General features: G+C 41.3%; 1 protein-coding gene across 2 annotated transcripts; it reads left to right on the top strand.

Annotated features, from left to right (window-relative positions):
• The first annotated feature begins 26,397 nt into the window (after nucleotides 1-26,397).
• On the top strand, nucleotides 26,398-134,621 carry LOC126094780 (scoloptoxin SSD14-like). 2 transcript variants are annotated; one of them, XM_049909341.1, is made up of 10 exons: nucleotides 26,398-26,507; nucleotides 77,746-77,928; nucleotides 78,707-78,927; nucleotides 86,013-86,211; nucleotides 108,447-108,647; nucleotides 111,636-111,867; nucleotides 111,954-112,144; nucleotides 131,503-131,743; nucleotides 131,843-131,956; nucleotides 134,424-134,621. In XM_049909341.1, exons 2-10 carry the CDS (start codon nucleotides 77,753-77,755, stop codon nucleotides 134,595-134,597), a joined length of 1,749 nt encoding a protein of 582 aa, XP_049765298.1. In that variant the 5' UTR covers nucleotides 26,398-26,507; nucleotides 77,746-77,752; the 3' UTR covers nucleotides 134,598-134,621. The 2 variants fall into 2 exon arrangements, with proteins under 2 accessions (XP_049765298.1, XP_049765306.1); XM_049909349.1 differs by having other exon boundaries at nucleotides 26,465-26,484.
• Nucleotides 134,622-144,179: the final 9,558 nt, after the last annotated feature.

Genomic DNA, 144,179 nt, shown 5'->3' with positions numbered 1-144,179 from the left:
AGAGGGAAACGTAGTAGGTGAATATGAACATGGGGTAAGGAATGAAAGAGGAAGCTGCCTGGTAGAATTTTGCACAGAGCATAACTTAATCATAGCTAACACTTGGTTCAAGAATCATGAAAGAAGGTTGTATACATTGAAGAGGCTTGGAGATATTGGAAGGTTTCAGATAGATTATATAATGGTAAGACAGAGATTTAGGAACCAGGTTTTAAATTGTAAGACATTTCCAGGGGCAGATGTGGACTCTGACCACAATCTATTGGTCATGAACTGCAGATTAAAACTGAAGAAACTTCAAAAAGGTGGGAATTTAAGGAGATGGGACCTGTGAAAAAGGACAGAGCCATAGGTTGTAGAGAGTTTCAGAGAGAGCATTAGGGAACAATTGACAGGAATGGGGGGAAAATACAGAAGAAGAAGAATGGGTAGCTTTGAGAGATGAAATAGTGAAGGCAGCAGAGGATCAAGTAGGTAAAAAGACGAGGGCTAGTAGAAATCCTTGGGTAACAGAAGATGTATTGAATTTAATTGACTAAAGGAGAAAATAATAAACTGCAGTAAATGAAGCAGGCAAAAAAGAATACAAATGTCTCAAAAATTAGATTGACAGGAAGTACAAGACGGCTAAGCAGGGATGGCTAGAGGACAAATGTAAGGATGTAGAGGCTTATATCACTAGGGGTAAGATAGATACTGCCTACAGGAAAATTAAAGAGACCTTTGGAGAAAAGAGAACCACTTGTATGAATATCAAGAGCTCAGATGGAAACCCAGTTCTAAGCAAAGAAGAGAAAGCAGAAAGGTGGAAGGAATATATAGAGAGGCTATACAAGTGCGATGTACTTGAGGACAATATTATGGAAATGGAAGAGTATGTAGATGAAGATGAAATGGGAGATATGATACTGCGTGAAGAGTTTGACAGAGCACTGAAAGACCTAAGTCGAAACAAGGCCCTGGGAGTAGACAATATTCCATTAGAACTACTGATAGCCTTCAGAGAGCTAGCAGTGACAAGACTCTACCATCTGGTGAGCAAGATGTATGAAACAGGGGAAATACCCTCAGACTTCAAGAAGAATATGATTCCAATCCCAAAGAAAGCAGGTGTTGACAGATGTGAAAATTACGGAACTATCAGTTTAATAAGTCACGGCTGTAGAATACTGACACGAATTCTTTACAGAAGATTGGAAAAACTGATAGAAGCCGACCTCAGGGAAGATCAGTTTGGTTTCAGTAGAAATGTTGGAACACATGAGGCTATACTGACCCTATGACTTAGATTAAGGAAAGGCAAATCTACGTTTCTAGCATTTGTAGACTTGTAGAAAGCTTTTGACTATGTTGACTAGAATACTCTCTTTCAAATTCTGAAGGTGGCAGGGGTGAAATACAGGAAGCGAAAGGCTATTTACAATTTGTACAGAAAGCAGATGGCAGTTAAGAGTTGAGGGGCATGAAAGGGAAGCAGTAATTGGGAAGGGAGTGAGACAGGGTTGTAGCCTATCCCTGATGTTATTCAATCTGTATATTGAGCGGTAAAGGAAACAAAAGAAAAATTCGGAGTTGGAATTAAACTCCATGGAGTAGAATGACATTGTATTGCTGTCAGAGACAGCAAAGGACCTGGAAGAGCAATGGAACAGAATGGACAATGTCTTGAAAGGAGGATAAAAGATGAACATCAAGAAAAGCAAAACGAGGGTAATGGAGTGTAGTCGAATTAACTCGGGTGATGCTGGGGGAATTAGGAAATGAGACACTTAAAGTAGTATAGACATTTTGCTATTTGGGGAGCAAAATAACTGATGATGGTCGAAGTAGAGAGGATATAAAATGTAGACTGGCAATGGCAAGGAAAGCGTTTCTGAAGAAGAGAAGTTTCTTAACATCAAGTATAGATTTAAGTGTCAGGAAGTCGTTTCTGAAAGTATTTGTATGGAGTGTAGCCACGTATGGAAGTGAAACGTGGACGATAAATAGTTTGGACAAGAAGAGAATAGAAGCTTTCGAAATGTGGTGCTACAGAAGAATGCTGAAGATTAGATGGGTAGATCACATAACTAATGAGGAGGTATTGAATAGAACTAGAGAGAAGAGAAATTTGCGGCTCAACTGACTAGAAGAAGGGATTGGTTGGTCAGACATGTTTTGAGGCATCAAGGGATCACCAATTTAGTATTGGAGGGCAGCTTGGAGGTTAAAAATCATAGAGGGAGACCAAGAGAGGAATACAGATTCAGAAGGATGTATGTTGCAGTAGGTTCTGGGAGAGGATGACACTTGCACAGGATACAGTAGCATTTAGAACTGCATCAGACCAGTCTCGGGACTGAAGACCACAACAACAACATCTGTCCAGTGAATAGTCATCTGTTCTTCTAAACTTGAGTCACATTTCGTCCTGAGCTATAAGTTTCAGGTTCTGCATTCAGGTATGACACTACAGGTTCCTTGCCTAGTTTGCTGAACATATGCAAGGGACAGTCAAAAATTTTCTGTTTGAGGGTGTTGGTGCAACGTCTATGCAACACAGTAGGACTTCTGGGTGGGTATATAAGGACCGAAATGCAGGCAAGGGGTTAGTGTGGCATTTGTGTCTTTCCAACATTTGTGTGGTTAATGCAGAAATGTGAACTGTGGTGACATTATTAGCAAATGCATCCAAACAGAAGAAACCTGCTGTTAGTCTTTTCTTGCCTGCTGAAGGACAAACACCAGTAAATACCCATGGAAGAAAGAAGAACTTGAACGGGGCAGCAGGTCCATCGAAAACCACCACTGTTGGTGTCGTGCGCCTAGTTCCGCACTGGTTGCACTATGACACAAGATGCAAGTTGATATGGGTGGCCAGCCTGATCCATTACAGGCAACAACAAGCAGGCAGTTGATGGTGCAATTAGGGTGGGCTGACACATAAACATTCGTGTATTAGGTGACAAAAGCCAGTGGCATCACTGAGAACCGGAGTCAAAAGTATCAATGATGCAGTGGTGTCATCCATTGTCCCCTCTTCCCAAGACGTTCTGCTGGAAAGGTGATGCTCACCCTGTTCTTTGATTTCTGGGACCCATTACTTATTGATTTAAAGTGCCCTGCTGTCTCCAACACTACGGAATAGTACTGCGCAGTTTTCAAGAAATTACAGCGTGCAGTTAAGTGGAAATGCCCAGGAAAAATACTGTTTCATGATAACACACATCCCCATATTGCAAATGTCAGTTATTCCAATTCAAGTGGTACCCACTTGAGCAGTCAACCTCTAGTCCTGCTATCTCTCCTTGCTTTGATCATACTTTCGGTCCCGTAAAGAAGACCTTGAATGTTGTTGATTCTTGTTGGATGATGATGTTTGGTTTTTGGGGTGCTCAACTGCGCCATCATCAGCATCTGTACAAAGTCACCATTTTTTCACAGCCCAATTTTTACAGTCCAACCTAGCCATTGTCACAAATGATGGGGAAAACACACACACCCAGTCCCCGGGCAGAGAAAATCACCAACCCGGCACCCGGGACCCTGTTATCCAGAGGCAGCAATGCTAGCCATTAGACCTGTTCCAAGATGGCGTCACGTATTGATGTAGTGGTAAATCACTCCAGTTCAAATTACGAAAATAATGGTGTTAAAGTGTTATGTATGTGGAGAAAATGTAACGCAGGGACTCCGTATGTGTGGAGAAGCTCAACAGTGGGTTCATTCAAATTGTGTTGTCGCACTTGGTTTAAATTATACTGCAATCAATAAAACGTGTTTGTGTAGTGATCAGTGCAACGCCATTAACGAACTTTTTGTGGCTTATGATGCAGGCATTGACCAATGTGTTGTTACAACATTAATAAATGATGTGTGCCGGCTAAAAGCTGAAGTAAACAAACTAAAAAATGCTTTCTCAGTAGAAGAAACCAAGTCAGTGAATGTAAAAGCAATGGACACTCACTTGGACCTGCTTTGTAACATGTCCTATACACCTAAAAAGGCTCATCAGGCGAAATTCTACAGATAATTTTCATATCAAATTAAGTAATAGATATCAGGTATTATCAGACAATACTGTAGTGCAAAAAGAGAAAGTCATTGCAAATTCTCGTGAATACCTTACGGAAAAAGGTCTCAATGAAAAACATTTAAGTCGTTCTGGCAGCAAAAAAATAACTACTGGATTACATATTAGATACAAATGTGATGATAAGGTGAACACTTTATTGCTGGGGAAAAATGACAGGGCTGAAAATTGGAAAGTACATCAAGAAAATATTTACTTATTCTCAGACAGTCATGGAAGAGGGCTAGCTGAAACACTGAAAGAAAAAATGGAAAAGGTTAATGTTATGGGTCTAGTGAAACCAGGTGCGCCTCTGCATGTTGTTATGAAAGATATACACAAATACAAACATTCGGGTTCAAATAATTCATTTATAATGATAACTGGAGCCAATGATGTTTTCAAAAACGAAGTGAAACATGCAATAAGAGATCTGAAGAAAATGCTAGTGTGTGTGCCAGCACTCAAAATAACTATTGTTAGTATTCCTGAGTGACATGACCTAACAAAAACATCTTGTGTAAAAAGAAATAGAAATTACAAATTGTAAAATTGAGGAAATGTGCAAACTGTTCTGCAACGAGAGATTTCTTAAAGCTGCCAATCTAAGAGAAGACTTCACAATGCATGGTATGCACAGGAACAGCAGTGGCAAATCTAGATTGTGTGACTTAATACTGGAAAACCTAAATCAATTCAATGAATCACAGTATCCACAAATAGCAGTAAGTATGGTGGAGCCTGATCTAGGATCGCAGAGTGGTACAACTGCAGTGACTTCGGATAAATTGAGAAACAATTCAAGTAAAGAAATCGACATAGATGATTTGCCTAGCTCAGTTTCTACTACATCAACTGTCCCATTGTCAGTGGAAGTGTCATTAACTCCAGCTACAGCACCAGAAACATTAAAATTAACTGCAGCAGGATCAACAACTAGATCGCAGTGCTCCATAAAAGCTACTGTAGTGTCACCAAGGCCTACAGCAGTCTACAATCAAAAGAGGAGCTTGAGGCCTAGAAAATCTGCTCTACTAAATCAAGATTTGTTTATGTTTTCGCAACAAAAAGGGGAAAACCATGACTTGGGTAAGTCAGTCAGAAATGAACTCAGCAAAAGATCAATTATCTAATGAGCATTTGCATAAACTCACCCATCTTGAAACCTAGCAACTCACTTCCTCAAACAGTCAATACTAAATGTGACAAACTGTGTATTTTCCATCAAAACATAAGGGGGCTAAGAAGTAAACTAGTACTGTTGACAGTGAATATTAGTAACAGTAATACTATTGATAATGCTGATATCCTTTGTTTTACCAAACACCATGTAAAGGAGGGAATCAATGTGCTGAATCTAGATGGCTATCATATTGCCTCTCACTTTTGTAGAAACAGTGTGCAGAAGGGTGGTGTAATTATATATATAAAAAAGAATATAATGTATAGATCTCTAGAGCTCACAAAATACTGTTTTGATCAGCATTTTGAAGCTTGTGGTTTAGAAATTAACACCAAGACCCTGTCACTCACTGTAGTAACAGTGTATGGGGACCCTTCATGGAAGCAATGTGTGTTCTTTTAAGCAACTCGAATCTCTTCCATCCCATATATATTCAAAAAATAAAAATACTGTAGTCTTAGGAGACTTAAACATTAACTTTCTAGATTATACCTCACACCCATGGTAGGCTTCCCCACAAGGTTTACGAACTAATGTTCAAGTCTTATATTTTCATTGATGAGAATAGAAACACCAATGCAACAGTAAAACAAGTACTTAATGGTCTTCCAGACCATGATGGCCAATTGCTAACTATCAATTATATATGCCCACACAAGAAGGACAAATACTGTAAAAGGTCATTTAGGGTAATTAATAATGAAAATCTAATGATCTTCAACTCATTGACTGGAGTCCAATTTATAGAGCACTGAAAGTCAATGACAAATTTAACCTATTTATAAATGAATTCATGTGCCACTTTGAAGCTGTCTTCCCTCTAAGAACTGCAAAGAACAAGTACCAGAGTCATACCAGCAAACAGTGGCTCACAAAAGGAATAAAAATATCATGTAGGACTAAAAGACTGCTTTATGTTTCACTCAAAAATACTAATGATCCTGAAATAAGAGCTCATTATAAAAGGTACTGCAAGATCTTAAATGAAGTTCTGATAAAGGCAAAAAGTATGTTCGTCAAATCAGAAATAGATAATTCTGGCAACAAAATAAAAACCGTCTGGGGTATTATTAAAAGAGAAACTGATAGTCACTAAGACGAGGCAGAAAATATTGAAGTTAGACATAATGGGAATATCATTGATAAAGGTGAAAATGTAAAGGTTCTATCGATGAGGCTCTGAATCTTTTGCAAAGAAGTGGACTTAGTGCAACACCCCAGATTAGCATGCCTCCTGTCACTGTTTAGGAAATTAAGATGATGATAAGGACCATGAAAAACAAAAACTCAGCTGGTATTGATGGTATTTCCATCAAAGTGTTGAAGCACACACACACATTTTCAGTTGTGAAGTCCTGTGCCACATCTTTAATGAATCACTGAGACTAGGAATTGCCCCTGATAGACTTAAATATGCGGTGGTGAAACCATTGTACAAGAAGGGTGACAGAAATGAAGTAACCAATTATCGTCACATTTCACTCTTAACTTGTCTCTCCCAGATTCTCGAGAATCTTGTACACAGAAGGATTCTTGAACATCTTAGTAAATACAATATACTAAATAAAAGTCAATTCGGTTTTCATAAAAACATCTCAACAGAAGAGGCAATATATTCTTTCACCAATGCAATTCTTGAATCAATCAATAATAAAATGTCTCCAACTGGAATTTTTTGTGACCTTTCTAAGGTGTTCGATTGCATGAACCATGAGATTTTTCTGAGAAAGGCAGAATTTTATGGGTTAACTGGAGAAGTGGTGATGTGGCTTGCCTCCTGTTTAAAGGAACGGAAACAGAAAGTCATGGTAAACGACACTAATGGGGGAACCAGTGTCCTCTTGTTGGGGCACAATAAACTGTGGAGTCCCACAGGGCTCTATTCTGGGTCCTCTACTTTTCTTTATTTTCATAAATGATCTTCCAATGTGTACAAGGGCTAATACACTCCTGGAAATGTAAAACAGAACACATTGACACCGGTGTGTCAGACCCACCATACTTGCTCCGGACACTGCGAGAGGGCTGTACAAGCAATGATCACACGCACAGCACAGCGGACACACCAGGAACCGCGGTGTTGGCCGTCGAATGGCGCTAGCTGCGCAGCATTTGTGCACCGCCGCCGTCAGTGTCAGCCAGTTTGCCGTGGCATACGGAGCTCCATCGCAGTCTTTAACACTGGTAGCATGCTGCGACAGCGTGGATGTGAACCGTATGTGCAGTTGACGGACTTTGAGCGAGGGCGTATAGTGGGCATGCGGGAGGCCGGGTGGACGTACCGCCGAATTGCTCAACACGTGGGGCGTGAGGTCTCCACAGTACCTCGATGTTGTCACCAGTGGTTGGCGGAAGGTGCACGTGCCCGTCGACCTGGGACCCGACCGCAGCGACGCACGGATGCACGCCAAGACCGTAGGATCCTACGCAGTGCCGTAGGGGACCGCACCGCCACTTCCCAGCAAATTAGGGACACTGTTGCTCCTGGGGTATCGGCAAGGACCATTCGCAACCGTCTCCATGAAGCTGAGCTACGGTCCCACACACCGTTAGGCCGTCTTCCGTTCACGCCCCAACATCGTGCAGCCTGCCTCCAGTGGTGTCGCGACAGGCGTGAATGGAGGGACGAATGGAGACGTGTCGTCTTCAGCGATGAGAGTCGCTTCTGCCTTGGTGCCAATGATGGTCGTATGCGTGTTTGGCGCCGTGCAGGTGAGCGCCACAATCAGGACTGCATACGACCGAGGCACACAGGGCCAACACCCGGCATCATGGTGTGGGGAGTGATCTCCTACACTGGCCGTACACCACTGGTGATCGTCGAGGGGACACTGAATAGTGCACGGTACATCCAAACCGTCATTGAACCCATCGTTCTACCATTCCTAGACCGGCAAGGGAACTGCTGTTCCAACAGGACAATGCACGTCCGCATGTATCCCGTGCCACCCAACGTGCTCTAGAAGGTGTAAGTCAACTATCCTGGCCAGCAAGATCTCCGGATCTGTCCCCCATTGAGCATATTTGGGACTGGATGAAGCGTCGTCTCACGCGGTCTGCTCGTCCAGCACGAACGCTGGTCCAACTGAGGCGCCAGGTGGAAATGGCATGGCAAGCCGTTCCACAGGACTACATCCAGCATGTCTACGATCGTCTCCATGGGAGAATAGCAGCCTGCATTGCTGCGAAAGGTGGATATACACTGTACTAGTGCCGACATTGTGCATGCTCTGTTGCCTGTGTCTATGTGCTTGTTGTTCTGTCAGTGTGATCATGTGATGTATCTGACCCCAGGAATGTGTCAATAAAGTTTCCCCTTCCTGGGACAATGTATTCACGGTGTTCTTATTTCAATTTCCAGGAGTGTATAATCAGTTTTATTGTGGGGATGACTTAAATTAGAGACAAATGAATAACATACCTTGAATACCAAAGTAAACACTTCTTGTTGTTTTTAAGAAAAACTGACAAGGTATATCCAATGTACGATGCAGTATGATCTTTAAAATCACAATTTAAAATACTTTCAGGTACATAACTGTCCAGGAAGATGATTAACAATTGCAACTGTAAATAAATGCACATGGGAACTCACTCCGACTGGTTGTCCAAACACACAGTGAATAAGGGACTATGACTTTCCACACGGGACAGCCAATCGAGTAACCGCGCTCAACACGCATCATTTGTTTCCGCGGCGCGCGAAACTTTTTCAACTTGGCGGGAATGTTTAAACTTACATCAAAATATCCACGGGTGTGCTGCCGGTCTATAGTGTCCAAAGGGCACAATATTTCGCCGATCATACATGTCGCCATCATCAGGTGAACTGACGGACTGAGCTCCTGTGAACGTGCCGGCACGGAGATCCGTACGCTATGGCTGCTCAGAGGGAACTGGGTTCGGTCGCGGCGCTATGATTTTGTATTTGGAGCATATTACATAATATGTTGTATATGTAATTTAGCTAACATACTGCATTTTTCTTTAGACTTGGGTAGAGGTAACTACTTGTCACCAACCTCGAGCAAACTGATCTGTTGTAGAACACTCATTTGCGATCGCACCGCGCCAGCGATAAAGCCAAAGTGAAACATACGCAACATTCTTCATGTTTCATAAACGGTTTCAGATATCGAAATGAGATTTTGGCAAACCATAACACACAAAGAGGAGAGTATTTTACCATATCGTTATTATGTAAAACTTCATTGTTTACCGGATTTTTCCACTAACTACAGACTTTTATGATGAAAGAATGTAATTTTTAAGGGCCATTGATAGCTGGTGAAATGAGAAGTGCTGTGGGTTTTGCAACAAAAAAAGTGATGATATTACATGGTTTTTCGTGCCGAGGATGTGCTTTTTTATAAGCTACTCTCCTGACTTTTCCTCCGTCCCTTGCTTAATAAACTTAATAAACCAGTGCTTCAGTATTCTCTCGCAATTGTGTCTGCACATCACGTTGGTGATGTGAGTCTGTGTAAACTCCGCTTTGTTTTGGTAAAATGAGCAAATTTTGACATGACAACCTGGGAAATGTGTAGGTTTTCTTCAAAATTTGCCACGCTTGAAGCTTCTCTGAAAGATGCAAATGTTTAACAAGCCAGACGAAAATAAACCGCTCCAATTTCTGCGGAATTCTTTTTAAATACTAACAAAGCAGAGATCTTTTTGTATGGTCACCATGCAAGTGTGCCTGTGGAGGGGCCCCACTTCAGATTTACATAATGTGTTGAGTGTATGCTTCAGTTTAAAAAGTTTCTTTTCTAGCGCTCGGCATTTCAACTATAACACCTGCCCTTAGCCCCCCCCCTACAGATCTCCCATGCGTTCCCTGCTGTCTGTACATCTACCGAGCCACAGCATTCTGCACAAACTATAACAGGAGCCACAGGACTCATCTCCTCACAAAAAAAAAAAAAAAAGGAAGCCAACCCTCACCACACTGTCACCTTTGCAGAAAATGAAGTGTGGTTGATGCGTTTGCGGATTTTCCATAGCCCACATTCTGCAGTTCTGAGTATTAACATGTCCTTGGAGACGGAAACGGGCTTCATCTGTCCACAGAATGTTGCATGGCCATTCAGTGTCCACTTCCATGCGAGCAAGAAATTCCAGAGTGAACGTTTGTCTAGTGTGGCGAAATAAATAAAAAACATTTGATTTTATTGTTTTTTTTTTTAACTTTAGAATTTTTGAAAGGCTTTTTTACGGATTGTATTGACCGGCTTGAATGCGGACAAATACAGTGCTGCGTGAAATATGCCTGTAATATAATTTACCATTCCGATTAATTACATTTTGAATTCTACGTCATTGCTGATTTAATCAGACTTCTCACCTTAGACGTAGAATTAGTCCTTCTGCCACAATATTAATTCATCAGTCGCCATCGAAGTTCTTCTCTTTGTTGACCGTGTGTATCTTCCTAAGTCGGCATCGGTTCACTTCACGAAGACGGTGGAAACCAAGGAATACAATGCTACGTCACTTTAAATAATTCTCGTAAAACTTAGATACTTCTCACTATTTTTTATTCACAACACAATAAGACTTGCTCTGCTCGTTTCACAAACCATAATTACTAACAATATGGCTGCCTTTCCACAGACACCAAAAATTACGTCCATCCTCCACGAGGCAACAATCGAAAGTGTCCCTTAGCTCCTTCTTGGAGTATGAAACAAAAGAGAATCCAATGTGAACATTACAAAGATTATAACCTACATGCCTCTCAATTTAATCTTTGGCGCAGCCTTCAAGGTATTGTATATCTCTGCGTCGGAATGTGTCATTACAACTGCCCCCCTACTGTATACTGTCACTAGAAAATTTTATTTGGTTGACAGGATACAGTAGTCGACCTTGCAATTGATAGGTTTGGGGGTCTTTTATTTACAAACTTCACTTTTACTGTTTCATTTTCATGGCACTGTGAATTCTTTGGTATTACTGAGTGTGTGTCAGTTTTTTGGTATACTTATGCAAATATTTACAAACCTTAATCCTAATATATAAAGTTTTGGTTAACACTGAGAAAACAACATCATGTGGTAAAGTTGTACAATAAAATATACAATGAATACAATGTTATTTACAAATGTTTCCTTCCTTATCAGAGGTGAAAATTAAGTCCTTGTATTGCCTTCTGTATTTATTCTGGGGCGACGAGCTTTGTTCGCTAGACCCAGTGTTGAATATGGGCGGGTGATACGCGCGCCTGATTGTTTGGTCGTCCGTTAGCGGGCGACGTTGGTTGAATGCGCGCGCCAGTGCACTGAATATACACCGACGTGCGGGTACCGTCAAGACTTCCGAACCTCAGTATGCGTGTGCTTTTTGTAGTTCCTTCCAGTACTTAGACTGGATACGACGAGGTACATTGGAATATGTGCCCCGAAGAACACACCACACTATGTGCGAGGTGGAGGACGATCCCGTCGATGCAGCACCAGGTAAGAAGCGTACTATGTCAAACTTGTTTGGCATTGTCCTTTCCTATTGTGACGCCATGGGTAGTTTGACGATACAAGCTTCAATTTTCGATGTCACTTGTTTAGGCTCGCTGACACTTGTAACGTAGCACTGCTTTGCACAATTTTAATTTCTACACACACCACTTTAACCGGGAGTATTGCGATCGAAACTTTCTTTTTCACTACACTTTTTTTTCGCATTAACCCCTTTTACCTATTGTATCGAGATTCATTTCCCTCAATACTTCTGGTCAATGTACATAATTATTCACAAATTTGTAAGTCACGGGACTTGGCATGAAATACAAAGTACATCACATACAATGGAATAACATATAATACATACAATACATTGTTTCCATTAACTACAGGAAAAAACTATTGACTAAAATTGAAAAAATTTTTGACCACTCATAGTGGCTTCTTCGTCTTGGATTTTACTGACACACACACCTTTTTCCATTAATCTGTTAGAAGGAACAAGTCCTTTGTTTTCCTTCTTGAAATCGAGTGTAAGTTAACGTTTACCTTCGTTACGTATTCGTCATACGCAACGACATGCCTCAGCATGCAGAGAACACACCTGTAGCCGCTCCACTGCACCTTGGGAAGGGAATTTTCTACCTTCTACTTAGGGTAATGGCAACGACTACGTGTATGCTACGGTTTTTACGTATAAAATCTGAAAATGCACGAAATAATAATTTATATGTAGCATAAACCTAATATGTACAGTGTTTTCTGCTTAAGCACGTTCTGGTGTGCTTGTAAATCATTACCTCTAATAAAATTTCCTACATTAACATAGACATATAACCATAAAATCTTGAAGTTCAGGGTGTAGCTACTATTAATATGTACAGTGTTTCATAATAGCGGCACGCCCTTGTGTGCGTGTATCATTTTCAATTAAAGTGCGCTTATAGGCGTCTTGTGTTATCATGGGAGAAAAAATACAGACATTTTAATGCATCGGTTGTCATGAAAATCTATGTACACGAATAATCAGACTTTCATAGCTCCAGTGAAGCATGAAATATGACGTTTTTTTTTCATAGTTTATTTTATAGACGATTCCTTTGCTTACAGGTCGTCGATCACACTACTTACCTGTTTCTCGTATAGCGGCGATGTCATTTTCACTCTGTGTGACCGTAAATCGTTATATGTATGAAAGATATAATTTTGACATGATTTATCATTTCATGTTTCAAGTGTGTGAAGTAAATCATACCTTCCTTCTGCATACATGAGTGAAGCATCGCTAATGTTGCACTTTGTATCAGGTTTTTTGTATTTTCTCGTAAACTCGTAGAGTCTTACGGTTTTAATTCAGTTGTTTCTTGACGTTAGGTATACCTGTTTATACGAGGTTGTCTTAGAGTTTAATTTTCCTTATACACTTCTACGTTGTTTAAGTTCCGTACATGTACAGAGCTTCTTTCGCCTTTCACACATTCATACATACGTTTATACACACACAAAATATCAACCACTATAATATACACATTGCTGGTGAGGCCCTTTTTCGGTACCCTGCACCATTCCTTCAATATTCCAAAATAATTCAGGGTGTGCTGAGCATCGTCCCTTCATACTAATAATACTTGCAACTAAATATTTCTTCTTACATACATTACGGTCCATTAATGCGCAATCATTCCATATTTTCCTCCTTTACACTTTAGCTTTCGCACATGTAACCTCGTGTATAGCTTATATATTCAACAAAGTTGTTTGCTGAGTGCTTTAGGTGTTTCCTAACGTGAATGTGTTTCTCTCTCTATAAATCCTAGGTATTTGTTTTGAGAGCGATTCAGTTCATTACTCACACTGCATAGATCTGTTTATTATTTCCCTATTTTAAAGCTTGTGTCATTCTTTTCATTAGTCACAAAAATTCACACGTTTACCTTGTTGTTCATTCTGAAAATCGCTAGCTACTGTGTAATGTAAATGTATGCGTTATCTCTTTGCTTTCCTCTTTGCTGCTTTTTCCCTATATGTAATGGTGTGTTGTTCTCGTGTACATAGCCTTTCTTCCGGTTATCTATCTGCATTATTTATTTATTTTTTTCTATTTTCTTTCTCCTTCCGTACAAGCTAAGATTTTTTACTCAGTATAATATAATATTACAATACCGTCCATGACCAGTATGTACTTGTATGTTCACTTTTATTACGTGTGAGGCAATACTGACCTTACGACTTATCTTAGAAGAAAGATTAAGGAAAGGCAAACCTACGTTCCTAGCATTTGTAGACTTAGAGAAAGCTTTTGACAATGTTGACTGGAATACTCTCTTTCAAATTCTAAAGGTGGGAGGGGTAAAATACAGGGAGCGAAAGGCTATTTACAATTTGTATAGAAACCAGATGGCAGTTATAAGAGTCGAGGGGCATGAAAGAGAAGCAGTGGTTGGGAAGGGAGTAAGACAGGGTTGTAGCCTCTCCCCGATGCTATTCAATCTGTATATTGAGCAAGCAGTAAAGGAAACAAAAGAAAAATTCGGAGTAGGTATTAAAATCCATGGAGAAGAAATAAAAACGTTGAGGTTCGCCGATGACATTGTAATTCTGTCAGAGACAGCAAAGGACTTGGAAGAGCAGTTGAACGGAATGGATAGTGTCTTGAAGGGAGGATATAAGATGAACATCAACAAAAGCAAAACGAGGATAATGGAATGTAGTCGAATTAAGTTGGGTGATGTTGAGGGTATTAGATTAGGAAATGAGACACTTAAAGTAGTAAAGGAGTTTTGCTATTTGGGGAGGAAAATAACTGATGATGGTCGAAGTAGAGAGGATATAAAATGTAGACTGGCAATGGCAAGGAAAGCGTTTCTGAAGAAGAGAAATTTGTTAACATCGAGTATAAATTTAAGTGTCAGGAAGTCGTTTCTGAAAGTATTTGTATGGAATGTAGCCATGTATGGAAGTGAAACATGGACGATAACTAGTTTGGACAAGAAGAGAATAGAAGCTTTCGAAATGTGGTGCTACTGAAGAATGCTGAAGATTAGATGGGTAGATCACATAACTAATGAGGAGGTATTGAATAGGATTGGGGAGAAGAGAAGTTTGTGGCACAACTTGACCAAAAGAAGGGATTGGTTGGTAGGACATGTTCTGAGGCATCAAGGGATCACCAATTTAGTATTGGAGGGCAGCGTGGAGGGTAAAAATCGTAGGGGGAGACCAAGAGATGAATACACTAAGCAGATTCAGAAAGATGTAGGTTGCAGTAGGTACTGGGAGATGAAGAAGCTTGCACAGGATAGAGTAGCATGGAGAGCTGCATCAAACCAGTCTCAGGACTGAAGACCACAACAACAACAACCAGCTTATAATTAAATTTTCTAAACTACTATTTACAAGACTTGTGTACCATTTTCTTTCTTATTTTTGAATGGCTTTTATCACTGTCTCTCATAGCAAGAGTGGTCTCAAAACTTTTTATGTACCACGACTGGACTGTAGGCGCGGGGAAAACTCTGCATTGTTGGTGAACATTATTCGTGATGGCCACCATCGTGTAATAGAGTCACGTGAGCTTGGACTCGACAGCGCATGCGCCTTCGCGCTTTGTATACACTCAGCTGATCGGACAGGGAAGGGGGAAGATTTCTCCCCGGCTCGCTGCCTACAGCGCGGCCAATGACCTCGTCTTGACATGCAGCTATCGCGTGCTCATGAGCTGAGCGTTGGATTGCAACTTCGACGCGTGGTTTGTTGCCCGTCTCAAGCGAACAAACTCTCACCTTCGCGCTAATTTGTCTTCGTTCCTCTCTCTTAAATAACTGAGTTAGACTACAAAAGTACCGTATGGTTTATTTTATAGTGTTAAGACTCACAGTAACACATGTTTATTAGGTGTGGTTAACTATGCGTTGTTCAGCTGGCATATGCCCCCAGTTGATTACTAGTTTCGATGTTTAACTGAAATTTCAGTTATGTTTTCTAGTTTAATGCATGTTTTTCACTAACTGACAGTCTTTTGTTTTCGTGTTCGCAAGTTTCTTAGGTTAATGACAGCAATTTTACTATATGATCCAAGGTTGTATAATTTCAATTTTGCTAAAATAATATATAACCTTTAATGAAAAAATTCCTTGATATCCTTGTGGGGGTATAACCCTTTCATCTTGCCCGTTCGTGTGTTACCTAACAGATAACATCCTGGGTGGGGTTTGTCTATTATAATGAAAGGGCCATCATACAACAACTGCCACTTTTTGTTTAATGCCTTAATTTTAGAGGATTTTGGGTGGGTACGTAATAGTACTTCCTGTCCAATGTTAAATTCTGTAACTTTTCTTATCTTTTTGTTGAATTGTTTTTTCCTTATTTCTGCTTGTTCTTCCATCTGTAGTAATGCTTGACGTACCTTTTCGTCTAGTGTTATTTCCTTTGTGGCTAATTTAGGTAAAGGTTTAGCCCATTCATCAAGTTCTGTGCCTTGAAACATTAACTCTGTAGGTGTAAAGTCTGTTGAAGTATGAATTAAATTATTTACAATATGCTGAAAGGGGGCTATGTATTCCACCCACTTTGTTTATTTGGTATATAAGTTCTTATAAAGCGATTAAAATCTTTAAAATTTCTCTCAACCGGGCTCGATTCTGGGTGAAATTTGGATACCAATATATGTTTTATGTTTTGAGATTCGAGAAATGTTTTCCATTTATTACTAGTGAAGTTTGTTGCATTATCAGTTAATATAATTTTCGGTTTTCCCACTAGTGGTATGTAGTCTTCTATCATGCGTTTGATTATTGATCCCGACAGTACTGCTTTTATAGCATACATTTTTAAGTACTTTGTGAAGACATCATAAAATGCGATCACATATCTAACTCCTCCCCTAGCTCGTGGATATGGTCCTGCTGCGTCCACGGAAACTAGTTCTCTTGGTCTAGTTGGAATGATAGGGTGTAATACGTCCAAACAAGATCTGTTAAGATGTTTAACCTTCTGACATATTGTACACTTTTTTATTATTTGTTCAATCCTGCGTCTGAGGTTCGGGAAGTAACAATACGTTGATATTTTCGCTGTACATTTTGATACCCCATAGTGTCCCCATACTCTATGTGTGTGTCTTATCAAATTGTCGATGTATTCTTCCGGGATGCAGACAGACTAGGTGTTGGATTGTGGATTGCGCCTGTAGAAAAGAACATCGTTTGACATTGTGTAATATTGTTTCAGTGTACTATTGTCATCTGCCTGCAGTTTTTGTATAACTTGTCTCCATCTACTGTCTTCCTTTTGTAGTTTGCACATCTTTACACATCTTTCTGTAATATGGTTGAAATGTGCCATCATGCATCAGAAAAACTCTAAAATCGGAAGTCTGTTCGATCAATTCATTGAACTCGCTCAAGCCTTGTGGCAAACGCGATAATGCGTCGGCAATTACATTCTGTTCGCCCTTGATATAAACTATCTCTAAATCAAATTCCTGGAGGAATAAACACCAACGTGCAATCCGTTTGTGCAACAATTTGCATGTGAGTAAAAACGCTAATGCTTGAGGGTCACAAAACACTCGTGTATGCCTTCCCCAGAGATAGTACTGGAACTTGCGGAAAGCCCACACTACAGCTAACGCTTAAAGTTCAGTTGCCGAATAGGCTCTTTCACATTTCGTTAACGTTCTACTGGCAAAACTAATTATGTTTACTTTCTGTTTTCCATTATCATTTACTAATTGGAACAGACAAGAGCCTAATCCCTGACATGAGGCGTCCGTGCTCAAACAAAAGTTGTAGTTCATGTTAAGATGCTTCAGAATGGGTGCGTTTATGAGTGCCTGTTTGATTTTTACGAAATCTTCCTCACATTTTTCTGTCCACAACCATGTGTGGTTTTTCCTTAAAAGGTTGAGCAGGGAATCACTATTCAGTAACTGTTTGGGCACGAATTTTCGAAAGAATGACGTGAGCCCCAGAAAAGCTTTCAATTGTTTACGTGTTTGTGGTGAGGGGAAATATTTTATGGCATCAAGCTTTTTTGGATCTGGTAAAATTCCGCCTGGTGAAATAATGTGGCCTAAAAATTTTATTCGATCCCTTCCGAATTCGGACTTCTTAAAATTTGCTGTGACGTCATATTCTCGGAACTTTTGGAACACTTTGTGTACCAATTCTACATGCTCTTGCCAGGTCTCCGTGGCTATCAAGAGATCGTCTACATACAACGTCACTTTGCTAATCAGTTCTGGACCCAATACTCTGTCAAAGCCTCTATAAACACCCCAGCACTCACGTTGAGTCCAAATGGCAGTACTTGGAATTGATAGCTTCTGCCAGCATGAATGAACGCAGTATATTTTCTGCTATCACTATGTAGGGCTATTTGCCAATACGAAGCCTTCATGTCAACAGATGTTAAATACTTCACTCCATGAAATTTAAGTAATTGCTCATCTATGTTCTCCGGCCTAGTGCGTATTGGTACGATGATCTTATTAATTTCCCGCGCATCAAGTACTAATCTGACTGACCCGTCAGGTTTGCTGACAGCTAGGATGGGACTGCAGTACGGTGAATGCGAAGGTTCTATCACCTTCCACAGAACCATTCTATCTATTTCTTTGCGAACCGCTTCCTTCTTTGCCCATGGTATCGCATATGATTTATGGCAGTACGTTTTATGTGGGTAGACTTCCATTTTGTATTCATACTTTTTGATTATTGTCGGCTGTTTTCTAAAAATGTCTCGGTATTCATAAATAATATCTGCTAGTTCATTTTGTTGAGTTTCTGAAAGACAAGTGGATTTTCCTACCTACTCGTAGGCGGCCTGTTCGTTAATTATTTCCGTGTCTAATTGTTCGGGGAAAGGAATATCTATCAATAAAACTTGTGGGTAAACTAATTTTACTTCAGCTTGTTTCTGTAATTGGCCATTACGATTTATTGTTGACTTTACAAGATTAACCTTCACACTACGACTGCCCACTCGGAAATAGCAAACTCCACTGCCTATGTCGATGTTTACTTTATGCTGCCGGAAAACTTCCATACCTAAAATACAATTGACGATTAACTTGTCAACGATTAAGAATGTACAGTTTATCGTGACATCGCTAATGGTAACAGGTATTTGCGTCTGCCACTTAATACTTTTTCGCTTGTTACCTACAGCTGTCAAGATTTTACAATTTTCCGTTGGCAACACTGGTACTTTTAATGCTTTCGAAACTTCTTTAAATAAACTGTTAGAAATAATATTCGTAGATGCTCCTGTATCTAAAATTACGTTGGTAATTAAAGTTCCTATCTTTGCTGTTATTACAGCCTGCACGAGGTCACTTACCTTGTCCGGTGCTTTCATCTCTTCTTCACATAGATCATCTTCTACGGTCGCATCCTGATCGTATCTTAAAAATAATAGTCTAAGATGTAATGTGTGCTTGTTTGTGCCACCTGTTGTCAAATCGGTCGGCCGGTGGGGGCTCATTACGACCGATTGTTGTTTACCGGGGGAGACAACGGCGTTGCTTCAGTACTGTCCGTTACCTCTACAAAGTGTACCGAGTGGTTATTCTGTCGCCAATTAGTTTCCAGACCGCTGCGTGCAACATTTTCTTGCGACCGGCCGTCCTTGGTCTGTCATTCCTATTACTGTAACTATTGTAATTTTCATTTGTGTGCCGCCTTTCATCACGCGGGCCTGACCAATCATTCACGTGATTTCTATCATTTCCATACCGGCGTGGACCGTAATCTGTACTATACTTTCGGTCTTCACGTCTCTGTGGCGCCGAATTCCTCCGATTTCCGTAATTCCAGGTTCCATTATTTGGCCTTGTCGCATACGGATGCCAACTGTGTGGGTTTTGTCCACTGCCATTAAAATGATATCCGTTACCGTTGTTTTGATTGGTTCCGGAATATTCATTCCGATTACTTGTGCTCGGCTCTTCTTCGTATATTAGATCAATTGAGTCAAGCACGGAAAGATAGTATTCAAGGTTGTTCTCCGGTATGGTTACCAATTTTTCGCGTAAGTTCGCGGGTAGTCTGTTTTTCAGAATTTTGAGAACATCTACGTGCGGTATTGGATTGTTCCAATAGCGCGTCTTATTCAAGTACTTTTCGAAATACTTTCTCAACCCGCCGTTTTTGAGGTTGAACGGTTGTGGGTTGAATACCTCACGTCGCAGTCTTTCTTGGACCCCAGCAGACCAATATTTCTCCAAGAAAGCCCGTTCAAATTGTTCGTAGGTGACGCACTGTTCAGCCATGTCTGTGGCCCACAAAAGTGCGTCGCCTTGTGGGATCTTCTGTGCCTCAGTCCAGTTTCTTGGTAAGACATTTTTAAATGCTCTTACGAATACGACTGGATGAGTTTTTCTGGATTCTGTGGAGAAAACTGGAAACTGTCTATGTTTCAACAGGCTCTCATCGACTAGAATCGTCGAGATGCAAGGCGACACGCCTACTGCCTGTTGCAGCACCGCGTTTGGCGAATAGCCATTGCTTGCCTGTGCCGGTGCGTGCACATTCGCCGGACTGGGCGCGTGATGTTCTGCGTTATTGACATCATAATCTGGCACGGGCGAATAAATGTCGCGCTGCCTGCTGCTTGACGTAGGCAAATCATTTGAAACATTCAGTCTACCAGCAATTTCCTTGCGTATTCTGTCCTCGGCTACTTTGATTTCATTACCTAATTTTTCAAAAAGTTTTGTTTCCCGGCCAGTTATTGATTCATTCACATTACCGTTTTCTAAAGTTTCATTTATTTTGATAATGTCCGCGTTGATACGTCGAGTCTCCTGTTTCAGAAAACCGACTACTTCGTTAACTTTATTAACTTGGTCACGTATTTCTTCACATGCGGACTGTACTCTTGTTAAATTTAATTGAATAGCCTGTACGTTTTCATGTATTTCTTTTTGTACGGTTTGTGTTTGATTGTGTGTTTCTACTATTTCTGACAGTTCCTGTTCCTGTTTGTTTGTAAGATCTGACAATTTCTTTTCTAAGTCATTTGCCAATACATTGTATACACTATTGACGATTTTGATGACTTTGTCTTCGATCTTTTGATCGATTTCATTGGTGAGTTTATTTAAGCGTTGATCGAAATGTCTGTGTATGTTTTCAAATTGCGTGTTTACACTTGAAAACAGCTGTTGGAACCCAATTCCCATGTTTGACAATTTTGTGTTTGTCATGTTGTGGCTGATTTCTAGATTCGACAGTTTTGTGTTGGTTGTGTTGTGGCTGACTTCTAGATTCGCCAGTTTTGTGTTCGTTGTATTGTGGCTGATTTCTAGATTCGCCAGTTTTGTGTTCGTTGTGTTGTGGCTGATTTCTAGATTCGCCAGTTTTGTGTTCGTTGTGTTGTGACTCATCTTTAAATCAGATAATTGCTCGCTCACGTTTGACATCAGACTATATAATGCCTCAAGCGTAACTGACGAAGCTTGTGTGTTTGTATTTATGCCATTATTTGTAGCCATTGTTTCTCTACCACGATCTGATTGAATCGAAACCGGGCTAGGTTCACTGATTTCACGCGAAATATTTTCATCTGATCTGGTAATCGATGCTTCATCGACTGTGCACAAGGTTTCATTTGCAAGTGGTTCGTTATTGTTAATCACTATGGAGTGCAATTGAATTGTATTTACTTCTACAATATGTTGTGCTGAAAAACTAATTGCGTCATCATTTACGTCACTATTGTCAGAATCGGTGACGTGTCCATGAACATTTGCCAAATTAAAGTTCTCCGATTCCATTGTGGAGATATTATTTTTATCTGTACTTTACTGTTAATCTAAATCTTTAAATTCTCTCGCAGTTGAATTAATAAAAATATCTCGCGATTGTTATTTGTTGCGCGTCGGAAATTTACAAGATGGCGCACTACGTCTTCTAATTCTGCGATTGTTGAACATAAAAAGTAATTATCAAAGTGTAATTGTGTGTTGCCACAAACACTACCAGGATTTTAATATGGAAAGGAAAAGGTTCTGCTTTAAGTGGAGCTAAGCCAAGGTGCAGCCACTACATGCGTTTGCGCTTTCCTACCTTAATTCTGGCTGCGCTGTGCTGCGTCACTCACGATTACGTTAGTTTTGTAAATCCTTGTCCTTGTTCCTTCTGGTTATTGTGCCATCCGTTTATACAGTTAATATTGTTTCACCTTATTCGTCATTTTCCATGTGCGTCATGTAGCAGAGAAACAGTAATTAGTACAAGTACATTTGTAGCACAACAATGAAGTACTTACTCTTTGTTCCACCAGCACTGTCCCTGTCAGCGGTCGCCAGTGTGGCGAAATAAATAAAAAAACATTTGATTTTATTGTGTTTTTGTAACTTTAGAATTTTTGAAAGGCTTTTTTACAGATTGTATTGACCGGCTTGAATGCGGACAAATACAGTGCTGCGTGAAATATGCCTGTAATATAATTTACCATTCCGATTAATTACATTTTGAATACTACGTCATTGCTGATTTAATCAGAGTTCTCACCTTAGACGTAGAATTAGTCCTTCTGCCACAATATTAATTCATCAGTCGCCATCGAAGTTCTTCTCTTTGTTGACCGTGTGTATCTTCCTAAGTCGGCATCGGTTCACTTCACGAAGACGGTGGAAACCAAGGAATACAATGCTACGTCACTTTAAATAATTCTCGTAAAACTTAGATACTTCTCACTATTTTTTATTCACAACACAATAAGACTTGCTCTGCTCGTTTCACAAACCATAATTACTAACAATATGGCTGCCTTTCCGCAGACACCTAAAATTACGTCCATCCTCCACGAGGCAACAATCGAAAGTGTCCCTTAGCTCCTTCTTGGAGTATGAAACAAAAGAGAATCCAATGTGAACATTACAAAGATTATAACCTACATGCCTCTCAATTTAATCTTTGGCGCAGCCTTTAAGGTATTGTATGTCTCTGCGTCGGAATGTGTCATTACAGTGTCCACTTCCATGCGAGCAAGAAATTCCAGAGTGAACGTTTGTCTAGCTGGCAGGTCATCAGGGAACAATCCATGAACATGGGAGATCTTGTATGGTTAGTTAGTTAGTTAGTTGGTTGCGTGTTCCATTGATCAATTGCACGGTACAGTAGCCATTATGATGTGCAACGTGTCAAGTGCACAAGAAATGCACATATGAAACCAGATTTTTTAATATATATGTATTACAATACAGAGTTAAAGATTAATATTTCAATTATTTTCCCCACTCCCTTAAATGGCACAACATGCATGTACTATGTTTATAGATTTATTTATTCCTGTTCAAGAATTCATCTATGGTATAGAAGGAGTTGTCAAGGAGATATGATTTCAATTTATTTTTGAAGCTATTACTGTTGTCTGTCAGACATTTTATTTCATCTGGTAATTTGTCGAAAATTTTTATTGCAGCATATTTTACCCCTTTCTGTGCCAAAGATAGGTTGAGTAAAGGATAGCGTAAGTCTTTCTTTCTTCTGGTATTATAATCATGAATGTCACTGTTGTTTTTTAACTGGTCCATGTTGTTGAGAACAAATTTCATTATTAAGCAAACGTACTGTGAGGCTGTTGTAAGAATTCCCAATCTCTTAAAAATATGCCTACAAGATGTGCGACTATGAACCCCAGACGTTATTCTAACCACTTTATTTTGAGCAGTGAATATTTTTTGTCTGAATGTTGAGTTACCCCAAAATACACTCCTGGAAATGGAAAAAAGAACACATTGACACCGGTGTGTCAGACCCACCATACTTGCTCCGGACACTGCGAGAGGGCTGTACAAGCAATGATCACACGCACGGCACAGCGGACACACCAGGAACCGCGGTGTTGGCCGTCGAATGGCGCTAGCTGCGCAGCATTTGTGCACCGCCGCCGTCAGTGTCAGCCAGTTTGCCGTGGCATACGGAGCTCCATCGCAGTCTTTAACACTGGTAGCATGCCGCGACAGCGTGGACGTGAACCGTATGTGCAGTTGACGGACTTTGAGCGAGGGCGTATAGTGGGCATGCGGGAGGCCGGGTGGACGTACCGCCGAAAACCTCAACACGTGGGGCGTGAGGTCTCCACAGTACATCGATGTTGTCGCCAGTGGTCGGCGGAAGGTGCACGTGCCCGTCGACCTGGGACCGGACCGCAGCGACGCACGGATGCACGCCAAGACCGTAGGATCCTACGCAGTGCCGTAGGGGACCGCACCGCCACTTCCCAGCAAATTAGGGACACTGTTGCTCCTGGGGTATCGGCGAGGACCATTCGCAACCGTCTCCATGAAGCTGGGCTACGGTCCCGCACACCGTTAGGCCGTCTTCCGCTCACGCCCCAACATCGTGCAGCCCGCCTCCAGTGGTGTCGCGACAGGCGTGAATGGAGGGACGAATGGAGACGTGTCGTCTTCAGCGATGAGAGTCGCTTCTGCCTTGGTGCCAATGATGGTCGTATGCGTGTTTGGCGCCGTTCAGGTGAGCGCCACAATCAGGACTGCATACGACCGAGGCACACAGGGCCAACACCCGGCATCATGGTGTGGGGAGCGATCTCCTACACTGGCCGTACACCACTGGTGATCGTCGAGGGGACACTGAATAGTGCACGGTACATCCAAGCCATCATCGAACCCATCGTTCTACCATTCCTAGACCGGCAAGGGACTTGCTGTTCCAACAGGACAATGCACGTCCGCATGTATCCCGCGCCACCCAACGTGCTCTAGAAGGTGTAAGTCAACTACCCTGGCCAGCAAGATCTCCGGATCTGTCCCCCATTGAGCATGTTTGGGACTGGATGAAGCGTCGTCTCACGCGGTCTGCACGTCCAGCACGAACGCTGGTCCAACTGAGGCGCCAGGTGGAAATGGCATGGCAAGCCGTTCCACAGGACTACATCCAGCATGTCTACGATCGTCTCCATGGGAGAATATCAGCCTGCATTGCTGCGAAAGGTGGATATACACTGTACTAGTGCCGACATTGTGCATGCTCTGTTGCCTGTGTCTATGTGCCTGTGGTTCTGTCAGTGTGATCATGTGATGTATCTGACCCCAGGAATGTGTCAATAAAGTTTCCCCTTCCTGGGACAATGAATTCACGGTGTTCTTATTTCAGTTTCCAGGAGTGTATTATTCCGTAGGACATCAGAGATTGAAAGTATGCAAAGTATGTTAGTTTACTAATTTCTATATCCTCAAAATTGGCAATTATTCTGATTGCAAAAGTTGCTGAACCTAGTCGCTTTAGAAGATACAAAATAAGAATTTTCCAATTAAGATTCTCATCTATATGTACACGCAAAAACTTGGTATGCTCTACCCTGTCTACTGACTGCTGTTGATGTGTTATATTTATTGAAGGAACTGTACTTTTTTCAGCAGAAAATTAGATTTACTGTATTTTTTCAACGTTTAGGGCAAGCCCATTTGCAGAAAACCAATTAATGACTTTTCTAAAGCCCTTATTTGTATCATTTTCAATTGGAGTTTCTATTACTGTATTAATAATGATGTATGTATCATCCGCAAACAGTGTCAGTTCAGCTTCCTGTCTCAGATAAGAAGGGAGGTAGTTCACATATATCAAGAACAGAAGGGGATCCATGACTGGATCCTGTGAAACACCTAATGTAATTTCACCGCAGTTAAATAAAGTGGCAAACTTATTTAAATCACTTCACCCATATAAGGAAACTTTTTGCTTCCTGTTCTAAAGGTATGACTTAAACCACTCATATGCTATTCCATTTATACCACACAATTCTAATTTCTGTAACATAATGTCATGTTTGACACGATCATGCTGTCTCAGTGGAACAGCATTTTTGAAATCCGAACTGTGATTTACTAAGTATGCCATTACTGTTGAGATGGCTATGGGATGTTTCGAAGCAGTTTATGCACTGTGCTTGCAGGCATGTCCAACATTCTGGCAATTTCCCGTGCGCTGCATGTTTGCACACTACCGCTCGATTCCTACTGCAGTGCTGTTGCCACATCTTCGGCACACGCCAAATCAACTGCTTTCATCCCTCTGCCACACTGCACTTCAAGAGAACCTGTCTTTTCGAATTTTGTGTTCACATCCTCCAAAACATTAGCAGACGTCGGACCAATGCCTCTTTTTCATACCCTTGAGTGTCCAGAACTTCTGCAGAACTATCGGCGACTGGCACCGTTCTTGTAAAAGAACTTTGCCAGCAGCGCGCGATCCTTCATGAGGTCAATGAAGTCGGGCGTTTCGAACTCAAATTGAAGTACAGCAGTGTGCTGCGCGTTTGTTATTGTGCATATTCTGACGCTAACAGCGCCGCCTATTGGTTGAAGTTTCGTATAATTTTTATTTTTTTTTATTCCATGGCGTTTTCCCTGAGCCAAAATATGCTGCTCAAATTTGACGTCATTCTGAGCAGCATTTCTCTTTCTACGGCATTTTGAAACTGGAACTTTAATTACGGACACCATATAGCGATGCAAAAGCGGGAGAGCACGGAGTACGCTGACCTTCCAAGACTTGCAGTTCACGGTGTTGCTACATGCTGTGTTAATGGTTCGGTGCGACGATGCGCTGTGCTAAGTAGTCTTATCACTGCTGGCTCGCTAGCGGCTTATCGCTGACCATCAGCAGCTGACGTTTGCTCCTGGCCGGTAGATTAACACTGCCAGGGATTCGCAAGTTGGCGAACATATGCCGCAGTTCAGAACTTTTTCCGCTTCGTGTCGTGCTTTATCCGGACTGCAGGCGCTCTTTCGTCACGATCTCCACTGTTTGCGGCGAGTATACCGGCTTTCTCATTAAAGGTATTTTTTTTTTCCTGAGATATGTCTGGTTTGGTGGGACATTCCACAGTGTCTTCTCCTGTGCCAATCCCTCCATCTCAGGCTACCTCAAGTACCATGGAAATTGTGTCTTGTTGTCTTAACAAATGTCCCTACTTGTAGTTAATGTTTTCAACATATTCCTTTCCTCGCTGATTCTGCGGAGAAGTGTTGTTTAATGTTACAATCTTCGCACGTTGTGGTGTGGTACCAGTCAAAATTTTACGTAAATGTGTCTTATATCAAATTGTGAGTTCATCTTAGACATCACTTTCAACACCGCTTATGCAGTCCATGCTGCTGGGATGGGAAAATTTTTCACGTCATTCTGTTTCCCACTATGAGTCTAACACATTTTGTGACTCACTGTCTTTGATTTGAGATATTTCAGTAACTTCAGTAAATGTGACGATGCCATATATTATATAATAAGGCTAAATATATGACGTCATAAAAATTTATGCTCAAGAGTGCCGAAGTGGCACCCGCCAGGGTATGAATTCCAACTATCATCTGGAAAAGAAAAAAAAAAAGAAAAGTTATACCAAATATTACGATGTCACTAATTTTTATACTGCTCACTACCAGACTATAGGCGATGCTTGTGGTGATGTAAAGAGCGTGGCCACTGAACAGTGGATGACAGGAAACAAGTGATTTACAGACATGAATCATGCTCTACGCTGTGGCAATCCGATGTATGAGTTTGGGTTGGACGAATTCCTGGACTACGCTGGAACGTCCCCTTAGAAAAATTAATGAATTACTGTGCTGATAAACCTCTTACATTACTTGATTTTCAAACAGCTGACCAAAACTGAACGTACTCAGGCATTACTCTCTTTACTTATTCTGATCAACACTAAACTGACACAATATTTTTAGCGCAACGCAATCTGACTTTCAAAAATCCCTACAAAAGAATGGCCCTGACTAACATTAAACTATATGTTTCACAAATCACTTACCTCACAAAAATCTTCATTACTCGAACTACTGCAATACAGTGAGCGCCACTACTGCCAGCTAAATAAAAGATTCAAACTACTGAAAGCACTAACTACTGATGGGCATAGTTAGCAAATGATTGATTTTGATAGAAAACAATCAATGTATTTACCTTAATAGTGTTAAAAAGTGATAATATATATATCAGTCCAGATCGTCGGCTCTCAAAATTCCGCCATCTCTCTCCCCACATCCACCACTGCTGGCGGCTCACCTCCAACTGCGCAACGCTACGCAGTGTTCACAGCCAACTGCCCAACACTACAATGGCAGACAACAATGCAAACTAGCCACAGACTGCACACAGCACAGACAGTGATTTTCATACAGAGCGCTACGTGGCGTTACCAATAAGAAAAACCTAAACAGCCTACTTACAATGTCAGCTGCCATCATACGTAGTACAAACAGTGTACTGCATTTGAGTATTCTTGTGGTACAGAAGTATTCCCTTTACTGTGCTTAAGAAAATGCTAAATGTGGAAGAATATGAACCCATCTTACAGTCTCCTGTGCTGCACACAGCAGAGGAACATTTCATAGGCGATGATTGTTCTTATCAGATGTGGCAACGCACTGTGTAATAAAGGAGCATCTATTACGCAATGGCCGGCCGGAGTGGCCGTGTGGTTCTAGGCGCTACAGTGTGGAACCGTGAGACCGCTACGGTCGCAGGTTCGAATCCTGCCTCGGGCATGGATGTGTGTGATGTCCTTAGATTAGTTAGGTTTAAGTAGTTCTAAGTTCTAGGGGACTGATGACCTCAGCAGTTGAGTCCCATAGTGCTCAGAGCCATTTGAACCATTTTTTTATTATGCAATGTTCTGTGAACAATAACATTCCTGAAATGGACTGGCCTCTACAGAGTGCCAAACTGAAGCCAGTGCAACACCTTTAGGATGAGTTAGAACGTCGACTTAAGTTCCAGAGCCCAGCGCCAAGCATCACTGCCTTCTTTGGTTTCGTTTCTGTGCGGAAGAATGGGGTGTCATATCTCTGCAGATATTCAGATACCTCACTGGAAACGTCCCGGCCAGATTTCAAGCCATCGTAAAGGCAAGGGGCAGACACACGCCATATTAATGTCCACTAATGAGACTCCGGATACCTTTTATCTGATGGTGTACATAACTGATCCAGTGGAAAGCGTCGGAAACTCCATGAAGCTGTTCGCAAACGATGCCGTTGCCTGTTGGAAAGGTGCAACCTTAAATGAGTGAAACGAAATGCAGGAGAGCCGTCAGAAGGTTGACAATTGCTACAGAACGTAAATGAATGTAACTTACTGCTCATACACTACTGGCCATTAAAATTGCTATACACCAAGAATATGACGTGCTACAGACGCGAAATTTAACCGACAGGAAGAAGATGCTGTGATATGCAAATGATTAGCTTTTCAGAGCATTCACACAAGGTTGGCGCCGGTGGCGACACCTACAACGTGCTGACATTAGGAAATTTTCCAACCGATTTCTCATACACAAAGAGCAGTTGACCGCCGTTGCCTAGTGAGATGTTGTTCTGATGCCTCGTGTAAGGAGGAGAAATGCGTACCATCACGTTTCCGACTTTGTTAAAGGCCGCATTGTAGCCTATTGCGATTGCGGTTTATCGTATCGCGACATTGCTGCTCGCGTTGGCCGAGATCCAATGACTGTTAGCAGAATATGGAATCGGTGGGTTCAGGACGGCAATGCGGAACGCTGTACTGGATCCCAACAGCCTCGTATCACTAGCAGTCGAGATGACAGGCATCTTATACGCATGGCTGTAACGGATCGTCCAGCCACGTCTCGATCCCTGAGTCAACAGATGGGGACGTTTGCAAGACAACAACCATCTGCACGAACAGTTCGACGACATTTGCAGCAGCGTGGACTGTCAGCTCGGAGACCATGGCTGCGGTTACCCTTGACGCTGCATCACAGACAGGAGCGCCTGCGATGGTGTACTCAGCGAAGAACCTGGGTACACGAATGGCAAAACGTCATTTCTTTTTCGGATGAATCCACGTTCTGTTTACAGCATCATTATGGTCGCATCCGTGTTTGGCGACATCGCGGTGAATGCACATTGGAAGCGTGTATTCGTCATCGCCATTCTGGCGTTATCACCCAGCGTGATGGTATGGGGTGCCATTGGTTACACATCTCGGTCACCTCTTGTTCGCATTCACGGCACTTTGAACAGTGGACGTTACATTTCAGATGTGTTATGACCCGTGGCTCTACCCTTCATTCGCCCGCATCTCGTGGTCGTGCGGTAGCGTTCTCGCTTCCCACGCCCGGGTTCCCGGGTTCGATTCCCGGCGGGGTCAGGGATTTTCTCTGCCTCGTGATGGCTGGGTGTTGTGTGCTGTCCTTAGGTTAGTTAGGTTTATGTAGTTCTAAGTTCTAGGGGACTTATGACCACAGCAGTTGAGTCCCATAGTGCTCAGAGCCAGCCTACGCTTCATTCGATCCCTGTGAAACCCTACGTTTCAGCAGGATAATGCACGACCGCATGTTGCAGGTCCTGTACAGGCCTTTCTGGATAGAGAAAATGTTCGACTGCTGCACTGGCCAGCACATTCTCCAGATCTCTCACCAACTGAAAACGTCTGGTCAATGTGAAACTTCCCCTTTGAAAAATCAATGAATTACTGTGCTGATAAACCTCTTACATAATTTGAGTTTCAAACAGCTGAGCAGAACTGAAGGTACTCAGACATTTCGCTCTTTGCCTATTCTGATCAACACTAAACTGACACACAATATTTTTAGCGCCACGCAGTCTGACTTTCAATAATCCCTACAAAAGAATGGCCCTGACTAACATTAAACTATACCTTACACAAATCACTTACCTCACAAAAATCTTCGTTACTCGAACTACTGCAATACAGCGAGCGCCACTACTGCCAGCTAAATAAAAGATTCAAACTACTGTAAGCACTAACTACTGATGGGCATAGTTAGCAAATGAAAGATTTTGATAGAGAACAAACAATGTATATACCTTAATAGTGTTCAAAAGTCATAATATATATATCAGCCCATGATATACAATATTACAAATTTACTCTTTCTGATGGACACACGTCCAGATCGTCGGCTCTCAAAATTCCGCCATCTCTCTCCCCACATCCACCATTGCTGGCGGCTCACCTCCAACTGCGCAACACTACGCACTGTTAACAGCCAATTGCCCAACACTACAATAGCAAATTCCAATGCCAACCAGCCACAGACTGCACACAGCACAGCCAGTGATTTTCATACCGAGCGCTACGTGGCGGTGGTGTTACCAATATAAGAATATACCTATATAAGAACCTAAACAGCCTACTTACAAATGTGAGCCTCATAGTCGTTACGTAATCGTACAACTAACAAGCAAGAATGTACACACACAATAACACTGTGTCGTTTGTTTACTATAACAATGCATTCGCAATTACTGTCTAAATACATTCTCTTGGTTCTTGACTGGATATTTAACTTCAAACATTGTTGCATGTTAACAGTTTCTAAGTCTGACAAAGCATACTAGTAACGTGAAGTGAAAAGTTTTATGACAAAGACTAAGTTAAAAAGCTGATTATCTTTCAATAAACGGTTTTACATGTGAAACGTGGAGCAATCTTTAACACTTTCTAGTGCACAGAGTTTCAACTTAAAGCAATTATCTGTTGTGTACGTTGGTAAGGAATGCTAAAATTTTTCTCAAGGTTAGCGTCTATGTTATTTTTGTCTGAGTCAGCCTGCTCATGTGGCTGCCTGCGGTGCGAGTCATTGTCTCTTTGTTGGCGCGCGTCGTTATTGGGTTTCGGAGGTCTAACTTCTATAAATTCACCTTGTCGAGAGGGCTCTGCCCTGTTTGAATCCCGCCAGTTCTGATGAAATTCAGGTCTGTCGTTAGGATTATATCGTCTGTCGTCATGTCGGTAGTTCCTATAGTTTCTTTCTTGTCGGTTATGTGGTGGAGAATTTCTCCCAGAATCGTAACTGCGCGCTGAACTGTTGCGTCTAAAGTTATTCTGTCTCTCTTGATAATAGTTGCTTTGGTTCCCATATTGTCTGTTTCCATGGTTATCTCTGTCATATTCATTACTACGGAAGTGCGTTCTTTCTCTGTAACTGTTACTCTGCCAATGGTTGTCATACGAGTGGTGTCTGTTTTGGTCACGATTTGTGTTGTGAGAATAGCCTTGTCGTGTCCAGTTATTATTTCTTTCATCGCGGAATTGTGACGGATGTGACCTGTAATTGTTATGCTCCTGTTTTCGCGTTCCACGATTGTCAGTGTCAATTTCCAATTCTTGTAACAGTCCCTGAAAAGCTTCAATGTCGTCTTTGCAACGTCCTGCCAAATGTTCAGGAAATTTGATTAAGCAAATGCGAATGAGTTGTGAGGGGCTGTAAGGGTTTGACAGGTACTGATTCTTGTGCAACATGTCTTCAAAATATTTCACAAGACTGGAAAATTCAGATTGTTCGAAATGTTTCATCATTATGATGCTATGTTTTACTCGGTCTTGTGTAGCTTGAGACCAATATGCTGAGAGGAAGGCATGATAAAATTCTCCTTCACTGGGACAACTGTGAATGACTGATCGCATTCTTACAGCTGGTTCATTCTCTAAGTAGCCACACATAAATTCTAATCTGTGCTCTAAAGACCAGTTGGGAGGAAAACAATGAGAGAATTGATGGAGCCACGCTTGTGGATGAATGTCGTTGCCAGAATTCTTAAATGTTTTGAATTTACATGTAGTGATAAACAGCTTATAGTCAAAATCATCGTGTCGGCGAGCCACATATCGGTCATTGTTGCGTCGTGTTGGCGGTTCCATCTCAAAATTCGGTGCACCTTGCCAATTTCTTTCATAGTTTCCGAAATGCCCTGTGTTATTATTTTGCGGCTTTTCCGTATTTCTAAGTCCCTCTTCCCGTGTTGGAACGCAAGTGTCCTCTGAAATATGTAAATTTTGTATTACTTGTGACAACTGATCTTGTACTTCCCGGATTTCTCTTTTGTGTTGCGTATTAATTTGATTCTGATTTTGTTTGAATTTCTTAATTTGTTCATACTCTTCTGTGTCAGTGATGGCTACAGGTCTTGTGTCATTCAGATCAGCATCTACCTTTGTAGGTAAGTTAGTGAACTGATCTGAAAGTTCGGCTACTTTCTCCAATAGTGTACTTATTTCCTCAGTGTGTTTTTCTGAACCAAGTTTCAGAGTGTCCATTTGTGTTGAAATCGTATCTACTGTGTCCTTTAAGTTTTCCTGAGTTTTTGCAAGTTGCATAACCGAATCGTTAGATGCAACTGAGTAAATTTTAGCTTGCAAGGTCTCATGATTTTCATGAGCAATAGTTGACAGTTCTTTTATGGTTGCTTCGTGATTCTGTAATGTATTTTCATGCCGCGAAAAAATAGGTTGGAAATGCTCACAAATTTGTGTTCTTACGTAGAAGGAGTATGCAGAGGGTCTATACAAGGGCGATGTACTTGAGGACAATATTATGGAAATGGGAGAGGATGTAGATGAAGATGAAATGGGAGATACGATATTGCGTGAAGAGTTTGACAGAGCACTGAAAGACCTGAGTCGAAACAAGGCCCCGGGAGTAGACAACATTCCATTAGAACTACTGACGGCCTTGGGAGAGCCAGTCCTGACAAAACTCTACCATCTGGTGAGCAAGATGTACGAGACAGGCTAAATACCCTCAGACTTTAAGAAGAATATAATAATTCCAATCCCAAAGAAAGCAGCTGTTGGCAGATGTGAAAACTACCGAACTATCAGTTTAATAAGTCACAGCTGCAAAATACTAACACGAATTCTTTACAGACCAATGGAAAAACTGGTAGAAGCCGACCTCGGGGAAGATTAGTTTGGATTCCGTAGAAATGTTGGAACACGTGAGGCAATACTGACCTTACGACTTATCTTAGAAGAAAGATTAAGGAAAGGCAAACCTACGTTTCTAGAATTTGTAGACTTAGAGAAAGCTTTTGACAGTGTTGACTGGAACACACTCTTTCAAATTCTGAAGGTGGCAGGGGTAAAATACAGGGAGCGAAAGGCTATTTACAATTTGTACAGAAACCAGATGGCAGTTATAAGAGTCGAGGGACATGAAAGGGAAGCAGTGGTTGGGAAGGGAGTGAGACAGGGTTGTAGCCTCTCCCCGATGTTATTCAATCTGTATATTGAGCAAGCAGTAAAGGAAACAAAAGAAAAATTTGGAGCAGGTATTAAAATCCATGGAGAAGAAATAAAAACTTTGAGGTTCGCCGATGACATTGTAATTCTGTCAGAGACAGCAAAGGACTTGGAAGAGCAGCTGAACGGAATGGACAGTGTCTTGAAAGGAGGATATAAGATGAACATCAACAAAAGCAAAACGAAGATAATGGAATGAGTCGAATTAAGTCGGGTTATGCTGAGGGAATTAGATTAGGAAATGAGACACTTTAAGTAGTAAAGAAGTTTTGCTATTTGGGGAGCAAAATAACTGATGATGGTCGAAGTAGAGAGGATATAAAATGTAGACTGGAAATGGCAAGGAAAGCATTTCTGAAGAAGAGAAATTTGTTAACATCGAGTATAGATTTAAGTGTCAGGAAGTCATTTTTGAAAGTATACGTATGGAGTGTAGCCATGTATGGAAGTGAAACAAGGACGACAACTAGTTTGGACAAGAAGAGAATAGAAGCTTTCGAAATGTGGTACTACAGAAGAATGTTGAAGATTAGGTGGGTTGATCATGTAACTAATGAGGAGGTATTGAATAGGATTGGGGAGAAGAGAAGTTTGTGGCACCACTTGACTAGAAGAAGGGATCGGTTGGTAGGACATGTCCTGAGGCATCAAGGGATCACAAATTTAGCATTGGAGGGCAGCGTGGAGGGTAAAAATCGTAGAGGGAGACCAAGAGATGAATACACTAAGCAGATTCAGAAGGATGTAGGCTGCAGTAGGTACTGGGAGATGAAGAAGCTTGCACAGGATAGATTAGCATAGAGAGCTGCATCAAACCAGTCTCAGGATTGAAGACCACAACAACAACAACAACGTCATTACAGACTTTTTGACATTTCGATTCGATTTTGTGTAACTCAGTAGTTAAATCTTCACATGTTTGTTCAAGTGTGGTGTGAAGATTTTGTACCATTGCGTCTAACTGTTGCTGTGTTTGTCTCTGGTGTTGTTCCATTGTGTCTAAATTTTGAAGATTTTGTTCCAATGTGTCTAACTTTTGAAGATTTTGTCCCATTTGTTTCTGATTTTGTTCAAGCGTTGTGTCTAACTTTTGTAGCCTTTGTCCCATTTGTTGCATTAACTGTAATAACAATGAACTGGTGTCTGAAACATGTTCCTCAGTGCTTTTCGGCAGTGAATTTGCACCGGCAACATTCACATTTTGATGAGCAGAAAATGTGTCTTGACTTATTTGAGAAAACGACGAGGACGCAAAACCTGAATCTAGAGTATTTGCAAGATTGTGTCCTGTCATTTCGGATTCCTGAGGCGAGCTGTGGCCGACCGATCGATCGATAATGCTTCCCCGTTCACTATTTGTTTTACTGTCTACGCCATTATTTGCCGCCCTCTGCATTTCCCTACGCACAATTACCAAATTACTACTTTGAATGTCTGTTAATTCATTACGCAGTGGTGCTGATAAGCTACGCTCGTCGTCACTAATATTTCTCAGTTTACTTTGGAGCCTAGTGTTACGTTTTTCACACGCCATAATTATCACGTATTTCACATGATAACACAGAAAAGCACAATTTGAAGAGCAAAAATAAGAAAACACATTAACATAGCACTGAAAATAATATCTACTTAATTGCAAGCGCAGCTGCGAAATACTTGGTGCAAATCTACATGCATGCCACAACTGTTTTACTATACAACAATGAAAGACTGCAACTACAAAGGAGATTCTCTCTACAATTACGCGCTAGCAATAAACAAAAGCTACACTAATTACACAAACTACAAGAAAAAATCAGAAGATTCCAGTGAGGGTCGACATATGAAACTTCCCCTTTGAAAAATTAATGAATTACTGTGCTGATAAACCTCTTACATTATTTGATTTTTAAACAGCTGAGCAGAACTGAAGGTACTCAGACATTTCGCTCTTTGCCTATTCTGATCAACACTAAACTGACACACAATATTTTTAGCGCCACGCAGTCTGACTTTCAATAATCCCTACAAAAGAATGGCCCTGACTAACGTTAAACTATACCACTCACAAATCAGTTACCTCACAAAAATCTTCGTTACTCGAACTACTACAATACAGCGAGCGCCACTACTGCCAGCTAAATAAAAGATTCAAACTACTGAAAGCACTAACTACTGATGGGCATAGTTAACAAATGAAAGATTTTGATAGAGAACAAACAATGGATATACCTTAATGGTGTTCAAAAGTGATAATATATATATCAGTCCATGATATCCAATATTACAAATTTACTCTTTCTGATGGACACACGTCCAGATCGTCCGCTCTCAAAATTCCGCCATCTCTCTCCCCACATCCACCACTGCTGGCGGCTCACCTCCAACTGCACAACGTTACACGCTGTTAACAGCCAATTGCCCAACACTACAATAGCAAATTCCAATGCCAACCAGTCACAGACTGCACACAGCACAGCCAGTGATTTTCATACCGAGCGCTACGTGGCGGTGGCGTTACCAATATAAGAATATACCTATATAAGAACCTAAACAGCCTACTTACAAATGGTGGCCGAGCAACTGGCTCGTCACAATACGCCAGTCACTACTCCTGATGAACTGTGGTATCGTGTTGAAGCTGCATGGGCAGCTGTATCTGTACACGCCATCCAAGCTCTGTTTGACTCAATGCCTAGGCGTATCAAGGCCATTATTACGGCCAGAGGTGGATGTTCTGGATACTGATTTCTCAGGATCTATGCACCCAAATTGCGCGAAAATGTAATCACATGTCAGTTCTAGTATAATATATTTGTCCAATGAATACCCATTTATCATCTGCATTTCTTCTTGGTGTAGCAGTTTTAATGGCCAGTAGTGTAAATAGGAGAAGATTCCAACTGTTGCTCGATTACGCTACTGGCGATAAACCACTGGAAACAGTAACAACCAAACAGGTCGCCAGGTCCGGATGGAATCCCAATTTGGTTTTACAGTGAGTAATCTACGGCACTGGCCCCCTACGTAGCTAGCATTTATCGTGACTCTCTCGCCCAACGCGAAGTGCAGAGTGACTGGAGAAGAAAAGCGCAGGTGACTCCTGGATATAAGAGGAGTGAAAGAAAGGACGCGAAAGATTACAGGCCAATATCCTTAAAATCGGCTTGCTGCAGAATTGTAGAACATATTGTGAGTTCGAATGCAACAAATTTCTTAGAGACCGAAAAACTTGTCTCCACGAACCAGCATGAGTTTCGAAAGTATCGGTCGTGCGAAACTCAGCTTGCCCTTTTCCCACATGGTATACTGTGAACTACGGATGAAGGGGAATAGGTGGATTCCACATTTCCAGACTTGCGAAAAGCACTTGACACGGTACCCCACTGCAGACGGTTAACGAACAGCCGAGGATACGGACTTCGTTCCCAGATATGCGAATGACTCGAAGACCTCTTAAGTGACGATGATCAGGTCACATACTCTGAGGAGTGTAGGGAACGATGCGGGAGACCCGCGCAGGCGACTAGGCAAGGTCGTAGCGGAGGTGGTTTGCTATTGCCTTCCTCCGACCGTAATGGGGATGAATGATTGTGATGAAGACAACACAACAACACCCAGTCATCTCGAGGCAGGGAAAATCCCTTGACCCCGCCGGGAATCGAACCCGGGCCCCCGTGTGCGGAAAGCGAGAACGCCACCGCAAGACCACGAGCTGCTAATAGAACCTAATAAGTTGTCCTACGACGGCGAGTGTCCATCAGAGAGACGGGTATCTTCACGAGTGCCCCAGGAAAGTGTGATTGGACCGCTGCTATTTTCTATAAACATAACTGATTTGGCGGACAGGGTGGGTAGCAATCTGCGGTTGTTTGCTAATGACGCTCTGTTGTGCAAAAAAAAAAAAAAAAAAATGGCTATGAGCACTATGGGACTGAACATCTGAGGTCATCAGTCCCCTAGAACTTAGAACTACAGGGTTATTACAAATGATTGAAGCGATTTCACAGCTCTACAAAAACTTTATTATTTGAGATATTTTCACAATGCTTTGCACACACATACAAAAACTCAAAAAGTTTTTTTAGGCATTCACAAATGTTCGATATGTGCCCCTTTAGTGATTCGGCAGACATCAAGCCGATAATCAAGTTCCTCCCACACTCGGCGCAGCATGTCCCCATCAATGAGTTCGAAAGCATCGTTGATGCGAGCTCGCAGTTCTGGCACGTTTCTTGGTAGAGGAGGTTTAAACACTGAATCTTTCACATAACCCCACGGAAAGAAATCGCATGGGGTTAAGTCGGGAGAGCGTGGAAGCCGTGATATGAATTGCTGATCATGATCTCCACCACGACCGATCCATCGGTTTTCCAATCTCCTGTTTAAGAAATGCCGAACATCATGATGGAAGTGCGGTGGAGCACCATCCTGTTGAAAGATGAAGTCGGCGCTGTCGGTCTCCAGTTGTGGCATGAGCCAATTTTCCGCGGGCTACGCGTGAAACTTGCCTGCACGCGTTCAACCGTTTCTTTGCTCACTACAGGCCGACCCGTTGATTTCCCCTTACAGAGGCATCCGGAGGCTTTAAACTGCGCATACCATCGCCGAATGGAGTTAGCAGTTGGTGGATCTTTGTTGAACTTCGTCCTGAAGTGTCGTTGCACAGTTATGACTGACTGATGTGAGTGCATTTCAAGCACGACATACGCTTTCTCGGCTCCTGTCGCCATTTTGTCTCACTGCGCTCTCGAGCGCTCTGACGGCAGAAACCTGAAGTGCGGCTTCAGCCGAACAAAACTTTGAGTTTTTCTACGTATCTGTAGTGTGTCGTGACCATATGTCAATGAATGGAGCTGCAGTGAATTTATGAAATCGCTTCAATCATTTGTAATAGCCCTGTACCTAAACCTAACTAGCCTAAGGACATCACAAACATCCATGCCCGAGGCAGGATTCAAACCTGCGACTGTAGCGGTCCCGTGGTTCCAGACTGAAGCGCCTAGAACCACTCGGCCACTCCGGCCGACTTTTGTTGTGCAGGAAGGTGTCGAAGATCAGTGGCTGCAGGCTGATACAAGATGACTTAGACAAAATTTCTAGTTCATGTGATGAATGGCAGCTCACTCTAAATGTAGAAAAGTTTAAGTTAATGCGGATAAGCAGGAAAAACAGACCCTTAATGTTCGGATACAGCATCTGTAGCGTCGTGCCTGACACAGTCATATCGATTGAATGTCTGGGCATAACGTTGCAAAGCGATAGGTACTGGAACGAGCATGCGAAGATTGTGGTAGGGAAGGCGACTGGTCGACTTCAGTTTATTGGGATAATTTTTGGGAAGTGTAGTTCATCTGTAAAGGAGAAAAAAAATGGATCAAATGGCTCTGAGCACTATGGGACTCAACATCTTAGGTCATAAGTCCCCTAGAACTTAGAACTACTTAAACCTAACTAACCTAAGGACATCACACACACCCATGCCCGAGGCAGGATTCGAACCTGCGACCGTAGCAGTCCCGCGGTTCCGGACTGTAAAGGCGACCCCGCTTATAGGACGTTGGTACGATCTATTCTTCAGAACTGCTCGAGTGTTTGGGTCTTCATACCAGGTCGTATTAAACGAAGACATCGAGGCATTGCAGAGGCAGGCAGCCAGATTTGTTACCGGTACATTCGAACAACACTTAAGCGTTGTCGAGATGCTTCGGGACCTCAAATGGGAATCCCTGGAGGGAAGGCGACGTTCTTTTGGAGGATAACTATTGAGAAAATTTAGACAACGGGCATTTGCAGCTGACACCAGAACGAATCTACTGCGGACAAAATACATTTCGCTTAAGGACCACGAAGATAAGATACGAGAAATTAAGGCTCGTATGGAGGGACATAAATAGTCGTTTTTCCCTCGCTGTACATCCGAGTGGAACAGGAAAGGAAACGACTACATCTACATCTACATGGATACTCTGAAAATCACATCTAAGTGCCTGGCAGAGGGTTCATCGAACCACCTTCACAATTCTCTATTATTCCAATGTCGTATAGCGCACGGAAAGAATGAGAACCTATATCTTTCAGTACGAGATCTGATTTCCCTTATTTTATCGTGGTGATCGTTCCTCCCTATGTAGGCTGGTGTCAACAAAATATTTTCGCATTCGGAGGAGAAAGTTGGCGATTGGAATTTCGTGAGAAGACTCCGTCGCAACGAAAAACGCCTTTCTTTTAATTGTGTCCAGCCCAAATCCTGTATCATTTCTGTGACGCTCTCTCCCGTATTTCGCGACAATACAAAACGTGTTGCCCTTCTTTGAACTTTTTCGATGTACTCCGTCAGTCCTACGTGGTAAGGATCCCACACTGTGCAGCAGTGTTCTAAAAGCGTAGTGTAGGCAGTCTCCTTAGTAGGTCTGTTACATTTTCTAAGTGTCCTGCCAATAAAACGCAGTCTTTGGTTAGCCTTCCCCACAACATTTTCTATGTGTTCCTTCCAATTTAAGTTGTTCGTAATTGTAATACCTAGGTATTTAGTTGAATTTACGGCTTTTAGATTAGACCGATTTATCGTGTAACCGAAGTTTAACGAGTTCCTTTTAGCACTCATGTGGCTGACCTCACACTTTTCCTTATTTAGGACCAACTGCCAATTTTCGCACCATTCTGACATCTTTTCTAAATCGTTTTGCAGTAGTGGTACAGAATACCCTCCGCTACGCACCGTGCGGTGACTTCCGGTGTACATATGTACATGTAGATGTAGAACCTCGGAGTAAGCGTCCAGATCGACCTGAACTGGAACTGCCACACAAAACTAACTGCAGCAGAGACGAAAGCCACGCTGAGATTCATTCAAAGAAAATCAAACCTGATTCATCCACGAAAGAAGAACCTTACGTAATTCTTGTAAGACAGATCGTCGAGTATTGCTCTTTGTCTGGGATCTTTACAAGTTTTTTTGTAATGGAAGAGTTATTGAAGATCTAACCGAAGAGCGGCACGTCTGTTTGTGGGATCGATTAGTAAAAGCGAGAGCACTGCGGAGACATCAAACTCCAGTTACAGGTGTTGTGTGTCACTCCGAGGTTTACTGTTGAAATTCAGAGAGCTTACGTTACGAGAAAGAGTCGGGCAGGATATTATTTACTCCCACATACATCTCGCGAAATGACCACAACAAGAAAGTCCGAGAGAGCCGAGGTAATACGGATGTTTATCGACAGCCACTCTTCCTGAGCACCATTCGCTAATGCAATAGTGGCGAGGGGGGAGCTGCTAATGGTAACAGAACTACGAAAGCGCTCAATAACGCAACACTTTTTTTTTCTGAAAGCAGGTTGGCGTTATTCAGGATTCCAATACACCGTGTTATTACTCATTATTACTCACTCTTTTGGCTACTTATCCCTATTTTACAACGTAATCTCTGTACAACGCGACGATCTTACGCCACCTTACTGGGAGGGCCTCTATGCCTGCATGGTACCATCATACTGAAAAACAGTGTGTGTAATGTTGTAACTTTAATTTTGTATGCTGAAATCGGTGCTAATTGACAATGAAAGTGGGTTAAAAGCCGTGATCTGTCTGGGGACGTTAACCGTGGATTACTGGGCAACTGTTTCATCAGATATTTAGTCTAGGTTTACCAAGCAGACTAACATTAATGATGATCTTTTAATAGTCATACAAAACCGGTAATAAATATATATAAAAAGGAGAATTTAAATAAAAAGAAAGAAATCAGTTTATATTTGGAAATTTATTTTAAGATTGTTCATTGAAATTTCAGCATATTATACGTGAGTTATAACTGAGCTGGTGCCTTATTTACGATTGAAAAAATGTGAGATTGTAATCTTATGGAACACATAAAATATGGAGCCAAGATTGGGAGACTGCATACAACACTGCATTCATAAAATAACACACGAAGAACATTGAAACATAAGCAAGAAGAAATTAACCACAACCAACAGATTCAGTTTTTACCCAAAGAAATTACGTTCATACCACAATCCTGTCCGTCATGTAATTACCACACACTGGTATACTAAATTCATATTAACTCTTTGTGAAATCTTCGCAGAAAGAATAGCTGAGGGCTACTTTGATGATTACACCACATGCTTCACGTGGTCAACTTGGTTTACACAAAGCGTACAACTCCACAATAATTTTGATAATTAAAATAAATTAGATCGAAAAGCAATTGACAAAAGAAAAACCTTGAATTGGTTACTAACGTCTTACTATTAACCTGATGGGTCAAACAGTTATATAAGCACGTGGTAGTGGTCTCGCAAAGTACACCCCATGTGGGCTGAACATAAAGAAAAGTTGCTATATTGAAAATATAGTCAAGACGAGACGTTATAATCACACAAGCATTCGCATTTAAGATTGATCTTAGTTAGAGTTACTGATCAACACGTAGTTCCACTTTACTCACAAAGTAGTAACAAAGCAACTATCGGCAAATAATCTGAACTTCACATGAGAATTATATTGCGCTGCAATTTAAGATAACATCGGATATTTTAGACCTAAACCCGAAATAAAGGTGATTAAATTTTCAGTTAGGCTGAACTTAAGAAATCCATTGTCCTACGGACTTAACAGACACGCGCTTAGCCGGAGATCTTACCACTTCAGACGCTCGCCACGGCCACACTGCAACTGCCCTACTGCCCAGCGTGCTTCCTCAGGGTGGCTCACAAAGACCAGCGGAAGTGGCCAGAGGGGCAGCTTCCTATACCAACATGACAACGGACGGACAGGACCATACTAAGGATAGAAACCTCTTTGCTTTTAGGAAGCGTAGCTACCTGTTCCGACGTTGGTCCTACTGTTCTCTAGCTGACAGCCTTGTCTGCTACCCTCAAGCATGCAACTAGAAATACATATGCTCATTCATCCTCTCACACAAAAGGGAAGGGGGATGACAGTATCTTATCATATACAGTATATAAAAGAAAGCGGATGTAGGTTCCGTATGAGACTGTGTGACATGAATTACATATAAGAATTACATATAAACTGTGCTTTAAAGTGTAGTAGTGTGACAGATCGTTCTTGTTTATGTGTAAAAGTAACACGTTCCACTGCTCAGTCTCCTCCCAGATAGTCAGAAACGCCACAGTACATTTAGAAGAGGAATTTATTCCATAAATGGCAACAGATTTAAGAAATTAAACATGAAAGGAATCCAACAGAGACCTTTCATGTGTGTATCTCAGATGCTAATATTCCACTTCCTTTCCATTTCACTTCTTGTACTGCTTCCATCGTCACATTATATTTCTTCATTTCCTTTTACTGTAGTCCTCCATGCTTGTTCAGTTTTCTCAGATTTCATGTCGCTAAATACCAATTCCTATGCCGTTTCCGTTGCCAAGGCCGTTTATCTGTTACATCCATCCGGCTTTCTTTGTCCTTTGGTTCCGTAACAAGCTCTTTTTTCCGGGGTGAAGTTGTTAGCCTCACGCCCAACCCCCATCTTGGAGGACATGGATTTTTCTAGGGTTAACCCCCCTAGGAGGGTTGGCTTCCCTACGCCTATAGAGCCCCCCATGCCCTATGTTGCAGGACACACTTCGTCTATCTCCTCCGTCGAGACCAATCCGGCTTGGGTGACCCTGCCAGTAGCTACGTTACGGCCGGCACAGTTCTCGGCTTCATTGGAGCATGCAAACCCTCCCGCCCGGCACTGAAGGTGCCTACTATAAGGCGGTGTCCCCTGGGAGGGCAACATTTTTATTTATTGTGCATAGTCTCCTTCGAAATACTCTCCTCCACAATTGATACACCGCTCCCAACGCTGTTTCCATTTCCGGAGGCAGTCTTGGTACGCCTCTTGCTGGATCACGAGGAGCTTCGTCTTCGAATTTTCTTTTATCTCGTCCACCGTTGCAAAACTGCGTCCTTTCAATGGGGTTTTCGACTTTGGAAAGAAAAGAAGTCCGCAGGGGCCAAGTCTGGAGAGTACGGAAGATGAGGCAGTACAGTGATTTCTATTTTTTCCAAATAATCATGCACCAACAGGGATGAATGTACGGGTTCATTATCGTGATTCAAGAGCCACGAATTGTCTCTCCACATTTCCGACCGTTTCCTTTTCACATTTTCCCACAGGCGTCGCAACATGGCCCAATAGTACCATCGATTAACAGTTTGTCAAAGAAAACTATTAACATGGCTTTGACATTTGACCAGGCGAGTTTTTTTTTTTTTTTTTTTTTTTTTTTTTTTTTTTTTTTTTTTTTTTTTTGTATCTTGGAGAACATTTCTCGAGCCATTGTGAAGATTGAACCTTGGTTTCAACATCATGGCTCATCACCAGTTACGCTTCCATGGCTCATCACCAATCATGGTTCACTTGAGGAGCATTTCGTGTTCTTTTGCGCGATCCAAAAGCTCTTCACAGACTGCGAGGCGAAGGTCTTTCTGGTCTTGACTCATGAGCCGTGGGACGAACTTTGCTTCAACGGGTACATTCCAAGATGCTGTGTCAGGATTTCATGAAATGGCCCAACTGATCTGTTACATTCTTCTTCAATCCCTCGGACAGTCAATCTTCGATTGATCCGCTCAGTTTCGTTGATGTTTCCTGACATGAGCGTCATCGGTAGACTTCGAAGGGCGTCCTGAACGAGGGTCATTTTTAACTTCCGTCCGGCCATTTTTAAACCTTGTGAACCATTCGTAATACTGAGTACGGCTGAAGCACTCATCACTGTAGACTTTCTGTGTAATTTCGTTGGTTGGTTCGTTGATTGATTGGTTAATTTAGGGGGAGGGGACCAAACAGCGAGGTCATCGATCTCATTGGATTAGGGAACGATGGAGAAGGAAATCGGACGTGCCCTTTCAAAGGAACCATCCCGGCATCTGCCTGAAGCGATTTAGGGAAATCACAGAAAACCTAAATCAGGATGGGCGTACGCGGGTTTGAACCGTTGTCCTCCCAAATGTGAGTCCAGTGTGGTAACCACTGCGCCACCTTGCTCGGTCATCATTTGGAGTGTCTATGTAAAGGGTTTCTCGGATATCACGGAAAATTTAATGCAGACAAATTGCTTCTCTAACTCTGCCATCTCGAAATTCGCAAACTGCGCGCGAGAACGTTCTACTCAATACAGCACTGAACAATAATTAACAGACATAACGCAATGAAACTACCGACTGTTGAACATTAAACGGAGGCGTGTGCAGGGATGCCAACCGCATTTCGCTCCAACCCACCATTGGTGCGAAATTACGAATGTTCTCGAATTTTTTGAAAGGACCTCGTATGTGGAAGGCGATTTTTACTAAAGTTACTAAATCCATCAAGGAAGTCATGAGAATGTTTATACCAGAAAAAGCAGATAAGCAACTGTTATCATCCCACTTAGACAAAGAATGGACATCATTTATGTCCAGTATAACGGGCAAAAGGGTATTATGGGCAAAGAACAAACTGGTTGTAAATCGCGCTCTGGAGAGGTATGTGTCAAGTAAGTGGATTAAGGATGGAAAGACCCTCCGTGGTTTAATAATCACATTCGCAAAATGCTGAGGAAACAGAGATTTTTGCACTCTCGGTTCAAAAAACAACGCGGAAATGTTGACAGGCGAAACTTATCAGAAATTCGTTGTCCGTAAAGAAAACAGGGCGCGAAGCATACAACTTCCACCATCATTCCTTAGCAAAACATCTTGCCGAAAACCGGAAAAAAATTTTGGTCACACGTAAAATCACTAAACGAGTCGAACGCCGCCATCCAGTCACATTTCGGTTAGTTAGGGTGGAATAGAAGACAGCAGAAGAAAAGCTGAAGTTTTAAATTTCACTTTTAAGAAATAATTCACGTAAAAGTATCGAACAAAATACCGTCGTCAGACGGTCGTACATACTCCCGCAAGGAGTACATAGAAATTGGCATCCCTGGCGTAGAGAAGCAACTGAAAGAGTTAAAAAGTAAGCCACCAGTTCTAGATGGAATCCCAATTCGGTTATACAGACGGTACTATGCGTCATTGGGCCCTTATTTATCTCGCTGTTATCGTAATCTCTCCCCCAGCACAAAGTCCCAACCGAAAGAAATAACGCGCAGAAGACTCCTGTATGTAAGAAAAGTGAAGTAACTAACCCGCAAAATTAAAGGTTCAAAATGGTTCAAATGGCTCTGAGCACTATGAGACTCAACTTCTGAGGTCATCAGTCCCCTAGAACTTGAAACTACTTAAACCTTACTAGCCTAAGGACATCACACACATCCATGCCCGAGGCAGGATTCGAACCTCCGATCGTAGCGACCGGCTCGAGGACCGTTTGCATTGTATTGTATTGTATTGTATGAAACTGGGGACCTAGAAACGCCAGAGAGGCTTCGTCCCCGCAGAAGCCCGTAGTGGTACACAACAGCACAGAGTTGTCTGTGACAACAGGCCACAGCGGTCCACTCACCCCATCAACACCCCACACCGAAACCAGGGTTATTGTGCGGTTCGGCCCCCAGGAACGTCTCACACCAGACGAGTGTGACCCCAACGTTCGCGTGGTAATTATGGTGTACGCGTATGTGGAGAAAGTGTTTGCGCAGCCATCGCCGACATGGTGTAACTGAGGCGGGATAAGAGGAACCAGCCCACGTTCGCCGAGGCAGATGGAAAACCGCCTTAAGGGGCTCCGGAACGCCCTATACTTGCAATGTTAAAATAACGCTTATAAATTACATCTTTCCTCACAAAGTATTTGACGTAGGAAGTTGAACTTTTTACAGATTATTTATTGGAATATGGGCTACAACTTAACACAGGGATTTTACAAAATTTTAGTTCAGTTATTAAAGATGATATTTTTTCAATTGTAATGAAAATTCACAACATTTTTTTGCAATTTTTTATTTATATATTCAAAAATATACAGTTTTTTGGAAAAAGGCTGTGTTAAATGATGCAGAAGGTATGTGTAACATTTACTGAAAGTTTGAAACAAATATGTTTGGAAGATCCTTAGAAAACATGTAATTAGTATGAGAAGAATCGAGCGACAAAGATTGGATTAACTTTTTAGTGCATTCCAGGTCCATAGGATGGATTATCTTCATCCTCTGCAAACTCCTCCTCCAGCTTCCTCTTGTTCCTCCTCCTGTTTACTCTTGCTTGTATTTCTAGACTCTTTACAGCCCTGTCTGCAGCCCGAAGGCGTTCCTTGTCTAAAGCAAGCATCGCTCGTACCATGTTAGAACCTATCTTCATTCCCATATTTCTAAATACCTTGCACCTTACAATGTTGCCATCATTGAAAGTCGCAACAGCATCATACACACCAAAGTGAAGTGTTTCTATTCCAGCAAATACAGTCTTGGGGATTCTCGACCATATAACACTATTTACACTTTCATTGGGGTTTTGAGTTTTTCCGTGAATACACTTTTTCAACAGTTCAGTTATTATTATTATTATTAATAATAATTGGTTAATAATAACACCATATGACAGCAGTTTAACAGCGCCACAGTGGGTCACGCCCATGTAGAACACATTTCAAAAAAAATTTAAAAATAGTTGTAGTCTTCGGAATTGAATAAATTATATATCTATTAAAAGGTAATAGTCTGCAGATTCAGAAAACGCAAAAAAGTAAAAATTGAACTTTTCATGATTTTGAGCTTTTCCGGAGCCCCTTAAAGGCCATCAACAGACTGGCTGGCACACCGGACCTCGACACTAATCCGACGGGCGGATTTGTACCAGGGACCGGTACGCCTTCCCACCCGGAAAGCAGTGCGTTAGACCGCATGGCTAACAGGGCGGGCTGAGGACCTCTTAAGTGGCTGGCTCTGAGCACTATGGAACTTAACATCTGTGGTCATCAGTCCCCTAGAACTTAGAACTACTTAAACCTAACTAACCTAAGGACATCACACACATCCATGCCCGAGGCAGGATTCGAACCTGCGACCGTAGCAGTCGCGCGGTTCCGGACTGAGCGCCTAGAACCGCTAGACCACCGCGGCCGGCTGACCTTTTAAGTAATAGAACCCAGTAAGTGGTTCTTAACGGCAAGTGTTCGTCAGAGAGAAGGGTATCGTCATTAGTGCTGCAGGGAAGTGTGACAGGAGGGTTTTATTTTCGGTATTCACAAATTACCTGACGGACATGGTGAGCAGCAATTACAGCTGTTTCCTGATGACACTGTGATTACGGGAAGATATCGTCTTTGAGTGACAGTAGGAATGTAGAAAATGAATTAGACAAAATTTATAGTTGGTGTGATGAATGGCAGCTTGCTCTAAATGTAGAAGAATTTGAGTTAATGCGGTTGAGTAGGACAAACAGTGTTGTAAGTGGGTGCAGCTTGACACTGTCACTTCGACTAAATACCTAGGCGTAACGCTGCAAAGCGTTGTGAAATGGGATAACCACGTCAGACTTGTAGTAGGGAAGGCGAATACTCGATTTCGATTTATTGGGAGAATATGGGCGTGGTCCATGGAACTCTTCTATCCCTGACGTTTCGTCCAAAGCTACGTTGGACATCTTCGGAGGTGCTCCTGGTTGTGCTGAGTCTTGCCGACTGACGAGTCTGACGTCGAAGAACGGCCTAAATACCGTGGAAAGTGGGCGTGGTCTGGATTTCACGCGATAGCAGAGATAAACCTTGTCAAGGATAAAATATAACTATTGATCGTAGTACGTCAAAGATAAAAACTTCTCATCGATTCTGTAGCGCCACTGTCCATATATCGCTGAGTTTCATAGATTCTTCTTTTCTGTTAATATCTGTTTATATATTTCGATGACTTATCTATATAGCCGTGGACAATAGTTCGTCATAGTACATAAAAACTTCAGTTTCCGAAAATTTCACTTCGTGATCACCCGACTGCAGAGTATGTTCTGCTGACTTGTCTGTTTTCCCTAGTAGGCAAAGACTTTTATGTTTCTTCAACCGTGTATTCACACTTCTGTTTCTAGTTCCAGTGTAGACCCTACCACATGTACACAGAATCTTATATACACCACTTTTAGACAGAGGGGGAAGTTTATGACGTTTATCCTTAATGGAACGAAGTGCTTGGCCTATTTTCTTAGTTGGCCTGAAAATCGGTGGAACGTTAAGTTTCCTTAAAATCTTGCCGATTTAATCCGTTACTTTTTTGATGAAGGGTAGAGAAATCGTGTTCTTCCATTGCTGTGTCCTATCGTTGTCCTTAGGCCTCCTTTTATTCGGTCGTAAAACTCTATTTATTTCCTTACTAGAGTACCCATTCTTCTCAAAAGCCAGCTTGAGATGTTTTAACTCGGCGTCCAGGTATTCCGGCTCAAAAATAGCAACTACAAAGAGAGGTGTGAATATGCGGTTGAAGTCTTTGTCGACTAGGAAAGCAGACAAGTCAGCCACAGCGGAACATTCTCTGCAGTCGGGTGACCACATAGTGAAATGTTCGGAAACTAAAGTTTTATGTACTATGACGAACTATTATCCGCCGCTATATAGAGAAGCCATCGAAATATGTAAACATGGAGATAATTTTAACAGAAAAGAAGACGCCATGAAACTCAGCGATATATGGGCAGTGGCGCTACAGAATCTATGAGAAGTTTTTATCTTTGATGTACTATGATCGATAGTTATATTTTGTCCTTGACAAGGCTTATCTCTGCTGTCGCATGAAATCCAGACCACGCCCACTTTTCACGGTATTTAGGCTGTTCTGCGACGTCCGACTCGTCAGTCGGCAAGGCTCAGCACAACCGGTAGCACCTCCGAAGATGTCCAACGTAGCTTTGGACGAAACGTCAGGGATAGAAGAATTCCGTGGACCACGGCCATATAACCCGGAAGAATTCTCGGCAGCTGAAACATTCGGTCGTGAAAGCCTTCATTGTATGATTATTGGGAGAATTTTGAGAAAGTGTAACCTGTTCGGTAGGAGATGGCGCATGGAACGCTATCGCGACTCATTCTTGAGTAGTATTCGAGTATATGGGATTTCCATGAGGTCGGATTAAAAGAAGACATTGAAACAACTCAGTGGTAATTATAGGCTCGGGCAGCGCACAGGTGTTACGGAGATGCTGCGTGAACACAAGTGGGATTCCCTGGAGGGAAGACGAAGCTCTCTCCGCAAGGCACTATTGCGCAGATTTAGACAACCAGCGTTTGAGTCTGACTGCAGAACGATTGTACAGCCGTCAACGTATATTTCGCATAAGGATCACGAAGATAAGACAAAGGGAATTAGGGATCGTACTGATGCTTTCAGAGATTCGTTCTTCCCTTACTCTGCTTGCGAGTGGAACAGGAGAGGAGGTGACTTATAGTGGTACAAGGTATCCTCCGCCGTGCACCGCACGGTGGTTTGGAGGTATGTGCGAAGATGTAGATGTAGATGACGTTCCTACTCACCTGCATTAACCTACACTACTGGCCATTAAAATTGCTACACCACGAAGATGACGTGCTACAGACGCGAAATTTAACTGACAGGAAGAAGATACTGTGATATGCAAACGATTACATTTCCAGAGCATTCACACAAGGTTGGCGTCGGTGGCGACACCTACAACGTGCTGACATAAGGAAAGTTTCCAACCGATTTCACATTCACAAACAGTAGTTTACCGGCGTTGCCTGGTGAAACGTTGTTGTGGTGCCTCGTGTAAGGAGGAGAAATGCGTACCATTACGTTTCCGACTTTGATAAAGGCCGGATTGTAGCCTATCGCGATTGCGGTTTATCGTATCGCGACACTGCTGCTCGCGTTGGTCGAGATCCACTGACTGTTAGCAGAATATGCAATCGGAGGGTTCAGGAGGATAATACGGAACGCTGTGCTGGATCCCAACGGCCTCGTATCAGTAGCAGTCGAGATGACAGGCATCTTATCCGCAAGGCTGTAACGGATCGTCCAGCCACGTCTCGATCCCTGAGTCAACAGATGGGGACGTTTGCAAGACAACAACCATCTGCACTAACAGTTCGACGACGTTTGCAGCAGCGTGGACTATCAGCTCGGAGACCACGGCTGCGGTTACCCTTGACGCTGCATCACACACAGGAGCGCCTGTGATGGTGTACTCAATCACGAACCTGGGTGCACGAATGGCAAAACGTCATTTTTTTCGGATGAATCCAGGTTCTGTGCCGGCCGGAGTGGCCGAGCGGTTAAAGGCGCTACAGTCTGGAACCGCACGACCGCAACGATCGCAGGTTCGAATCCTGCCTCGGGCATGGATGTGTGTGATGTCCTTAGGTTAGTTAGGTTTAAGTAGTTCTAAGTTCTAGGGGACTTATGACCACAGCAGTTGAGTCCCATAGTGCTCAGAGCCATTTGAACCAGGTTTTACAGCATCATGATGGTGGCATCCGTGTTTGGCGACATCGCAGTGAACGCACACTGGAAGCGCGTATTCGTCATCGCCACACTGGTGTATCACCCAGCGTGATGGTATGGGGTGCTATTGGTTACACCTCTCGGTCACCTCTTGTTCGCATTGACGCCACCTTGAACAGTGGACGTTACATTTCAGATGTGTTACGACCCGTGGCTCTACCCTTCTTTCGATCCCTGCGAAAGCCTACATTTCAGTGCAGGTCCTGTATGTGCCTTTCTGGATACAGAAAATGTTCGACTGCTACCCTGGCCAGCACATTCTCCAGATCTCTCACCAATTGAAAACGTCTGGTCAATGGTGGCCGAGCAACTGGCTCGTCGCAATTCACCAATCACTACTCTTGATGAACCGTAGTATCGTGTTAAAGCTGCATGGGCAGCTGTACCTGTACACGCCATCCAAGCTCTGTTTGACTCAATGCCCAGGCGTATCAAGGCCGTTATTACGGCCAGAGGTGGTTGTTCTGGGTACTGATTTCTCAGGATCTATTCACCCAAACTGCGTGAAAATGTAATCATACGTCAGGTCTAGTATTATATTTTTGTCCAATGAATACCCATTTATATTCTGAATTTCTTCTTGGTGTATCAATTTTAGTGGCCAGTAGTGTACATTTGTCTATATTGATCGAACCAACTAGAAGTTTTGTGTAAGTCTCTTGTATGTTCTGGCATAACCACAAGCGCCAGAACGAAGATGAAGAACGGAAAACTAGAGAAGGCGGTGAGAAACCGTCACCTGATAGCCCGCCGACAAGGACCAAGCCGAGCCAGGTGCGCCCCCTGCAAGAAGTGAATAAAGCGCCGCTCCTGCCAGCCTCGGCCGCTCAGGTCGACTCAGAGCACAGACAATAGTGGAAGGTATTTGCGGAGTGTGCTACAAGAACAACTAATTGTGATCCCTATGAGTTACTTGTCTGGACTTTGACTATAGCGAAGACTATTTCTGTTTGTATGTCAGTTGTGATTACACTGATGTAACTCTGAAGTTAAGTATTGTCAATTGCTTTATAGAAATAAAACTACTAATGTTATTTGTTTGAATTGTTGTATAGCATCCCGAGAACGCAGCATCCTTTAGGCACCCTATAAGACACGAGTGGGAAAGGTCCTACATTGCATCCTCCTACATCACTCAACGATCAAACCTTTCCATACACCACAGCCAGCCACAGACTGCTGCTTACACTGCCCGCTAGATCATTTATGTATATAGAAAATAACAGCAGTCCTAATCACAGGAGATTTTGAACAGATGCCAAGAATATATTGAATGTCGGTAAAAGGGGGATGAAATACAAAGCGAAATTAAGGTTGCAGAGGAGCAAGATGTGTCGGAAGATGGAAAGGGATTCACCATCTTGGAAGCAGAAGTAGAAAGGGTGCTGAAGGATATGAAGAATAGGAAGGCATGTGGAATTGATGATTTGCCAGCAGAACTGTTGAAGAGTCTGGGAAACAAGGCAAGAAGAGAAATAGTCTACCTCTGTAACGAGATATATGACAAAGGGGAACGGTCTGAGGACTACCTTGCAACAGTTATGATACCAATAGACAAAAAGAGAAACACTAAAAAATGTGAAGAGCATAGTCCCATCAGTCTAATTTCTCATGCAGCTAAAGTGTTGCTGAGTGTGTTGAATAGAAGGGTATACGGCAAGTTGGATATAGGGATTGCAGAGGAGCCGTTCGGATTTAGAAGAGGAAAAGGAACAAGAGATGCTGTTGGCCTGTTAAGAACTATAGGCGAAAGATACGGAAAAAGGTAGATAAATCTTTGCTGTTTTTATAGATTTAGAAAAGGCTTTTGGCAGAATTCAGTGGAACAAGCTGATGGATATTTTGAAGAGGAAAGGAATAGATTGGAAACAGAGACGACTGATACAGAACCTATATTTACACCAGAAAGTAAGGATAAGGACTGGAAATGAAATGTCAGAACGATGCAGCATTGGACGAGGTGTTAGACAAGGTTGTTGCCGTTCATTACTGTTGTTTTAACGCATACCTTGAAGAGATTATTGCGAAAGGCTTAGATGGGAAAAGAGGAATATGTATTGGTGGAAAGAGAATAGAATGTATAAGATTTGCTGACGACATGGTATTAATGGCAGAAAGTGAGCAGACAGTGAACAACATGTTGAAAGATCTGAATGAAGCTTGTGTGGAATGTGGGATACAAATAAACCCTGCAAAAACAAAGAGTATGCTCATCAAAAAATTGGTTCAAATGGCTCTGAGCACTATGGGACTTAACATCTATGGTCATCAGTCCCCTAGAACTTAGAACTACTTAAACCTAACTAAACTAAGGACATCACACAACACCCAGTCATCTATGCTCATCAGTACAAGACAAAGACTATCCAATATTAAAATAGGACAATCAACCATTAGCCAAGTAAGTGTATTTAAATATCTTGGAAGCACAATAACAGAAGACCTGAGGTGTCACCAGGAGGTGAAAACTCGAATTGCCATAGGGAAGGTGGAATTGAACAGAAAGAGGAGACTCTTTTGTGGCAAATTTGATGAAGGTCTAAGGAAAAGGCTTGGCAAATATTTTGTCTGGAGTGTGGAACTTTATGGGGCAGAAACATGGATGCTGGGACAAGAGGATGAAAAAAGATTAGAAGCAATTGAGATGTGGATGTGGAGGAGAATGGAGAGAATAAGCTGGATGTAAAATTTTTGAGAAAGTAATGTATTCAAGAGCAGCCTCTCATATTTGTAAAAATAAAGTACTAACAAAATGTCAGTCTGGTTTTCAGAAAGGCTTTTCAACAGAAAATGCTATATATGCTTTCACTGATCAAATATTAAATGCTCTGAATAACCGGACATCACCCATTGGTATTTTTTGTGATCTCTCAAAGGTCTTTGATTGTGTAAATCATGGAATTCTTTTAGATAAGCTAAATTATTATGGTTTGAGTGGGACAGTGCACAAATGGTTTAATTCATACTTAACTGGAAGAATGCATAAAGTTGAAATAAGTGGTTCATGTAATGTTAAAACAACAGCTGATTCCTCAAACCGGGGGTGGGGGGCGGTAATCAAGTACGGGGTCCCACAGGGTTCGGTCTTAGGTCCTTTACTGTTCTTGATATACATTAATGACTTACCATTCCACATCGATGAAGATGCAAAAGTTAGTTCTTTTTGCTGATGATACAAGTACAGTAATAACATCCAAAACCCAAGAACTAAGTGATTTAATTGTAAATGATGTTTTTCACAAAATTATTAAGTGGTTCTCAGCAAACGGACTCTCTTTAAATTTTGATAAAACACAGTATATACAGTTCCATACAGTAAATGGCACAACTCCAGTAATAAATATAGACTTTGAACAGAAGTCTGTAGCTAAGGTAGAATTTTCAAAATTTTTAGGTGTGTCCATTGATGAGAGTTTAAACTGGAAGCAACACATTGATGGTCTCCTGAAACGTCTGAGTTCAGCTACGTATGCTATTAGGGTTATTGCAAATTTTGGTGATAAGAATCTCAGTAAATTAGCTTACTATGCCTTCTTTCATTCACTGCTTTCATATGGCATCATATTCTGGGGTAATTCATCGTTGAGTAGAAAAGTATTCATTGCTCAAAAACGTGTAATCAGAATAATTGCTGGAGCCCACACACGGTCATCCTGCAGACATCTATTTAAGGATCTGGAGATCCTCACAGTAAATATATTCACTTATGAAATTTGTTGTTAATAATCCAACCCAGTTCAAAAGTAATAGCAATGTGCATAACTATAACACCAGGAGAAAGGATGATCTTCACTATGCAGGATTAAATCTGACTTTGGCACAGAAAGGGGTAAATTATGCTGCCACAAAAGTCCTTGGTCACCTACCAAACAGCATCAAAAGCCTGACAGATAGCCAACTAACATTTAAAAATAAATTAAAAGAATTTCTAGATGACAACTCCTTCTACTCATTGGCTGAATTGTTAGATATAAATTAAGGAAAAAAAAACAACTTAAACATTAGTGTCATGCAATATTTTGTGTAATGTAACATCTTGTACAGACTTCTTTTATTAACCTGACGCGTTCCACATCATTACGATCTGTCGTATTCATGACCTATGGAACAAGTATTAAGCTAATCTAATCTAATCTAATCTCTAATCGAAAGAGTACTGGAAAGGGTTGGTGAGAGAAGATGTCTGCTGAAGGTCGTAAGAGAAAGTAAAAAGAACTAGTTGGGACATTCATTGTGAAGGGAGCAGATGCTTTGGAAGGATTGGTTTGTGGAAGAAGACTGAGAGGAAGAAGGAGATACAAGATGATAGACGACATAAAGGGAAGAGGAAATTATGCAGACCTTAAGAGGATGGCAGAAGACCGGACAGCCTGGAGAACTACCATGTGAAAACCTGCCTTTCGGCAGAATACTAATGATGCTAGTCATACTTTCCAGAGGCACTCCTGACGATAACCTTCTTTCCGATGAACACTCGCCGTCGAGAACATTCTGTTACTTAAGAAGTCTTTGGGCCTGGGAAGTTATTCAGTATGGTCGTACCTTCGTCAACAATCTACAGTGGGGCACCGTATCAAACGATTTCCGGAAATATAGGAATATGAAGCCCACCTGTTGCCCTCCATGTATTTTCACAGGATCTCACGTGAGAAAAAAGAAAGCTCAGCTTCGCACGAATAATGCTTTCTAAATCCCTGCTGACTTGTGGACAGAAGCTTTTCTGATTCAAGGATATTTATTGGAAGTTTGTCTAAGTCCCTATGGGACCAAACTGCTGAGGTTATCGGTCCCTAGGCTTACACACTACTTAATCTAACTTAAACTAACTTACGCTAAGGGCAACATACACACCCGTGCCCGAGGGAGGACTCGAACCTCCGACGGGGGGAGCCGCGCGAACCGTGGCAAGGTGCCCTAGACCTCACGGCGGAAATTTATTATATTCTAACTGAGAATACGTTCAAGAATTCTGCACATTCTTATACGTGGGAGTAACCTGCGCTTTTTTTCCAATTGCTTGGGACTTTGCGCTGGGCAGGAGATTCGCCACAAATGCAAACTAAGTAGGGGACCACACCGTGGTTCAGGTCGAAAAAAATCGATTTTTGGTTTCCATCATATTTCGCTAGATTACGGTTTTATTTAAGTACTCTGAAAAGGATTTTGCTGAAAAACTTTTTTTCGAGCATTTAAAGAGCATTTTCCTACCACGTGTGTTTATGTGCGAAGCCCACTTTTCTGTCACCCACTGTCAAACCACCCACTGTCAACTCTAAGCCATGTGGAGATGACATTATTAGCAAAATAGAATGTGCAGGCCATGTTCAAAAACGTTTGGGAATAAGGCTGAGAAAACCAACCGTTGAAATGAGAGCAAAAAAATTAGAAGATGCAAAATTGTTGACCGGACAGGGTCAGTTGACTAAAACTGAAATAGAAAACTTGCAGGTATACTATGGGCAGGCAATTAGGAGAAATAAAGAAAATCTGGAGGCAATGAAGAGAGATGTTTGGGCCATATCCTTCCGTAAGTCCTCTACTGATGATGAGCCATATCATGGATTGTGTCCATCACGAGAAAATTCGTGGTGCAAATACAATAAGGCTCAGGCAACTGGAGAATCTTATTCTCACCAGCATTCTCTTCCTGCTGGTGTTATTACAGCAGTTAAACCTATTTTCAGAGACTTGGCTCAGCCTTACCTTCTAAGGAAATGTCTGCATGGGCAGACACAGAACCCAAATGAATGTTTCAACAGCATAATTTGGAACCGCCTTCTCAAACCTGTATTTGAAGGCATGCATCAATGAAACTAGGAGCTCATGATACTATTATTACCTTCAGTTATGGTAATATTGGAAAGTGTTGGGTGCTGAAAAAGCTGGGAATTAATCCTGGTGAAAATATGATCACTGGGTTGCAACATTGCAATAAAATGAGGATAACCGATGCAGACAGGTCTGGATCTAATAGAGCCAAGAAAGCAAGACAAACATCCAGGAAGGTGAAAAAGAAGCTGGAAGACGTGCTAGAGGCCAAAGAAGGGTCATCATATGCAGTAGGACAGTTTAAATTAACTTCAAGTAACAAATTTCAAAAGTTTTTTCTTTAAAGCCAATTTCCCGCAAACTAAACTTTCAGTACATATGCCCCATTATATCAGGAACTATCATAGATAAATGAATGAAATTTTCAGAGACTCTGCATATCATAAAAAGCCACCACTCGTAATACATTCATTAATTTTCCCCCATTAGGAAATTCACAAAAAATATTTTCTGCAGAAAAAACTTAATATTTTTTGTTAATAAATTTAAAAAGGTATTTCTTAAAAACTATAAAATGGATAAAATAGATTTTTAGTACAGTTGACTCTGTTAGCATCATGTAACATATAGCAAAAATACTGAGGTCCTGCATCAAATAGTTTCTTCAGAAATGGGTCAAAAACTTGTCTAAATTAACATGGGTTAGATAGGTCCCCTTAAACTAACTCACGCTAAGGGCAACATGCACACCCATGCCCGAGGGAGGAGTCGAACCTACGTGCGGCGCAAATTTATTATATTAGAACTGAAAATACGTTCAAGCATTCTGCACATTTTTGTACGTGGGAGTAACCTGCGCTTTTTTTCCAATTGCTTGGGACTTTGCGCTGGGCGGGAGATTCGCGATAAATGCAAACTAAGTAGGTGCCAATATCGTAGGGTACTCTATGTGAAACCGAATTGGGACTTACTTATTCTCTTATTCTCAACTTTTTCAGTTGCGTCTCTACATCATGGGTACCTATTACCACGTCCTGCACTGTACGACAGTCTAACAACGCTATATTTGTACAATCATTGTGTGAAAACGCGACAGATAAAACTTCTGCTTCCCTTTAGCTGTTTTCTATTGCCTCAACAGACTGGTCAGTTTGTGACTGGACAGAAGATTTTGATCCACTTAGCGATTTTACATAGGGTCAGAATTGTTTCAGTTTCTCGGCAAGATATTTTTATAAGGTGTGACGGTGGTAGTTGTTTTATACTTGTGGTAACTTGCTATTGGCTGATTAGAGTTCTGCTGGTGACGATTGTGTACTTACTTGTAGGACGTGGATTTCATATCATATTGGCATTCCAATTCCGACTACCAGACATGTATTGGTCATCTGTTTCATTAATTGTGAATTCGTGTCTTATGTGTTGAATAACCCTCTGTGAAACGCTAATACAAAACGCGTGCTATTGAAATAGCTGATTTACGGCAACCAAGGTCTATTGTAAAATTGTATTTATAAACAAAACTCATCTCTTTGCAATATCATGCCTCGTGATGACTGGGTGTTGTGTAATGTCCTTAGGTTAGTTAGGTTTAAGTAGTTCTAAGTTCTAGGGGACTGATGACCATAGATGTTAAGTCCCATAGTGCTCAGAGCCATTTGAACCATTTTTTTTGCAATATCACTTTAGGAAAAAAATCATAGGCTTTTGGGTGAAGACTGATAAATAAATGTTAGCTCCTTCCAGCTGGGAAATATAGACAAAGTTACAGTGAATAAAAAGGTAACTCTGATTAAATGACATTCATTTAGGAGTTGAGGTTAGCCTCGTGAATGAATGTTAGAACCTTCTAGCTGGGGAACATTGTTGTTGTTGTGGTCTTCAGTCCTGAGACTGGTTTGATGCAGCTCTCCATGCTACTCTATCCTGTGCAAGCTTCTTCATCTCCCAGTACCTACTGCAGCCTACATCCTTCTGAATCTGTTTAGTGTATTCATCTCTTGGTCTCCCTCTACGATTTTTACCCTCCACGCAGCCCTCCAATACAAAACTGGTGATCCCTCGATGTCTCAGAACATGTCCTACCAACCGATCCCTTCTTCTAGTCAAGCTGTGTCACAAACTCCTCTTCTCCCCAATTCTATTCAATACCTCCTCATTAGTTATGTGATCCACCCATCTAATCTTCAGCATTCTTCTGTAGCACCACATTTCGAAAGTTTCTATTCTCTTCTTGTCTAAACTATTTATCGTCCACTTTTCACTTCCATACATGGCTACACTCCATACAAATACTTTCAGAAACGACTTCCTGACATTTAAATATATATTCGACGTTAACAAATTTTTCTTGTTCAGAAACGCTTTACTTGCCATTGCCAGTCTACATTTTATATCCTTTCTACTTCGACCATCATCAGTTATTTTGCTCCCCAAATAGCAAAACTTCTTTACTACTTGAAGTGTCTCATTTCCTAATCTAATTCCCTCAGCATCACCCGAGTTAATTCGACTACATTCCATTATCCTCGTTTTGCTTTTGTTGATGTTCATCTTATACCCTCCTTTCAAGACACTGTCCATTCCTTTCAGCTGCTCTTCCAAGTCCTTCGCTGTCTCTGACAGAATTACAATGTCATCGGCGAACCTCAAAGTTTTTATTCCTTCTCCATGGATTTTGATACCTACCCCGAACTTTTCTTTTGTTTCCTTTATTGCTTGCTCAATATACAGATTGAATAACATCGGGGATAGGCTACAACCCTGTCACACTCCCTTCCCAACCACTGCTTCCCTTTCATACCCCTCAACTCTTATAACTGCCATCTTATTTCTGTACAAACTGTAAATAGCCTTTCGCTACCTGTATTTTACCCCTGCCACCTTCAGAATTTGAAAGAGAGTATTCCAATCAACATTGTCAAAAGCTTTCTCTAAGTCTACAAATGCCAGAAACGTAGGTTTGCGTTTCCTTAATCTTTCTTCTAAGATAAGTCGTACGGTCAGTATTGCCTCAAGTGTTCCAACATTTCTACGGAATCCAAACTGATCTTCCCCGAGGTCGGCCTCTATCAGTTTTTCCTTTCGTCTGTAAAGAATTCGCATTAGTATTTTGCAGCAGTGACTTATTAAACTGGGGAACATAGACAACTAATAAAAAGATAGCTCTCATTTGATAACAGGAGTTTAGGTTATCCTTGTGGCTGCTACAAATTAATTGACGCATGAAAGACACTACGTACAACCATTGTTATTTCTGATTTGTTCCATGTTGCGTTTAGAGGGATTTACTCCCTATTAAAGTGAAGCTTCTGGTTACATTACCGAAATATAGACGATGCCTTTTGCGATTCTTCGAAATGTTGTGTGTCTGTAGCACACTGACGCTAAGGGTATTACAGCAAGTAGCTAGTGCAATTGTTATACATTAATTACAGTACTAATGTTCCTTACTTCCTTACTACAACACTATCCAGGTCATTATACACGCACATATACGTTTCTGTAGCTGGTACACTACTTTGCAATTTGGCACATGTAAGTAGCTAATTATCTGTTGAGGAAAAAAAATGAATGTCGTGTGGCTGCTAGCCTGGTTCAGCAAAATTTAATGAAGAGCCCCGCCTACACATCGCACGATTCGCCGAATAGCTATAGAACTGTGACTGCAAGACAGTAGACATTAGATAGCACCAGTTCAGTACGACATTGATCCTTTAAAATCGAGAACGTAACAGAATTTTCTCTAAAACTGATTACCTGTTGTCCATCTTGATTGCCGTGATTTTTTAATTCTTTCAAAATTGAGGCAAAAATAAGGACTATAAGAGAACCTATTTTACAACCAGTTACAGCGGATTTTTTTCCAAGGACATTATATCAATGTACGCAGAATTTTCTGTGCCCTGTAACACAGGAAAAAATGATGTATAGGAAATAGATACTCATATACAGCAGAAGTGAATGATACGAGCTGTGCATCTGTGTCAGAAATATTTCGAAGCATCGATTGTGAACTACCTGTATAGATAAAGAGGCCATAGACAAACATGCTGAGCCAACAGGCAGTGATAGATATAAAATTGCGTCAAATAATCCAATACTGTCATAAACCATTCAGGAAAAAGATAATACAGTAAGCAGATACGACAAAACGGAATAAGTATCACCAGTAGTGTATTGGTCTGATAACAATCTTCGTAGTGCGACTGGGAAGTATCTGTACAGATAAAGAGGCCACAGACTAACGTGCTAAGGCACAGACAGTGCAAGACACAAGATTGTGTCAACTGACGCAATACTTCAATAGCTGATCAGCATCAGCACTAGGATGCATAGTCGTGATACGGACATCTTACTCACTTACAATACAGGCAGTGATACAGGGTTATTACAAATGACTGAAGCGATTTCACAGCTCTACAATAACTTTATTATTTGAGATATTTTCACAATGCTTTGCACACACATACAAAAACTCAAAAAGTTTTTTTAGGCATTCACAAATGTTCGATATGTGCCCCTTTAGTGATTCGGTAGACATCAAGCCGATAATCAAGTTCCTCCCACACTCGGCGCAGCATGTCCCCATCAGTGAGTTCGAAAGCAACGTTGATGCGAGCTCGCAGTTCTGGCACGTTTCTTGGTAGAGGAGGTTTAAACACTGAATCTTTCACATAACCCCACAGAAAGAAATCGCATGGGGTTAAGTTGGGAGAGCGTGGAGGCCATGACTTGAATTGCTGATCACGATCTCCACCACGACCGATCCATCGGTTTTCCAATCTCCTGTTTAAGTAATGCCGAACATCATGATGGAAGTGCGGTGGAGCACCATCCTGTTGAAAGATGAAGTCGGCGCTGTCGGTTTCCAGTTGTGGCATGAGCCATTTTTCCGCGGGCTACACGTGAAACTTGCCCGCACGCGTTCAACCGTTTCTTTGCTCACTGCAGGCCGACCCGTTGATTTCCCCTTACAGAAGCATCCAGAAGCTTTAAACTGCGCATACCATTGCCGAATGGAGTTAGCAGTTGGTGGATGTTTGTTGAACTTCGTCCTGAAGCGTCGTTGCACTGTTATGACTGACTGATGTGAGTGCATTTCAAGCACGACATACGCTTTCTCGGCTCCTGTCGCCATTTTGTCTCACTGCGCTCTCGAGCGCTCTGACGGCAGAAACCTGAAGTGCGGCTTCAGCCGAACAAAACTTTATGAGTTTTTCTACGTATCTGTAGTGTGTCGTGACCATATGTCAATGAATGGAGCTACAGTGAATTTATGAAATCGCTTCAATAATTTGTAATAGCCCTGTACTTACCAACAGAATGCTAGGAAACAGGTGATGGAACAACAAAGACCCAGCATAACTCAAAGTTATCATCCGATTTAAAAAAATCATAATTGTTATGTTATTTGAGATATATGTGCGTGAACAACGGACTGTTGAAAAGAACAAACTCTCGAGTTTTACATGGTCCCCGCAAGGCAGCAGCAGTGTGGACCCACTTCAGTTGTAGTAAAATTGGGGTCGGGACAACAGAAAGCGTTTTATGTTCAACGTTTTGCGTAGTGCGGGGTCAGTAATAACTATTCAGCGTGACTTTCGTACTAAATATGGTGTGGATCTTCCTACAGCACAGAACATTAGACAATGACACGAACAATTCCGAGAAACAGGTTGTTTGGGTAAAAGTAAATCGCCGGGCAGTTCCCAAATGTCTGACACAGACGTCGAACGCATCCGCCACAGTTTGACGAGGAGTCCGCAAAAATCCGTTCGCCGTGCAGCTCGGCAGCTCAACACGCCCCCGATGTCCGTCTGTCGTGTGTTGCGTCGACGTTTACACTTGAAACCACACAAAATTCGGCTACTGCAAGCTCTTCGTGAAGGTGACAAACAACGACATGTGGAGTTCTGTAATGTCGTTCTTGACAAGATGGAGGATGACAGTTTTAATACACACTTAGTGTTTAGTGACGAGGCAACATTCCATTTAAATGGAAAGGTGAACCGTCACAATGTGAGAATATGGGATACAGAACAACCGCATGAAATTGTAGAACATAAGAGGGACTCACCAAAATTTAATGTGTTTTGTACAGTTTCACGGGAAAAGGTGTATGGTCCATTTTTCTTTTCCGAGAACAATTACAGGAAGCACATATCTCGATATGCTTGAGAACTTTCTTTTCCCCACAGTTGGAGACTGATTCGACCGACTTCATTTACCAACAGGATGGGGCAGCGCCACACTGGCATCTGGAAGTGCGGGAATTTTTAATTAAAGTACAGGGTGTCCGAAAAGTCTTTCCCTGATTACATAAATTGATAACTCAGGATAGAAGTAAGATGCAAATATGAAACTGGTGTATAATTGTTAACAAACTACCAAAGCTTTTTTTAACACATCAGTAAACTTTCACATGAGCACCCTTGGTAGGACGTAGCACATCTAGGCGATATTCAACTTCCGTCCACACGTTAGCCAACATTACTGGAGGGATCGATTCAATGACTGTGGTTATCCGTTGCCGCACGGTTTCAACATCTGGTAGACCTCGTCCTTGACATAAACCCATAAAAAGAAGTCTAATGGGGTTATGTCAGGAGAGCGTGGAGGCCAAACCGTTGGCCCATCACGACCAATCCATCGCCCAGGAAAGGTTATATCGAGATAGGCACGGACGTCCAAACCCCAATGAGGCGGTGCACCGTCTCGCTGAAACAAGACATCGGGGTGACACTGAAGCATCTGAGGAACAGCATACAGTTGCAACATGTCCAGATACATTGCAGATGTGATGGTAGCCTCAGCGAAGAAGAATGGCCCGATAATTCGATCGTGCAATAGCGCACACCAAACATTCACCTCTGGTGCACTCCATGACCTCGCCAGGGGGTTGTGAACCCCAAATGCGCACATTATGGCGATTCACTACTCCACTGACAAAAAAGGTCGCTTCGTCGGAAAAGGCAATTCGTCTGAGATAACAATCATCGTCCTCAATACGTGATAGCATTTCGACCACAAAGTCATATCGACGTGTACTGTCATTGGGCAACAAGGCCTGAACGATTTGCACTTTGTATGCACGAGACAATAAACGATTGTGTAAAATGTCATGGAGAGAGCTTTTTGGCATCTGTAATTCACGTGAGGCCCTGCGCACCGATTTCTTCGGACTTTGCAGAAAAGACTGCCTTACAGCTTCCACCCTGTCTGTTGAGGTTCTCGGTCGACCAGACCTCGGAAGGTCAGTAACCGATCCTGTGTTCTTGAACTTCTCATACCAGGCTTTAATGCTCTTGACATCAGGTGGATTCCTTCCAAATGTTGTCTGGACGTGTCTCCGCACTGTGGTTGGTGACCGTGTCTCATGGTACCACAGGACACACTGTGCCTTCTCCTGATTGGTTAACATGGCTCCTTGGGCACTGCACCTCATCCACTACTTACGTACTGCGAACCTAAAACAGAAAAAAAAACTTTGATAGTTGTAAACAATTCGACACAAGTTTCATATTTGTATCTTACTTCTAGCCTGCGTTATCAATTTATGTAATCAGGGAAAGACTTTTCGGACACCCTGTATTACTGAACGATGGATCGGTTCCACTGGACCAAATGATCCAGCCTTACATTATTGGCCTCCACGCTCACCGGGTCTGACTGTATGTGATTGTTTCTTGTGGGTGCTTCTAAAATACTTTGTTAATGTGCCTCCGTTACCAACAACAATGAATGAACTGAGACATCGCATAGCAGCAACTGTGAATGCTGTAACTCAAGAGATCCTCACTGCAGTGTGGGAACAATTTGAATACCGCATTGACACATGCCATGCATCTCAAGAGGGGCGTATTGAACACCTTTAAAAAGGTATGAAAACAAAACTATTTGAGTTTACCGTTCATCAAAAAACAATTCATTGCATATGTTTATTAGTTTCAGAAATAGAGACGTGCCAAATCAGATGATTCTTTTTGATACACCATATATATGCAATAGTGTTAAATCTGGTATACCGACAAATGCTGCCAAATGGTGTGGCATTTGACGTCAGCAGCACAGTATAAAAAAAAGACATAAACAGTTCAGGAGGTCAACGGTGTTACATAGTATATAGGCAGTTGGCTCTGTGCGGTCTTAGTACGTGCGTACGTTCCTTTAGTGCAGATAGGAAACAAACACCATTAGTCACAATGAACGTTGTGTATATATAACACGATCGTCACAATTCCACGCAGAAAGCTGTTATCTTGTGATGAAAAAGCAAAGATTGGTACATACAAGGAAAGATGACTCTCTAATCGTCAAATTGGCAAGAAGATGAACTGTTCAAGTACAGTGATTGATAATTTCGTTAGACTGGGAGCACGATGTGGATAGAACGGAAGATATGGGCAAAGTAGAAAATCGTCTAAAGCATAGAAAGGATTACTTTTGCGCAAAGCGAAGGCCACAAAGCGTTATTCTCAACTTGTTGCTGATTTACAGTTGTCAGTAACTGTCAGACGTGTACGAAAAATTTTGTCACGTGGCGAACAGCTTGCGTTCAAGAAACGACTGCAGAGACTCGCCTTAACACCCAACCATAAACAGGCTAGATTGGAGTTTGCTGAAAACCATACGTCATGGACTTCAAGGTGGGATAAAGTGATGGTCAGTGATGAGAAGGAGTTTAATTTAGATGCGGAGGCTCGATTTCAATGTAGAAGAAGATAAGAATGACGAGAAATTTTGGTGATGGAAGTGTTATGATTTGGCAGCCTTCTGCGCTAAAGGTGAATTTCACATTACTTGGCTGAAAACTTAATGAACTCTAACATGTACACTGAGATGCTAGATAAAGAATTGATTAGAATGCATGAGGACTTAGGGGACTAAAGACTAATGTTTCAACAAGATATTGCACTGTGTATGGTTCTGCTTGAACCAAAAAATGTTTTTAAGACAAAGATATCGATGTCTTGCTTTGGCCTGCTCGTAGCTGGGATTCGAACTCCGTGGAATATATTTCTGGAATACTTACAATGAGTGTTTATCGCAATGGAAGGCAATCTGAGACCGTATGGGAGCTCAAGAGAACAACACGAGAAGAATGGGCGAGTTTTCCACTGCAAGAACTACAAATCCTAACAAAATCAATGCCAAGGAGAACTTTTTAGGTAATTAGGAAGAACGAAGGTTGGACAAAGTGTGAAGGTTGCCCAGAAAGTGATGCGCCGCGTTTTTTTCTCAGCCTCCAATAATGCTAGGTAGTATGTGAAACGTTACGTATGTGTTATTTGAAGTATCCTGAGTGAGAGCGCCAAGTTTCCGTCACTTCCGACAGATAGCGTAGCTGCAGGACAGTTTCAACATGGCATCTGTATGCGATGTAGGCTCCCCTACGTTAACGCGCGTTTACATTGAGCTCAGAACATGTTTTTGTTCGGAACATTGTGTGCAACTTGTTCCCTCAACATGTTGGCAACATTGTTCGTTGTTCGCATTCCCATTTACACTAGCTACCAACATTCCTACGCATTCGCATAGTCTGCTGCGGTGAACTGATAGGTTACTTTGTGTATTAACATCAAGAGATACGCTATGTCAAGTGAAGAGGAAGAATGAATGACATTTGGTGCTGCATTAGTAATACTTAACGAAATTAACAGCCGAAGAAAAAGATGTAGTCGTCTTCGGTGGACCAAAACATACTATAGAAGATGTGGCGGGAATGACATGCTTTGTGAGCTGAATTTGGAAGACGGTTCTGGCTTTCGCAACTTCAGTAGGATGTCGCCGTCAGATTTTGAAATGTTGTTGAACATTATAGGACCAGTTGTTTCAAGGAAAGTCAGAAATTTCGGGAAAGCAATCCCTGTGAACCAAAGACTTGCTGTTAGTCTACGTTTTCTGACATCAGGAGACTCCTATCAAAACCAGCCAAATCTCAAATAGTTCCATATCATCCAGGAAACGTAGATATTTAAATCCAAACCACTTCGTTTCGTAAAGTGTGTCAGTACCACATCAAGATTTTTTACTTTCCTCTATTTTTCTTTTCTCTCGTCGGTACTGAGACAAGAGAGATTTAATTTTTTTGTCCACGTCACTGCAGTTGGTGCCAAGCGCCACAGCAACTTTTTGTAATGAATCATGTTTGATTTCAGCATTTTTGTAACCTGCGCAACGTACATTCCACAGGCACTCCTCTGCCTCATAGAGCGACATCAGCTGGAAAATTTTGTCTCGTGACCACTCCATTTCAAATTAAAATGAAGGGACATAAAATAAACGCACCACTACACTCCAGCAAAACAAACACCAAAACACTCACTCAGAGCAAACGAACACTAGCGCTGCGTAGCGGAATTTAATGGTAGCAGGCCACGAACAATGTTTCTTTGATCTCTACCGACACAGCCGTGGAAGACTGATTTTGTGTTGTGAACATGTTGCCAACATGTTGAGATCATCGGTAGTCCATTACTAGCCACGAACAATGTTGCGAACTCAGTGTAAACGCGCCTTTACAAAGAATATGGCGTCATGGAATTTCTCACTGCAGAGGAAGAAACTGTGGGGAATATTCACAAACACTTGTGGAAAGTCTATGGAGCATCTGCTGTCGACAGAAGTACAGTTAGTCGCTGGGAAAGGAGGGTGAGGTCATCAGAAGGCGGTTCGGCGTAGCTGCACGATTTGCAGCCGTCGGGGAGACCATCCACAGCTGTCACACCTGACACGACACAGTGACCTTCCACTTCTATGGGCCCTCAAAGAATTCCGTTCGTGGAAGACATTTTGAGGATGATGAGGAGGTGATTGACACAGTGGAGCACTGGCTCTACCACCAGGACAAGGATTGGTACCGACAGGGCATACACGGCATTGTTTCGCGCTGTAGGAAGGCCGTAGAACGGGATGGAGATTTTGTGGAAAAACTGGGCGTGTAGATAAAATACCATTCTTTTGTGTGTGTAATTCTCATTATGTTCATTAAAGAATTGTTGAAGAAAAAAAAATGCGGTGGATTTCTTTCTGGGCAACCCTCATACTAACAGCAGAATAACACAACAGTGAGTGCATTTATACTAATTTCCATCCATAAATGCAAACGCCTTTCAGTTAATCGTGTTATGAAATAAACTTTGTAATTCCATTATGATTGTTTACGTCTTATATGTATCTGCTACTTTCATAGTAAATTCGATACATTTATTGTTGTGAATTGGCAGGAGCCAATTCACGGAGTTTGGAGGAAGCCGAAAGGCACATGCTTAAGCTCACGCAGACTGGCGTGAGGTCTGGAACAATTAACGGAGTTGAGTCTAATAAATAAAGTACTTTAAGCCATAATTGGAGAACATCGGTCTGACGGTACAGGCATCACAATATAAACAACAAATGTGAATGGCGCCTTGCTAGGTCGTAGCAAATGACATAGCTGAAGGCTATGCTAACTATCGTCTCGGCAAATGAGAGCGTCATTTGTCAGTGAACCTTTCCTAGCAAAGTCAGCTGAACAACTGGGGCGAGTGCTAGGAAATCTCTCTAGACCTGCCGTGTGGCGGCGCTCGGTCTGCAATCACTGACAGTGGCGACACGCGGGTCCGTCGTATACTAGCGGACCGCGGCCGATTTAAAGGCTACCACCTAGCAAGTGTGGTGTCTGGCGGTGACACCACATTTATGGTTCAGACATTGCAATACTACTTTCGTGGAACCCTGCATTTATACTGATTTTCACCACTGTGTAAGACGAAGGGAGAATCTTCCAAGCAGTGGTATGGGCCGCAAATGGGAGAATCTACCGACAAACAGGAACGGGACAAAAGTATGGAAACGCCGAGAGAAATGCGTTCTTGAACATAAACGCAGCTGCTAACCAAGCCTGCAGGTTCCGCTGTTATAATGGTTCAAATGGCTCTGAGCACTATGGGACTTAATTTCTGACGTCATCAGTCCCCTAGAACTTAGAACTACTTAAACCTAACTAACCTAAGGACATCACACACATCCATACCCGAGGCAGGATTCGAACCTGCGACCGTAGCGGTCGCACGGTTCCAGACTGTAGCGCCTAGAACCGCTCGGCCACTAGGCTGTTATATTTGATCACGAACGCCACCTCTGCAATGTGCTCAAAACGTTGCGAGCATCAGTCGCGGCAGTCGCTGTTACAACCAGTTGTTCTGTGTTGTTGGGAGTGCATTGTGTCGGAACGAATTCGAACGTGGGCAGATTGTTGGTACTTGTATGGTGGCTTCTGTTACCAAGGCAGCCGAAGTGATTGGTGTTCCGAGAAGCAACCTGCCGAAGACTTCTACCGCATGCAGGGAAAGCGGAAATGCAGCATCCGCTGAATAAGGTTTTACACGAAACACCTACTACAGGGTGTTTCAAAAATGACCGGTATATTTGAAACGGCAATAAAAACTAAACGAGCAGCGATAGAAATACACCGTTTGTTGCAATATGCTTGGGACAACAGTACATTTTCAGGCGGACAAACTTTCGAAATTACAGTAGTTACAATTTTCAACAACAGATGGCGCTGCAAGTGATGTGAAAGATATAGAAGACAACGCAGTCTGTGGGTGCGCCATTCTGTACGTCGTCTTTCTGCTGTAAGCGTGTGCTGTTCACAACGTGCAAGTGTGCTGTGGACAACATGGTTTATTCCTTAGAACAGAGGATTTTTCTGGTGTTGGAATTTCACCGCATAGAACACAGTGTTGTTGCAACAAGACAAAGTTTTCAACGGAGGTTTAATGTAACCAAAGGACCGAAAAGCGATACAATAAAGGATCTGTCTGAAAAATTTCAACGGACTGGGAACGTGACGGATGAACGTGCTGGAAAGGTAGGGCGACCGCGTACGGCAACCACAGAGGGCAACGCGCAGCTAGTGCAGCAGGTGATCAGACAGCGGCCTCGGGTTTCCATTCGCCGTGTTGCAGCTGCGGTCCAAATGACGCCGACGTCTATGTATCATCTCATGCGCCAGAGTTTACACCTCTATCCATACAAACTTCAAACGTGGCAACCCCTCAGTGCCGCTACCACTGCTGCACGAGAGACATTCGCTAACGATATAGTGCACAGGATTGATGACGGCGATATGCATGTGGGCAGCATTTGGTTTACTGATGAAGCTTATTTTTACCTGGACGGCTTAGTCAATAAACAGAACTGGCGCATATGGGGAACCGAAAAGCCCCATGTTGCAGTCCCATCATCCCTGCATCCTCAAAAAGTACTGGTCTGGGCCGCCATTTCTTCCAAAGGAATCATTGGCCCATTTTTCAGATCCGAAACGATTACTGCATTACTGGACATTCTTCGTGAATTTGTGGCGGTACAAACTGCCTTAGACGACACTGCGAACACCTCGTGGTTTATGCAAGATGGTGCCCGGCCACATCGCACGGCCGACGTCTTTAATTTCCTGAATGAATATTTCGATGATCGTGTAATTGCTTTGGGCTATCCGAAATATACAGGAGGCGGCGTGGATTGGCCTCCCTATTCGCCAGACATGAACCCCTGTGACTTCTTTCTGTGGGGACACTTGAAAGACCAGGTGTACCGCCAGAATCCAGAAACAATTGAACAGCTGAAGCAGTACATCTCATCTGCATGTGAAGCCATTCCGCCAGACACGTTGTCAAAGGTTTCGGGTAGTTTCATTCAGAGACTATGCCATATTATTGCTACGCATGGTGGATATGTGGAAAATATCGTACTATAGAGTTTCCCAGACCGCAGCGGCATCTGTTGTTGACAGTTGTAACTACTGTAATTTCGAAAGTTTGTCTGCCTGAAAATGTACTGTTGTCCCAAGCATATTGCAACAAACGGTGTATTTCTGTCGCTGCTCGTTTAGTTTTTATTACCGTTTCAAATATACCAGTCATTTTTGAAACACGCTGTATGAACAAGTTAGGTGTAGACGACCTGCCGCCTATAGGCAGACTGGATGAAGTTGTTTCTAGTCGCCTTGGGCTGAAACTGTGATTTCAGCAGATGGTTTATCCGTCGGGGAGAATCGGATCAGTTCTGTTCCGCCGTGGATCTGCACATGCGCAGTAGAAGAGGTGCACCTCCGTTTACATGTGTGTGCGCGCGCGCGCTGAACGCAAGATTTCAAGCGGGTTTTCTGCTTCTTATTGTTTCCACGTGTGTTCAGCAGTCGATCATTACATGAGCTCTTGGGGGGACTCCTTTGGCTATTGCGCGAGATATTTACACGTTTTGCAGTGAGAAATTTTGTATAAAAACAGTAATAAAACAAACGAAAACTGTTTTTTTTTTTTTTTTTTTGTGTTGCCGTTAAGAAACGTTGTGTAGCGCATCAGTTGAAATTGTGCCACCACAGAAACGGAATGGAACATAGCAAGTATAACCGTGCTTATAGAGGCACACAGCAAGGAAAGGTGTCTACATGATCCTTTAGACACGCTGTACCATAACGAGGTACGTCTGCAAACAGTTCAAGCTGAGTTTATATCTTTTACGTAAAAGAGCATATAATTTTACTTTTGATATACGTACGTATCATCTTAACTGGTGGAAGTAGCGCATGTGTTTGATTTGATCGCATCATTTATATTAGTTCAGCACGCCATGAGGGATAGTTCTGAGAGAATAACCGGATGAGTCACAACAGTTGTGCCGGCCGCGACTGGTGAGAACTATAAAAGCCTTTCTGTGCCTTTGCGATCGCACTATTGTAAAATAGCGTTTCTCATTGCTGTATCACTTGCGCGAATCCCGTCACATACAGTCGACAAGGTACATCCATTCTGGCGAAGCTCCTAAATTCCTGTGGATCTTCGGGCCTCATCTCCTTCATTAAAAGCTACTACACCGACGGAAAAAATAGGAGAGTCAAGAAGGTGATGTGTGACGCAAACGAATGTTGACAGGGCATGTTTCCACGTCTAAAAGATGAGATCTACATATATAAATGACCTAGTAGATAGTGTCGGAAGTTCCATGCGGCTTTTCGCGGATGATGCTGTAGTATACAGAGAAGTTGCAGCATTAGAAAATTGTAGCGAAATGCAGGGAGATCTGCAGCGGATAGGCACTTGGTGCAGGGAGTGGCAACTGACCCTTACCATAGACAAATGTAATGTATTGCGAATATATAGAAAGAAGGATCCTTTATTGTATGATTATATGATAGCGGAACAAACACTGGTAGCAGTTACTTCTGTAAAATATCTGGGAGTATGCGTGCGGAACGATTTGAAGTGGAATGATCATATAAAATTAATTGTTGGTAAGACGGGTACCAGGTTGAGATTCATTGGGAGAGTCCTTAGAAAATGTAGTCCATCAACAAAGGAGGTGGCTTACAAAACACTCGTTCGACCTATACTTAAGTATTGCTCATCAGTGTGGGATCCGTACCAGATCGGGTTGACGGAGGAGATAGAGAAGATCCAAAGAAGAGCGGCGCGTTTCGTCACAGGGTTATTTGGTAACCGTGATAGCGTTACGGAGATGTTTAACAAACTCAAGTGGCAGACTCTGCAAGAGAGGCGCTCTGCATCGCGGTGTAGCTTGCTCGCCAGGTTTCGAGAGGGTGCGTTTCTGGATGAGGTATCGAATATATTGCTTCCCCCTACTTATACCTCCCGAGGAGATCACGAATGTAAAATTAGAGAGATTAGAGCGCGCACAGAGGCTTTCAGACAGTCGTTCTTCCCGCGAACCATACGCGACTGGAACAGGAAAGGGAGGTAATGACAGTGGCACGTAAAGTGCCCTCCGCCACACACCGTTGGGTGGCTTGCGGAGTATAAATGTAGATGTAGATGTAGATGTATTTCGTCCCTATGAGGTTGCAAATTGGGTACGCTTTAAACACAGGCTATAAAAGTTCTGAGCGTTGGTTGACTTCGAAATTGGATGTGGCCAGTTGATGTTCATCTACGTCTACGTGATTGCTCTGCTATTCACAATAAAGTGCCTAGCAAAGGGTTCGATGAACCACCTTCAAGCTGTCTAATGTTCTACTCCCGAACCGCCCGCGCGAAAAACGAGCACTTAAATTTTTTTGTGCGAGCCCTGATTTCTCTTATTTTATCGTGATGTTGGTGGGTGCCAACAGAATGTTTTCGCAATCGGAGGAGGAAACTGGTGACTGAAATTTCATGATAAGATCACGTCGCAACGACAAACGCCTTTGTTTTAATGATTGCCACTCCAATTCAAGTATCATGTCTGCGGCACTATCTCCCCTATTTCGCGATAATACAAAACGAGCTGCCCTTCTTTAAACTTTCTCGATGTCAACCGTCAGTCCCACCTGATGCGGATCCCACACCGCTCAGTAAGACTCCAGAATAGGGCGGACAAGCGTGGTGTAAGCAGTCTCTTTAGTAGACTTGTTGCACCTTCTAAGTGATCCGCCAATGAATCGCAGTCTTTGATTTGCTCTACGCACAAAATTATCTATGTGGTCGTTCCAGTTTAGGTTATTTGTAATTAAGTTTAGTTCAGCCTCTTTATTCATCCGTTAACAATTTGCATTCTATGGGAGTTGTAATTCTTAAGTATTTAGTTGAATTTACAGCCTTCAGATTTGTGTGACTTATCGCGTTATCGAAATTTAGCGGATTTCTTTTAGTACTCATGTGAATAACTTCACACTTATTTTGATTTAGAGTCAATTGCCACTTTTCGCACCACGCAGATATCTTATCTAAATCATTTTGCAATTCGTTTTGGTCATCTGATGACTTTACAAGACTGTAAATGACAGCAACTTGAACAAAAGATGGCCTACAACACTTCCTTGGTAAACGCCGGATATTACTTCTGTCTTACTCGATCACTTTCCGTCGTTACTGCGAACTGTGACCTTTCTGACGGGAAATCACGAAGCCAGCTCCACAGCTGGGCCGATATTCTATAGGCATAAGGAGAATTGGAATTTTTATGTCTTTAATTACTGAAAGTCAAATTTGGTCATTAATAGATCTTTGAGTCGATGTGTAATAGATGTGAGATGTGATTTAAAATATAAATGCAGTTGTGCAAAAATGCCTTTAGTTTGTGCTCACCAATAAACGTTTAAATAAAGTTATAATCCAGTCTACTTCTCCTCTGAACATAAATACGAAAACTGTGGAGAAGTTTAAGAACAGCATTCACAGTGGGGCTGCATTTTTACTAGTACAGTGATTTACAGGGCAGTGAACAATTAACTTTAAATTAAGCCCACTGACTATCTTTTAACCTGTAGAGCTAAAGAGTTGCTAAATCCCAATAAGAATGGAAGAAAATACGCAAAACAAGAGTTCCATTAAGGCAACACAAAAACCTGTGTGGTTTTTTTTTTTTTTTTTTTTGTTTCCAAGAACGTTTTGAGGTTAATTATAGCTTTTAGTAGACTCGAAAACGGAGTTAATTTAAGTTAAATATAGATAATGTATAGGGCTACTCCTCTTTAAGGAAAAACTGGATGTAATACAATACGTTAGGTAGAATATCTGCTATAGTAACTGAATCACAAACGGCAGTTTACTACAAATGACTCATAGATTACGCAAAAGACAATGGCAGCTTCCAAAAATTCTTTAAAACACTCATTTATTTGCATTGATACACAATGAAATTCAGGGGTGTTGTATTCTTTGGCAGTAACTGTGAATCACAAATGCTGATTTGCTATAAAATAGATTACATATCAAAAACAGAAAACTCTTGTACTGGTAACTTAAGAAAATATAGTATCATATACATCGAAAAATTCTCAAAAATAAACTGTTTCTCACATAATTATACAATGAAATTGGAGAACAATTTTTCTGATAGATGATCGGCCTACTATTCTCAAAAATTTTGAAAGAGCACAATTAAGTGGGGTAAGCCTACAATTGACGATGACAGTACAAGTTCGCTGCGGCACTCACGAATGTTCAAAATGTCACAATATATTACAACAGAAACAGTTATTGATGTGATCAATCAAAGATTATGCAGAAGCGACATGAACAGTAAACTATGCGAATCTAGAACTGCAAATTGGCACACGAAAGTTGTACATGCGGTCTCGCACAAAGGCAACACGTCGAATTATTGGAAGAATGAGAATACGTGTATTGAAACTCATAACACTGTTGATGAACATCATCATGGCAAAGATGGAATTTTATTTACTGCATACTTCAGTTTCAATAGTATTGATTCTCGACATTGTCTGTACTGAAAGAAATTTCTCTTTCAATTTATTCTTAGATTATCGGTACTTATTTATTTATTTATTTATTTATTTATCTCTTGTTCCGGTGATCCATGTTGTGACAGTATCACAGGATATGGAACGTGTCAATTTTACAAGCTTTTGGCCAGAATTTATGGTAATACACAAAACAAAACAAAAACAGTAAACAGTAACTTAGGTCCCACTACAAAAAAAAAAAAAAAAATACATTTTAGATATAGATAGAGATTACAAAACAAAAAACAGTGAACAGTAACTTAGGTCCCACTACAAAAATACGTTTTAGAGAGAGATAAAGATTACAAAATAATAAGTGTTACAAAGAAATAAATATTGCAAAATATATGTTCAAAATGAAAATATTTGGTATTACAAATACAAATTTGGGCATACATTTGCAATTTACAATACAAGAGATGTTAAACACTGTAGTTCAGGAACTCTTCTAATGTATAAAATGATCCTTGCAATAGGAACTGCCTTAAGGTTTTTTTAAACAGGAGATCATCATCTATGAAACACTTAATTCTTGAAGGGAGGGCATTAAAAAACTTAGAGCCACTGAAATGGACTCCTTTCTGCACCATACTTAGATTTGGCTGTTCATAGTGGATATCATGTTTCCTTCTAGTATTGTGACTGTGATATGCACTATCCAGCTTAAAGATGGATTTTTCTTTCCTTATGAAGCACATCAATGAGAATATACACTCCTGGAAATTGAAATAAGAACACCGTAAATTCATTGTCCCAGGAAGGGGAAACTTTATTGACACATTCCTGGGGTCAGATACATCACATGATCACACTGACAGAACCACAGGCACATAGACACAGCCAACAGAGCATGCACAATGTCGGCACTAGTACAGTGTATATCCACCTTTCGCAGCAATGCAGGCTGCTATTCTCCCATGGAGACGATCATAGAGATGCTGGATGTAGTCCTGTGGAACGGCTTGCCATGCCATTTACACCTGGCGCCTCAGTTGGACCAGCGTTCGTGCTGGACGTGCAGACCACGTGAGATGACGCTTCATCCAGTCCCAAATATGCTCAATGGGGGACAGATCCGGAGATCTTGCTGGCCAGGGTAGTTGACTTACACCTTCTAGAGCACATTGGGTGGCACGGGATACATGCGGACGTGCATTGTCCTGTTGGAACAGCAAGTTCCCTTGCCGGTCTAGGAATGGTAGAACGATGGGTTCGATGACGGTTTGGATGTACCGTGCACTATTCAGTGTCCCCTCGACGATCACCAGTGGTGTACGGCCAGTGTAGGAGATCGCTCCCCACACCATGATGCCGGGTGTTGGCCCCGTGTGCCTCGGTCGTATGCAGTCCTGATTGTGGCGCTCACGTGCACGGCGCCAAACACGCATACGACCATCATTGGCACCAAGGCAGAAGCGACTCTCATCGCTGAAGACGACACGTCTCCATTCGTCCCTCCATTCACGCCTGTCGCGACACCACTGGAGGCGGGCTGCACGATGTTGGGGCGTGAGCGGAAGACGGCCTATCGGTGAGCGGGACCGTAGCCCAGCTTCATGGAGACTGTTGCGAATGGTCCTCGCCGATACCCCAGGAGCAACAGTGTCCCTAATTTGCTGGGAAGTGGCGGTGCGGTCCCCTACGGCACTGCGTAGGATCCTACGGTCTTGGCGTGCATCCGTGCGTCGCTGCGGTCCGGTCCCAGGTCGACGGGCACGTGCACCTTCCGCCGACCACTGGCGACAACATCTCCATGTACTGTGGAGACCTCACGCCCCACGTGTTGAGCAATTCGGCAGTACGTCCACTCGGCCTCCCGCATGCCCACTATACGCCCTCGCTCAAAGTCCGTCAACTGCACATACGGTTCACGTCCACGCTGTCGCGGCATGCTACCAGTGTTAAAGACTGCGATGGAGCTCCGTATGCCACGGCAAACTGGCTGACACTGACGGCGGCGGTGCACAAATGCTGCGCAGCTAGCGCCATTTGACGGCCAACACCGCGGTTCCTGGTGTGTCCGCTGTGCCGTGCGTGTGATCATTGCTTGTACAGCCCTCTCGCAGTGTCCGGAGCAAGTATGGTGGGTCTGACACACCGGTGTCAATGTGTTCTTTTTTCCATTTCCAGGAGTGTATATTGCGCAGTGGATGTAAGTATTTCAAGCTTCTTAAAAAGATTCCTGCATGTGGCTCTAGAATGGACTCCACACATGATCTTTATGGCTCTTTTTTGTACACACAGTACTTTTTTATCCAGTGGCTGATTTCCCCAAAATATAATTCCAAATGCCATAATTGCATGAAAGTAACCATAATACGCTGACTTCATGGTTTCCATATTTCTATAAGAAGAAACAATGCGCAATGCATATGTTGCTGATCTTAGTCTTTTGCACAGATCCACGATGTGGTTGGACCAATTCAGTTTGCTATCAATATGCAAGCCTAGGTATTTTGAGGAATCTACCCTGTTTATTGTCTGCTCACCTACCTTTACAAATATTTCCTCATCTTTGGATGTTTTGTGGAACTGAATGTAGTTTGTTTTACAGTAATTTAAAATAAGACCATTAATGTTGAACCAGTTCACCGTTTCATTTAAAACCTTATTTGCCGTTACCTCAAGCTTACACATGAAGAAGGCATTCATCAGCCTAGCGCTGGTTGCTGTTCTGGTGCAGCTGGCTGATGCTCTGCGAACTCAACACAGTGATGGTTTGAAGTCGCTGCCACCCTCAGACTCCATCATGGGCATCTATAATCAAGCAGCCGTCACCACCAACGGGTATCTATGTGCAGGTATTGGAAGGTGGGTCTGTAGCTAACAAATCTAGTTCTAAGATGTTATATTATGTCTCTTACACCCACAAGATGACAGAATATGATACTGTATTCAAAAACTGTGGCACGTGCTATAGTGCAGCAAATTCCTTATTACGCAGAAAGTATGGATACACTGTAATCACTTAATACTTGACAATTCCAGTTCACACTGGTCATTACAAATTGCAGAACACACCAAGAGAATAACTCAGATTGTCCATGGTCAAGCCAATCCATCAATAACTCATATAACACCAATCAAAAATCTAGTCCAATTGCAGCCTGCAAGCAGTCAGGTGACAAAAGTAAGCTGTAAGTGCGGTAGAGACTTTAGTACAGCATGATTCAAAGTGTCTTGCAGAAGCTCATTGGCCCAGCAGCCAGGGTAATGTGATGGCCACTGGCTCATTTAACTGTGCCACACAAGTCATTCATAGTGGATACCACAAAGTATTGATCTCACTGTCAGATACCAGGGATATATTACTAATTAAACTCAGACCGCAACATATGGAAACAGTAAATGGCTATTTAAGATCTATTACCTTATGTTTTTTTTTTGTGTGTGTGTCTGCAGCTTTGCCCAATTTTTATAATCAGTTTAATGTTAACTTCTTCATTCTTAACTACTCAACAGAGCATAACAAGAAGACTTTGCTTTTGTTCTATCACAATGCTCATTTTAACTGTGTCTTTGACTGTTTATTTGCTACAGTGACTTGTAAATCTAGTATTAAAAATTCTGCATCTTTGTGTCTTTTCAGTGATATATTGCAGAAGGGAGGCAATGCTGTTGAGGCTGCAATAGCTGCACTCTTCTGCGAGGGAGTGATCTTTCTGCAGAGCATGGGAATAGGGGGCGGTTTCCTCATGACAATTTACTTTCGAGAGAACCAGACTGCAGTGACATTAAACGCACGTGAAACAGCACCTGCAAGTTCCTATACAGACATGTTCCATGGAAATTCTACACTTTCACAATATGGTAAGCCTCTTCTAAGGATTTCAACTTGTTTATAGCTGCCATTTCAGCACATCCTTTCATGTTATGTATTAATCAATTATTTGCAAGTGTAAGTGGTCAGATAATGTTGACTGAAACCTTTGCAACATTCCCCTTTCCTGTTTTGCACTGTGTTCATCCTGTCTTGAAGTCTCATATCTTGAGACTAGCAGCAGCTGGGCTAGGCAATACCATCCTATGCGTAGCTTGGCATTAACACCACAACATAAATAGTTGCATTTAGAGTAATGCCACTAGTACAGCTATTTCATCAGCTTTTACTGTAACATGTTTGCTTCATTTCCTTTTGCTGGTCTGTGCACTGCCATTAGACATAAAGTCATTCACAACCTTGTAAAATAACAAACAAGAGAAAGCTTTCTCTGGAAAATGCCCGGTGTACAAGGAAATAGCAGCCTCTGCGTTTCTCCTACATTCTTCACAAATCAGGATGTATTTCAGTTTTCTCTTCTGTGGTTGCAACAGTCATTGTCCACTTGCACATCATTTCTCCAAGTGATAGGTAGGTGTGCAGGCAATAACACAGTGCAAGTACAGGGTGATTCAAAAAGAATACCACAACTTTAGGAATTTAAAACTCTGCAACAACAAAAGGCAGAGCTACGCACTATCTGTTGGCGAATTAAGGGAGCTATAAAGTTTCATTTAGTTGTACATTTGTTCGCTTGAGGCGCTGTTGATTAGGCGTCAGCGTCAGTTGATGCTAAGATGGTGACCGCTCAACAGAAAGCTTTTTGTATTATTGAGTACGGCAGAAGTGAATCGACGACAGTTGTTCAGCGTGCATTTCGAACGAAGTATGGTGTTAAACCTCCTGATAGGTGGTGTATTAAACGTTGGTATAAACAGTTTACAGAGAATGGGTGTTTGTGCAAAGGGAAAAGTTCTGGACGGCCGAGAACGAGTGATGGAAATGTAGCACGCATCCAGCAAGCATTTGTTCGCAGCCCAGGAAAATCGACTCGCAGAGCTAGCAGAGAGCTGCAAATTCCACAATCAACTGTATGGAGAGTCCTACGAAAAAGGTTAGTTATGAAACGTTATCGTCTGAAATTGGTTCAAGCACTGTCTGCAGCTGCCGCCAGGCAGCCCGTGACAGAGCACTTCATCACTGGTCTCCAAGAAGCCCTGATCTTACCCCCTGTGATTTTTTCTTATGGGGGTATGTTAAGGATATGGTGTTTCGGCCACCTCTCCCAGCCACCATTGATGATTTGAAACGAGAAATAACAGCAGCTATCCAAACTGTTATGCCTGATATGCTACAGAGAGTGTAGAACGAGTTGGAGTATCGGGTTGATATTGCTCGAGTGTCTGGAGGGGGCCACATTGAACATCTCTGAACTTGTTTTTGAGTGAAAAAAAAACCTTTTTAAATACTCTTTGTAATGATGTATAACAGAAGGTTATATTATGTTTCTTTCATTAAATACACATTTTTAAAGTTGTGGTATTCTTTTTGAATCACCCTGTATTGTAATGTTTAGAGACACTGTCTGTTATACATCTGCATGATAGATGAACTCTGGTCACAGTGTATTTCCAGTTATGATACATCACAGTTCATTACGTTGCCATGGTGGTATGTTAGGTAGACCCCTGTTCAATATGTTAGAGGAATACAACAATGCAAATGGGGTTTCCAACTAGATGTTATGAAATACTGGCCTTTCCTACACTCACAATTTGGAGATGGCATCCCACATGCCATTGGATATTAAAGGGCCATTGAGTAGCATGTTGTAAATTATGATTGTGTACCTTTTTCTGTTCCTCCAATTACAGTGCCATGTATGATGAAATGAAGAGAATGCCTCAAACAAAATGTATGTAGATTTTTTCATAGAACTGTAATCTGCAATAAAAAATGGGGTTCCCATTGAAGAGTTCAAAGTTGTCCCCACCTCCTACACATGGGATGGAGTGGGGGGTTGTGTGTGGTATCATTGGATGTCCTTTTCCAAAACAAACAAATATGAATTATAACTTTTTTTATCCAATGTGTAGTTTTCTGGATATTTCAGTGTCTTCAGTTAAAATCAACACCCTGTGTATTAAGAACAATAAGGGACCCAAGACTGAACCTTGTGGGACCCATTATACCTTAGAGAACCCTGCAGAGTTTTGCAGACTATCTGTACTGTTGTTTTCAAACTTCTACATTGTTCTAGTGAAATATGAATCAAACAAGTATGAATTAAACCATTTGTGCACTGTCCCACTCATACCTCAATACTTACACCTACCTAGGAAAATTTCATGATTCACACAGTCAAAAGCCTTTGAGAGATCACAAAAAATTCCAATGGGTGATATTCAGTTATTCAGAGGGTTTAATATTTAATCTGTGGAGGCATATATAGCGTTTTATGTTGAAAAGCCTTCCTGAAGACCAAATTGACATTTTGTTAGTACTTCGTTTTTACAAATATGTAAAGCTACTCTTGTATACAACAATACGAGAGAAGGAAAGTTAAGAACAATAAGGGAACCAAGACTGAACCCTGCAGGACCAGTTCTTTATACCTTAGAGTCACAACAGGCACAATAAAAAGATTCACACAATCATAGCTTTCGGCCATTAAGGCCTTTGTCAGCAGTAGACAAACACACACACACACACACACACACACACACACACACACACACACACATACTTACGCAAGTGCAATCTATGAGACTGCAGATGTGCGTGCAAGTTGCACTTGCGTGAGTGTATGTGCGTGTGTGTATGTGTGTCTACTGCTGACAAAGGCCTTAATGGCCGAAAGCTATGATTGTGTGAATCTTTTTGTTGTGCCTGTTGTGACTCAGCACCTCTGCTATATGGTGAGTAGCAACTTTCCTTCTCTCGTATTGTTACATTGCATCCTGGATTTTCCGTTGTTTGATACTCTTGTATACATTATGTTTTCAACAATTCTGGATAAAGCTGTCAGAAGTGAGATTGGGTGGGAGTTGTTATTCCCCTTTTTATGCAATGGTTTAACAATAGCATATTTCAGTCTATCCAGAAAAATGCTTTGTTTCAGTGAGCAGCTACATATGTGGCTGAGAATCCTTTTTATCTGTTGGGAACAAGCTTTTAATACACTGTTGGAAATGCTGTTAATTCTATGTGAGCTTTTACTTTTGAGTGAATTTATTGTTTTCCTAATGTCATTAGGAGAGTTGGGTTGAATTTTAATTTCATTAAATTGCCTAGGTATTGCCTCTTCCATATACAGCCTTGCATTTTCTAATGAACAGCTGGATCTCATTTTTTGTAGAACACTTGAAAAATGATTATTAAAAATATTTTGTGCTTCTGACTTTTGGTTAACAAACTTTTCATTGAGTTTGATAGAAATATGGTCTTCCTGTGCTCAGTGTTGCCCTGTTTCCCTTTTAATAATATTTCAGATTGTTGTAACAGTATTATCAGAGGTGCTAATGTCAGACATAATGCACATACTTCTCCACTTTTTAATAATGTTTCTTAAGACAGTGCAGTAGTTTTTATAATGTTTGACTGTTTCTGGATCAGTACTCCTTCTAGCGGTAAGATACATTTCACTTTTCTGTTTATAACATATTTTTATCCATTTACTAAGCCATGGCTTTTAGATGATTTCTTACAATTATGTTCACTGTTTTCAAATATACTCACAAAGATATCAGTAAATAAGTTAAATTTTAAATTAGCATCAGTTTCCTGGTACGCCTCATCCCAGTCTAACTATTGCAAGCTTTCTGTAAAATTGTCAACTGTTAAATCATTAACTGAATGCACTATTTTGGAGTACTGTTTTGCATTACTGTATGAAGCTACATCACATGCTGTAACTAGCTGTGCATAATGATCAGAAAGCTCATTCTTAACAGGTAAAATTTTCATTTGATTAAATTTATCTTGATCTATAAAAACATTATCTATTAGTGTGTAATCTACTACTCGAGTAGGAAAATCAATAACAGATGTCAACTTGAAAGAACCAAGTAATACTTTAAGGTCATTCATTCTATCAGACTCTTTCAAAAAATCTACATTGAAATCCCCCACAAATTATAATTTGCTTCCCTCTGTCTGTCAGACAGCACAACAAAGAATCCATGTTTTCCAGAAATAGCTAAAAATTTCGCAATAGGGACCTACACAGCTACAGAGTACCATTGTTTAGTTTAAGCTCACAGGTACATGCTTCTGTATGTTGCTCTACACAATTTTTTAAATTTTTAACGTTTTTACACTATGATGAATTTTTATATTGTAACTCCTCATCTCTCCACAGTTCCTCTACTTACATATGCTGGAGGCTTATATCCACCTACATTTACCTTTTCCATTACTATGACTATATGATGTTGAGGCAAGCATATTACATCTATTCCAACCTGAGTTTCTAAGTATCCTAAATGAACAAGAAGCTCATCTACTTTGGTTTCTAATCCCCTGATATTCTGAAGCAATATACTAACATTATTTTTCTCTGTACTTTTACAAGAATCTTGTGATATTTTAACATCTCTAGTACCTGTCTGTCTGAACTTCTCATTAAGCTTAATTTCATTCAATGTTGAATCATTGGACACTGATATTAGCCTAAAGAAGAGGTACTCTCATGAGTTTCAGTGGTCCCCCCCCCCCCCCCCCCCCAACCCCTTAATGATTTTGCTGTCAGCCCGGCCAATGTACCTTTCCCTTTTTCCCTTTCCTATTGTGATGCAGGCCATGCCTTATGAAATCCTATCTGCCAATAGTATCAACACGAACCAAACCCGTGCCTGACAAAGTAGCTGCCCAAAGTAGCTGTAACTCCATATTACACCTCTTGAAAGAGATGATCAATTGGGGCTGATCATAGCACATGAAAGCAGGAACCAAGTCAACATTTGTGTGGTTTGTTGCAGATGCTACATTTACCAGGTCACACTCAGTATTGCAGCCTTGATCCCTGTCAACACTGTTTCCTGCTCCACCAACTATCACAACATGATCCTGCTTTGCGAAACCCTTGCACAATGACCCTGCATTTTCTATCACTTGGCTCAGAAATCTATGAGATATTCTGATTCATCTGTGTGCCACACCTACTTCCAAAGCCTTGCCACATGGGTGTGGAAGATCCAGATCCAAGACCTCTCTATGCAATCAGACAGCACAGCTTAATCTAATTCAGTCACAAGCATTTGCTACTGTATCAGAGGAAGAACCACATGTGCAAGCATTCATGTCATATACCAGCTCTGGAGCAACTTTTTCGTGGCCTTTAATTTGCACATGACCACTAACCCTATTAAACTGCTGTCCACACAGCACTGGGTTTGACTACTTTTACCATAGGAATAGTCACCAACTTTTAGGATATGGAAGTCAGTAGATTAACATATTTTGCATATTATCATTCACTGATGTCTTGTGGGATAATATTTTGGAGGAACTACTCACACAGGAAAAACTTCATTGCAGGAAAGAAAGTAATTAGAATTACATATGGGGTTCCCATGGACACAGCTTGAAGTCATTTCTTCAACTCTCAAGCAGATACACCTATGTATAAGGTGCACCAACCATAAATAAAATTGTTTTGCACCATTCCATTCTTGCTGCACAATTACGGGACCTTCATTAATGCTTCAGCAAACACAGTGGTAAAGCAGTGAGCAGCAGTAATATAAAATAAACAATGAGTTAAGTGAGAAGAAATTTACATTCCATGCAAAAAAATGATCCAGCTGACAAGCACAATTCCACAATATGGCAGTTGTCTACCAGATAATTACTAATCGAATAAGCGGATGTGATGCAGAGTGCTATAATGAAAGAAAGTTTATTTCATTATTATTTAATTAAACAGTGCTTTAGCTCTTATTATATAAGTTTATTTTATCATTGTTTAATTAAACTAAGATTGAACAGTGATTTCACTCATACATGTTTACCTTGGCAATATTAACGTTGCTATACTTTATATGTGTACAAATTACGCCTTGTGCTTGATCATGTTACGAAAAATGGTGCACCTGCTCTGGTGTAAAGCATCCGGTAATACTAACCACAACCTCACTGTACATTTATTTTCTTGAGAAATTTGTTATTAACAATCTATTTGAGATTGAAAGTAGCACATACTCAAAAGTGCAACACTGGAAAGAAAAATTATGACATTATCCTTCAATTAATTTAACTTTGGCACAGAAAGGGGTGAAATATGCAGCTATAAAATAATCTGTTTAACTACTTACCCAAGGTAATAAAATGTCTGACAAATAGCAGAAATGTTTTCAAGTGTAGATTAAAGACATTTCTCTCCAACTACTTGTTCTATGCAATAGAGGAATTCTTGAATGTAAGTAGTTTTCATCTTTTATGTGAAATGTGTGTGTTTGTTGTGTTGACACATTCCACAGCATAATGTTTGTTGTGAATATGTCCTATGGAACAAGTAACTAACTGATTAACTAATTAACTAACTAGCTGTAGCCAAGAGTGGAGCTTCCCTCTTTCTCTCCCAACTGTTAGTCTAACTTCATCCAGCCTAAACCCTCCCCCAAGTCAAGCTGCAGCAACAGGACAATGAAGTCAAGTGTTTATATAGGTAGGTTTGTGTCTATTGTATTATTTCTCTGTAAAAGAATTTCATCCAGAAGCTTTGTTTTTTTTTTTTTTTCAGTCTTGTTTATATGAGTAAAGACCACTCGACATCTCAAATAAATGGCGAATTATTACTTTTACTACTTCATTTGTTTACATAGCCTACTATGAACATTTGCTACACTTCTTTGATTTAACGTGTACTCTTGCACAGACCATTCCTTCTGTACATTTTGATTATTCAAAAATATTCTAGTCCAGCCTCCTTCAGACAACAGTTCCCTATCACATGTTTCTATAACACAATGTTTGGTTTCAAACAGAAAAGTCACAAATCATATATGTATTTTGTTATATTTTTTTGATAGGGTGTACTTAAACTATATGGTGAATATTGTCCATTTCTCTGATTGTCATTCTGTTATTCACACATAATATTCACTGAAATTTTTTGTTGACTGCATAATTCTAGGTGGGATGGCTGCTGCTGTGCCTGGTGAGCTGAAAGGTTACTGGGAAGCATTTAATACCTATAAAAGTGGGAATGTAACCTGGAGAGATCTTGTGTATCCATCAGTTAAAATCTGCCAGGAAGGTTTCAAGGTTAATTCCAACTTAGCAGAACTTCTTAAGTCAAATGAGGACGACATTAAAAAAAGTGAGACACTCAGGTAAGTGACATTTACACAGGCCTTCGGAGTCTGACTTAAGAAAGCAGAAACAATAACACACTGATAAAAATAGTGTTGCATAGCCAGTTATAATGTGATATACTTGTAATAATGGAAAGTAAAACAGACTGTCATTATCAGAGAAGAATTTAGATTCACTCCTTACTAGAAATGACATGCCAATGATTTATGGGAAATGAAATTAATTGAGAAATGGAGGCATATCCTATCAGAATGTTGTCAAGTGAAATACTGGCATAACTGGAATCTTGGTGTGGGGAACCATGTGATGTAAATTCCAAACACCACCACTACTAATTAAATGCTCTCATGGCTCAGATTTTGTCAAGGACATTCTAAACCCTCACATTTTATCTTTCATGACATAACATCCAGGTATATTTTTCAGAAAGATGATCCTCATTACCATTCAACAGGTATATCTTTGAGAAGTTACCAACATGAAAAGGAACATCTTTGCATATAGAATCTATCTTCATCCACATTAAATTTTTTATTAATATCCAATGGAAATTCTGTAAAAAGAAAGAATAATGTTGCAGCATAAATGTATGTGTTATAAAGTATGTAGGGTGGGAGAAGAGATGGAGATTATAGCATATAAAAACATCTCATCAGTTAGAACTGATATAATGAAAATTTCTTTTACAAAACAGAAAAAAATATTATTTCATTAAAATACATTCATGTGAAAACTCTTTTGAACAGGTTTGTGAATCACAGCAGCTTTATGAAACATAATTCCTTCCTATCAAAATAATTAAAATCATTTGTGACCCTTACAGAGGAAACTCCCCATCATATCCTCCTCAGACTTAGTGGTAAGATGGCCCAGTGGATAGTCTGACAAAATCTGAACACAAATCAAGCACGAAAACTGGAAGAAGGTGTACTGAACCATGAAAAAAGAAACAAAATAGAAACAGCGAACGGTACAAGCTCAAGATGTACAACATTGAGAGGTTTAGAAAAGCCACACCTCATGGTTGTGTGATCAAGGTGTTAGACTGCCAAGTGGGCGATCCTTGTTCACTTCTCCCTTACCCCACATTTTTTTCACAAAGCTATGAACTGTCCATGTAGTTATTGACGTGGCTGTTTGCTGTATTCAAATTTGTGTCTGTCTTGGTGTAATGTCCGTTGGCAATAGCAATGTGTAAGGAAGGAACCTATTATGAAAGTTGATTCCACACAATGAACTCTGTCTCTATACGTTGAGTATAACCACAGCAACAATAAATTAATGAGATACTTTTTATTGATATGGAGATAATCACAAAGGGAATGGCGGAGTGCTGACACACAAATATGAATGTGTGTGTTTCCCTCTGCATTCAGATCATATCCAGTGGTGTAGATAAAACACAGAAGCAAAAGTATTTCTTGAAGCCACATTAAAAAGATATTAATGATCTAATGCTGTGAGACTTATTATTGATAATCATTATTTTTGTGTTATCTTGTTGCCCCTGTGGAGCTGTACCATGGGAAGCAAGGAGAGGATGTTGTTTGGTGGCCAGTATCATCTTTCTATAACACAAACTGCATGCATGTATTAACTGGGTTCTTTATTCATAAGAATAAGAAAGCTTCTTAACTTAAGCTAATTGTTGTTGTACAAGCTCTTCGATAATAGTCCCTGTTAGCCTCACTGCTGGTGAAGTACAAGTCCTGCTGTGTACACTATTCTGGTCTCTAGGTACTGACTGACTCTGAGCTAGAGGCTGAGCTAACTATGACTGGGCTGCGACTGATGACTCGACTCATTGACTCACTGCATGACTGACTGGGCCCTCCAGTCCATGGCAGTGATCTAAATACTAGCAGCTGAGAGGGCATTGGTGGCACATTACTTACCAGTCTCTATTTGTCCTCTCTCCTGATAGGTGTGTTTCTTCTCACAACCTCTTTGCTACCTGGTGTGCTGGTGACAACGTATGCCAGCAAATTACTCCTCCCAAAATGCCACACCATTGTCACGTAGTGAGGCTGTGAATGACAACAGGGAGGGGGGCAGGACGCTAGATGTAGTGATGAGCCGAGAGCCATAGCTATGGAGGACAGCGTACTCCTGACTGTACCCCGCCATCTGGCTTGCGAGGCAATAGGAACATCCTCCAGAAAACTGCTGCCAGGGCACACGCCCAGGCCCGAAGGCATGACTGGGGCAATGATGGTGATAGTGGGTCCAGGTCCATGGGGTCAACAAGTGGGGATGGTGGGGTCGAAGACTCCATCCACTCCTCCTGAGGTGCCCTCGTGGCACCAGCAGATGGCTGCAAAGGCCATGTGGTCCTGTAAAGCCGTGAATCTGGGGGAAGAAAAGCAGCAGAATCATGGGGCAAATGACATGCGTGAATTTGGTTCTAGTGGCAGCATTGCAGAGCATTGGGACCTGCAATTGAGTACATAGAAGAGCCAATGTATTCCTGGATCACACCTCTTTCCCGGCACCCACTGTTGCCATAAACCCTGAAATGAACAGAATCAAGTAACTCAAAGTGATACCTGTGGACCATTGGTAGTGTTGGATGCTGCAGTGTGTGTAGCAAGTGTAGCAGTGTCCGACGGTGGTGGCCATGCAGAAGTTCTGCCAGTGATGGTCTGTTTCGCAGGTGGGAGCGATAGTAGGTGAGCAATAGTTGCAGCACTGGTACCCATATGTGCGTGGTGCAAAGCATAGCCATCTGTTGCTTAAAAGTGTGTAGAAAGCATTCTGCTTCTCCGTTGGACTGCGGGTGAAAAGGAGCACTTGTTAGAGATGAATGTTACTTTGTTCACAAAACTGTTCAAAATCACTTGAAGTGAACTGTGGTCTGTTCTCCAACACAAGTATTTCTGACAAACCTTGTATGCAAAATATGGAGGACAGTGCTTGAATGGTGCTACGTGATGTGGTAGAAGCCATAGGCACTGCAAATATAAACTTGCTAAAAGAGTCTATAACTATGAGTGAGCCAATGAGTGTTCCAGAATGGTCCTGCAAAATCTATGTGCGCTTGTTGCCATGGCAATTGAGTCTTAGGCCAATCTGAGAATGTTTGTGGTGGAGCTGATTGGGTTTCCAGACATGCATGACACTATGACATCCTCTGCTCAATATGGATATCCAAACCCTGCAGAATACAGTACCATCACGCTAACTGTTTACTGTGAATAATTCCCTAATGTCTGTGGTGGAGCAATCACAACACATCCTTTTGCAACACTTTGGGCATAAGCACATGTGATTGTCCGCTGTCATTTCGAACTAGAATAAACCCTGTTGAACTGAAAGGTTATGCGACATGCAAAATATCGGTGCGCAATTGAGTTCTGGATACTGTTCAATAAGTAAGAGCAAGACGTGCAAATGTAATGCAATAAAATCTTGAGCTCTGGGTGTGCTTCCGTGGCTTGTGCACTTTTTAGGCAGTGCAAGGAAAAAAATTCCAGCAATTCAGAGTCCTACACATCAATTTGGCAACAAGATGTGGCACATGATCAAAATCAAAATCTGGGCCAATTGGAAGGCATCTGCATTACCATGCTTTTCCGTAGGTCTGTGCACAATTTCATACTAATACTGTGAAGGCAACAAAGCCTATCACTGCAATTTTTGAGCAGTGCATGTAGGAACTGGCTTTGGTGGATAAAACAAGGACTGCAAAGGCTTGTGATCTGTCACTAAATAGAACTTGTGACCATACAAATAGTGATGGAATTTTGTCACACCATACACAAAGAGGAGAGCTTCTTTTTCAATTTGAGAATAATTGCACTGAGTCTGAGTTAACAACTGCGAGGGAAAAGCAATAGGTATGTCTTATGCACAATTTCTGTTCGAAAGCACAGCGCCAATTCTGAAGGAAGAAGTGTAGACTTGAAAAACTACTGGCTTGGCATGGTCAAAATGTATTAAACATCTGTCACTGAGCAAGGCATTTTTTAATTTCTGAAATGCCTCTTGACAGTCTTTAGTCCATACAAAAGGTACATTTTTGTGACACAATGGTGCCATGATCTGAGTGGCATTTGGGATGAACTGAAGGTAGTGTGTCATCTTGCCTAGTGCTGACTGCAGTTCATATACATTGTGAGGAACAGGCAGGTCACAGATTGCAAGCAAATTACCTCTACCAGTAATATGGACATACCACTGTGTGCTCTTCGAATCAGTTTGCAGTTTCGCAGCTAGCACATGGGCACATAGACAGAACACGGTCACCAACAAAGCATCAGCCAGACAAGGACAGAGAAGTGTCCTACTTAGGCTATCTGGAGCCTTTGGCGCCACTTCAGCAGATGCACTGTGTGTTGTGCTCGGAATATGCCCCATAGATATCACGATCAAATACAGTGCTGCAAGGTACTGGTTAAAGATGGGGAGACTAGATAAGGTACACACAATACACAGTAACTGGTGTGCCGATAGAGATGATACATCACTTTGAAAGTTGGTGTTTGAATACATGGCAAGGTGAGTGGGATGTAAGTGATAAGGGACGTAGACTGCAGGATTTCCTCCCTGACATAAGGGAGTGGTTTAGAATGAAACATATTGATCCCAGCCTTGGTATGGTACATTTCTTAACTGGACACAGACCTTACCCCATGCACTTAAACCGTGTGAGTCTGAGGCAGACACCTACATGCACATGCGGGGAAAAAGGTTCCCCAGAAAACCCTGCCTTTTTCTGTGGGCAATATGTGAACAATAGACATACATTACACTCAGACTACACAGATATAAACATAGATATATACACAGCAATAAGAGACGAAGAACAATGGGCACAATTAAACATATTGACTAATGGTATTTCAAAAACATTACATGAAGAGTACATGCGGACACAACATAATAGACATGCCTATGTGCAATGTAACAACAATCTCCAGAGGGTGGACAGTGATACCCACAGTGACAGGGGAAACAGTGACAATGAGGAGGAACAGGAGGAGGAAGCTGAGATGTGACAGTAAATGAGCATAAGGTGCTGGCAATCTAGCCAAGAAATCACCAAATGATGTACACAGATGGGCACCTAAAGTTAATACATAGGGTTAGTAACAAATAGCATAAACAATGCTATTTCTCTACAATAACCATTATAGTGTGTGTGTGTGTGTGTGTGTGTGTGTGTGTTTGTGTGTGTGTGTGTGAGAGAGAGAGAGAGAGAGAGAGAGTGTGTGTGTGTGTGTGTGTGTGTGTGTGTGTGTGTGGGCACGCACACGCGAAGGTTCGCAAGAGAGCTCCTGTAAAGTTTGGAAGGTAGGAGACAAGGTACTGGCAGAAGTATGACGTATGAGCCATGCTTGGGTAGCTCAGATGGTAGAGCACTTGCCCACAAAAGGCAAAGGTCCTGAGTTCGAGTCTCAGTCTGGCACACTTTTAATCTGCCAGGAAGTTTCACTTATTTCTGAAATAAACAGGAAGTGAAAGGAAGCTAAGGCAAAATGACTGCATGAAAAATATGAAGACACTGAAAAAGAAATGATTGTTGGAATGATTGACTCAGCTTACAGAAAAGGCAAAACAGCCTCTGGTGAAATTAAAAACACTGGTGATAACCTTAAGTGCGCATTGGGAATTCCACTGTTAAATGCAGAGGAGAGAGCAGACTGGCGGAAAGAGTACACTGAAGGCCTGTATGAGGGGAGGACTTGTCTGATGACATGATGGAAGAAGAAACAGGTGTCAACAGGGAAGTGATAGGGGATCCCATATTAGAATCAGAATTTAAAAGAGCTTTTGATGAGTTAAGAACAATAAAGCAGAAGGGATAGATTACATTTCCATCAGAATTTCTAAAATCACTGAAGGGAAGTGGCAACAAAACAACTATTTGTGTTGGTGTGTAACATGTATGAGATTGGTGATATACCATCAGACTTTTGGAAATATATCATCTACACATTCTGAAGGTTGCAAGAGCCAACAAGTGAGAGAATTTTCAAATAATCAGCTTGACAGATCATACATCCAAGCTTGGCTTTAACAAAGGTAAAGGCCCAAGAGAACCAGTTCTGGTGTGGTGGATAATGGAAGTGAGAGTGGAGAAAAATCAAGATACATTCATACAACCTGTTGGCCTGGAAAAGCATTCAACAGTGTCAAATGGTGCAAGATTTTCAAAATTCTGAGAAAAATGGATGTAAGCTATAGAGAGAGGCAGGTAATATACAATATGTACCATACCCAAGAGGGAACAATGAGACTGGAAGATCAAGAATGAAGTGTTCAGATTAAAAAGAGTGTAAGTCTGGGATGTAGTGTTTCACCATTATTGTTCAATCTATACATTGAAGAAGAAGGAATGACAGAAATAAAAGAAGGTTCAAGAGTGGGATTAAACTTCATGGTCTGCGATGTAGTGTTTCACCATTATTGTTCAATCTATACATCGAAGAAGAAGGAATGACAGAAATAAAAGAAGGTTCAAGAGTGGGATTAAACTTCATGGTGAAAGGATACTAATGATAAGATTCACTGTTAACATTGCTATTCTCAGAGAAAGTGAAAAAGAATGTGGACTGAGAGCAAATCAAAGAAAGACAAAACAGTGAGAAGTAGCAGAAGTGAGAGCAATGAGAAACTTAACATCAGGATTGATGGTCACAAAGTACATGAAGTTAAGTAATTGTGCTACCTAGGCAGCAAAATAACCAATGACAGGCTGAGCAAGGAGGACATCAAAAGCAGGCTACAAATGGCAAAAAGGGCATTCCTGGCCAAGAGAAGTCTACTAGTATCAAACATAGATTTAGTTTGAGGAAGGAATTTCGTAGAATGTACTTCTAGAGCACAGCATACTATGGTAGTGAAACATGGACTACAGGAACAATGGAGCAGAAGAGAATTGAAGCACCTGAGATATGGTGTTACAGATTTATATTGAAAATTAGATGGACTGATAAGATAAGGAATGAGGAGGGTCTTTGCAGAATTGGTGAGGAAAGGATACATGAGAAACGCTGAAAGAAGAAGGGACAGGATGGTAGGACATCTGTTAAACCACCAGGGAATCATTTCCATGGTACTAGAGGGAGAGGGTAAAACAAGTAGAGGAAGGTAGAGGCTGGAATACATCCAAAAATAATTGAGGATGTAGGATTCAAGTGCTAATCTGAGGCAAAAATGCTGGCACAAGAGGCAAAACTGCAACTACTTTCTTGCTTCCCCCATGGGCATAAGCACTAGCAGGCAGTTCATCTGTGGCCAGCTGCATTTGATCATAGTCATTTATACTCAATATTTTAAATGAATCCATTGAAAATCATGTAGTGCATTTATTTTAATGTTCTTTCATTTTATTCATAATTTTTTATAAAATTCACTTATTACTTTGTTATCATTACACCACTGGAATTGACACACATTAGCCAAGACTCTTTTGTTATTTACTCCTGCCATTTACACACTGTGCTATGCAAATGTCTTACAATGAGGTGACAAAAGTGATAAGCACATTACAGATGGCAGTAAGCTGTGCATTAACGGAACTGTTATTTGTACTCAGGTGATTCATGTGAAAATTATTTCTGGTATGATTATGGCAGTACAATGGAAATTAACATACTTTCAATGCAGATTGATAGTTGGAGCTAGACACTAGACATTTTTGTTTTGGAAATTGTTAGGGAGGTCAATATTCAGAGATCCAAATGTGCAGAGAATACCAAATTTCAGGTACTACCATTCACCAGGGACAACACAGTAGCTGTCAGCCTTCACTTAACAACTTAGAGCAGCAGCATTTGTGTACAGTTGTCACTGCTAACAGACAAGCATCACTGCATAAAATAGCCATAGAAATCCGTGTGGAATGCATGATGAATATACCTGTTAGGACTGTGTGGCGGAATGGGCTATATCAGCAGATGACTGACATGGGTGCCTTTGCTGACAGCATGACATGGCCTGCAGCACCTCCCCTGGGCTCATAACCATTTTGGTTGAACCCTAGATGACTGGAAAACTGTGGCCTGGTTGGTAAGAGCTGATGGTTGGGTTTGAATATGGCATAGACCCCATAAAGCCTTTGATCCAGGTTGTCAAAGCACTGTGCAACCTAATGGTGGTTCCATAATGTTGTGGGCTGTGTTTACATGGAATGTACAGGGTCCTAGTTATGTTCGGCTACTTGGAGACCATTTGCAGTCATTGATGGACTTCATGTTCCCAGGCAACAATGGAATTCTTATGGATGACACTGTGGCTTGTCACCGGACCACAATTCTTTGCGACTGGTTTGAAGAACATTCTGGACAGTTTGAGTGCAGGTTTTCCCACACAAATCATCAAGCATGAATCCCATTGAACTTTTATGGGACATAAATGAGAGGTCAGATTGTGCACAAAATCCTGCACCGGCAATGCTTTTGCAATTATGAACAACTATAGAGGCAGTATGGCTCAGTATTTCTGCAGGGGACTTACAGTGAGTTCTTGAGAACATGCCATGTTGAACTGTTGCACTATGCCAGGAGAAAGGAGGTCCGATATGGTGTTAGAAGGTATCCCATGACTCTTTTCATCTCAGTGTCTATTATAGTATTAATTTCTAACTTTTCACATAATAATCATACAATCCAATTTAATTGTAATCATCAGTGCAGAATCTTAACTGTTTTCTGGTGGATGATTTATCTTGACACATAGCTATAGTATTTATTTTTGGGGTTTATAACGAACTAAAATAATATGTTTAAAAAGACAGATGATGAGACTTACCAAACAAAAGTGCTGGCAGGTCGATAGACACACAAACAAACACAAACATACACACAAAATTCTAGCTTTCGCAACCAACGGTTGCCTCGTCAGGAAAGAGGGAAGGAGAAGGAAAGACAAAAGGATATGGGTTTTAAGGGAGAGGGTAAGGAGTCATTCCAATTTGAACTAAAATAATATATTTTTTTGTCAACATACATATTAGTTTTTGAGTCTCATGCATTCACAGTTGTGATTTTTTGAGCATTGGAAACATATTTTACTGATAATTTTGATTGATTTTCAAATCAGTTTTCTCTCCTATTTTTGGGAAGTTCTTGGCAACATTCCACACAGTACACACCTTCAGTGGACAACACAGTGTTGTAGCTGCAATATTTGTGTTATTATGTGTCACTGTCATCTATTATCTTAGAATACCGCCACCTCATGGAGACATTTTCTCAGCAATGCCTGCACGAAGCAGTACTAAGCCCGCCACACCCTACTACTGTATATACATATATTAAACAATTATGAATCAAATAGAAATGTGCCAAAACTTGTATACCAACTTGTTACGGTGAACAATTCTGCATGTAAATATTTACATACCTAAAACATAAGTGATGTCTACTTTTTAAACATATTCATACTTCTCAGTAATAATCATCTCTGTGAGCATAAATCAAATCAGTTTTAACAGAATTAATTGCCTATATCCAATTATTACATTCAAACACTAAGCAGTGGCAAGGTTCAAACCCAGGACCCATAATATTTTAGTGATTAGTCAAAGATTACCACATCCCTGTAAGTTCCCAACGGCAGCACATCATCCCCTACCCCTACATTTTTATTCCTCCCCACTCCATGCCTCCCCCTTTCCCCACCGCTCCACACCAGATTGCTGCTCATGTCAAATGCAGTACCAGTCCGTAGTTGAGCCCCAGTGGCAGGAGGCATTGGCCATGTTTGTGTGAGTTGTGGTTCTGTGAATTTGTGTGTGTTTTCTGTTTCTGATGAAGAACCATTTTGTCCAAAAGTTTAAATGGTTAGCAGCCTCTTTCCTTGGGCCTGTCGGCACTCAGTGCCTCCCCTACACAATGAGTAGTAATCTACTCTTTTCATATTCTTGCTCACTAATTGTTGAGTATTTATCTTCAGTCTGGGACACTTATGAAATGGGATTAATAAAGGAAATACAGAAGATCTAAAAATGGGAGTGGATTTCATCATTCACAAATAGAACAGGAAATGGGGGAAATGGTAGCTGTAGTGACCAAGTAATACACAAACTCAATCCAAGTCACACAAATATGGCTTTTTTCAAACCTCTGAACAATATGGAAATAGCTCTTGGAATTCACAAGACACAGAACAACTGATGTGCATGATACAAACTAGAATAACATAGAGAGGGTCTGTGAGCACTGCTCCACACATATATAGGCACGGGCTGGCAGTAGATGTTGCAGCAGAGACTGTGCTGCATGCACGCTTCCTACCAGTAGCCTCTAGTGACTTGCCCTTGATGATACAGATGGCGGTCGATTCATATGCATAGATGCAGTGCACTCACACTCACATGCACTAGTAGCAGGGTACAGCAATAGTTGTGCAAGAAATACCCTTAATCACTCAAAACAAGGTGTCTTGTAGAGCACTGATGTGGCTATAAATGTATCCACACAGACTGAAAATGAAGACTACATGGAAAGAAAGGGTTAAGTCCAAATCTCATGAAAATGAGTTAGTGGTATCATCATGAAGTTCATCAGATGTACTCTCAGTTGGGTGAACATAAATGAATGTGATGGATATAGTCACAGAGTTGTAGTCAGATTAAAATATGGTACACACAGAGAAAACAGGTCAAGTCCATCCAATATATGTACAGTAAGGGTGAAGTCCAGCAGGTGCAGATTTCTGAGCTGAATTGATTTATTTTGTCTGCTTTTATGGAAGTCTCATTGTTGACATTGTTAAATGGAATGTCATTGCTGATCTTTCTTACATATTGTCGAAGCTGACACGGAGCAGATTTGACATTAGCTTATTTGCTTTATGCTGTGGTAGAACTGAAATTCTTGCCATGATTTGTGTTAACACAGAGCAGCCTTGACAATCGCTTTGGCACTTTGTGGTGTGGTAGAGAGAATTTCATGTAAAATCCAACTGATGTCAGTGTTTCAACTGGTGATGGAATATCCAAAGTCAAGCTGCAGTGGTAAGTCCAGAAAAAGACAGAACTGTGGTAGACACTCTGAAGCATCTAAAAAGCTAAGAACAATGTCACATGAAATACGAGAGCATTGTGACTGCGAGAAGAATTGTACTGACTTGCTAACTGATACAGGGAAGTCTACATTAATATCTAATTTCAATTTTCTGAAGGTCTGGAATGAGCAAAGTTGTCACCTGACAGGACTGATTTCTGTCGACAATGTACAATGTCTAAGGCATTTGCAGAGATGAGACAGTAGCTACTTTGCATGATTATACATTTCATTATAAGGTCAAATATATCTAAAAACAAAGATGATGAGACTTACCAAACAAAAGCGCTGGCAGGTCGATAGACACACAAGCAAACACAAACATACACACAAAATTCAAGCTTTCGCAACAAATGGTTGCTTCTTCAGGAAAGAGGGAAGGAGAGGGAAAGACGAAAGGATGTGGGTTTTAAGTGAGAGGGCAAGGAGTCATTCCAATCCCAGGAGCGGAAAGACTTACCTTAGGGGGAAAAAAGGACAGGTATACACTCGCACACACACACATATCCATCCGCACATACACAGACACAAGCAGACATTTGTAAAGGCAAAGAGTTTGGGCAGAGATGTCAGTCGAGGCGGAAGTAAAGAGGCAAAGACGTTGTTGAAAGACAGGTGAGGTATGAGTGGTGGCAACTTGAAATTAGCGGAGGTTGAGGCCTGGCGGATAACGAGAAGAGAGGATATACTGAAGGGCAAGTTCCCATCTCCGGAGTTCTGACAGGTTGGTGTTAGTGGGAAGTATCCAGATAACCCGGACGGTGTAACACTGTGCCAAGATGTGCTGGCCGTGCACCAAGGCATGTTTAGCCACAGGGTGATCCTCATTACCAACAAACACTGTCTGCCTGTGTCCATTCATGCGAATGGACAGTTTGTTGCTGGTCATTCCCACATAGAAAGCTTCACAGTGTAGGCAGGTCAGTTGGTAAATCACGTGGGTGCTTTCACACGTGGCTCTGCCTTTGATCGTGTACACCTCCCGGGTTACAGGACTGGAGTAGGTGGTGGTGGGAGGGTGCATGGGACAGGTTTTACACTGGGGGCGGTTACAAGGGTAGGAGCCAGAGGGTAGGGAAGGTGGTTTGGGGATTTCATAGGGATGAACTAAGAGGTTACGAAGGTTAGGTGGACGGTGGAAAGACACTCTTGGTGGAGTGGGGAGGATTTCATGAAGGATGGATCTCATTTCAGGGCAGGATTTGAGGAAGTCGTATCCCTGCTGGAGAGCCACATTCAGAGTCTGATCCAGTCCTGGAAAGTATCCTGTCACAAGTGGGGCACTTTTGGGGTTCTTCTGTGGCAGGTTCTGGGTTTGAAGGGATGAGGAAGTGGCTCTGGTTATTTGCTTCTGTACCAGGTCGGGAGGGTAGTTGCGGGATGCAAAAGCTGTTTTCAGGTTGTTGGTGTAATGGTTCAGGGATTCCGGACTGGAACAGATTCATTTGCCATGAAGAACTAGGCTGTAGGAAAGGGACCGTTTGATGTGGAATGGGTGGCAGCTGTCATAATGGAGGTACTGTTGCTTGTTGGTGGGTTTGATGTGGACGGACGTGTGAAGCTGTCCATTGGACAGATGGAGGTCAATGTCAAGGAAAGTGGCATGGGATTTAGAGTAGGACCAGGTGAATCTGATGGAACCAAAGGAGTTGAGGTTGGAGAGGAAATTCTGGAGTTCTTCTTCACTGTGAGTCCAGATCATGAAAATGTCATCAATAAATCTGTACCAAACTTTGGGTTGGCAGGCCTGGGTAACCAAGAAGGCTTCCTCTAAGCGACCCATGAATAGGTTGGCGTATGAGGGGGCCATCCTGGTACCCATGGCTGTTCCCTTTAATTGTTGGTATGTCTGGCCTTCAAAAGTGAAGAAGTTGTGGGTCAGGATGAAGCTGGCTAAGGTAATGAGGAAAGAGGTTTTGGGTAGGGTGGCAGGTGATCGGCGTGAAAGGAAGTGCTCCATCGCAGTGAGGCCCTGGACATGCGGAATATTTGTGTATAAGGAAGTGGCATCAATGGTTACAAGGATGGTTTCCGGGGGTAACAGACTGGGTAAGGATTCCAGGCATTCGAGAAAGTGGTTGGTGTCTTTGATGAAGGATGGGAGACTGCATGTAATGGGTTGAAGGTGTTGATCTACGTAGGCAGAGATACGTTCTGTGGGGGCTTGGTAACCAGCTACAATGGGGCGGCCGGGATGATTGGGTTTGTGAATTTTAGGAAGAAGGTAGGAGGTAGGGGTGCGGGGTGTCGGTGGGGTCAGGAGGTTGATGGTGTCAGGTGAAAGGTTTTGTAGGGGGCCCAAGGTTCTGAGGATTCCTTGAAGCTCCGCCTGGACATCAGGAATGGGATTACCTTGGCAAACTTTGTATGTGGTGTTGTCTGAAAGCTGACACAGTCCCTCAGCCACATACTCCCGACGATCAAGTACCACTGTCGTGGAACCCTTGTCCGCTGGAAGAATGATGATGGAACGGTCAGCCTTCACATCACGGATAGCTTGGGCTTCAGCAGTGGTGATGTTGGGAGTAGGATTAACGTTTTTTATGAAGCACTGAGAGGCAAAGCTGGAAGTCAGAAATTCCTGCAAGGCTTGGAGGGGGTGATTTTGAGGAAGAGGAGGTGGGTCCCGCTGTGACGGAGGACGGAACTATTCCCGGCAGGGTTCAATTTGGATAGTGTCTTGGGGAGTTGGATCATTAGGAGTAGGATTAGGATCATTTTTCTTCATGGCAAAGTGATATTTCCAGCAGAGAGTACGAGTGTAGGACAGTAAATCTTTGACGAGGGCTGTTTGGCTGAATGTGGGAGTGGGGCTGAAGGTGAGGCCTTTGGATAGGACAGAGGTTTCGGATTGGGAGAGAGGTTTGGAGGAAAGGTTAACTACTGAATTGGGGTGTTGTGGTTCCAGATTGTGTTGATTGGAATTTTGAGGTTTTGGAGGGAGTGGAGCTGGAAGTGGGAGATTGAGTAGATGGGAGAGACTGAGTTTGTGTGCAATGAGAGGAGGTTGAGGTTTGCTGGAAAGGTTGTGAAGGGTGAGTGAGTTGCCTTTCCGGAGGTGGGAAACCAGGAGATTGGATAGTTTTTTAAGGTGGAGGGTGGCATGCTGTTCTAATTTGCGGTTGGCCTGTAGGAGGATGCTCTGAGCAGCCGGTGTGGATGTGGGAGAGGAAAGATTGAGGACTTTTATTAAGGATAGGAGTTGACGGGTGTGTTCATTGGCTGAGTTGATGTGTAGGTGAAGGATTAGGTGGGTGAGGGCAATGGATTGTTCAGTTTGGAACTGGTATAGGGACTGATGGAATGAAGGGTTGCAGCCAGAGATGGGAACTTTAAGTGTGAGGCCTTTGGGGGTAATGCCAAATGCCAGACAAGCCTGAGAAAATAAAATATGAGAGTGTAATCTGGCTAGGGCGAAGGCATGTTTGCGGAGGGAATGTAAATAAAACTGAATGGGGTCGTTGTGGGGGTGTTGTGAGGGTGACATGGTATTAGAAGGTGGAAAGTGTAACATGAGGCTGAAATGAAAATGAAAATAATAATATATTGGGAGAGATAAAGGTGAACAAGATAGCAACTGGAAATCTAGTGTGAAAAAAGGTGAAAAAGTGTTCGTTAGAGCTGGGCTATGTTGATCCTGTGGTGAACTTGTGTAGGTAGACAACAATGTGCATAAAGGTTAGGTGGTGTTGTTGCCGCGAAAACACGTTAAGGCACTGAAACTATACATTGTTTGATGTTTAAGTTACAGAAATTGCTATTAAAACATAGCTCATTCAATTAATTGACTACCGGTACATTGAAAAGTGCCTTCTTCCTAACAGTTTCTTCTACCACAAAGGTTAGGCTGAATTGTTTGTTTAAATAATGAAATTAACAGATATAGTTACAGAAACAATAAATTTGACAAACCTGGTAATTATTTTGGAACCAATTAAGGGCTGGCTTTGCTAATATGTTTTCAAATGGAGCCAAATAAATACTTTAAGAATCCTATTAGTTCTCCTTTCAAATGTTTATAATTAATATAGAATTTATATTTGTTTGTAAGTCAACAATAGAATTTATGTCATGAAACAACTACTGATTTTATCCTATACGAAAAGATATGAAATGAATTTAAGGAGGCAGATGGCAAAACAAGAGAGGAAGTAAAGAGATCCCAGCTTGTTTCATCATAAGGAACAAAATAATGTCTCCAGTAGGTATTTTTTGTGACCTCTCAAAAGCCTTTGATTGTGTAATCCTAATCCAATCCTTTTGAGAAAGGCAGAATATTATGGTTTGAGTGGTACCATTGGTTCATGGGTCCAATCATACCTAAAGGACCGAAGGCGGACTGTAATGGCTCATCCAGAGAACCTGCCTCATCTCAGTGGTGCTCAGTAAGTTGTGGTGTGCTGCTATTTCTCATCTTCATTAATGATCTCTCACTTTGTTCTGATACGAACAGTAAATTTACTATTTTTGCAAATGACACTACAGTTCTAATTGACGATTTTACAGACAACAATCTTTAACAAACCACGAATAAAGTTTTCAATGATATTGTAAACTGGTTTTCTTCAAATGGTCTCTCACTCAATACAGATAAATCTCTTTATATGAGATTCCATACTCCACAAAGAAATCTGGAAGAAATTAACATTAAATGCAGAGATCAAGAAATATAAAAATCTGAGGTTAAAAAATTCCTGGGTGCTTATATAGACAGCAAATGTAACTGGTGAGCACACATTCTTCATCTTTATAAAACACTTAGCTCAGCAGTATTTGCACTGTGGGTTATTGCTTCAGGGGCTGAAGTAGACACCATTAAGGCTTTGTACTTCAGCTATTTTTATTCATCAGTGTCATATGCTATTATATTCTGGGAGAACCAACCTCTTGCAAAGAAAATATTCACTGGGGGGGGGGGGGGGGAGGGGGGGGGAAGCACAGGAACTCTTGCAGGCACTTGTTTCGAAAGATGGAGATCCTTACACCTCCTCACAATATATCCTTGTTGACCTTTGTCTGTAAAAACCCTTCTATCTACAAAGATAACAGCCAATTTCATGACTGTAACACAAGAACCAATAACAATCTGCACATTGAACTGAAAAGCTTCACTTTGGTTAAAAAAGGAGATTATTACTTCAGCATTAAGATGTTTAATGCTCTCCCACCACACATCAAATGCCTTTACAAAAGACTGCCAGCATTCAAACAGACTCTCAAGGAGTACCTGATAGAGAAATCTTTTTATACAGTTGATGAATATGTGAAAGAAAATGTATATAATCGCTAAATCTGTAAGTGTTGTAGACTTAGTATAATTAATTTTATTTTGAGTACTATCATAGGCACATGACAATTCCTATATTTCCTGTGGAATATTGAGTTTATCTTGACTCCTGTATATATTACAGATCCTAAACATGTGAAACAAAAATGTTCTGTTAACTGAATGTGCTGTTGTTTAGATGATATTTTATTTACATTGTATCTTTTATTTATGTAAGATATGTTTCAACTGTGTACAATTTGACACATTCCATATCATAAATATGTTACTCATCCTTAACATGCAAAACACAATTTTCTGTTAATTGATTGTGCTGTTGATTTTTTATTGTATTTATACAAGTTATATTTGAACTATGTAGAATCTGACACATTCCACATCCTTACGATTCACTCGCTACCAGGATCTATGAAACATGAAATGAAATAAATAAATAAAAAGGAGTGCTTCCACTTTGGAAAAAAAAGAAAAGAAAACTGTAATCCTTTAGTTTGTAACTTAGTGACCTGTTTTGAATGCCTCTGTCTCTTCTTTAATCTTCCTCCAGTAATTACTAAATGTGGTAAACTGTTATTAAAAAATTTACACAAATAGTAGAATTTGCTTTTCATTCTCTTCACATTTATTAGCACTTAGTTCAGTTTCAATGACTAGCTTTCTGTGGAAGTAGGTACGATGGCTTAAATGAATGCACCAAGATTCCACATGTAGAGATAAGTACTTTAATTATCAGCTTGATACCACTATACATCAATACACAGTCACTTCAGTTCAGATCTTCACAATGAACTGAAGGTGCACTATTGACAGTAAACCCCAAAGAAGGCAGTCCAAAGATAGGTCACTCGACCAATTGCATTGCGCCACAGAGTCATCCCCCCCTCCCCGGCAGAGCGGAGCACTTGTGGCATGTGGCATTATGGTGGAGGGAAGGCAATGGGGACACTCCACACAGGTGAAAACCCAGGAGCAGTAGGTACATCTGGGTCTGTAGGCAGGGCCCATGCAAGAGTTGCTGCTGATGATTGAGGGAGGAGGAGGTGGAGGGGAGGACTGACATAGTCCTTATGCCACACGGGTGGATGTAATAAGAGCGGCCAACGTGGGAGCAGGGAGGACCATCAGAAATAGTTGGGGGGGGGGGGGGAGGAGTGAGTGTGATGGTACAGTTAGGGAGTCTGTAGCACCATAGCATCAATGAAAGAAGAGATCCCATTGATCTCCGCACATGGGGAGAGTTAGAGGTTTTTGATGATAGAAATGGAAGGACGCGTGAATACCCAGAAGAACCCAGGGTAATGCATCAGACCATGAGGAGTTATGGCACATGAGAGCAGCTTTTAAGGTCTGATGCCACTGCTCCATGAGGCCATTACTTTGGGGGTGGTAGATAGTAGTCCGGAATTGCGTCACCTCACAGAGTTTGCGTAATTTGGAAAAAAGCCGGTCTTGATCTTTTGTAACATAGGACGGACAGCCGAAGTGAGAAATCCATGTGGCTATGAAAGAACGAGCAACAGTGTCTGCAGAAATGTTCACCGTAAGGGTAGCCTCCACCCAACGGGTCACGCTATCGATAATTGACAGGATGTATGTATAGTTTTGTGAGAGGGGACTGGACCAGCCAAATCGAGGTGTACATTTCTGAGGCGACCTGGGGGTAAATCAAACCTGCCAGTCGGGGGTTGTGCATCTCTACTGATGTTGAAGCATTGGCATGCAACACATGCTTGTGTCCACTCACAGCACTGAACTTTAATTCTGGGCCTCAAAAAGGGTTTGGTGATAAGCCTGGTCATAGTCTTGATGCCTGGGTGGATGAGGTTGTGTATGGCATTGAAAATCTGTCATCTCACAGATGATGGGACGAGTGGGCGTGTGATCCAGTTGAGACGTCACACTGGAGTGGGGCGCTTGACCCATGGAGTGTGCGAGGCTCGATCTTTAAGAGCCATGGAATTGTCTGTGAGTAATTTCATGATTTCTGTGACACTATGTTGCCCTTGGGCGAGTGCGTCAAACTCAATGACACTACCTATGGCAGAGATGCGGGAGAGATAATTGGCTACAACATTGTCTGCTACCGGTATGATGTAGCGAAAGTTGTTTGTGTATTGGGCAATAAGGTCCATGTGGCAGACTGTTGGGGAGGGGGTCCACAGGAGGGTTGTGTAAAGCATCTGCAAGGGGGCGGTGGTCAGTGAGGACTGTAACGTCTCTATCCTCAATGTCTTCACAGAAATAACATATAGCCTCATACACAGCAAGTAGCTTGCTGTTGAATGCCGACCATTTCTTCTGGAAGGGTGATAACTTTTTTGAGAAGAAAACATAGGGGTTGTACTGTGTCTGCAACATGCTGCTGCAGGATGGCCCCGATGGATGAATCACTGGCATCTGTGGTGACGGAGATTTTGTCATCCACGACTGGATGAGCTAAGATGATAGCTTGCGTGAGGGCCTGTTTCAGATCCACAAATGTACACTCCATTTCCTCGGTCCACGGCACTTTGTGTGTTCCTGTTGTATGTGGGCCTGACAGAGCATCTGTCAATAGTGTTTGTTGTGACGCAGCCTTAGGGATGTGGCGACGGAAGTAGTTAATCATCCCCAAAAAATGACACAAGTCATGGTATGTTTCAGGTGGGGGTATCTGACTAACCAGTGCAATTCTGTCCTAGGTGGGTCTAATACCTGCAGCCGATACTTTGTGGTCGAGAAAAGTGACCAAAATGCATCAGAGTCGTGTTTTGTCCTCTTTGATTACCACACCGTTATCGGATAGGATACAAAACACTGACTTGAGATGATGTTCATGTTCTTCTGCTGCTGATGAAAAAATTAGAATATTGTTGAAGTATGCTTAGAAAAATGGGAGTGAAAGAAAGAGAGAGTGCTACATTCTGTAAACCTTGTGGCCTGTAGTGATACTTGAAAATGCCAAAGGGTGTGATGATAGCAGTTTTCTACATGTCATCAGAATGCATTGGGATTTTGTGATATGCTTTCTTGCCATGCTGAACGTCTTAGAACCACTCAGTTGTTGAGAAAAGTTCTGTATATGGGGAACTGGGTTATTGTCCAAAATGGTTCTATTGTTTAGTCTATGGTAATCCCCACAGAGCCTGAATGAGCTGCCTTTCTTTGGAGGAAGTCGAATTGGTGACAACCAAGCAATGGACGAGGGGCAAACAATACCTGAATGTTCCTGAATGATGGGCTTAGTGATCTTGAGTTTATAAAGGGTTCAGTCTTTGAGCTTTATGTCTAAGGTCTTTCAGTAGTGTGCTGTTTATGATACACACTGTTGGTGACAGCCAAAACACTTTGCGGTTGGGGGCAGGGATCCCACTGTTCACTAGGTGAGGAAGGAACACACACTGACCTTAACATCATCCATCACACGGTGGTTGGTGTCAGCAGCAGGTGGTGAGGCAAAGCCTGGAGATTTCATGTCTGGCAAGGTCGAGGGCATGAGTAGTATTCTTGATGAGTTGTTATAATGTGGCTTGATTAGTCTGGAGGTCATTAATCTGTTGGCATCGAACTATGATGTCAAAAGCTGCACTTGCGAGTTTAGCTGTAAGCAAAACACACTCGGCTATCAAAGAGCTAAGATAATGGTCACAAGGGGGTGGGGGTTGCATTTGAGATGTAGGCATGAGAGAAATAGTCATATCAGTAGGTAGATGATGCAGGGTATTGTTTGATATAGTGTCAGAAAACGAGTGGTGGCATAAGAAATCAATTCCTAGCACTGGGCACCTGACTTTTGCTACGTGGAATTCCATTAAAACTGCAGAGAGGCAGATAACTTCAATGTGAGTGGAGCTGTACCAAGCACATTGATGTTTGAATCGTTTGTGGCCCATAGTAATGTAGGCACAGGTCGCAGATTTGGGGGTGCAAGTGGTGGGGGGATGACGCATGTGTCAGCCCCACTGTCAATCTAAAACTTTCGGTTATTGGTACCACCATGCACATACAGGCATCCGCTGACAGGTGAGGCAATATGTGCTGACTGCTCATGACTGTGGCATTGTGCATTTTTTGCATAAGATGAGCCACCTAATACATCTCGTGTTGCATGTTTTCCACAGCACATGATGAGTGACAGGTGTGAGCGGCATCACCGAACTTGGCGCGAAACCAGCATAAGGGATAAAGTGGGTGCAACTGAGTGGCCGTAATAGTACCAGAGGTTGCTGCTATGCTGCACTGTGTGTTACTTGAGCTGGCTCTATGGACGAATGCGTCTGATACTGGGTGGTGGAGGGGGCAGTACTGCCCTGACGTCACTTGACTGAGTGGAGGATGCTGGAATATGAAATGAAAGCTCACACTGGTGAATTACCTTGAAAGCGCGGTCCGCCACTAACAGTTTCTTGTCAAGCGAGCTTGATGTGAGAGTCAAGAGTTGCAGTTGTAATGTTTCCGGGAGTTTCATTAACCAGATAGACCACAGTGTTGCGTCTGGCAGAAACTTACATGTTGCAAAGGTACATAGATGATGCCACAGTGTGGACGGAATGAGGTTGCCTAAATGTTCCTTGTGAATAATGTGGCGAAAGATCCCATCAGGAGGTAGTGACAAACATTCACAGATAATTCGTTTCACATTTGTGTATTGCACAGTGGTGGGTGGGAATGGGGATTCACCAAAGTGTCACTGATTAAGTCCAAATGGTCGTGTAAATGGCTCCTGAGGCACACAAATTTTGATTCCTTGGAGTGGACGCCAGTAGCACATAAAAGGGTGTCCATGAGTGGAAGCTAGTTGTGTGGCTGGTCCTTTACAAATGTATGCAGTTTCAGAAATTTGGCATGCAGAATGTCCGATAACATAGTGGTAACACTGGGGAACAGGGGACATGGAGTCCCAGAAACTTGACCGGGCATGTGAAGTTCCTGTTTCAGCCAGGATGTCAGGAAATGTGGTGAGGTAGTAACATCTCCCACATCCATAACGCACTGCTCAGAACGTTTTTATGTTATTCTACTACACAAGTTCAGCATCAGTGTGCACAAATAATATCTAGTGGTTTAATAATACATAATATACATAATTATTACTGCAGTTTGTGGCAGATGGTTCTCTTTGTTAACATATAACTTGACTTCTTCCATGTTCCTGATGGTTCTCCTTAAAATAGGATTGCACTGATGAATAAATGATACGAGATTATAGTACAAAAGCTGAGCTGTTCAACTCTTCACTTGTCTGGTATTTGTACTGACTCACAACATTGTTTTTCATACATGATTTTCTGTTACAGTAGTCATTGTTTTTACCTGTCTGATGATTTTATGAATATGGGGATCAAATACACATTTCACTGAGGCACACCATAACGTGCTGTGAACTTCAAAGGAAGTTATTTGTTGTTGAATTCTCGCTTTATTAACCTAACCTGAGTTGAATGTGAACTAATTTTCTCATCAGTAGTCAAGCAGCTGAGGAAGAAGTATTTCCTAGCCACCTGTGAACAGCTATGGACCAAAATTGCTAATTAAAATAAAGAATATCTTGCTAACCTCTGGTATTCTTAATGTTATATTTCACTTACAATATTTCCTGTGATGCTATTAATTTTTGTACCACTGGGCTTGATGGACAAAATGGGAATTTATTAAACTATAAAAACACAGAGTTTGAACATTTGTTTATGTGATGACTCATTTTCATGCCAGGAAAAATATTGGTGTATTTGTTACTTGTTTTCATTTTAAAAGCTTTCATTTTTGTAATCTAAAAAGTAATTACTTTATTATTTATATGTTGACATGTAGTTATTTGCAATATAAAATAAGATATTTCTCATCTTGCATTTTGTTATAATGAACTAATATGCTTACAAATGGATAAATTGTGCTTAATGCTTTGAAGCAGGAATTAGCAGACAATATACATAATATATTCTTCTGTAATGAAACTATGAAAATTATTTTGCAGTGAGCTTTTGATCAATCCTGAAACTGGAAATGTGTGGCAGCTGGGTGACATACTGAAACGACCAACTTTGGGTGAAACATTAACACAGATTGCTGAAAATGGTATAGATATTTTCTATAATGGCTCTCTTGGTGAGAAATTTATTAAAGATGTCACAGATCTTGGAGGAATCATGACAATGGATGACCTAAGGAATTATGAGTATGTTCATGGGTGCAATTCAACTAAAGTTAGAGCAAAAATATTTCATAACTTTTGTAAATGAAGGTTAAATCTCTTTAGATTCCCTGGAACGTCATGAATATAATTATTATATTGCTCAGCACTTGTATTCATGTGATTGTAAAAATAGCTGTATTAAGAGTAACCTAACATTGCTTCTTATTTTAATACTGGTACTTTTTCTCATTTCTTACTTTAAGTTGGATGCTACACATAAATAAATAGACTCCAAAAACGTGTTCTTGTAACTAATTAATTAATGCAATTTTCATAATTTCTTGGGGAGCCTCTTGTAAAATAGGTTGCTGGAATGAAATTATGCTCAGAGTATGTTTCATGTTGTATCTTGTGACAATCACAAGAGGAGACAAAAAAATCAGTAGATTTTCACACTAAAATTCTTGCTTTTTAAAGGTTGGCAGCATGTATCAGGTAGAAACTGAGTCAAATGCTTTGTCATTATTAAGTTTTTTTTAGAAAAAGTGATAATTCATATTCATTTCTCAACTCCATAATTTCATTTGCAACTTAGAGACATTCCATTGTATTATGTACACTTCTAAAAACAGGCTTGTTACTTTGCTTGATTAAAATACAATGTTTTCTTCTATGTGGTAGGCTATTATTTTAGTAAGTATCTTGAACATTACTGAAGAGGACTGATAAGCCTATAGTTTTGACATCCTACCTGTTTCATTTCTTGTCAAGCAGAACAATTACAGCAACATTCTTATTTTTAGACAATGTCTTCCTCTGCGAGAATTCTGCATATCATTTTGAAAGTTTGCTTTCTGTTACTTGTCTTCAGGTTTAAAGATTTCTATTGAAATACATCATGGGTGTCTGTTTCTTTTTGTACTTCAGTTGCTTTTTCATTTCATCTAGCATTACTTCCATTATTAACTATATGTCATTCTGATTCTTGTCTTCATTCTTTCAATTTTTTCTCTTATCAAATTTGCATTGCTCCTTAACTTTTTAAGTGTATTTATCCACAATTGCACTTTCAATATGTTATGCCATTCTCAAGAGACAGCTCACTATGAAGTATGTAATTGCATAATAATTTCTTTTAAGAGGAGGCTCACCTCATATGAACCATATTTACCTATTCCATTTGTATAGGAAGATGTACATGCCATGTCTTTAAAGCTAAAAATTCCTGTATTATTATGCCTGAGGAATATATAAACATGGTTGTCACAAGGAAAGTGTCCTCTTACAAGGAATGATCATGGACTGATGCACTTCATAGTGAATTGTCTTTTGATAGGAGCATAATAGGCTGAAATTCCAGTTGTGAATAAATACATCTAATAACTGTCCTGGCAGAAAATGTAGCCTACTCATTTCTAAAAAACAAATGAATAACCAAAAATAATAAAATTCAAATAAGAGGACAAGGGATGGGGGAATTAATGTAGATCATGTCTACACTGTTCTTTCATCCCTCTCTTTTGTCACAAATTAGGAAACCTCCATATGTCAGTTTGAGAGCTAAGTTTCAACCAATGTAAGTAATATTAAAAGTAAAGCTAGAAGAAAAATAAAAGCTGAGTTAGGGAACTATGTTATTGCACAAGCTCCATACACAAAATTCCTCGGTATATGGGTGGATGAGCACTTGAGATGGGAAAAGCATCTAGGAGTTTTGAGTAAAAAATTAAGTAAATGCTGCTATGTGCTAAGAATGCTTCGGGAATGTTGTAACACTGAATCATTGCTGTGTGCCTATTATGCTTACATGAACAGTTTGCTTAGATATGGTGTGATCTTCTGGGGAAATACAGGTACTGCAAAACAAGCTTTCACACTTAAAAAAAGGGCTATTAGAATAATGAAAGGGGTTCCCTGCAGAGTGTCATGCAGGGAAATATTTAAAGAATTTAAAATAATGATTCTTCCAAGCTTATACATCTATGAATGTGTATGCTTTTTGAAAACTCACAAGGAATTTTCAACATTAAATAATCAGTTTCATAACCATGAAACAAGGAACAGGGATGATTTTCACAGAGACACCCACAAAGGAGCACTCTACCAAAAAAGTATAAACTACCAGCCCAAAATACTCTTTAGTGCATTGCCATCTACAATAAAGAAAATTAAAGAATTTCATAAATTCAAGGTAGATCTTAAACAATTTGTACTAACACATAGTTTTTATAGCATTGAAGAATATCTGAATATGGAAAAGTAATATTATTTATATATACTGATATAGAATATCTGTATTTAATATCCAAGTTTTTGAAACAAATTAAAGATAAGAAACTATATTGTAATTGACTACATCCGTACAATGTATATTGTTAACAGATGAATAAAGAGATTGTTTGATTGATTGACTGATAGATTGATTGAATCTGTTTGACAGTCAGGACTTAATCAAAGTATTTTGTTGGCCCATGGTGCTTCCAACTGATCCTTCTTTGCAGCATAATCTACAGAAACAAATATGTTCACCTTTAAAATTTCAGTAAACTGTCATAACATTACAAAACACAAGATCAACTTTTTATTATTTATTTACATTTTATGGCTTTCATTGGACCATTTTATTCAGTTGTATGCCAAGGGTTTTTCAGTATCATGTTGTCCCACTACTTCTTCAATCATTTGGTAATCAAATTTCTTTTTTCACCTGAAATCACTCCTTTGCCATTGGTTGTTTAGTGATGTAGCCTGTAGTTTGATTTGTTTGACTTTCAGTTTTTGATTTTTGTCTGTTTTGTTTTACCATTTTTTTAAATTTTATAGCTTTAATAGCTTTAGTTTTGGTCTTTCATGTTCTGTATATTAACTTCAGGGTTTTCATATAATTCCCCCCCCCCCCCCCCCCCCCGAAACAAAAAGACCAATGTAAGCAAAATTTATTTTTCCAGATTTTTACCCTTTGGATTAAAATGAGTAATTTAAGTAGTATCTTTTAGTTACTTTAGTAACACTTTCTTCTTTTATACTTAGGATTCATTGGGAGCCTCCTGTTTCTGCTAAGTTGGGTGGCAATGTTACATTGTATACAATGCCTCTACCTGGATCAGGACCTGTGCTTGCATTTATACTGAATATCTTGGATGGTTATATACCTGCTTCTGATGAAATAACAACATATCAGCGTATCACAGAAGCTTTCAAATATGGGTATGGCAGAAGGACAGAATTAGGTGATCCTTATTTTAATGAAGGTGTTTTAGAGGTTGGTGCTTGGCTAAATTTTTGGTATTGCATTGAGGCAATCCTGAACACATTTTTATTGCAAACCCTCTTTTTCTGTGTTCACAGATTGTCAAAAACTTAACATCAAGAAGTTATGCTGAAAGTATACGTGCTCAAATAAGTGATTCTGAAACATACAATGACCCAGAACATTATGGAGCTGTGCTAAGTCAGCCTGATGATCATGGGACAGCACATATTTCAGTGATTGCACCTAATGGGGATGCTGTCTCTGTCACAAGTACCATCAATTTATTGTATGTAATATGGTTTTCAAAAAGTTTAAAATTCCTTAAAATAGGAAAAATTAGTTTTAATTGTCGCATTTCCATAATCAAAACTAAAATGAATGGAGAAGAATCAAACTCTAGTGGAATATATTAAAGTATCACCATTAAGCTATACTATTCTTGAATGAGGTTTTATTAGTGTATTATACAAATTGTATGCTATACTGACATTCTATTTAAAAAATAATTAAGCAGCATAATTATAGGATAATACAAATTTGTTGATAGGGGGTCTTGGCCCTGAGTCCAGATCATAAAGATATCATCAATGAACCTAAACCAGATCAGGGGGTTTGGGGTTTTGGGAGGCTGGGAAGGTTTCCTCTAGATTGCCTAAAAAGGTTGCATCATCGCGATAACTTGGAAGTGATAAAAAATTTTTTAATTTACAAAAAGAAAAGAGATATACAGAGTTAGTAATTCCTACCCACCCTCTTTTACGCATTAAAGTAATAGAAATTCTTCTACAGAATAGAAATAGGAGTGTATAAGTTACTTGGCAAACAATCTTGCATTTGCAATGACAGTATTGTCCTATGCAGGTGATACTGACACTAGGAAAGTTGTTTACTACAGTTATTTAGAACGATTGTAAAACTGCAATAATCTTTTGGGGGAAGGCATATGTTGTAAATAGAATATTATTATTTCAAAAACCTGATATTAGAAATATGTGTAATATTAAGCTTAGAAAGTTATTCCGATCTAAAAATGGGATCTAAAAATTTTAACGCTTCCATGTATTTACGTTTATGAATTGTTTTCCTTTATCCGTACTAATCCAAAATTATTTGTACAAAACCATTTCCAACATATTTATGACACAAGAAACAAAGATAATTTTACATTGCTGTCTCATAGACTAAAACTCTGCTCACAGACTCCTCAATATGTGGCTATCAAAATTAATAACAAATTAAAAATGGAAAACTTTCATGGTATGGAACTAGTTTTACTGAAGATAAGGTTGTGTTTCATCCTAGTGCTAAAATGTTATCATTCACTTGTGGAATTTCTAAATGATGATGGAAAGTAATGAAACAAATTTGTAGTGATTTTTGTAAATTAATATTGTTTTTGTTGTCTTTTTGGCACATTGTATGAATTTCGGGTAGTTATCTATATTGACGAGTCTTTTGTACTTTAAACCAGTTGTTTTTGCTTGTACGTCATAAGACAATAAAATTCTGATTCTGATACTGGAAAAGGGTGCTAGCCAGGGTCTGGGTTCTATAGAGATTGATGAGATGGAGCACTGTGGATAGGAGTGGGGTTGGCTAGTGGTGCCCCAATGTGGCAGTAGAATATCAGCAGGTTGGATATCTTATGGAAGTGGCGTCCTGAATGCTCTTCCAGGTGCTGGAGAGCAAGAGATTCAGTTTCAGAGATGTGATTTATGTAGTAGGGATTGCACAGTAGCAGTGTCTTGCTGAGGGAACAGAGGTGGATCCCGGATGCATATGCCATGGAAGTGTGTTTTTGCAATACCAGGTTAAGTCTGTGAGGGATAGGGACTGGGGGAATTTCAAAAGGTGAAGGTCATTGTGAAAGGAGGGTTGGCATCCAGAGAAAGAAATTTTTATGGTTAGGCCATTGTTGATAATTCCAAAGTTTAGGTAGCATTTAAGGAGCAGAATGTGGGACTGGGTTTTAACCTGGAAAAGGGACAATTTTCTGAATTGATGCAGAAAGATGGAACAGGATTCATTGTGGCAGGGATGGCATTGGGGAAATGGCAAATGACATAGCAAATGGGCAAATTGAGGTGTTGAGTGGTTGTGAGTGGAACTGGATTACAGAAAAAGACCCATAAAAATACATAGAGGCATGCAAAAACAAGGTACAAATACACAAAAAAATGCACAAAAATGTAAACATTCATGCAAATACGTAAAAATACTCACAAATACTTGATAATACACATAAATATGTGAAAGTATGCACAAACACACAAATATATGCAAAATGCAAATAAAAATGGTGGAGTTTGTTTGTCTCAGGAAACTATGGGAAATCAAGCTCGAAAATATGCGAGGATGAGGAAGGAAATATGGTCAATAGGTATAATTTTAATTATTGGATGGAAGAAATTGGGTCATGAGATGTTGCACCAACAATCTACATGGTCAGGTAGATATGTGTTGTGTTCAGGCAAGATCACTGATACAGTGAGATTCGGAAGTCAGAGCATGTGCAGTTTGGAAGGCGATGAAAAAACTTATGAAGGAAGAGAAATAATAGACACTGAGAAATGTAACGCTTTAGAGATAGTAACAAAGGAAAGTAACACAGTAGTGTGGGATGGAAGAAAAGCCATTAGGCAAAATCAAACAATGGAAACTCCATGTTGGAATATCAACAGTATTAGAAAAATGATAGATTGCTACTCACTGTAAAGATGGCCCATTGAGATGCAGACAGGCACAATGAAGTCACTGTTACACATTATAGCTTTCAGTCAAGGCCTTATTCAGCAAAGAAACACACACCTTCACACAGGCAGGCACGTGTTATGCACACATGTCCACTAATATTGGTAGCTCTGACCAGACTGCGACTGTCATGTGAATAGCAATTTGAAGTGGTCCGGGAAAAGGAGAGGGATAGCAGGGTACAGATGGGATAGAGAAGAGCACTGTATGGCATGATGTACAGGGCTTAGAGACTACCAGGCACAGCATCAGAAGGTGGGAGTGTAGGAAATAAAAAGACCAGGAAGTGAAAAGAAGAGCAGAAGGGATGGGGAAATGATGGGGGAGTGGGGGGGAGGATCCATTGGCAGAGGACAGCACACAAAAAGGGTGAGGGAATGTGAAAAGGGAGGAGGTGACATGAAATGGGATTGAAACCTGTTGGGTGGAGGGTGTGGGGCAATAGGTTACCATAAGTTGAGGCCGGGATAATTTTGGGAGCAAAGAATGTGTTGTGAGGATAACACTCATCTGTGTAGTTCAGAAAAGCTGTTGGTGGAAGGGAGGATTCAGATGGCCCAGGTTGTGAAGCAGCCATTGGCATCAAGCATCTTATGTTCAGCTGCATATTGTGCCACAGGGTGCACTATTTTTTATCCTAAGAAAATGATCTCTGGTCCTGAAATTATCCAAGCCTTAACCTACTGTCTCCACACTCTCAACCCTACAGTTTCAGCCTCCTTGTACTACCAGTTCCTCCCTTTTCATGTTCCCTCACACCCTATGTGTACCGCCCTCTGCCGACATACCCACCCATCCTTTCCCCTTCCCTGCTCCTCTCCTTTTCCATTCCATGTCCATCCCCCCCCCCCCCCCCCCCCCACGACATGCACACACTACCCCCAAACACACCCCACCTTCCAGTGCTGTGCTTAGCCCCTGCTCACCCAGCCAGACAGGGCTCTTCTTTTCCCCCACCCATACCCTGTTATCCCTTCCTCTTCCCCACCCCAATCCAGAGAAAGCTTTCACTGAAACCTATGATGTTTAACAGTCTTTTTGTTATGCCTGTCTGTAACTCAGTGGGTCATCTTTATGGTGAGTAACAATCTATCCTTTTCCTAATATTGCAACATAATAATCAATTCTTAACGATATAATGTAATTGGACAGATAAAAAATTCTACACACCAAGCAGTGGCAGGAGAACACACATACAGGAAAAGGTTTTACTTATGCAAGTTTTTGGAGCCAGTGACTCCTTCTTCCCCTTCAGTCCTTCTGCCAGAAGAAGGGGCCACTGGCTCTGAAAGCTTGCTTAAGTAAAACCTTGTTTTATATGTTTGCTTTCCTGCTGTCACTAGGTGGGTAGATTTTTTACCCTTTTCCTAATAATGTTTTATTAATCTCCTTACATCAAGGCAGTCAGATGGATGTGTTATGTTTTGACTCCTGAAAAACATTTGACTCAGTACCACACTAACATTATTCATAAAACTACTATTGTATGGCATATCAAACACAATTTGTGACTGGATTATAGATTTCCTGGGTAGGGAGGATGCTGCAACACATTACTTTAAATGAAGACTTATGAACAGATGTGGAAGCAACTTCAGGTATACCCCAGGGAAGCCTGATTGGCCTCTTACTGTTCATGTTGCATTATCAACAGATGTGGAAGCAACTTCTGGTATACTCCAGGGAACTGTGATTGGACCCTCACTGTTCATGTTGACTTATCAGCAGATGTGGAAGCAACTTCAGGTACATCCCAGGGAAATATGATTTGGCACTTACTGTTCATGTTGTGTATTAATGACCTGGCAGACAATATTGACTCTGCTATCTTGGTCTTTGTATCTGTGCACTGTTAAGAGTTCAACTGTGTTGTGCTTTGATGTTTTGTTAAAGTTTCTGATAATGAATCACTTGCTGGTGATTTTCATCCTCTATCATACCACTGTTAGGACTGGAATCACCACACTGGTGATCCTGACTATGCTCATGAACATCATTTTCAATGCCTACAGCATAGGTTTGCACTTCGTCATGGACTGACAATGTGGTTATCTTTTGTTGGAGTTCTACATTTTCTGGTTTTACAGCTTGTCACATCAGGATGCAATGTACTGGAAGTGTGATTAGTGTATATTTTCTCAACCTGAGTGTGTACAGGCCCAGACTCACCTATGTTCTGTCAAAAATTATTCTGGTGTTTGTGTACTTCCCTGTGTGCACGTTACTAACTCTGAATCCTGTAACATGCAGTGCTCCAAATTCTGTGCTACCTCATTACATTTCACTGATAGACTGTGAATGTCAAATGTGTCTCCTTCCACATCTGATCGTTAAACTGGAGCAGCAGCAATTCTGCCATTAGCCAACTTGAATGGATGCTCTAGCCTCACCAATTGCACACTGGTGCTAAAACAGTGCACCAGCTTCAGTGTTTCCACACAGTAATGTTAATTCAGCACTTTGCATGTCATTCAACCTGTTCACAATGTATGTTCTGTACCTGATGGTATACCTCGCAGTGTGCAACTTCTATGCTATACAGTTTGTCACTGCCAATTGGTGGTCTGAGGTCTGTGCACTTATCTTCTACAGATACCTTCCATTCTCTGGCTCTGTATGGTTTTACTTCTTCATTTTTGCATTCTGCTGTTATGGCTGTACCTCCCATAACATTCAACCACAATTCCACACCTCCTCTGTTGTGCATCCTCAGTCCTCAATGCGGGCCGTGGCTGACACATCACATCACTTCTGTCTTTTGGATGTTCATGCAATGCTATCTTCAATGTCCATGGTCATCCCCGCCATGCCTACTGTACCATGTGCTGCATGCGACCGTGACATCGAACCCCTCATGGTGGCCTCAGACAGGTGTCCAACCCACAACTGCCCAATCAACAGTTCACCACTGCTAGTGCTGTACTGCCTTCATCAGTCACCATAGATTCACCTCTTGCACCAACACCTACACATACCTGTGAAGTTTGGAAGGGAGGAGATGAGATACTGGCAGAACTGAAGCTGTGAGGATGGGTTGTGAGTTGTGCTTGCGTAGCTCAGTCAGTAGAGCACTTTACCATGAAAGGCAAAGGTCCCAAGTTTGAGTCTTGGTCTGGCACACAGTTTTAATCTGCCAGGAAGTTTCATATCAGTGCACACTCCACTGCAGAGTGAAAAATTAATTCTTCACCTACACATACAATTTTATCTGGCAGGTTTCCTAAATTACCTTCATTACTGAAGGACAGTCCCATCTGTGGTTCAAGTTAACAGGTAACATCTTCCACTTTCATGGCATCATGAACTAAGACTCCTGTTTTATTTGCCTGTTTAGTCATTTGTGTGGCCTCATAGACTTTATCAGTGCCTTGGTCCTAGCAGCAACTGCCCATCACACGTACTCTGTGGCTAAAACTACTACTACTACTGAATGTTTGTCATGTCTTCCTTATGAGGTCATGCATTGTATAATAAATGACAAAAACATAGGATCTAGGACTCCAGCCCAACTTTTGTGGCATCTGTACGCATCAGTGGATGCCGAATTCATGCTGGACATCATGTTGTGGTCATTGTGGATCATCAGACTCCCAGATGAATTGCAATTACAGTTATTGTCACATGCTTCTGATCCATTGTAAAATAAGTTACACCTTGCAGATCAAGCATGTAGCTTCCTGCAGTCCTGCAGTGCATACACTTTCTCGTTAGCCTAAACAGTCATTCAGATGATGTTGTTGGCACTGTGGGCAGGCTCCCTCCTCCCACTCCACTTTGCTCAGTTGGCAGAGGCCACAGAAGAGCACACGTGGTTTCCCAGGATGATACACAGCCATCTGGTGGTAACTTTCGTGCATTACCTGCACTGACTCCCCGATAACTTCTGACCACCACTGAAAAAGCAGCTGTACAGCAGGACGTCTTTCTGCAGAATCCAACAGAGGACATGTGTGTGGCACAGCTTACTCTCTACCTCATGTTCCCCTCTGCTGGTTACAAGCTACATTTGGAGATGCCACTTGGAACTGCTGCATGCCTTGTGTGGAAACTATGCATGCGGACTGGTTTAAGCAGTTTAGCTGTGCCCTTCCTACATTGCGCCTTATCAAACAACAATCGGTAAACAACTCATCTTAGGTGGTCATCTTTCCATTGTGGACAGCTCATCAAGCCTCCTATTTTTCATTGATACTGGTGTGGAGGCTACTGTTATAACTATGGCACTAGCCCTGCCTTGCACCTTGCATACACTATGTGATCAAAAGTATCCGGACACGTGGCTGAAAATGACTTACAATTTCATGGTGCCCTCCATCAGTAATGCTGGAATTTAATGGCAGCCCATTCTTCACAGAGTGCTGCACTGAGGAGAGGTATCGATATCAGTCAGTGAGGCCTGGCACAAAGTCGGCGTTACAAAACATCCCAAAGGTGTTCTATAGGATTCAGGTCAGGATGCTGTGCAGGACAGTCCATTACAGGGGTGTTATTGTCATGTAACCATTCCGCCACAGGCCGTACATTATGAACAGGAGCTTGATCATGTTGAAAGATGCAATCACCATCCCCAAATTGCTCTTCAACAGCAGTAAGCAAGAAGGTGCTTAAAACACCAATGTAGGCCCATGCTGTGATAGTGCCATGCAAAACAACATGGAATGCAAGCTCCCTCGATGAAAAAAAATGACCACACCATAACACCACTGCCTCCAAATTTTACTGTTGGCACTACACATGCTGGCAGATGATGTTCACTGGGCATTTGTCATACCCACACCCTGCCATCAGATCCCCACATTATGTACCATGATTTGTCACTCCACACAACATTTTTCCACTATTTCCTTACACCAAGCGAGGTATCGTTTGGCATTGAGTGGCACGATGTGTGGCTTTTGAGCAGCTGCTCGACCATGAAATCCAAGTTTTCTCACCTTCCATCTAACTGTCATAGTACTTGCAGTGGATCCTGATATAGTTTGGAATTTCTGTGTGATGGTCTGATAGATGTCTGCCTATTACACATTACAACCCTCTTCTGCTGTCAGCAGTCTCTGTCAGTCAACAGACGAGGTCGGCCTGTACGCTTTTGTGCTGTACATGTCCCTTCACGTTTCGACTTCATTATCACATCAGAAACAGTGGACCTAGATATGTTTAGGAGTGTGTATATCTCACGTACTGATGTATGACACAAGTGACACCCAATCACCTGATCACATTTGAAGTTCGTGAGTTCCATGTAGCACCCCATTCTGCTCTCTCATGATGTCTAATGACTACTGAGGTCGCTGATATGGAGTACCTGGCAATAGGTGGCAGCAAAATGCACCTGATATGAAAAACATATGTGTTTTGGGTGTCCGGATACTTTTCATCACATAGTGTATCAAACTGACAACATTAGCAGTGAACAACACCCACATCAAAGTCCTCAGTTCTGCAGATCTCCAGGTCCATTTAATGTCTGAACTGTGTTTCCCATGGATGTTTCACATTGTTAATGTTGATGATCATTGCTTGACATTGACTTTCTTAGAAATTTTGGACTTTCATCCAATGTACAGTCATGTTTGCTGCTCTTTATGCATCTGGAATACTAATTCCAGGCTTATTTGGCACCACCCTTTACATGCTCACTACAAAAGACCCCCCCTCCCCTCCCCCAACTACACTTTCTGTCTATGACCTCTATGTTATAGGCCCAGCTTACCATTTCACTGGTCAACTGCTCATGCTCTTCATGTGCACAATGCCCTGCTACATCAACAGATCAACACTTCATTTGTAGAGCAGGCACAGGCTCTTCACATAGTACACCAACTCTCCAACATGAGTTCCTCACAATCTGGTGATGCGGCTGTTATCAAGCCTACTCTGTGTTCATTGCTATTGATGTCTCAGGACTCCAAGGTCAGTGACATTTGTCTCTCCAGCTTCATACCCCAGTGTACTCCCCCCTCACTCTCTGACACTGACGCTACTCAGGCAAGCTGCAACGATGCGCTCATGGTGGTGATCTCTAATGGCAAGTGCTGCAGAATTAATACAACAGAAGGTCCACCCATACATTATAAGGCACTTAATCACCAAAAGTTACAATATGCCTAGGCAGTTGTCAGTGAACTACTCAACACCAGAATCATTCATCCATTGGACAGCAGCTGGTCTACCCACATCCACCTTTCCCAGAAGAAAGAGGGCTCATTTAATCCAAGCAGATTTTACTGGGTCATGAACTCTCGAACTATCATAGATAACTGTCCAATCACTCACATTCAAGACTTCACCCAATTGCTTAATGGCACACAGGTAAGTGTCCTGGACTGCTGCAAGACTTCCACCAAATACTATGTTCACTAACGGCATTCAAAGAGCCACACTGATTACCTCCTTCAGGCTGTGTGAGCACTGCTTCATGCCTTATGGCCTCAAAAACACAGTCCAAAAAAGAGATTTATTGACTCTCTGTTGTTCAATTGCCATTTGCATTCACCTATCTTGATGACATTTTGATTTTTTCTACTACCACTGAGGAACATGAACATCACCTGTTGCAGGTCCAGACATTGCCGCACCACAAAGGTGTTGAAATCAGTCTTACTTTTCTAGGTTATACTGTTTCATCTGAACAGCATCCAACCAACATCTGACTGTGTAGAGTTCATTCCCAAACTATCTTTACATATGGACTACTATGAACTAGGGTAAGTTCCTGGTATCATAAATGGCTACCACTGACACCTGCCACATTCCACCTCTATCCAGGATCCCTTACCAACACCTTCATTGGTAAGAACACTGCAGGTGCTAGAAAGGTGCCTTGGACAAATGATATGAACACAGCTTTTGTCATTCAAGGCCACCCTCAGACACGCTGTCATAATGGCCCACCGGTGCTTGATGCTCACATCTCAGTAATCACAGATGTGAGTGATACACCAACTGCTGCAGTTATTGCAGCAGCATATTGTGCCTCTTCAGTTCTTTTCTAGGAAACTTTCTCCTCTCAGTGCAAATGACAAATGTTCAGTCACAAACTCCTCATGTTCTATGAGGCAATCAAACATTACCTACACCAATACCGAGGAATGTGAATTCTCCATCTCCCGTTGGCTGATGCCATCCATAACACAGGAAAGGACATTCCCCCTGGACTGCTTCAGCACTATTCCACAGATAAATGCTATACACATGGGTCTAACAATGTTGTTGTAGATTGTTTGTCTCATATAAACATTATCTTGACTGCCCGGGACAGGAACGAGTTGGCATGCCTACAGACAGATGATCTTGAGCTAGCCAAAATGTTGACAGACATAAAATGCTCTTTGGTATTGGTCCTCACAGGTTCTCTCATGGTGTACAACACTTAAACAGCTGTGTTCTGTCTGTTCCTGTCTGCTCCTATGTGCCAGATGATCTTCACATCCCTGCACAGACTGGCCCACCCAGGAAGCAAAGCTACCACTAAACTAGTCACTGAATGTTTTGTTAGGAAGGTATAAAAAAGATCATTGCACATGTACCCAATGTCAGAGGAGTGAGGTGGGACGGCACACCCAGCCCCCTCTTGGAAAATTTGGCACCCCCAAGGGCTGCCTACATCGTGTCCTTATTGACACTGTGGGGCTGTTAGCCCCCTAAGATGATTTTCGCTACATTCTGTCTGTCATCGACTGAGTCACAATGTGGGATGAATCCATTCCCTTCTCTGACATTATGGCCAAAACAGTTACCCATAGTTTTGTTAACTCCTACATTGCCCACTTCTGCCGCCCCACCTCAATTACAATCAACCATGGCTGCCAATCTGAGTTCTTGCCTTCTCAAAACTTTATGAACTGTGCAGCAATGACAAACTTTCACACCACAGCTTACTACCCACAGAGCAGTGATCTTGTGGAACTTTGGAACCCACACTTGGCACCTATGACATCATGTTTAATGGCAAATGTCATATGATCTTCGTGAATCAATTGAAACCTGCATTATCTCTCACCAACAATCTTATTCGGGCCACATGTGCTGTCCCTCCAGACCCATGTGTTGACCCCTCACCACTTTCCATGGCATCAGATTCATCTTTCAGTGATTTGCTGTATGATATGTGTACTGACAACACGGCAGACATCTTTTTGGGTTGAAGCCATTAACACAGATAACTACAACCAGAAGTGTTGCTTAATTGAAAGACTGTCTGATGGAACTCCACATGAGAAGCAGCTGAAGAGAAAACCTGACCTATCTCATCTTTGTACATTTGGTCAAAAGGTTGTCACCATGGATAAATCACCAAACAAAGGCAAGTTTCATCCTAAAGGCAAAGAAGGGATTTTTGTTGACTGTTCCAACTATTTTAAAATCAATCATGTGTGGTACCAATAGAGCACAGGATTCACATGATAAGAGATATGAAGTTCCTTGAGCAGGACAGTTTTGAGCCCAAGCAAATTTATTTGGACTTTATGAAAATGAATCAGATTATCACTAAATAGAAGGCATCAACATAAATTCCAGTGAAGGAGATTTCAATGGTGGTGTAGACAATGAATCAGAGCCATTGTCAGACAATGAACCAGCTGTTCTATGGCTTTGAAGAAGATGGTCTTCCACTCACTGCAGATCAAAAGTTTAATCCTGATGGTAACTTATCATGTCATGAAGACAATAATTCTTCAAATGTCACCCCTGCTCAACAGATTATAGATGTTTCAATTCATAATACTAACTCCATTGCAAACACCAATGGAGATAAATTTCAAAAGATACATTACATGGTCCAGATCATCAGGACTGATTTGAGGCTGTATACAATGAAATCAGGTCACTGAAGAAAAATAACACCTGGGAAACTGTAGGCAAGCCAATGTCTGAAAGAATAATTGACTGTAGAACTGTTCTGAGGAATAAATATGGATGTGATGGGTCTTTGCTGAGCAGAAAAGCAAGATTAGTTGCAGAAGGATTCAACCAATGGCCTGAAGTTTACTTTTTGCAAACATTCTCTCCAGTTGCAAGAACTGAATCATTTAGATTACTCACAGCTTTGTTAGTGAAATTTGATTTGCTTCTCTCACAGTTGGATATCACCACTACATTTCTCAATGGTAAAATTGACATAGAAATATTTGTGGAACAGCCAACCTCAGATGTTGAATTATTACAAAAGACAAAAGATGTGGAGAATGATAAACAATATTATGAAAAAGATAGATTGTTACTCACCATAAAAATGAACATTGATTTACAGACAGGCATAATGAAAAGATAGTTACATATTGATATTTTAGTCAAAGCCTTCTTCAGAAAAGAATACACAGGCAAATTCACACAAGCAAGCATCATGCAAACATGACTACTATCTCTAGCTGTTGCAGCCAGAAGGCAACTGTTGTGCTGAATGAAAGTAGCAATCTGGAGTGAGGCAGGCAAGGAGAAGGGACAGCAGGGTATGGATTACAGGAAGAGAAGAACTCTGGCAGAGCCATGTACTGCCTCAAAACAATTCCTTACTTTATCATAATACCTGAAAACAAAGGTCGCGTCACTGTGTAATGTCATTTTCAGATCTTTGTTCTTGGCTAACACTCAGCGGTAGAGCAATGAGATTGTTATTTCTTATGCATCGGTATCGACATTACAAAAAAAACACTGATGAACTGAACTTGCGACTTGTGCGAGATATTTACTTCACCAAATGTCGTGATTAAATCATTTATAATTGATGGTTTATCAGTTGCTATTTAAAAATTAATGATAAGTTCGAATTAGTTCCAGCAACACCAAATTCCCTATATACTGGTTGTAATCTCAAATCTATAATCAGTCGTTACAGTGTTATTAATTCCTAACGTCAAGGAGTTTCTATATAAGCACCGAGCGCGTCAGTCAAATAATATTGCAGCATGTTATCTCTATAAATAATATTGTAAAACTTGAATGATAAATGTGTGAATTGATGTGATATGCTGGTTTATTACACAATATTAGTCACTTCCTAACAGAGCCGTGAGGAAGAAGCTTTCCCAGGTGTTGGGAGGAATTATAAATTATATGCTTCGTAACTATCGCCAAGTTACATAGTCCATTAGTTATTACGAATGAAATTGTCTATCTGTGTTCACTTCCTAAATAGTGTTAACTTCATGTTATCTAATTAAAAGTCACTTCTGTCTAATATATGCAAGTCCTCTATCTGAATTCTAAATAACATTATATTTGAAGTCAAAGTATCATTTCACTGTGTCATAGTAGATCGCAATAATCAATTCTGAAAAAACAATCTAATTGTGCCTACATATACGAGCATTCAAAAATATGACTTGCTTTGGCTAACTTTTGTAACGTAGTGACAATGGATTGAATTATCCTTAACCATTACTCACGAATCTCAAAGATGGAGTATTATTTGGGAACGTTGGTTCTACTTTGTGAATTTTAATTATAATGATTTTGTGATTTACTATGATTTTGAATTTTGAGTTTGATTTTACTTGAATCCTATCTTTCTTTCATATGTTAATAAATTATGGAGTATTAGATTCCTGATTCAATTACTGGTTAATATCTAGATAATAGTGTTAACTGGAAATTTGTTTGCTTGTTCATTTTTCATGGAATTTGAAACTTGTTTTGGGGAAATCTTTGGGAATTTTGGAGCTAATTTTTGATTTTCATTTCTTGTCCAAGGAAGTGGCATTACAACTGTCATTACAAATCACAGTGACAACCTGGTGGAAGGTCTCTGTTAATTCTGTGACTCCTCTACCTACAGACTCTGCCACAATGATCCCACTCTATAGGTCCAACATAACCTTCAATCCCTGCTTAAGGCCTGAGACACTTCCCAGAACCTGTCTCGTGAATCCATATCCCTCCTCACCCCTATGATACCCCACACACCCACCTTCTTCATGCACCCCAAAATCCAAAAACCCAACAATCCTGGATGCACCACTGTAGCTGGTTATTGTGCCCCCACTGAAAGAATTTCAGCCCCCATTGACCAACACCTGCAACCAACTGACGAAAATCTAACCTTTGACATCAGAGTTACTAACCACTTCCTTCACTGAGTCTCCAGCATTCCCACCCCTTCACGTCGTGGAATCCTCATCACTGTTGATGCTACTTTCCTATACATTAACATCCCTCATGCCCATGGTCTTGCTGCTATTGAACACTACCTCTCCCAATGTCCTTCAGACTCCAAACTCACTATCTCATTTCTCATACACCTTACTGACTTCATCCTTACATGCAAATAGTTCACCTTTGAAGGGAATGCAACAATATTGGGAAGGACAGTTGCTACTCATCAATAGCGGAGATGCTGAGTCACAGGTAGGTACAAGAAAAAGATTTTCACACTTAAAGCTTTTGGCCAATGGACTTTGTCAACAATAGACACACATATGTGCTCGTGCCCCCCCCCCCCCCCCCCACACACACACAAATGCACCTCATACACATAACTGCAGTCTCAGGCAATAGAAACCACACTGCGAGCAGCAGCACCAGTGCATGATGGGAGTGGCGACTAGGTGGGGGAAAGGAAGAGCCTGGGGCAGGGAGGTGGAGGGATAGTACAGTGGGGATGGCAGACAGTGAAGTGCTGCAGGTTGGGCAGTGGGCAGGGGAGAGGTAGAGAGGGGAGGGGGGAGAAGTGACGGAAAAGGAGGGACATAGAGAGAAATAAATAAAAAATAAACAAATAAAATAAATAAAAAAAGACTGGGTGTGGTGGTGGAAGGCTGTAATGGGAGCAGGGAAGGGGCTGGATGGATGAGGACAGCGACTAACAAAGGTTTTTATTTATTTTATTTTTTATTTATTTCTCTCTTTGTCTCTCCTTTTCCACTACTTCTTCCGCCCCTAAACTCAACACCTGTCCCCTGCTCACCGCCCAGCCTGCAGCACTTCACTGTCTTCCATCCCCACCACACTATCCCTCCCCCTCCTGGCCGCAGCCTCCTCCTTTCCCCCACCCAGTCACCATGCCCATCATGCACTGGTGCTGCTGATCGCAGTGTGGTTTCAGTTTCCTCAGACGGCAGTCATAAGTGTGAATTGTGTTTGCGTGAGGGTGCGTGTGTACGCGAATATGTGTCTTTTGTTGACACAGGCCATTGGCCGAAAGCTATAAGTGTGAAAACCTTTTTGTTGTACCTATCAGTGACTCTGCATCTCCGTTATATGATGAGTAGCAACTTTCCTTCTCATAATATTGTTACATTCCACCCTGGATTCTCCATTGTTTGACCTTTGAAGGGAAGGTATACAAACAAATTTGCAGCACAGTCATAGGCTCCTGTATGTCACCCTTCCTATGTGAACCTGTTTATTGGCCATTTAGAAGAAACCTACCTAGCCTCTCAAAATCCCAACACCTGGTCTGGTTAAGGTTCATTGATGATATCTTCATGAACTTGACTCAAGCGCAAGACACTCTACCCTCATTCCTTCACAACTTCAACAATTTCTTTCCCAATCACTTTACTGGTCCTTCTCAACCCAGCATGCCACCTTCATGGGTGTTAACCTCATCCTATCTTGTATCTCCATGTACACCTCGTCCAAATTAAACCCACCAACCAACAACAGTACCTGGATTTTGACAGCTGGAATTCCTTCCACACCAAAAAATCCCTCCCATACAGCCTGGTCACCCAATAATGATGTGTCTGAAGTGACAAGAACTCCCTTGCCCAGTATGCTGAAGTTCTCACAATGACCTTCTCAGACAGGCACTATTCCCCAGACCTAGTCTGCAAACAGATTTCTCATGCCATCCACCTCTCCTCTCCCCCTCCCCAATCATCCCACCACCCTCAAGAACCAGTTGCAAAGGAGCACTCCCTTCATCAGTATCACCACAGACTGGTGTGGAACAACTGAACCACATCTTTCATCAGGGTTTTGATTATCTATCATTATGCCCTGAAATAAGGGACATCCTACCCAAGAACCTCCCCATCTTTCCTGAAGCGGTGTTTCACTGCCAACTCAACTGCCATGACATACTAGTCCATCCCTAGACACTACCAGTCCCAACCCCTTGTCACAGGGGCCATACACGTGTGGAAGATTTAGGTACAAGACCTGCTCAGTCCACCCATCTCTTCCTATTCCAGTTCCGTCACAGGCTTGTCCTTTCCCATCACAGGTTGAGCCAGCCGTGAAAGTGGCAGGGTCATATACAATCTCTTCATACCATCTCTTCTGCAACCATTGCACAGCTTTTTATATTGGTAAGACTACAAACCAACTGGCCACCAGGATGAATGGTCACTGCCAAACTGTGCCCAAGAGCAAAGTAAACCACCCTGTAGCACAACATGCAACTGAATTTAACACACTTGATTTCAATGGCTGCTTCACGACCTGGATAACATGGATCTTCCCTTCCACCACCAGCTTTTCTGAACTGCACTGCACCTTCACGACCTGGATAACATGGATATTCTACATCTACAACCACACTCCGCAAGCCACCTGACGGTGTGTGGCGGAGGGTACCTTGAGTACATCTATCGGTTCTCCCTTCTATTCCAGTCTTGTATTGTTCGTGGAAAGAAGGATTGTTGGTATGCCTTTGTGTGGGCTCTAATCTCTCTGATTTTATCCTCATGGTCTCTTCGCGAGATATACGTAGGAGGGAGCAATATACTGCTTGACTCCTCTGTGAAGGTATGTTCTCGAAACTTCAACAAAAACCACCAGCTTTTTTGAACTGCACAGATGGGAGTTATCCTTAGCTACTCTTAAAATTATTCTAGCTCCAGCCTACAGTAACTTACCATGCCCACCCCCTCCATCCAACAGTTTGTGCCCCCTCTGTTCTATCACTTCTTTCCAATTCACATTTCCTCATGCTGACTGTGCTCCATTCTCTGCCAATGCACCTAGACCTAGCAACCTTTCCCCATTCTCTGCTCTTCTCCTTTTCCATTCCCCATCTCACCCCCCCCCCTCCCCCTTCTTCATCCGTGCTTTGCCAGACAGTGCAATTCTATCCTTCTACCCACCCACGGCTATCCAACCCCCTTTCCCGCCCCACTTCTGATTGTTGCCTTTGTTCAATGTTACAGTCACATTCTGGCTGCAGCAGTTGGAGGTAGCAGTCATGTATGCATGAGGTGTGCCTGCTTCTGTGAATATGTCTGTTTTCTTTCCTGAAGTAGGCTTTGGCTGAAAGCTCAATGTGTAATAACCTTCCTGTTGTGTCAGTCTGAAGCACCTTGTGTCATCTTTAAGGTTAGTAGCTATCTATATTTTTCTTAATGTTGTTGGTATTCCAACCTGGACTTTCCATTGTTTGAGAAAGATAAATGTGTAGTGAAGAATGCAAGTCACATACTCCAGATGTTTAAAGCCAGTGATAAATTGTGTAAACATAGAAAAACCATTTATAGGCAAGCTTAACATTAAATGGAATGCGACTCATAATTGTATCAGTATTGTCAAACCACATCCAAACTATTCCACTTCCTGGCATGAATATTTCTTACAATTTCATGATTGCCCTTGCAGCGGGTCATCAAATTGTCCTTCGTTTTATTGGAATCTGGTTTTGTGATGAATTTTTAAATAATGCTTGCAACACATTATTTAGATTTTTGACTGGTTTCCACATTTATTATCATTTGTAGCAATATGTTGATCAGTTAGTTTATAAGATTTCATGTAGAATACTAATTACAGATAGACACATCCAATAGTCTACAAAACATTCCGACACTGGCAGAATCTTTACAGTGCGCTTTCACAAGCAAGTTCTATTGGTGAATAATACAAAATTTCCAGAATGAAATTTTCACTCTGCATTTGAGTATGTGCTGATATGAAACTTCCTGGCAGATTAAAACTGTGTGCTGGACTGAGGCTTGAACTCAGGGCCTTTGCCTTTTGCAGGCAAGTGCTCTACTGACTGAGCTACCCAAGCATGACTTATGCCCCATCATCACAGCTTTAATTCCACTAGTATCTCCTCTTCTACCTTTCAAACTTCACAGAAGCTCTCCTGTAAAACTTGTAGAACTAGCAATCTTGGAAGAGAGGCTATTGCGGAGACATGGCTTAGCCATATCAGTTTCATATCAGTGCACACTCCATTGCAGAGTGAAAATTTCATTCTGGAAGCGTCCCCCAGGCTGTTTCTAAGTTAATGAATTGTCAGCCAAGTTAAACTAGTTACTGTAGAGAGTGAATGTAGAGCTATCCAGCTGAGTCACTCCTCTTAAATTTACTTTTTAGCACATCACATTTTTTTGACCACATATCACTGGAGCAGCTTTAGTTACAGATTTATCTTATGTAAAGGTGTTTTATGGAAAACTATCTATGTCTTGGGAACTAGAACATGAACATTAAGATCACATGAAATGCTATATAAATAAGAACTTGACCATTTTGTGTACAGGTGGTATAGATGTTACATTTTAAGTGGAATTAGGTGACAGATAAGAACAAAAATACTTATTTAAGGAGTACTAGTGTAGCAAATTGAATGCATCCTCTTTGCTACATTTCAGCCACTGAAGGTTTTCCTCCTTGATGTGATGCTTGTCCACACAGCACAGCATCCACTAAACCAGCTTCCAGAGCCCTCCTCTTTATAAGTGCAGTGCTGCAGGCATTTGCCCTCATGTTATGTTCATACTTATTGTCAACAACTGCTTGTATCAGTGCTTAGACTGTTTCTATGTTTGTCTCTCATGTTTTTGACTGTTGTTCACTTGTATGGTGATGAAGAATGAACTTTGGTTCATTGTGGCCATTCTGTTGTGCATGTCTTACACTATGATATAAAGTGCTATTTCACATGCTGCGTTATCTTTCTTTACAAATTTCTTTCATTACTGATTGTGTCTTTTCGATTTGGAATCATTTGTATGTAGTCTGCATCAAAGGCTGATTTGAAGTTTGTCAGTAATTTAGGATTCTTCTGGTAACATCATTTGTATTGTACAGAATAGGCTTCCCTCCCATCCAAGGAAAGTAGAATCTAGGATTTGGAAATGCTGTTTCTTCCATTGGTTATGGGAGTAACTAAATCAGACTGATTTTGTAACAAAGATATCACAATAACAGAATGTCTGTAGCCTACTTGACAAAATCATGAAATATTGCCAAAAGTTGAGATTTCATGTTGAATGGATGAATGATGCACACTTATGTGGAAGTATCAGCCTAGAGGCTCTGTTAGATCAGGCAGTTAATCTGTATTTATTTAAGCTTTGCAAACAGACTAATTGTAAATATGGTTCTTGGGTGAGACATCAGACATTGTTGTGAATTTCCATAATATTTCATTGGGCAACTGACCAACATCATCAGGTGCAGTGAACATTCTGTGTTCATTGCACCTGAAGGTGTTAATCAGTTGTGCTGATGAAATATTGTGGAAATTTCACAGTGACACCAAAGAAATGTAATTAATCTTTTTTCAATATAACAAAAAAAATTCTATATCTGCAAATTTGCATTGCCACTGAACAGTTTTTCATTTGTTCTACAATAAAATTGAATTTCTAACAGCAAAATTCTGTATCTATGTTTATATTTGTACATATGTATTTTTGTGCACTATTTTTCCAACAGAAGATTTCCTGCTAATCTTAATACCTTATTTTAACCTGTGTAAGTGCAAATAGAATATAGCATTTTATTGATAGTGAATTGTTAATACAATCTACATCATTAATTCATGACAGCTCTTCACTTAGTCAAACTTGGTTTGGCAAGTTAGGCAAGTCGCCTACAAATAAATGGAATGCAGTGAATGAGTGAATGGATGAATGAATGAAGTAATGGATGAATGAATGTACATGTGTGGTTTTCTTATGATTGCTCTTTGAAAACTGAGAAGAGTCTCATATGTTTTTGCAGCTTTGGCGCAATGGTTGTATCAAAATCTACAGGTATCATTCTTAACGATGAAATGGATGATTTCTCTGCCCCAAATATTACCAATGCATCTGGAATTCCTCCATCACCAGCAAATTTTATTCAGCCAGGGAAAAGACCACTTTCATCTATGTCTCCTTCAATTTTTGTCAATGGAAGTGGAGATGTACAACTCATTACTGGAGCTGCTGGTGGACCTAAAATTATATCAGCAACAACACTGGTATTTGCACATTTCATTAATTTATTGCTTTAGCAGAAAGTTCAAACATACACCAATAATTACAAATCATGAAGATATTGCAGTAGAATATATTTACAGGTATCTATATATAGCCTGTGGTTCAACAAAACTATAAAGGAAGCTATTGACCATAGCCGAATTCATCATCAGCTATTCCCTATGGCACTTTTATATGAAGAAGGGTTTGAGGAGGTAGGTACAAATTACATGATGTTCTATAAATTTTAATATTTTACACTGTGTAATGTAGGTACCTCAAAATTTCTAGACAGTCAAGTCAACCTGTAATGTGACTTGACTAACTAGCCAAAATCTCATCAACCATTGGATCTTCTAAATGCAACATGTCCCAATGGACCTCTGTTCTAGGGCAGAACAAACTACAATCTCGAAAATCAGAGAATCAGCATAGAGTGTTGGCAGTGAGCAACACACAAATTCGCAGTTCTTACTGAACCAACAGAGGTCAGCTACACACCCTTGATCGGACTGGCTTGGATCCTTTTGCCATTGGTGGAACTCCATATGGGAAACCACCACTTGGGTTTGCTTAAAATAATAAGCACTAAGCAAGTGACACATTTCAGAAAATGACAACGCTGATGGGTCTTTTAATGCAGCAAGTTTTTGAAGCAAATGAAACATTTCAGGAAAGATCTATGAAAAAAAAAAGACAAAACAAAACAAGCTTATTGCAATAATGGATCTTCTACCTGAAATGCTGCTGTAGACACCACATGTATGTATCCCAGTCTTCCTTTGTTTCTTGGAATGGTGGAAGGGGGAGGGTGGGCAGTGGTGGGCAGGGGGGGGGGGGGGGGCCTCAGATGGGTGCATACGCAGCAGTGGAGAGCTGCTGTTGCTCCCAACAAATTTTTAAATAACTGATGGAACAAGTCTAACTGGTGCTGTTGTTGCTCAAGTTGTTACTATACTATTTATTGACAACCACTACATACACAAAAATTACATTGGCTGATAACTGCATGCTGACTAATGACAAGGTTACAGAAAATTAAAACAACTATTAATTGTCCAAGCAGAGAATGCACACCAGCACAGAGATGGTCTGACTCGAGAGCTGTGAGCACGGTGTGTAACATCCTATGAAATGTTCTTCTTTGCTATCCATTCTTCAAATAGGGGCAATAGAAAATCCACATGCAAATCAACCAGTACCACTTCATCCTGAAAAGGCCACTGTGTGGTGCAGATTTATGGCATCATTTATCATAGGTTCATATTTTTTCGAAGAGACAGGTGCTTCTGGTCCTGTTACCTGTACCATCACTGGTAAGAACTATGAGTGTCTTTTGTGCAGCCATGTCATTCCAGCTCTACAACAGCGTGGATGTGTGGATGGCATCATTTTTATGCAAGATAGCACACCTTGGCACATTGAAAATCCAGTTAAGTATCTGCTGAAGTGCCATTTCAGAAATACTAGAATTACCAGCCACCATTTCCCTACAGCCTGGCTGTCCTGATCACCTGATCTAAATCCGTGTGACTTCTGGCTGTGGGGCTACCTGAAAGATGTGGTGTTCATTGTTATGATGCAAACTTAGCTGCATTGAAGGTGTGCATTGCACAACACATTCTGAATGTGACCACAGAAACACTTTGATCAATTGTGAAACATGCTGTTTCTCGATTTCAACTTGTTGCAGAAAACGGTGGACAGCATATTGAACTAGTTTTGTGCCAATCACATGGAAATTAATAATCCAATTTGATTTTGATTGATGATATTTATGTGGTTTCTGGCCTCAGGACAATTAAAAACAGGTGTGATTGATGCTTTTTATGCAGTTTTTGGCCTCAGGACAATTAAAAACTGATTTTCCCCATCCGATGTGATATGACCTTGCCATGGTGGATGGGCTTACATAACTAAATGTATCACACCTGCACACCCATGCACACTGAGCAGTACAGTTTGTTTAATGTCAAGCATACATCTTAGGCATTGTTGTATGATTCATTTGTCATTTGCAGTCAGCCACTATTAAATTATGATGCTTACAGTGCTATCCATTGCTACATTTTGTAGCTATTTATTTTTCTTCTGCCATTCATTTTCCCCCTTCTCCAATGATGTTCCATTGCAATGTGATGTCATTCTGGCCAGTGGTGTTATTTCTACAGTGGTTTGAAAGTTTAACTTTTCAGCGAATAAATCATTTAAAACTAATATTTCTTGCTTTCAACCATGTTCTACTTCCAGTTTTCTCAACAATACTTACCTCCAGGATGCTAAGTATGTAACAATGCTGATAGAACCAAATAAATGCATGCAACAGTATCCTAGATTCTGGAAAGCTAGGAGAGTCTCATGTACCTTTATATGTGTCAACTGGGGGTATTAAATATTTTGTCTCTTGAAGGAAAGTATTAGCCAGTAATTCTACCCCATAATTTTATAAACATATTTTATATGGGTAGAGAAGTCTTAACAAACAATAGTGATGATGTGTACAAGAAGGAGTGTATCTAACACTACAAAAGTCAACTCACAGTGTTTGCATATAAAGGAGAATCCACACATGCCATTTTACTTTTTCAATTACAACTGGTTAGTAATTTAATATCTATATTTAAAATGTTAAAAGGATTTAGCTCAGACATTTGTTTGCTGAATTGTTCAATTAATTTACAGAATGTCATCGAAGGCCTCAGCAAAATTGGCCACAGTGTGCAAGAATTTCCTCTTGGTGGGACATCAGTGAATGGAATTGGAGTGTCTTCAAGAGTGACTGGAATTGCTGTGTCTGGAGGGAAAATTTATGCAAATTCAGACTTCAGGGTTAATGGAGTAGTTGCAGGTTTCTAAGACTGCAAACCAACACTGTGGAAAAATTAGGATGTTATTAAATAATATACCCAACATTACAGAATTTAATTTTCATTCTCTTCACATCTGTTAGTACTAAGTACAGTTTCAATGATCAGCTTTTTAGAATATATGTGCATTAATATCATAACACAGATCGGTAGTTACATCAAATAGAAAAAGTTTGAGAAAGTTCACAAATGGCAATGATTAACAAAATAACTATACATTGAAAACTAATCCATGACTGATGGAAAATTATGTGATGAACATAGAATGCCTGAGTCCATGAACGTAATCAAAAACTAGTGTCCCAAGAGGTGGAGATATAAAAGGGCAAGGCCAGTTTTTGGAAATATCTCACCAAAACAAGGTTTGGGATCCATCCACTGGAAGCCACTTTAGTTCTGGCTCAATGTTGTGGCTGCTGATAAGTTGATGTAATTGTACAGACAACAGTATGTGCAGACAACAGTAGCTAACAGTTGATCTATATAGAGCCAGAATTAATTTGAGAAAAACAGTCTGATATTATATTGTGAAATTTAAAATTTTTTTCATGAGAATATTCAGTTTACTATGGAACTAGGTACATTCTGTTTATCATAAGCCCACTCACACAGATTTGTCCTTACACTTTTCATGTTTCCATCACCCATTCCAAAACATGAGTGTGCTTAAAACTCTTACTACAGAGCCCATACCGTGCCAGATGCAGATAGTTTGCCTAAAGAGCTTGTACTTTTAAAGACAGTGTTCAGAAACAAGGGATACTCTACCTGGTAAATTAACATGGCATTCTCTGCTAAAACCAAGAACCAGGAAGTGGATAAAGAGGAGAATGTGCCAGCAAAGTCCCTAGCTTTTCTTCACTTTGTTGGAAATTTACCTTCAAACCAGCAAGGATTCATAATAATTTTCAGGTGAAAGTGATTTTCCGCCCACCATCTAAGATTTCAGACCTGCTGGGATCAGTGAAGGGCAATTTGTTTTTGTGGGAGCTGGGAACTAACTAAATACCATCCAGTGTGGTATGGCCTATATAGCCAAACGACATGCACATTGGAAGAATGCTGCACAGAATGTAAACGTAAACCCAGCAAGTCTGCAATTTCAGAACATTGTATCTCCAATGGACATTCAATAGAGTATGACAAAACATTAATTTTGGCCACTGTGACATCTTTTTGGGACCCCATTATAAAAGAATCTATTGAAATACATGTCACAGAAAATCTAATGAACCGTGACAGTGGCTACCGTCTGGATAATGTGTGGAATCCTGTCATCTCTGAGATTTGCTCCAGATGAAGATGCCAGAATACTCCGATGGCAGTGGCAAGCAGCTGTGCCAAAGACAACTAATCTTCACAGTTGCACTAGTGAAGGCACTGCTGCTGAGCAGTGTGGTCCATCTGTCACTGTGACTCTGATCCCAGCACGGCAATACTCTCAGTGCGCTATTTAGGGTGGAGCAGAGAACGTCTTTGTTAGTCTTTGATGACTCACCTGAAGATGATTGGCTATCAAAATATTTTGGAGTGAAGTTTATGATGATTGGCTGCAATCCTGAAATCTCTCCAAACATGCTACCATATTGTCTGCCCCCTACAAGGTGAATGTTTGTTGTTTGTTGGCTGAAAAATTCCAGCTGGCAACACTGTCTCAGTGAAAAGGATTGACATAGCATTTGAAATGCAACATAAATAAATTTAGGTTCAGAGACCATGGTGAAGACTCATGCTTCTATGTATGTCTGAAGTGCTTAATAGCTTCATACACTGCTTACAGTTGCTTTTCATAAGCACTCTACTCTATTTGTTAGCATGACAACTACCAGGAGGAAAAACCAAGTGACTTCCTTGTAAAGTTTATTTTCTGGTGAAGAAACACCCATATCACCACTTGACTAGTGTCCAATACAATGGCAAGATGTTTGAAATGGACAAGATGCACTAGCAGGATGAGCACACTTAAACTGGACATTATCTTGTCAAACACCTGTAACATTACTGTAATCTAAGTAAGAGGGCACTGTCCACTGGAATTTGGTACTGATAATGGGTTAGTTAGGGGCACTTATGTGGCTGCCACAAATTTTTAATGCTAGATAGTCTCTGCATAGTCTCCAGGAGCCATCGTTCTTTTTTAGGAGGTGTGAGGTGATACTGTCAGAATGGCTGCTTACTCCTACAATTAATAAATCACTAATTTCTTTCTGTGCTGAAGCATATTTTTCCATTGCTAAAATGTGAGCCTTGAAGGTGATAGGTGGTCTGGGAGAAGTCTAAATGTTATGTCTGACACTGTGTGCAACAGGAAAAGCAGGTATAGATTGCTCTTTAGCAGTAGTGGCTTGAGACACTCAAGATGTAGATGCAGGAAAATGTCCACACAATCTTTGTAGTTCAGCTTGGGCCTCCTCCACTTCCTCAGATTTTGAAATCATTTTAGAACATAACAATTTATTCTGCATAGTAATGTCTGTTTTCTCTTCTCTTAGGGAAAATAGCTTGTCAATTTAATCACAGTAAGCACACTGTAATGTATGAAGGTCCTCTGGGAAGTAATTTTGTTGTGGGAGCCGGAGCTGACAGAATACAACCTTGTCACCATGTTATCCAGTGCAGGAATGCTGTGAACCTCACTGTGTTGTGATGTGCCCTATTGTGAGGTACAATGCAGAATTTGAGAGCTGCTTGCTCTACCAAGACATTCATGAACCATCTCAAAACCCACACAAATTTGTGTGTGGCATATGGAAATGACTATGTTATAATGGTGCAAGAAATCAGTGCCAAGATTGGGTTCCTTGACATCAGATGTTAGGAAAACTCACTGTAGAGCCTTGGTTTACAGCAGCCACATGGAGTAGGCTGGCAGTCCGAGGCATCTGTAACACCGGAAATGCATATCCTCCTATTTCCATCTATTGTACTATTATTTTTTTTCCTTGCTTTGTTACCTCAAGATATGACATTTCTGTCTCTTTGTATATTTTAATTGTTTTACTATTTGTATATATATATTTATACACTTATGTCGATGTATGATTGGTTTGTTTCGTAAATATTATTTGTATTTTTACGCTGGGTCTTGCCTAGGGAAAACTGCTATCGAACGATTAGATCGATAGGTCGTGTGAAGAATCAAAGTGTGTAGGATCTTTGGTGGTGTTAACTCTGCCGCGTGGAGCGCGGGCAGAGCAGAGGGAGTCTGGCTGGAGTAGCGAGTGGAGCAGGTGTGTTGTGTGGCGCTCCCGCGAGTTGCCGCGCTTTCGGGGTTTGGCAGCATGTAATTGCGATCGACTTGCGATGATAGTTTCTGACATGGTGTCGCGGACGGGAAACATTAACTAGCGCACATCAAGAGCCCGTTTCGTCTGGTGACCGTGTCGAGAAGAAGAATTCAAGTTCAAAGTTAGATCTCTTATTTCTAAATTGCGTAGATTCAAGTAGCTTTTGAAATGATTGTTGAGGTAGTCCAAGACTAACCGTATTTTACTGAATTTCGATGTGCTTCAGAAAGAAAGCTCACTATTAACTTCAGTCACTAAATTAACTTTCGATTTTCCTGTTTTATTAATTCTTTTGCTAAATTAAGTCAGAGTGTAGCCAAATTTATTACTTCTGACAAACTTTCAGTTTTCACACTACATGTGTCAACCTTCAGTTGCCACACTTCTAGTGCTAATTATATGTGTAATAATCTTTCTTTTTCAGTTACTATAGTAATTGTCCTTAGGACTGGTGACCGTAATTTCCCCAAATCTCAAATATCTAATTACCACTAGTTGATTGTTAACGTAACGGCCACACATTTACTTTCTTTATTAACTTTACCACTATTTCAAAATTAATTTCCACCAGTTTCATTAGCATTTTTCCTTTCATTTAGATGTAACCCTTTCCTCCCTCTTTACCGACAGATTAACTTTGGTGACGATTGCTTTTCCCAAATTTCCATTAGGTACACGCGGTTTAATTTTTCACTGTCATTAAGCTCGATAAGTGAGGGGGAGGTTACACATCCTGTCGCAGTTCGCGTGGCTCTCCCCGTCAGAGGTTCGAGTCCTCCCTCGGGCATGGGTGTGTGTGTTGTCCTTAGCATAAGTTAGTTTAAGTTAGATTAAGTAGTATGTAAGCTTAGGGACCGATGACTTCAGCAGTTGGGTCCCATAAGATCTTATCACAAATTTCAAATTTTTTTCTTGGTTTACAGCCATGTCCATTTAGCAAGCATAATAGTTTTGGAGTTATTAGCACCTGTAAGCCAAGAGTCAGCTAATGTTTCTTTGTCCTGATTCATAGTAAGTACTCTGACGTCAGATCTGAAGTCAACAAGTTATGTGCACAAAACAGAAGTGTTTTGCAGTTTATTTCCTACCTAATACTACTTTACGGGCATCTTCACCTATCATCAATAGGGAGTGGGAAATGTCATTTGCCTATAGGGTATGTAACACTACAGATTCCCCCACTTAAAGGAAAGTTGTCAGGGCCACTCTTTACTCTGCTAGCTACAAATGAATTCTCATAACATAAAACTATAAAACTCATAATTACTTAATGCTAATTGACTTTTCATTAAGGAGAAAATATCCCTTCTTTAATAACAAGCCCCAAGTCTTGCATAATCCCATTCATTTACAGTTCTCAACCCTATTTTTATTATTGTTCTTTCAATTTTAACGTTATAATAAAGTGATAAACCTTTTATTTAATTTTCAGCAGATTCTGCTACGCATTGTTGCCTTAGGAGTATTTGTCTTCTATACTTGACATTCTATTTATCTGATGCAGTAAACTTATGTAATGACCAGTCTCTCTAAAAAGAGAGATATATCCTTTTCATATGGATATGGATATACTTGACAAGATTTAAAGTAAGAAAAATATTTAAAATGATTTTTTGTGATTTCTGTACTTATGCTATTATCTACTGTATCATCTTTAATCTAGTACAATATTTTAGATGTCTTTTTGTTTATCTATTACCTGAGAATTACATCCTTATTTTATTTGAAATAACTATGTGTACTTAAATACCTATGCGAGTTTGAACACATTTCCAACATTTTCTGACATCATTATTACTTGAGGAGTTGCCAGTCAGATATATGTCTACTGTACAATCTCTAGAGTCAAATCTCAGCATGTGCTTTTGTCAACTTGTGTGGAACATCTCTGCTGCAAACCATCTTTCATCTTGGCTATCAGGTAAATATATTAAATTTTGTTACTAATTTGTAGAAAATTTCTACATCATGAGCATCAGTCACTATACAGCTTCCTATTTCTGTATTAACTTTACTTACACTCATTCTAAAGGCATACACTGTATCAAACCTCTATGCCATTACAATGCAGGTATTGTCCTTTTCCCTCTACACACAAAAAGTATGGTACGGTCATTCTCCCAATAGATTCACCTGACCAAGGTATAGACTATACCTTCCATGTGTTTGCCTCTCCTTATGCTTCTCCTACTTACAGGGTTATTACAAATGATTGAAGCGATTTCACAGCTCTACAATAACTTTATTATTTGAGGTATTTTCACAATGCTTTGCACGCACATACAAAAACTCAAAAAGTTTTTTTAGGCATTCACAAAAGTTCGATATGTGCCCCTTTAGTGATTCGGCAGACATCAAGCCGATAATCCCGTTCCTCCCACACGGCGCAGCATGTCCCCATCAATGAGTTCGAAAGCATCGTTGATGTGAGCTCACAGTTCTGGCACGTTTCTTGGTAGAGGAGGTTTAAACACTGAATCTTTCACATAACCCCACAGAAAGAAATCGCATGGGGTTAAGTCGGGAGAGCGTGGAGGCCATGACATGAATTGCTGATCCTGATCTCCACCACGACCGATCCATCGGTTTTCCAATCTCCTGTTTAAGAAATGCCGAACATCATGATGGAAGTGCGGTGGAGCACCATCCTGTTGAAAGATGAAGTCGGCGCTGTCGGTCTCCAGTTCTGGCATGAGCCAATTTTCCACGGGCTACGCGTGAAACTTGCCCGCACGCGTTCAACTGTTTCTTCTCTCACTGCTGGCCGACCCATTAATTTCCCCTTACAGAGGCATCCAGAAGCTTTAAACTGCGCATACCGTCGCCGAATGGCGTTAGCAATTGGTGGATCTTTGTTGAATTTCGTCCTGAAGTGTCGTTGCACTGTTATGACTGACGGACTATTATCCTGTACTGAACATTTCCGACTTCACTCACCTCCTTGTGGGTGCTACAATTTTCAGCATACTGGATTGCAAATGCGCTTATCATCAGATCCCAGTCGCACCCAAGGACATTCTGAAAATGGCGATTATCACCCCTGTGGGGTTGTATGAGTACCATTTCACCCCATTTGGGTTAAAAAACACCACACAGATGTGGCAATGCTTTATTGACTCTCTCTTGCTCCAGTTCGACTTCGTATATCTCAACAATATCCTGATCTTCAGCAAATCCGTGCAAGATTACAAATGTCACATGATGACAGTAAAGGACACTCTCTCATGTAACGGAGTCTAGATTAACACCAGCAAACTGCAAATACACCAACAACCTGTCCAATTCTTGGGGTACACGCCCCCTTGAATTGATGGTGCAATCAGTCTTATCCATGCTACTCCCTAACACATACAATGAGTTCCTTTGGTTCCTGGGAATGATAAACTACTACCGTAATCATCTACCTGCAGCAGCCGACACCTAGGACACCCTCACTAATGCCCTTGCAGGCAAGCAGGCTTCAGGGACACACCCCGTTTCTTGGATGGAACCAATGTGCATGCACAGCCTTTCAGGCCCTGAAAGACCCTCTCGCATGAGCCGTCACCCTCGCTCATCCAATCTTGGATGCTGAACTCTTCATCACCGTGGATGCCAGTGGATCTGTGGTATTTGCAGTCCTACAACTTAGCCGCAACGACATGGTCATGCCACTTCAGTTCTTTTTGAAGAAGCTTCCTCATTCCCAACAAAAATACTCGGCTGTTGACTGCAAACTTTTAACATTTTATGAGGTGGTGATACACTTCTACCATGATGTTGAAGGCCGACCTTTTCACATTCTGACCAACCAGCAGATGCCATAGGCAATGCCCCTCTCCACATTCACCCTCGTTGCTTTCGCCATTTTGATATCATCTCTCAGTTCTCTACTGACGTCCGCCATATCAAAGGTACCAACAATGTTGTTACAGATTTCCTTTCCCACATTAGTTCCATCTCAACAGTCATCAAACTTTCTGACCTTGCATCCCTACAGAATGAGGATGAGGATAAACAGCAACTCCTCAACTGCACCTCCACTTCGCTGTCTTTCACCAAAGCAAAATTCTCTGGCGTCTGAGAGGAGGTGGGTGTGGATCTTCCACTGGCACCCTCCGCCCTCTCATCTCCACCCCCTTCGCCATTCAGTGTGTGGCACACTACACTCTCTAGCACACCCCAGAATTAAGTCATCGACACGCCTTGTGTCCGAACGATTTGTGTGGTGAGACATGAATTGCAATTGTCAGACTTGGGCCCAAAACTGCATCACCTGCCAGCACAAAAAAGTCACCAGGCACACTGATCCACCTCTCGGCAAATTCGAAATTCCATCTGGCTTCTTTTGCCATGTACACCTGGAGGGAATCAGCGATCATAAAGCGGTTACTGCATTGATGATTTCAGCTGTAAATAGAAATATTAAAAAAGGTAGGAAGTTTTTTCTGTTTAGCAAAAGTGATGAAAAGCAGATTACAGAGTACCTGATGGCTCAACACAAAAGTTTTGTCTCAAGTACAGATAGTGTTGAGGATCAGTGGACAAAGTTGAAAACCATTGTACAATATGCGTTAGATGAGTATATGCCAAGCAAGATCGTAAGAGATGGAAAAGAGCCACTGTGGTACAACAACCGAGTTAGAAAACTGCTGCGGAAGCAAAGGGAACTTCACAGCAAACATAAACATAGCCAAAGCCTTGCAGACAAACAAAAATTACTTGAAGCGAAATGTAGTGTGAGGAGGGCTATGCGAGAGGCGTTCAGTGAATTCGAAAGTGAAGTTCTATATACTGATTTGGCAGAAAATCCTAAGAAATTTTGGTCTTATGTCAAAGCAGTAGGTGGATCAAAACAAAATGTCCAGACGCTCTGTGACCAAAATGGTACTGAAACAGAGGATGACAGACTAAAGGCCGAAATACTAAATGTCTTTTTCCAAAGCTGTTTCACAGAGGAAGACTGCCCTTCTCTAGATTGTCGCACAGATGACAAAATGGTAGATATCGAAATAGACGACAGAGGGATAGAGAAACAATTAAAATCCCTCAAAAGAGGACCTGATGGGATACCAGTTCGATTTTACACAGAGTACGTGAAGGAACTTGCCCCCCTTCTTGCAGCGGTGTATCGTAGGTCTCTAGAAGAGCATAGCGTCTCAAAGGATTGGAAAAGGGCACAAGTCATCCCCATTTTCAAGATGGGACGTCGAACAGATGTGCAGAACTATAGACCTATATAGCTAACGTCGATCAGTATTAGAATTTTGGAACACATATTATGTTCGAGTATAATGACTTTTCTGGAGACTAGAAATCTACTCTGTAGGAATCAGCATGGGTTTTGAAAAAGACGATCGTGTGAAACCCAGCTCGCGCTATTCATCCACGAGACTCAGAGGGCCATAGACACGGGTTCACAGGTAGATGCCATGTTTCTTGACTTCCGCAAGGCATTCGATACAGTTCCCCACATTCGTTTAATGAACAAAGTAAGAGCATATGGACTATCAGACCAATTGTGTGATTGGATTGAAAGTTCCTAGATAACAGAACGCAGCATGTCATTCTCAATGGAGAGAAGTCTTCCGAAGTAAGAGTGATTTCAGGTGTGCCGCAGGGGAGTGTCATAGGACCGTTGCTATTCACAATATACATAAATGACCTTGTGGATGACATCACAAGTTCACTGAGGCTTTTTGCAGATGATGCTTTGGTGTATTGAGAGGTTGTAACAATGGAAAATTGTACTGAAATGCAGGAGGATCTGCAGCGAAGTGACGCATGGTGCAGGGAATGGCAATTCAGTCTCAATGTAGACAAGTGTAATGTGCTGGGAATACATAGAAAGATAGATCTCTTATTATTTAGCTACAAAATAGCAGGTCATCAACTGGAAGCAGTTAATTCCATAAATTATCTGGGAGTACGCATTAGGAGTGATTTAAAATGGAATGATCATATAAAGTTGATCGTCCGTAAAGCAGATGCCAGACTGAGATTCAGGTTACAGTACACTTGTTTGCCCTCTGCTTGAATACTGCTCAGCAGTGTGGGATCCGTACCAGATGGGGTTGATAGAAGAGATAGAGAAGATCCAACGGAGAGCAGCGCGCTTCATTACAGGATCATTTAGTAATCGCAAAAGCGTTACGGAGATGATAGATAAACTCCAGTGGAAGACTGCAAGAGAGATGCTCAGTAGCTCGGTACGGGCTTTTGTTAAAGTTTCGAGAACATACCTTCACCGAAGAGTCAAGCAGTATATTGCTCCCTCCTACGTATATCTCGCAAAGAGACCATGA

The sequence above is a fragment of the Schistocerca cancellata genome, chromosome 1, assembly GCF_023864275.1.
Source record: "Schistocerca cancellata isolate TAMUIC-IGC-003103 chromosome 1, iqSchCanc2.1, whole genome shotgun sequence".
NCBI classification, from domain to species: domain Eukaryota; kingdom Metazoa; phylum Arthropoda; class Insecta; order Orthoptera; family Acrididae; genus Schistocerca; species Schistocerca cancellata.
This window is presented reverse-complemented; position numbering and strand designations above follow the sequence as displayed.

What these genes read in the sequence shown, in the direction of transcription:
- LOC126094780 (XM_049909341.1), top strand. Translation starts at nt 77,753, where the DNA reads ATGAAGAAGGCATTCATCAGCCTAGCGCTGGTTGCTGTTCTGGTGCAG. An exon ending in GATGACCTAAGGAATTATGA is followed by an intron (nt 108,648 to 111,635) that starts GTATGTTCATGG and finishes TTTTATACTTAG; the next exon opens with GATTCATTGGGAGCCTCCTG. An exon ending in ACAAGTACCATCAATTTATT is followed by an intron (nt 112,145 to 131,502) that starts GTATGTAATATG and finishes ATGTTTTTGCAG; the next exon opens with CTTTGGCGCAATGGTTGTAT.